At 39.6% G+C, this 128,013-nt stretch overlaps 1 protein-coding gene across 1 annotated transcript; it reads right to left on the reverse strand.

The window, feature by feature from the left end:
- Positions 1-60,115: 60,115 nt before the first annotated feature.
- Positions 60,116-110,774, reverse strand: LOC126176757 (regulation of nuclear pre-mRNA domain-containing protein 1A-like). Its single transcript, XM_049923926.1, has 4 exons — positions 110,538-110,774; positions 93,225-93,464; positions 61,521-61,649; positions 60,116-60,659 (listed from the first exon to the last, which is right to left on the reverse strand). Exons 1-4 carry the CDS (start codon positions 110,683-110,685, stop codon positions 60,643-60,645), a joined length of 534 nt encoding a protein of 177 aa, XP_049779883.1. The 5' UTR covers positions 110,686-110,774; the 3' UTR covers positions 60,116-60,642.
- Between the last annotated feature and the right edge of the window lie 17,239 nt (positions 110,775-128,013).

Consider the following 128,013-nt stretch of genomic DNA (forward strand, 5'->3'; position numbering starts at 1 on the left):
AATAAACTTTTCTCTCTTACAAAATGTGGGCAGGGTGGGTTCTTCCTTGGCTCGGGTATGAGGTCGAATGAAACATCATTTTTACAAAAGATAACTTTTATTGAAAGTTTCGTACAGCTGTTATCTTACTGGACGTTCTGGTTCGGAGAGCGGCAGCCGTGTCGTTTGCGTAGCCTTCTGCTGCGGCAGCGGCGGCGGCGGCGGCGGCGGCGGCGTCTGATTACGCGTAGCGGTGTGTATCTCGTGTCGCCGTCTCGCCCAGCTGACCGGAGACGCGCAGCGCGAGGTGGCCTGTTTAATTATTGTGAGCGGCGTCGTGCATCGGATGGTGATACCTTGAATGTGGCGTCCCAGTGTTTCTCTTCTCTAAGCGGCCGCGTGTGTTGTGCGTCGGCCAGCAGAGCGGCGCGGCGGGGGAAGGCCAGTGTCCCGGACTCGAACCACGGACTCCCGCTTGCCAGTCTTCGGCTGTCAGGTCTTCATCCCAGCTCACAGGTGACTGCTGAAGTGAGGCCGTCTCCTTCCCGTCCTCACGAGTCACCCGGGTATGTAAAATCAGACTTCAAAATACCTTTTAACTTCTTCTTCTGACACTGAGGCTGCTGCTTGCTATTCCATTACAGCGGCGGACTTGGTGCGTCTGTGCATGAGGTAGTCTCTTCTTGCCTGACGATCTTCAGCACCGAAACTAACTTAAAACAACTGCTACGCTTCTTCTTCGTCTTCTTCGTCGCTCGTCTCCGTCTTCGTCTCCGTCTTCGCCTTCGTCTTCCTCTCGTCTTCATCTACATCTTCATCTACATCTGTCGGGCCCACTGCGTCTCGCGTATTTATTCACTTCAGTTTACTGGAGGTGAACAACTTCACGGCCATTGCCTCTTCTGTCACGTTGAAAAGATTCTCGAAGATTCTTCTTAACGTCGGTCATTGGCTCTTGGAATGTAGGCGAGGGCCTTTGCTCACATACGACAACTGAGAAACACGTGAGCCGGTCATTGCCTCTTCTGTCACGTTGAAAAGCTTCTCGAAGAATCTTCTTAACGTCGGTCATTGGCTCTTGGGATGTAGGTGAGGGCCTTTTGCTCACATGCGACCACTGAGAAACACGTGAGCCGGTCGGGCGATGCCCTGACGGCTGAATCGACAGCGCCCGCTTATGTGGAACTTGCTGACTTCACGGTCATTGTCTCTGCTGTTCGGCCCGCTGTGAGCCAGTATGTAACTCTCCAAACTAAACCAAGTTTTCCATTTATATTCTAATTTCTAGTTCACTTTGATTTCACTAATTTATTTACTTAAGTACCACTCAACAGCTAGTATGGCGATGACGAATACACGCTTCCAATGTGCGTTCACCGCGATGTTGCCAAACACGGATGCGACCATCATGATGCTGTAAACAGAACCTGGATTAATCCGAAAAAATGACGTTTTGCCATTCGTGCATCCAGGTTCGTCGTCGAATACACCATCGCAGGCGCTCCTGTCTGTGATGCAGCGTCAAGGATAACCGCAGCAATGGTCTCGGTGCTGATAGTCCATGTTGCTGCAAACGTCGTCGAACTGTTCGTGCAGATGGTTGTTGTCTTGCAAACGTCCCCATCTGTTGACTCAGGGATCGAGACGTGGCTGCACGATCCGTTACAGCAATGCGGATAAGATGCCTGTCATCTCGACTGCTACTGATACGAGGCCGTTGGGATCCAGCACGGTGTTCCGTATTACCCTCCTGAACCCACCGCTTCCATATTCTTCTAACAGTCATTGGATCTCGACCAACGCGAGCAGCTATGTCGTGATACGATAAACCGCAATCGCGATACGCTATAATCCGACCTTTATCAAAGTCGGTAACGTGATGGTACGCATTTCTCCTTCTTACACGAGGCATCACAACAACGTTTCACCAGGCAACGTCGGTCAACTGCTTTTTGTGTATGAGAAATCGGTTGGAAACTTTGCTCATGTCAGCACGTTGTAGGTGTCGCCACCGGCGCCAACATTGTGTGAATGCTCTGAAACGCTAATCATTTGCATATCACAGCATCTTCTTCCTGTCGGTTAAATTTCGGGTCTGTAGGACGTCATATTCGTGGTGTAGCAATTTCAATGGCCAGTAGGGTATATGCACCGCGCATGTGTCTGACTAGCAGCAATTCCTCGTCAGGTGATGCTGCTATCACCTGGACGGTTTTACATCGACAGTAGATCAGTGGTCATAATGTTATGGCTAATCAATGTACATTGTAAATAGTATTGGCCCTATCACACTCCACTAGCTACTCCAGAAATTACTTACAATATACTTGAGTCAGGCAGTAGTAGCCGACCGAGATAGACGCAGCAACAGGGAAGTAACCGCTTTTGTGACATTTGCGAGTTCCTAACCAGGAGTGAATTTTATTATATAATCTGTGTGCTTTAATGGTTTAGTTTCTTGAGTTTCTGCGTGTAAATAGCGACAGTTCTCGCGTTTTCGTTTGCGTCGGAAAGTAAAGCGATTTTGTGACATATTACAAGTTCCTAATCGGGGCGAATCATTTAGTTTCACCTGAGTGCTTCGGTAGTTAGGTTTTTGAATATCTGCGTATTATTAGACACAGTTCCCGCGCTTTCGTCAGGGTGTGCAGTAGAGTTGCGCAGCACGTGCCGATAGACCGTTTATCTGCATAGTATGGACAGGGACGGCGATTGTTGTTTGCGGATGCCAGCCCAGTTGGTGACACTTCGCTTTCAGCTTCAGGCTGTGATGGTTTCGATTACACAGGTTGAGGCTGCAGTGGATGGGCACCACTGTTGTGGGCCGTCCGTGGGGATTCCAACGGACGTCCAGCACGTTAGAGTCCTCCGATCGGTCGTCACGGGTGGCCAACCCAGTTACTGCTCGCACTGAGGCTGACCCCTCACCTGTGGTCGAGGGGGAGGTCGCCCCGGGGCGGAGCAGGCGGCGAAAGACTTCGCAGGCGGCCGCACGTAAGGCCTCCCTGGTTTGACTGACAAACAGGTTCCAGGTGCTCTCTGTGACTAACACTGTTGCTGAGCCAGATGCTGTCGCCTGTCCTGTTTCAGAGGAAACCACTCAGCCTGCAAGATCCAGGCAATCGCAGACGGTGGGATTATTGGTAGTTGGGAGCTCCAACGTTAGGAGCCCTTAGGGACTTGGCTGACAAGAAGGGAAAGAAAACCAATGTGCACTCCGTGTACATACCGGGTGGAGTCATTCCAGATGTGGAAAGGGTCCTCCCGGATGCCATGAAGAGCACAGGGTGCAGCCAACTGCAGGTGGTTGCTCACGTACGTACCAGTGATGTGTGTCACTTTGGATCAGAAGACATTCTCCTGGTTTCGAGTGGCTAACAGAAGTGGTAGACGCTGCCAGTCTTGATTGCAAGATGAAAGCAGAGCTGACCATTTGCAGCATAGTCGACAGGACCAATTCCAGACCTCTGGTACAGAACCGAGTGGAGGGTCTGAATCAGAGGCTCAGACGGTTGCGACCGTGTAGGCTGCAGATTTCTCGACTTGCGCCGAAGGGTGGTTGGGTTTGGGATTCCTTTGAGTAGTTCAGGTGTCCACTATACGCAGGAGGCGGCTACATGGGTGTGGCGAGGACTGGGCGGCTTTTTACGTTAGAGGGTCTCGGGGAAACACAAGAAGGGCTTCAGTCACAAAGGGTGCAGGCTGAACACAGGAAGAACGTAGACACAGGAACCATCGGTGTAACAGTTGTAAATTGTCGTAGCTGTGTTGCGAACGTACCAGAGCTCCAAGCGCTAATAGAAAGCACTGATGCTCAAATCGTTATAGGCACTGAAAGCTGGATAAAGCAGAATATAAGCTCAGCCGAAAGGCTGGCGATGGCGTGTTTGCTGCTGTCAGAAGTAGTTTAACTTGTCGCGAAATTAAAGTAGATACTTCCTATGAGTTCGAATGGGCAGAGGTCATTGTTGGCAACCGGAATAAAATAATAATTGGATCCTTTTACCGACCTCCCAATTCAGATGATACAGTTGCTGAAAGGTTCAAAGAAAACGAGTTTGATTTCAAACACGTGCCCGACTCATACGATAATGGTTGGTGGTGATCTTAATTTATCCTCGGTTTTTTGGCGAAAACACATGTTTAATTCCGAAGGAACGCATAAAATATCATCCGAAATCGTGCTAAAAGCATTCTCTGAAAATTATTTCGAGCGGTTAGTTCTTGAGCCCACGCGAATAGTAAACGGTTGCGAAAACACACTTGACCTCTTAGCAACAAATAATCCTGAGGTAATGACGAGGATCAAAACCGATACAGGGATTCGTGAACACAGGGTTGTCGTAGCGAGATTGAATACTGTAATCCCCAAATCCTCGAAAATAAGCGAAAAATATACCTATCCAAGAAAGCAGATAAAAATTCACTTGACGCCTTCCTGAGAGACAATCTTCACTCATTCCAAGTTAATAATATAAGTGTAGACCAGATGTGGTTTGAATTCAAAGAAATAGTATCGACAGCAATTGAGAGTTTTATACCAAATAAATTAACAAACGACGGAGCTGATTCTCCTTGGTACACAAAACGGGTTAGAACGCTGTTGCAGAAACAACGAAACAAACATGCCAAATTGAAACCGACGCAAAATCCCCAAGATTGGCGATCTTTTACAGAAGTTCTAAATTTAGAGCGGACTTCAATGCGAGATGCTTACAACAGTGTCCACAACGAAACTTTGTCTCGAAACCTGGCAGAAAATCCGAAGAGGTTCTGGTCGTATGTGAAGTATGTTAGCGGCAAGAAACAATCAATGCCTTCTCTGCGCAGTAGCAATGGAGATACTATCGAAGACAGTGCTGCCATAGCAGAGTTACTAAACAGAGCCTTCCGAAATGCCTTCACAAAAGAAGACGAAGTAAATATTCCAGAATTCGAATCGAGAACAGCTGTCAACATGAGCAACGTAGAAGTAAATATCCTCGGAGTAGTGAAGCAACTTAAATCACTTAATAAAAGCAAGTCTTCTGGTCCAGATTGTATGCCAATTAGGTTCCTTCCGGAGTATGCTGATGCATTAGCTCCATACTTTACAATCATATACAACAGTTCGCTCGATGAAAGATCCGTACCCAAAGACTGGAAAATTGCACAGGTCACACCAATATTCACGAAAGGTAGTAGGAGTAGAAAGGTAGTAGGAGTAATCCACCAAATTACAGGCCCATACCGTTAACGTCGATATGCAGCAGGATTTTGCAACATATATTGTCTTCAAACGTTATGAATTACCTCGAAGAAAACTGTCTACTGACACACAGTCAACATGGGTTTAGAAAACATCGTCCCTGTGAAACATGAAGTTCAAAATGGTTCAAATGACTCTGAGCACTATGCGACTTAACTTCTGAGGTCATCAGTCGCCTAGAACTTAGAACTAATTAAACCTAACTAACCTAAGGACACCACACACATCCATGCCCGAGGCAGGACTCGAACCTGCGACCGCAGGGGTCGCTCGGTTCCAGACTGTAGCGCCCAGAACCGCACGGCCACTCCGGCCGGCTCACATGAAGTGTTGCGTGCTATTGACAAGGCATTTCGGATCGATTCTGTATTTCTCGATTTCCAGAAGGCTTTTGACACTGTACCATACAAGCGGCTCGTAGTGAAATTGCGTGCTTATGGAATATCGTCTCTGCTATGTGACTGGATTTGTGATTTCCTGTCAGAGAGGTCACAGTTCGTATTAACTGACGGAAAGTCTTCGAGTAAAACATAAGTGATTTCTGGTGTTCCCCAAGGTAGTGTTATAGTCCCTTTGCTGTTCTTATCTATATAAATGATTTGAGAGACAATCTGAGCAGCCATCTTAGGTTGTTTGCAGATGACGCTGTTGTTTATCGACTAATGAAGTCAACGGAAGATCAAAACAAATTGCAATACGATTTAGAAAAGATATCTGAATGGTGCGAAAATTGGCAGTTGACCCTAAATAACGAAAAATGTGAGGTCATCAGTCTAATCTAAAAGCCGTAAATTCAACTAAATGCCTAGGTATTACAATTACGAACGACTTAAATTGGAAGGAACATAGTATATGTTGTGGGGGAGGCTAACCAAAGACTGCGTCTTATTGGCAGGACACGTAGAAAATGTAACAGATCTACTAAGGAGACTGCCTACACTACGCTTGTCCGTCCTCTTTTAGAATGCTGCTGCGCGGTGTGAGATCCTTACCAGAGAGGACTGACGGAGTACATCGAAAAAGTTCAAAGAAGGGCAGCACGTTTTGTATTATCGCGAAATATAGGAGAGAGTGTCACAGAAATGATACAGGATTTGGGCTGGACATCATTAAAAGAAAGGAGTTTTTCGTTGCGACGGAATCTTCTCACGAAATTCCAATCACCGATTTTCTCCTCCGAATGCGAAATTATTTTGTTGACACCGACCTACATAAGGAGAAACGATCAGGGGAATCAGAGCTCGTACGGAAAGATACAAGTGTTCGTTCTTTCCGCGCACTATACGAGATTGGAATAATAGAAAATTGTGAAGGTGGTTCGATGAACACCCTGCCAGGCACTTAAATGTGATCTGCAGAGTATCCATGTAGATGTAGATGTAGATTTTGACGTCTTACGAACCATACGTTGAGTGACGTCTTACGACCCATATGTTGAGCACTATCTGCAAATCCCGAATCAAGTCACAAATCTGGTCTTATACTTGATAATCTCGTATTTTGTTCACTAAAAGACAGTGCTGAAGCGCATCAAGTGCCTTGCAGAAGTCAATGAACCCGGCATGAACCGTTGCGCTCTGGATTTCATGTGAGCTGTTTTTCGCAGGATCTCCGCTTACGGAATCCATGTTCAATTTTAAACAGGATAGTTTCATTTTCTATAAACGTCGAAATGCGCGAATACGAAAAACGTTCTATAATGCAGTTATAGATTGACGTCAGTGACATAGGCCTATAAATTACTCGTGACTGTTTATGCCAAAGTGGAGTGCGGGTAAGTTGATATGAGGTTTGCTTATGAGCTAGCTTCTGATTGGTTACCACAGACATTGTTGAAAGATAATATGCTAAATCGAAAGAACATGCGCCAACTGTAATTTCAGATGTCATTACGAATGCTCTGTCCCATTTCAGTTTTTGTACTCGTGTACCAGATTCTAAACTAGTCACACTTCACTTCGAGTTAGTACTGAGTTACGCCATCTCTCGACGGAAGGAGATTTCAGGAGTGATACTTAGACGATGAGGTTTTGTGTGTTCTACACATTAAACACAGGAAAAGCATTTTCAGCCTTAAGTTTTGCACAGCATACCAGATAGAAGCGATGGAACAGCTTCTACATTAAATAACATTCAGCGTGAGAGAATTAAAGGCAGAACTATCTTCTGACACCTAAAGCGACTTTCATTGTACTGTAACATTCCGAGCGGCAAGTCTACTAAGCATAACATTTTAGAGTAGATTATTTGCTTGAGCAGTGTGTGGCAGCAAGTTGCCATGAAGCTCTTCTGAAATTTTTTTTTCAGGAAAAATGTAATTGTCGAATCATAGAAAAGACTTGTGAAATGTAATTTTGTTGTCAACCTACTACTGAAAAAGTTATTTGTACGCAGGAACAATTGACACTACAAACCAATCATAAGGAACTGAACTATAGACTTGTATAAAAGGTAATGTAATATTCATGTATTTTATGTAAAGAACGAGGCAGTAATTTTTGTGTACTATGTAAGTTAATGTATATTTTGTGTGCCCTGGTGTATATGTTTTCATTGCTGACAAACCATAAATGTACAGTACACGAGAGAAAGGAAAATTACAACAGGTGATTAGCTAAGTGCCAGGGACGGCATCAGAATATATAAGCAAAGTGGTGATGAGAAATCCCTTAAAAGACACGAACAGTGCAATTCAAGTACGTGTGTAAAGGAGTGAAAGAACTGCCAGTGTGTAAAGTGGTTGGGCTCATTACCCAGAATTTCACATTTCTTCGGACAATTCGCCTAAGGGGGCAATGTAAAGAAACTTGATAAGTGTATAGATAATTATTCGACACTCTCACCGTACATTAATTTGAAAAGTATTTAACACTGACGGGTAAAAGAAAATTTACGCTCTTCGTTTATTAGTTTCAGTAATAGTTTCCTTTCGTTGTTCTCATGTCCTGGTGATAAGATGTATAAACTAAGTGCTCTGTAATTTCAAGGGAAATTGTGCCAAATATTGAAAGCAATTTCTGAAGGAATACGATTTTCTCATTTACGATACCTTGGAACCCAGCTACTCTAACTCTGCAAGATTATTTTTATGTTAATTTGTTTCGAATGCAAAATTAGCGTAACTGTAAATTTTAATTTTGTATCGAGAATTTAGACGGAGGCGACAATCTTCACGATGGCGCTGCTAAACAATAGAGGTACGCGAATAAGTTCACCTCTTTCCCTTTGTAGCCGCCAACGTCAATTTCAATATCTAGCTCATATTTGCCGCGATATTCAGAACCTGCAGACTATCTTTTCATTTAATTATTAAGTCCTATTAGCTTCTTTCTCAAATGAATAAATGCATTTTAACCACTATTCTTTTTACCCAGGCCACGGGGGGTCATAGTACTTAGAACGTACGTGCCTCTATCCCGATCGTACGTTCGCGTACAACTAAGTGTGTTACTTTTAATATTGATTGACTTAATTTCCACAATTGACCTTTGCCTCTGTCGCAACGCCGATTTATGCGGAATATTTATTATACGACATTCATACTAACTCTTATTTCAAAATTACGAGACCGGCTGACTGCGATTTTAACAACTGAACAGGGCGGTTACAGTGAAGCTGAAATATTTAAGTAATTTTCCCATCCATTATTGTGACTTTAACCAATTGCTTCTGTTAATGTTACGCCAACTGCTTACCAGACAAGTAAATCATTGCCGACATTGATCAATAAAACTGACAAATATTTATCCTAAAACTTTCGAAAAGAGGGAAGTTTTGGAACATTAAACCTACTACCACGAAACCGATCGGCAAAAGAAAATACGTAAGGTAAGAGCAACGGCACTACTACGCTTTTGGTTGATCGTAAATGTAGGATAGAACTGCATTTTTGCGACACCCACTGCGTAGCACACATTTTTTCCAAATTTCTGTTTCAGATATTTTCGTAGATTTTTGCAAGTATATTATACGTGATTGTATCACAAGATGGCGGATAATTTTTAGTAGTTGCACGCGGTATTCTGGATCATCAGTCTATTGTTTGAACAGAGAGATATTTTACTGCATTAACTGAAACGAACAGCTCTACGTGATCTGTGATTTGTTTACGTGTGATACGACTTACTGCAATAGTGAAGCTTGGTTACACGTTGACTTAACGAGTACAGATAACGATGGGAAAACTTAGATCTCAAACTAACACAATGGATAGTTCGTCGGACGGCGAATCTGTTGCTCGGCCTTTAATAAATCCTGAGGTAGAAAACGCACACGATAGCGATACCACGGTCGCAGCGACTTGTAGTACTGTGTCGCAAGCGGCAGACAGTAATAGCCTACGCTAGAAACCATACCAGACTCTGCTCTTACGCAGGTCCCAGCAGAGCTAAACTTATTAAAATTGTTCAAAGCTATGCAAACTGACCTGTTGACACAGTTTGGAAATCAGATAACCACACAACGGACTACGAAGATGAGTAGTTTAGAAACTGATGTAAAGTATCTTACAGAAATGCAAAGCAACCTGAGAACACAGACAACACAGTTAAAAACTTAAGGTGACTGAAGTATTACAGGAAGATTTAAATGATATAAATCAGGACACTGACAAATTAAAAACAACGGTAAAGGATGTACCTGACCAAATAAGAAAACTAACTGAAGATTTTAGTGCTATGCACTTACCACAAACAACATTTAACAGATAAACGTAATTGCCTCTTCAACATGAGTGACAGCGTGCTGCATTTTTGCGTACGGGAACGATTGAGGAAATCGGTGTTCGCTCCTGAACAATACAATCCAAATTCTGGATCTTTACGAAAATGCTTCTAAAAGTATCTAAACAAAACCCCTTTCTGGGATGAACCAGTTTCACATACTGATGTTATACGGATCTTGAAAGCCAAACTGCCCATTAACATAAGAGAAAAACTTGTACAGGTACCTGAGAGCAATTTGGAGTACTTCTTATCTATCTTAGATGCCATAGATTTGATTTATGAAGACGTGAGACACAGCGGTAACAGCCAGAATAGTTATCGTAACGATGGCGGAAATCAGTCTCCGCCGCACCAAGCGCAATACGATGTCAACAATGCCGAGTGCGCCGCTAAGCCACAACCGGCTTTTGTCGATCCAGCCTCTGCAGCGCAAATCAAAACCCGAATTCGGGAGCCAATTTTAATTACAACCAAGGCTTTAAAAGAAATTGTGATAGGAATTATTCTGGCAATGGGAATCGGAACTGGAAAAACCAGGATGGTAGAAATCAGTGGGGAAACGCTTGTAACTAGTGTCAACCACAGCGCAATAGAAATAGCAACTTAGCCGATCCCACAAATACACAATGGCATTATGTTCAAACGAACCAACCGTTTAAATTTCAGGCACAAAATAATATTACGCCTGTGAACTCGAGACTGAATAATAACCGATATGCGCAACGTATAAATAACGCACCAGCCGGAAACATTATCGAAGTGACGAATGAGACATCAACAGACAATAAAATGGCGTTAAACTAAACGTGGCCACATTATGCCCTCCAGTGTTGGCCATGGATAGTCGTGGGGGCGATCCATATAATCAGCATAACAATTTACTGATATACCAAGACGAAGCTGACATACGTGACTGGCCGAGTGGTTCTAGGCGCTACAGTCTAGAAGCGCGCGACCGCTATGGTCGCAGGTTCGAATACTGCCTCGGGCACGGATGTGTGTGATGTCCTTAGGTTAGTTAGGTTTAGGTAGTTCTAAGTTCTAGGGGACTGATGACCACAGATGTTAAGTGCCATAGCGCTCAGAGCCATTTGAACCATTTTTGAACATACGTGACGTGTTGACAAACGATGAAATACCCCATTTGTACGAAGAGAATCCATTGTTCAAGCAAGCGTATAGAGGCTAGTAGGATAAATACCGACCAGTTTCTTACTGGACACTGGTGCCAAGATTATAGCGATATCGAAAGCCCTTTTCAAAGAGATTGACAGTCACAAGGCCCTACCAACCTATCGAGTACAAAATTGTAGGATACTAGGTGCCATAGGTGGCAAATCCAAGACGACTAGAGTGCAAACCATGCTCGAAGTACAGATTGAGGAGATCGTATTCCAGTCGATTTTCCTGGCGGTCGAAAGGTTGCTAGAACGATGTATTTTCGGACTGGATTTCCTGAGGGCAAAGTGTGCTCAAATTGATTTAGAATCTGGGGAAGCCGGCCGCTGTGGCCGAGCGGTAGTTGTTGTACAAAGGTAGCTTGGTTGCACGCTAGCAATTTGGGTGGTCACAAGGTATTTACACTGAGGTGACAAAGGTCATGAGATACCTCCTAACAGCCGGCTATTGTGACCGAGCGGTTCTAGGCGCTTCAGTCTGGAACCGCGCTGCTGCTACGATCGCATGCCTCGCATGCCTCTGGCATGGATGTGTGTGATGTCCTTAAGTTAAGGTAGTTGTAAGTCTAGGGGACTGATGACCTTAGATATTAAGTCTCATAGTGCTTAGAGCCATATGAACCAATCTGGGGAATGTCATCTGATTGTCAATGGTCAAAACTATGCAACAGATTTAGTAAAGGTTAAAGGTAGGATTGGCAAGCCTTGTGAAAACATAAACATTCAAACTTTCGAAGATCAACACTTTTCATTGCCATGACTCGACAGAACACTGTTGCCAACAAGTGGAGCGTGATGAAATCGAAAATAAGGTAGAAGAGCGCACAGAGATTTCTCTGCAACAAAAAGAACATAGAAGTGCAGTGTTTGAATATGCATGTGTATCTGATTAAAGATCCGGAGTTATTAGAACGCATCAGTACCACATGGAAATTCGGCCAGACGACACGTTTTCGAGAACACACATTCCATAACATGGTCGCAAGAAGTGGCGGGAGCTCAGAAGATAAAAAGGATGTTCTCTTGAAATATTATTGATGGTGGTGGTGGTTAGTGTTTAACGTCCCGTCGACAACGAGGTCATCAGAGACGGAGCGTAAGCTCGGGTTAAGGAAGGATTGGGAAAGAAATTGGCCGTGCCCTTTCAAAGGAACCATCCCGGCATTTTCCTGAAACGATTTAGGGAAATCACGGAAAACCTAAATCAGGATGGCCGGAGACAGGATTGAACCGTCGTCCTCCCGAATGGGAGTCCAGTTGTTGTTGTTGTTGTTATTGTGGTCTTCAGTCCTGAGACTGGTTTGATGCAGCTCTCCATGCTACTCTATCCTGTGCAAGGTTCTTCATCTCCCAGTACCTACTGCAACCTACATCCTTCTGAATCTGCTTAGTGTATTCATCTCTTGGTCTCCCCCTACGATTTTTACCCTCCATGCTGCCCTCCAATACTAAATTGGTGATCCATTGATGCCTCAGAACATGTCCTACCAACCGATCCCTTCTTCTGGTCAAGTTGTGCCACAAACTCCTCCCCAATCCTATTCAGTACCTCCTCATTAGTTATGTGATCTACCCATCTAATCTTCAGCATTCTTCTGTAGCACTACATTTCGAAAGCTTCTATTCTCTTCTTGTCCAAACTATTTACTGTCCATGTTTCACTTCCATACATGGCTACACTCCATACAAATACTTTCAGAAATGACTTCCTGACACTTAAATCTATACTCGATGTTAACAAATTTCTCTTCTTCAGAAACGCTTTCCTTGCCATTGCCAGTCTACATTTTATATCCTCTATACTTCGACCATCATCAGTTATTTTGCTCCCCAAATAGCAAAACTCCTTTACTACTTTAATTGTCTCATTTCCTAATCTAATACCCTCAACATCACCCAACTTAATTCGACTACATTCCATTATACTCGTTTTGCTTTTGTTGATGTTCATCTTATATCCTGCCTTCAAGACACCATCCATTCCGTTCAACTGCTCTTCCAAATCCTTTGCTGTCTCTGACAGAATTACAATGTCATCAGCGAACCTCAAAGTTTTTATTTCTTCTCCATGGATTTTAATACCTACTCCGAATTTTTCTTTTGTTTCCTTCACTGCTTGCTCAATACACAGATTGAATAACATCGGGGAGAGGCTACAACCCTGTCTTACTCCATTCCCAACCACTGCTTCCCTTTCATGTCCCTCGGCTCTTATAACTGCCATCTGGTTTCTGTACAAATTGTAAATAGCCTTTCGCTCCATGTATTTTACCCCTGCCACCTTTAGAATTTGAATGAGAGTAGTCCAGTCCACATTGTCAAAAGCTTTCTCTAATGTGCTAACCAAATATTATTGAGACCTCATTGTCATCACACTGCAGCTCGCTACTCGCGCTAAAAAAAAAAAAAAAAAAAAAAAAAAAAAAAAAAAAAAAAAAAAAAAAAAAAAATGGCAGATATCACGGTGAGGCTCGTTCTCGATGCCTGGGAAATCAACAAAATTATTGTCCCAGTAACCATCCGGCCTGAAAATTTAGAGGAACAATTACAACGTTTAACGGAACAGAAATGATGGTAGGCTGCCAGTAATTTGGAGCCCGCGCGTCGGAAACGGGCGCGCTGGCGTGAGACTGCCAGAGAGCGCACTCTGATGCCATCTATTGGCGAAACCGGGAATTAGCGCGAAGCTGACACCAGCGGGACATAGCGGAAAGGCACCACCACGCTATCTGTCAGACAATGCACTAAGCTCTCGGACTCAAATGTATTCTTTTTCTTGCTAATTATAAGTATAATTTATTGTTGTTGAGCGCTAGTAGTAAATCATTATGACTGGTATGAACTCCAGGTTAATAAATATAAAATTTCTTAAACACTAAATGATTTCGATAAAAATGTGGTAGGGGAAGGCCCCCCACTCTTGGTGATACGAGCGTCGCTAGTGGTAGCTGGAGACACAGGGACTGAACAATAGAATGGCCTGGGGAGAGTTGACGTGATCGGACGTGTGTAACTGTGCTCACGCAAAAGTGATTGTGCAACAGCGAAGAGGCGAATATCGTCGCTGTTTGTGGAGTAAAGCGCGACGAATGGTTATCGAAGTCTTCTCTGTGCCACTGGGGCTGATTGGAAGAGTTCCTGCGCCCAGATTTTACGGCGAACGTGCAGTAGCTTATACGACTGCTACGGCTCATAGTTCCAGCTGCCATTAAGGGCATGAGGCGTGAAGAGTTGCGTTATCCACATACATCTCACCACCAGCACCAGCACGTCTACCCAAGCCAAGACTGCTTGTAATTGTTAATTCGAACTTTATAGAAATGTAAAAGGAGAATACCAGTTTTTCTTTATATGCAAGTACAGAGGACAGAATATAGTAATGAGTAAAATTACGACGCATGTTGTTCATTGTAAAGTGTCATAACCTCAAACATAGTATAGTGAAATCAGACTGAGGCCACCATCGCCCCTTTTCATTTACAATTCTTTTTGTTGCAGAATACTTTATCGTATAAGAATGTTGAAAAGAGCAATGGTCACACCAGAATGAGTCGCCATTTTATAGTTAACTTAAATTTTTCTGAGTAACGTTTTCAGTAACGTCACTTAAGTAATTCTATATCAGTTGTTCAAAGAGTAACATCCAAAATCATTACATAAAGTTGAAGGATAGAATTTTGTTAACCCAAGTTGCATAAGTAGTCTTGGTAGTAATTACCAAGTCAACACACAGAAATTGAAAGAGAATTTGCTTTGTTGAATTACCTTGAATGATCAGTAATAGTAAAATACAAAATTAAGTTTATATCCAACTCGAGCCGTTTTACTTTCATCTACATCTACATCTACATCCACACTCCGCAAGCAACCTGACGTTGTGTGGCGGAGGGTACCCTGAGTACCTCTATCGGTTCTCCCTTCTATTCCAGTCTCGTATTGTTCGTGGAAAGAAGGATTGTCGGTATGCTTCTGTGTGGGCTCTAATCTCTCTGATTTTATCCTCGTGGTCTCTTCGCGAGATATACGTAGGAGGGAGCAATATACTGCTGGACTCTTCGGTGAAGGTATGTTCTCGAAACTTTAACAAAAGCCCGTACCGAGCTACTGAGCGTCTCTCCTGCAGAGTCTTCCACTGGAGTTTATCTATCATCTCCGTAACGCTTTTGTGATTACTAAATGATCCTGTAACGAAGTGCGCTGCTCTCCGTTGGATCTTCTCTATCTCTCCTATCAACCCTATCTGGTACAGATCCCACACCGCTGAGCAGTATTCAAGCAGTGGGCGAACAAGTGTACTGTAACCTACTTCCTTTGCTTTCGGACTGCATTTCCTTAGGATTCTTCCAATGAATCTCAATCTGGCATCTGCTTTACCGACGATCAACTTTATATGATCATTCCATTTTAAATCACTCCTAATGGCTACTCCCAGAGAATTTATGAAATTAACTGCTTCCAGTTGCTGACCTGCTATTTTGTAGCTAAACGATGAAGAATCGTTCTTTCTATGTATTCGCAGCAGATTACACTTGTCTACATTGAGATTCAATTGCCATTCCCTGCACCATGCGTCAATTCGCTGCAGATCCTCCTGCATTTCAGTACAATTTTCCATTGTTACAACCTTTCGATACACCACAGCATCATCTGCAAAAAGCCTCGGTGAACTTCTGATGTCATCCACCAGGTCATTTATGTATATTGTGAACAGCAACGGTCACATGACACTCCCCTGTGGCACACCTGAAATCACTCTTACTTCGGAAGACTTCTCTCCATTGAGAATGACATGCTGCGTTCTGTTATCTAGGAACTCCTCAATCCAATCACACAATTGGTCTGATAATCCATATGCTCTTACTTTGTTCATTAAACGACTGTGGGAAACTGTATCGAACGCCTTGCAGAAGTCAAGAAACACGGCATCTACCTGTGAACCCGTGTCTATCGCCATCTGAGTCTCGTGGACGAATACCGCGAGCTAGGTTTCACATGACCATCTTTTTCGAAACCCATGCTGATTCCTACAGAGCAGATTTCTAGTCTCCAGGAAAGTCATTATACTCGAACATAATATGTGTTCCAAAATTCTACAACTGATCGACGTTAGAGATATAGGTCTATAGTTCTGCACATCTGTTCGCGTCCCTTCTTGAAAACGGGGATGACCTGTGCCCTTTTCCAATCCTTTGGAACACTACGCTCTTCTAGAGACATCCGTTACACCGCTGCAAGAAGGGGGGCAAGTTCCTTCGCGTACTCTGTGTAAAATCGAACTGGTATCCCCCCATGAACCATGGACCTTGCCGTTGGTGGGGAGGCTTGCGTGCCTCAGCGATGCAGATGGCCGTACCGTAGGTGCAACCACAACGGAGGGGTATCTGTTGAGAGGCCAGACAAACATGTGGTTCCTGAAGAGGGGCAGCAGCCTTTTCAGTAGTTGCAGGGGCAACAGTCAGGATGATTGACTAATCTGGCCTTGTAACATTAACCAAAACAGCCTTGCTGTGCTGGTACTGAGAACGGCTGAAAGCAAGGGGAAACTACAGCCGTAATTTTTCCTGAGGACATGCAGCTTTACTGTATGATTAAATGATGATGGCGTCCTCTTGGGTAAAATATTCTGGAGGTAAAATAGTCCCCAATTCGGATCTCCGGGCGGGGACTACTCAGGAGGACGTCGTTATCAGGAGAAAGAAAACTGGTGTTCTACAGATCGGGGCGTGGAATGTCAGATCCCTTAATCGGGCAGGTAGGTTAGAAAATTTAAAAAAGGAAATGGATAGGTTAAAGTTAGATATAGTGGGAATTAGTGAAGTTCGGTGGCAGGAGGAACAAGACTTTTGGTCAGGTGATTACAGGGTTATAAATACAAAATCAAATAGGGGTAATGCAGGAGTAGGTTTAATAATGAATAAAAAAGTAGGAGTGCGGGTTAGCTACTACAAACAGCATAGTGAACGCATTATTGTGGCATAACCATGTATGGAAGTGAAACATGGACGATAACTAGTTTGGACAAGAAGAGAATAGAAGCTTTCGAAATGTGGTGCTACAGAAGAATGCTGAAGATAAGGTGGGTAGATCACGTAACTAATGAGGAGGTATTGAGTAGGATTGGGGAGAAGAGAAGTTTGTGGCACAACTTGACTAGAAGAAGGGATCGGTTGGTAGGACATGTTTTGAGGCATCAAGGGATCACAAATTTAGCATTGGAGGGCACCGTGGAGGGTAAAAATCGTAGAGGGAGACCAAGAGATGAATACACTAAGCAGATTCAGAAGGATGTAGGTTGCAGTAGGTACTGGGAGATGAAGAAGCTTGCACAGGATAGAGTAGCGTGGAGAGCTGCATCAAACCAGTCTCAGGACTGAAGACCACAACAACAATAATCCCATCTGGTCCAGCAGCCTTTCCTCTTTTGAGCGATTTTAATTGTTTCTCTATCCCTCTGTCGTCTAGTTTGGTATCTGCCATTTTGTCATCTGTGCGACAATCTAGAGAAGGAACTACAGTGCAGTCTTGCTCTGTGAAACAGCTTTAGAAAAAGACATTTAGTATTTCGGCCTTTAGTCAGTCATCCTCTGTTTCAGTACCATTTTGGTCACAGAGTGTCTTTGAAACAAGCCACAAATTTTTTTATTCTTTTGCTCCTTCAGAGCTGGCGACCGTAGTTATAAGTATTTTCAGGAGGATTCGACGCTAAGTCTGCTGCTCTCGTCGTGCTGATAGGATTATCCACTGCTTCTAGCAGTGATGATTGGATACATAAGCTCACTACCAAGTTAAGTGGGTCAGGTAGGCAGTGTTACCGTGTCAACTGTAGGGCACTGTAGGCTGTGGATCGAACCCGTTCAATCGTCACAGCTCTTTGGGGAATAGTCCGGTTAGGAGTGTGCTTTAATCATTAGGTAAATACTGGCGAGTAACGGTCAAAATGTACACGCAAGTGAATTTAATAGCTTAGCAAGGTCCAAGTAGCACATAGTTAATGTTGTGCAATGGCGAGTGTAGGAGCGGAGTACAGGTGAACTGAGCGTGTGGCAGCTGTGCTGTATTCAAATACAGGGTTATTACAAATGATTGAAGCGATTTCACAGCTCTACAATAACTTTATTATTTGAGATATTTTCACAATGCTTTGCACACACATACAAAAACTCAAAAAGTTTTTTTAGGCATTCACAAATGTTCGATATGTGCCACTTTAGTGATTCGGCAGACATCAAGCCGATAATCAAGTTCCTCCCACACTCGGTGCAGCGTGTCCCCATCAATGAGGTCGAAAGCATCGCTGATGCGAGCTCGCAGTTCTGGCACGTTTCTTGGTAGAGGAGGTTTAAACACTGAATCTTTCACATAACCCCACAGAAAGAAATCGCATGGGGTTAAGTCGGGAGAGCGTGGAGGCCGTGACATGAATTGCTGATCGTGATCTCCACCATGACCGATCCATCGGTTTTCCAATCTCCTGTTTAAGAAATGCCGAACATCATGATGGAAGTGTGGTGGAGCACCATCCTGTTGAAAGATGAAGTCGGCGCTGTCGGTCTCCAGTTTTGGCATGAGCCAATTTTCCAGCATGTCCAGATACACGTGTCCTGTAACTTTTTTTCGCAGAAGAAAAAGGGGCCGTAAGCTTTAAACTGTGAGATTGCACGAAACACGTTAACTTTTGGTGAATTGCGAATTTGCTGCACGAATGCGTGAGGATTCTCTACCGCCCAGATTCGCACAATGTGTCTGTTCACTTCACCATTAAGAAAAAATGTTGCTTCATCACTGAAAACAAGTTTCGCACTGAACGCATCCTCTTCCGTGAGCTGTTGCAACCGCGCCGAAAATTCAAAGCGTTTGACTCTGTCATCGGGTGTCAGGGCTTGTAGCAATTGTAAATGGTAAGGCTTCTGCTTTAGCCTTTTCCGTAAGATTTTCCAAACCGTCGGCTGTGGTACGTTTAGCTCCCTGCTTGCTTTAGTCGTCGACTTCCGCGGGCTACGCGTGAAACTTGCCCGCACGCGTTCAACCGTTTCTTCGCTGACTGCAGGCCGACCCGTTGATTTCTCCTTACAGAGGCATCCAGAAGCTTTAAAGTGCGCATACCATCGCCGAATGGAGTTAGCAGTTGGTGGATCTTTGTTGAACTTCGTCCTGAAGTGTCGTTGCACTGTTATGACTGACTGATGTGAGTGCATTTCAAGCACGACATACGCTTTCTCGGCTCCTATCGCCAATTTGTCTCACTGCGCTCTCGAGCGCTCTGGCGGCAGAAACCTGAAGTGCGGCTTCAGCCGAAGAAAACTTTATGAGTTTTTCAATGTATCTGTAGTGTGTCGTGACCATATGTCAATGAATGGAGCTACAGCGAATTTATGAAATCGCTTCAATCATTTGTAATAGCCCTGTATTAACGACTTGCTACCTCTTACCATTAGGACTGAGCTATTTACTGTTAAAATACGTAGCAGTAAGCGCAAAGGCGTGACAGCTAGAAGTCCGTATTGGTGATATACATACGGAATTAGGAATCGGGTCATTCCGTCAGGGGAGGGGGTTAAAACAACGAGTCAGTTAAGAACATACCCCATTTACTGACGGAAGGATTCGGCAGTTCGGTCGCAAAGGGTTTCATGGTGTGCAGTATCTGGCCTGTGTTGCCATCCGAAGTTCTTACTGGCAGAATCGACAGATCACACTGTCACCAGAAAGCAGAAAGTACAAAGCTTTTATTTTTGCAGTCAGATCCTACCAATACTGTGTTTTACCCTTTGGGTTGAGCGTTAGTGCTGGAGTCTTAAAACTGCACTTGACACTGTATTAGGGCCTGACAAGCTCACCATGTACATTGATGATATATTAATCGCAACAGCTACCTGGGATGAGCATTTAGAACTATTAGAGATATTGCTACAGAGATTTTCGGCAACTGGGGTAGCGACGAATCTTAAGAAATCAAAGTTTGTTAGGAAAAACATTAAATTTTTAGGCCAAGTAATTTCACCTGCCGGAACAAAGCCTGGCCCTGAAAAATTGCTGGCGATTAAGAATTTTCCTGTAACTCGCACAAAACGGCAGCTAAAGGCGTTCATGGATTATTTTGTACCTAATTAACTGCTAAATAGTACCGCCTTGTTAGGGTTGTTAAAGGACAGGCAATGGATTTGGGCACAACTGCGCCAAGCCGACACAGAGGACATAAAACATGATCTGGTAAACTCTACCAATCTTGGTCACTCAGACATGCGCCAAGACTTTTGTATCGCTACCGATGCATCATTTTCAGGTTTAGGTGTCTGCCTCTATCAGACGACTGAAGGTGGGAACACCGAGATTTGAAAGCGATCAGCTTCGTTAGCAGGGCACTTAAGGGGATACGGAATCGGATTTTGGGTTAAAAAATCGAATTTTTTTTATTGGCGTATTATATTCTGCCATGTTTCCTCTTTAAAATGACGTATCATACATAGCTCTACTACAATTATAACTATTTTATTTTTATATATTTGTGAGATCGGGTATTGCGCTTTAGTTATACACGTCTCTCGTGGCTGACCATGAACTTTTTGGCAGTACCTTTAAAGTGACATGAATTCAAATATCCCGGTTTCCAGCGACTATTTATACACTAGTTGCCCGAAAATGTTTCTCTCTGGTTTCCTCAAGTTACTCTTTGACTTTGTGGCGGGACTGTTTTGTAAACAGTGTGATATAAGAAAGTAGTTGTTGTTGAGTTATTTCGTATTTAGTGCTTCATTTTTCGCAGTGAAAATGCCTAGAGCTAAAGCAAAAGTATTTAAAAAGCGTGTGAACTGGCAAAAGAAAAGAAATAATGATTCATTAGCAAAGCAAAGCAGTTCATCATCATCACTGTTGGAAAATGTGAATCCACTTATTACTGATTTGCCGAACGAACTTACACCAAATGAAAACAGTGCTTCTCATAAAAAACTAAGAGATTTGGAAGAGAAATATAATTTACTTGATAGAGGGAATGAAGTTTTTGAACTCATTGATACGAATATATTGTGTGAAGCTCTTGAAAACAGTTTGTGCTGCAAAAAATGTCATGGAAACGTTTCTCTGAAAGTAGAATCCCATGTTGGCCTGGCTGCCCAGTTTAATTTAATATGCAGTGTTTGTAAATACAGCTGAAAGTTTCCAAGTTCGGTTTCAGTAACTGTAAATAATGGATACAAGAAAACTGAACTTTATAGTGTAAATATTAGGTTAGTTTATGGATTGCGAGCAATTGGTAAGGGCAAAGCAGCTGGTGATATGCTATGTGGTGTTCTAAATCTTCCAAGTGCACCTTCAAAGTTTGAAGCTTACAATTATGTACTAGGATCTGCAGTTGAAGATGTAGCACAGAAGTCAATGCAGGTTGCTGTGGAAGAAGCAGTGGAAGAAAATGACGGCAGTCGTGACCTCACAGTGGCGTTTGATGGCACGTGGCAGAAAAGGGGCCACACCTCCAACAATGGTGTTGTAACAGCAACTAGTGTTGATACTGGCAAGGTTATTGATGTTGCAATAATGTCTAAATACTGTAGGTGCACAGGCAGGCTGAAAAATGAACACAGTGATGACTGTATTGCTAATTATTATGGTAGTAGTGGTGGCATGGAGGTTGCTGGGGTGAAGAAAATTTTTCATCGCTCTTCACAGTGGTATAATGTTCGCTATGTCAAATATCTGGGAGATGGTGACTCTAAAGCATTCAAAGAAGTTTTGGAAAGCAAACCATATGGGAACAGTGTAAATATAAGCAAACTTGAATGTATAGGACATGTGCAGAAGAGAATGGATGCCAGGCTGAGAAGGTTAAAATCAGTTATGAAAGGGAAAAAACTAGATGATGGGAAAACCTTGGATGGCAGAGGAAGATTGACTGATTCCATAATAGACCACATTCAGAACTGCTATGGCCTTGCAATCAGGCAAAATACAGGCAATCTTGAAGAAATGAGGAGAGCTATATGGGCTTTATATTTCCACACCGCATCCACGGATGAGCATCCACAACATGGTTTGTGCCCCAAAGGTGAAAACAGCTGGTGTAAATACAATAGGGGACTAACAACAGGAGAGAAATACATTCACCACCACAGTCTACCATCAGCCATCATGGCAGAAATAAAGCCCATTTTCAGAGATCTGGCTGACAGAAGTCTTCTGATGAAATGTCTTCACGGAAAAACGCAGAACCCCAACGAGTGCTTGAATAGTGTGATATGGCATCGTCTCCCAAAAACAGTGTTTGTCGGAATTAATACACTACATTTTGGTGTGTATGATGCTGTGGCAACCTTCAATCTTGGAAATATAACTAAATGCCAGGTCCTTCAAAAGTTGGGTATGTGTGTTGGTTCCCGTACGGTACGTGCTATGTTCTTTTTAGATCAGCACAGACTAAGGCATGCTGATAATATAATCAAGACATTAGTGAAAAAAGCAAGACAGGTGCAGAGGGGTGCCAAAAGAAGACTTGAAGATGATTATGAAGACTGTTCATCTAGGAACATTATCTCAGGTACTGGTCAACCTAGAAGTCTGAAATTTTTATGACGTAGTGACATAGGTCCCTATTACATACTGAAACAACGATTTTTTAATTACTTGATTTACAAAAGACTTAGGGGTGATAGTCTAGTAAAAAGCGATGGAAAAAAATTACTTAAAAATAAATGTACAATATCTCTGTAAGAAAATACTTTGACAATAAACTGTTGTTTCAGTATTGTTGTAACATATGAATGCACATACAGTAAAATTTTTACCTCTCTGTCTCCAGTAGTTTGTGAGAAAATGTTCCCTATAGTAGGCATATATTAACATTGCGGGGATAGGTGATTCCGTATCCCCTTAACTGTATGTGAACGCAGGTACTCAACAACAGAGCCGGAGGCTCTCTCTGTTGTGTGAGCATTTAGGAAATTCCAATACCATCTGTTTGGTAAGCGTGTGTGAGTATACAGCGATCATGAAGCACTAACAAGGGGAGGCCGCCAATTGTGAAATTCAGATTCGATTCATACTGCGCATAATAAAAGCTCATGGGCAGAGGTGTAATGTGGCAAAGCACCAAGATGCACTTCTCAGCCGTTGTCGAGAAAATCGACTGTTAAAAGAAACTGTTGCGGTGAAATACTCTCTACGATTAATAATTTTTTACAGCATCGTGGCGCAGCGGTAAGCGCTCGGGTTCGTAATCCGAAGGTCGACGGATCGAATCTCGCGCCATGCAACTTTTTTTTGTTATTACTTTTTTGTAATTCAAATGTATACACACACACACACACACACACACACACACACACACACACACACACAAACACAAACACACACACACACCAACTATTAATGAATTGCCTATGCATGTTGGTGAAGCCGGATCGCCCTCCGATTGTACCGCCTCCATTTTTCCGTTTGTTTAACAGAGTGTACCAAAGCTCTCACGTCCACACTAATTTTCGACGATGTTATAAGTTGCGCTAGGGACCGCATCTACCTTCTTTCGAAGTTAGCAGGCAACTACGCTGTAGTGCGGCGGTTCGTTCCGGCCCATTCAAAATGTGTCCTTCAAGTGTAACGAGCGAGTAACGGAGTTTGTATTTCATACCTGCCACAGAAAATTTGTGTTCGTGGGGTCTCTATTCTAACTCGAACGTTTGACTTACGCTATACGTATTCGTTTCGGAATATCGTTTCTACGTCTTCCGTTAACTATACGTGGTTAACGTTATGAAGACAATTAATAACATTTCTCAAATACAACTTTGTTGCGGAAAACATAACGATGTTCGAAGTCGCCAGTTTTTCCACGACAAACGACTTTCAATATATATATATATATATATATATATATATATATATATATATGTGTGTGTGTGTGTGTGTGTGTGTGTGTACATTCACATTTGAATTAAAAAATGAAATACTATAAAAAAAATTGCATTGCGCGAGATTCGATCCGGCGACCTTCGGATTACGAACGCGAGCGCTTACCGCTGCGCCACGATGCTGTAAAAAATTATTAATCGTAGAGAGTATTTCACCGCAACAGTTTCTTTTAACTGTCGATTTTCTCGACAACGGCTGAGAAGTGCATCTTGGTGCTTTGCCACATTACGCCTCTGGCCATGAGCTTCTGTTATGCGCAGTATGAATCGAATCTGAATTTCACAATTGGCGGCCTCCCTTGTAAGTTTTCTACTCACTTGTAGGTTCTTATGCAATCGGCTTTCTAGGTGGACACTATTCTTACAAGCCCACAAATTTGAAATTATGCATGTGAACGGTAAAGACAACGTAGCTGCTGATGCCTTATCACAATTGCCTCAAGCTTTAGCTGATTTCGAGGAATTGGTAGAACAGGATACTGAGTTTAGGATTATACTTATAAAGGACGCTATGTTTAGGAAATATTTTTTGGATTTGTGTAATAAAACAGCTAAACTGCAAGATGAGGATCAGCGCTGGAAAAAGTAAGGTTTTAGTTAAGCAACAATGCACAGGTAACCTGTCCGACAGCACTACTAACTGTATCACGATGTGTTATTTTATAGGAGAGGTCCAGACAGCGATTTGTGGTGCGTTTGTACTCCCAAGGCGTGAGAAGAGAATTTAATTTGGCATGCTCATTTCACTTGGGGGCACTAAGTGCTGTGTTTACTGCTATTTTCCTAACATGCTCAGATACAACCAGCAAGTTTTAAAAACTTGTGTTGTTTGCCAGTAGGCTAAGCCTTCCAACCAGATCTGTGAAACAGTACTACATCCTATATTGCCAAAGAATCCACTACAACTAGTTTGTACTGATGCTACAGGACCCCCTGCCCTCAGCTCGAGGTGGTGTTAAGTACATAATAGGCGTATATGATGAATTTTCCAAATAATGTGAATCTTTATGCCACAAAATCTACGGCAGCTGAGCCTATCATCAAACGTATGCTAAATGACTGCTTTCCCACCGTTGGGAAACCTTGAGTGATCTTATCTGACAATGGAACTAATTTTACCTGCCGGGCTTGGAAACAGTTTTTAAGGGAGCGACAGATCCAGCAAATTTTGATAACAGTAAAGTCAACAATCTAATCCCACTGAAATAATATTCCGTGAGCTAAATAGATTCATGAGAACATATGTAGCTGGTAAGTAATCAAAATGAACCGAGTACTTAAATGTCTTTGAACACGTGGTAAACAATCTAACGATTTACGACACAGCAGTACCACCGTCGGATCTAATTCATAACAAGAAGGAAGACAACGAGTGGGTTAATCCCAATGCATCTGTTGCAAGAGAACAAATAAATTTAGATGATAAGGTGAGACATGTGCCAGTTTCTATTATTGAGAATGCCAATCACAATAAAAAAAATTGATAGAAAATTACATGGTATAACCAGATTTGTTACTAGAGAGAAGATCTTATTGAAAACTCATGTTAAATCATCTTTACTAGCAAAGAGAAACGCTAAGTAGAAAATTAAATATACTGGTCCTTACACCATTGTACATATTCCGTATGACGAATGTTACCTAATTGCGTACCCTCACAATGACAGAGTCAAAGGACTTTACGTACACCGAGGCTTAAAGCAGTTTTATCATTTTTGAAATCACACGTTACACTTGTTTATGCACATAAATACACTATGTACTCTATGATACGAGAAATAAAATCTGGCCAAGGTAAGTTCTGCATATAGTATGCAGCAAAGCGAACTGTCTGAGTAATGCCAGGTTTGCTTTCACTGCAAGTCAATGTGGACACGATACGTAATTAAACTAAGACACACAGACAGGACTTAGTGACTAGTGAAATAAGCATAGAACGTACTTGTAAGGTCTTGACTGAATGATTTTTTGATTACAGTGGTTCAAGTTTTAAGTTTGTGATTACAGGTACCTGGAGTGAATAGTTAGCACAGACCTGATATTACTCGTAAAATAAAGCAGTTGTAAGTTTCTTTCACCACTTGTGTATCAGGATAATAAGATTCTCGGTAAGTTACGTAAGAAATTCTGACTCCCTAAGGCACGATATTAGTATATGGTTACACAAGTGCATATCATGGTGCATAGAATCTTTAACAACGTATCCACACCACTACGCAATTTATGAATTAATTACAGTATGTTTTACGAAGATGAACTGATTTCGAGCTGCTGAAGAAAGTCTCTCACTCCATCTAGTATTTACTCTGCAACCTAGCGTAAGTTATGTGCATCAAGAGACATACTTATAATAGAGAAACAGTGTGAACTAGCATGGCTACATTTATCTTTATGTGTATATGTGAGAGGATAACTACACTAATGACGTACGATTTGTAAACATGAAATAAGGTAAATACGACACCGTCTACAAATAAGTACAAGGTAAGTTACAAACGCAAATCTGGGGAGAAATAATAGCTAATAAAGTCTCATACACAATTATTTACGGATGGTGCCCGTCGAAATTCTACAAGACTTCGTCTGGCGATAAGAAACAGTAACGTTATACAGATATCACAACCATTTCTGGCAATTTTGTAAAATTTATCACAATCATTGGCTGCTTACAACATGCTGCTCAGTAATGCCAATGGAAACATGAGTTTTACGTCATGAAAACATTATATGATTACTATTAATAAAAAATGTCCACACTTTTAATTTTCTTATATTTATAATATTTTACTCAACATAGGTGGGAGATATTCTATGTGTGATCAGAGCTGAGAGGTGACAGAGGTCACGATAATTATTAATACATTCACATAGGCATGCAACGAACAAGCAAAAACAACATGAGACACTCAGAACCAGCCTACCGCACAGCGACCAGGCTCCATTACTACTAATGTTATTCGCACTATTACATGTCAGGCTATTCTTGTTTGTTTTACATTTGTATGTGATTTTAGGTATAGAGATTTGTTCTATTCGCATGTCATTTATTATTGTCTTTCTTTGGTGTTTGTATGATGCGTTGTTACGCAGGTTTGGATGACGTAAACATGAGGTTCTTCCTCTCACTGTGTGTAGCGGATAGTTACAGCACAGGAGTTGCCTAATTGGAGACAATTTCTGTGAGCACTTCTGGTGCATTCATTTTTTACACTACTGGCCATTAAAATGACGACACCACGAAGATGACGTGCTACAGACGCGAAATTTAACCGACAGGAAGAAGATGCTGTAATATGCAAATTATTAGCTTTCCAAGGTATTCACACAAGGTTGGCGCCGGTGGCGACACCTCCAACGTGCTGACATGAGCAAAGTTTCCAACCGATTTCTCATACACAAACAGCAGTTGACCGGCGTTGCCTGGTGAAACGTTGTTGTGATGCCTCGTGTAAGGAGGAGAAATTTGTACCATCACGTTTCCGACTTTGATAAAGGTCGGATTGTAGCCTATCGCGATTGCGGTTTATCGTATCGCGACATTGCTGCTCGCGTTGGTCGTGATCCAATGACTGTTAGCAGAACATGGAATCGGTGGTTTCAGGAGGGTAATACGGAACGCCGTGCTGGGTCCCAACGGCCTCGTATCACTAGCAGTCGAGATGACAGGCATCATATCCACATGGTTGTAACATATCGTGCAGCCACGTCTCGATAGCTGAGTCAACAGATGGGGACGTTTGCAAGACAACAACCATCTGCACGAACAGTTCGACGACGTTTGCAGTAGCACGGACTATCAGCTCGGAGACCGTGGCTGCGGTTACCCTTGACGCTGCATCACAGACAGGAGCGCCTACGATGGTGTACTCAACGGCGAACTTGGGTGCACGAATGGCAAAACGTCATTTTTCGGTTGAATCCAGGTTCTGCTTACAGCATCATGATGGTCGCATCCATGTTTGGCGACATCGCCGTGAACGCACATTGGAAGCGTGTATTCGTCATCGCCATACTGGCGTTATGGTATGGGGTGCCATTGGTTACACGCCTCGGTCACCTCTTGTTCGAATTGACGGCACTTTCAACAGTGGACGTTACATTTCAGATGTGTCACGACCTGTGGCTGTACCCTTCATTCGATCCCTGAGAAACTCTACATTTCAGCAGGATAATGCACGACCGAATGTTGCAGGTTCTTTACGGGCCTTTCTGGATACGGAAAATGTTCGACTGCTGCCCTGTCCAGCACATTCTCCAGATCTCTCACCAATTGAAAAAGGTCTGGTCAATGGTGGGCGAGCAACTGGCTCGTCACAATACGCCAGTCACTACTCTTGATGAACTGTTGTATCGTGTTGAAGCTGCATGAGTAGCTGTACCTGTACACGCCATCCAAGCTCTGTTTGACTCAATGCCCAGGCGTATCAAGGCCGTTATTATGGCAAGAGGTGGTTGTTCTGGGTACTGATTTGTCAGGATCTATGCACCCAAATTGTGTGAAAATGTAGTCACGTGTCAGTTCTAGTATAGTATATTTGTCCAATGAATACCCGTTTATCATCTGCCTTTCTTCTTGGTGTAGCAATTTTAATGGCCAGTAGTGTATATGGTCGTTTAGACGTATAAGCGCATCTGTAGCAAGGTCCTAAGTTCTGGGACTGCTTTTGTTCTCGAAAACGTGTGCTCTGATGCCCTGTGAGATGCAAGATAGTATCGCGATCGTGAACTGTAGGACAAGAGGCATGTATTTTCTGAGAGCACATTCACCTACCAACTTGGGTAATGAAATATTTTCAGCAGTAAGTACACAGATAATGTTCTGAAATAGGATCCAGACAGTGGTGTTATGAGCTACAATTTTTTGAGCGGTAAAAATGAACGGATGTGTATTGTTACCCAATGACAGTGGGTTAATCGGTGTCAGTGATTTATTCAGTGACATGTGAGTCATGCGCATAGAGCCAAGTGAGAACAAGTTTTGTACCATGCGCCTTCTACTTCGAAATAAATGAGACTTGGTGAATTGAGGAAGCCTGCTACGGTATGGAGGTTCGTGCACTAGGACAGTGTGCCATTGGCAAGCTAAATAATCATGATTAGATTAGATTAGATTTACTTTCATTCCAATTGATCCGTAGTGAGGAGGTCCTTCAGGATGTGGAACATGACAGAAAAACAACAATACATGACAAATATTTACAACTCAAACAAATAAGCTAATGTACCATTCCACAGGTCCCAAGTGGCATGGCCGTCATTTTTTTATGAACGCTATATGAATGAATCATTTTACAAATACTAATACACTGAATTTAAAATTCAAAAAAGTTATTTTTAATTTATTTACAAGGTAATAAACGTGTAATACAACTACTATAATACTTATTTACATTGAACACATTAATGCACTGAAATAGTGCAGAAGTTATATTGTACTTATATATATACACACACAAATCAGTTGGTTCTACTGAGAAATTCATCAATGGAGTAGAAGGAGTTGGCCAACAATAAATCCTTTAGGCTTCTCTTAAACTGAGTTTCATTGGTTGTTAAGCTTTTTATGGCTGCTGGCAAGTTATTGAAAATGTGTGTTCCTGAATAATGCACACCTTTTTGTACAAGACTGAGTGACTTTAAATCCTTGTAAATATTATTCTTATTTCTAGTATTGATTCCATGAATTGAGCTGTTGGTTTGAAAAAGTGATATATTTTTAATGACGAATTTCATTAAAGAATAAATATATTGGGAAGCAGTAGTCAGTATCCCTAGTTCCCTAAACAGGCTTCTGCAGGATGTTCTTGAGTTAACATCACATATAACTCTTACTGCACGTTTTTGTGCCCGGAAAAGTTTAGCTTGGCTTGGTGAATTACCCCAAAAAATAATCCCATATGACATTATGGAATGAAAGTAAGCATAGTATGCCAGCTTTTTCATTTTTACATCCCCTATGTCTGACACAATTCGCATTCCAAATAGAGATTTGTTAAGACGCTTCAGCAGTTCTGTGGTGTGCTGTTCCCACTTGAATTTATTACCAAGCTGTAATCCCAAGAATTTAACACTGTCCACTTCTTCTATCTGCTTTTCATCATATGTTAGGCATATGCTCGTGGGACACCCCTTACAAGTTCTGAACTGCATGTAGTGTGTTTTTTCAAAGTTTAGTGACAAGGAATTGGCTAAGAACCATGATTAATGTCCAAAGATATTTTATTATCTGATCTTTCTAAGACTACACTTGATTTGCTATTCATTGCAATGTTTGTATCATCGACAAACAAAATGAACCTGGCATCTGGTAATGTTACTGATGAAAGGTCATTGATATAGACCAAAAAAAGTAAAGGCCCTAAAATGGAACCTTGTGGGACCCCACACGTAACCAGTTCCCAGAAAGGATGATGCCGGATAGCTTGATACATGTCTCTTTCCTAATAACACCCTCATGCAGTAAACCTGCCTTGTCGTCCCTTCTCACAGTCAAGGATACGACTATTTGAAGCAGGTGCAGTCGTTTCGTAAATGCTGCGAACGCTCCACATAACACTTCATAAATATGCATTGAACGGCACGCGCTGCATCGGTACCCGGCGGTGGTTGCTACTGGACTCCAAACAGTGCGTAGTGTGCTCCCAGACTAATTGTTGGTTATTTGTAACTGATTCATTATTGACTGACCGCGTGATGCAGGATGACAATTTGAATGGAAATCTAAAACTGCCTTCAAGTGAACACTCACCATAGTGCGAAGAGATGTAGGGACTCGATTTCCTGACCCACCAAATAAAGTTTTACCACTACACCTCATGATATACATCCCACGTTACGAAATAAAAACTACACCAATGTTCATTGAACTTAAGGCAGAAGAGCCCCTATGTTTATGTATACATTAGTGTTTAGTTGGACTAAGTACCAGTCTCCGTGAATTTTATTTGTCACACGTTCATCATGCCCATGATGAGACAAGTATAAAACTCAGAAAGGAGATATACTGGGACATTATCAAATAGATCCTGGTGCAAAGAGGGAGACAGTGGAGAGCATAAGGAACTACAAGGAAGAATTTAACACACTTACCACTCCGTATACCCTACTGCCTGAATCAGCAAAATATATGATGTTCTTGTGAAAGTATTTTTTTTATTTTCAGGAAAAATGTCATTGTCGAATCATAGAACAGACTTCTGAAACGTAATTTTGTTGTCAGCCTGCTACTGAAAATGTTATTTGTTCACAGGAACAATTGCACTACAAACCAATCATAAAGAACTGAACTATGTATAAAATGTAATGTAATACTCATGTATTTGATGTAAAGGACGATACAGTAATTTTTGTGTACTATGTAAGTTAATATATATTTTGTGTGCCCTAATGTATATGTTTTCATTGCTAAAAAACCATAAATGTACAGTATACGAGAGAAACGAAAGTTATGAAAGAAACTTAATAGTTTTTTCTTATTGATAAATGTTTAGATAATTATTCGACTCTCATACCGAAGATTCATTTGAAAAGTATTTAACACTGATGGACAAAAGAAAATTTACGCTCTTCGTTTATTAGTTTAGTAATAGTTTCCTTTCGTTGTTCTCATGTCCTGGTGATAAGATGTATAAACGAAGTGCTCTGTAATTTCAAGTGAAATTGTGCTAAATAATGAAAGCAACTTCTGAAGGAACACGATTTTCTCATTTACAACACCAGTTCCTGTAACTCGGGAAGATTATTATTATTTTAATTTTGTATGGAGAATTTAGACGGAGGCGACGATCTTCACGCGGGCGCTGCTCAACAATAGAGGTACGTGAACGTGTTCATCTCTCTCCCTTCGTGGCCGCCAGCGTCAATTTCAGTATCTAGGTCATATTTGCCGCGACATTCAGAACCTACAGTCTTTCTTTCTAGATGGATAAATGTATTTTAACCACAATTCTTTTTAGCCAGGCCACGGGGAATGATAGAACGTACGTGCCTCTATTCCGATCGCATGTTTGCATACAACTGAGTGTGTACCGACGTAACTACTCTGATGAACCATTTTCCTTTATTAATTCTTATTTTGAACCACTCACTCGCGAGTGTATGTGTCCTCTTATTTTGTGCAGTCAGTCGGGTGTATTCCTTAATAACTTTACGTTTAATATTCAGTGGCTTAGTTTCCACCACAATTGACCCTTGCCTCTGTCGCAACGGCGCTTCACGCGAAATATTTATTACGCGACATTCATCTCTCTCTCTATTCGTTTAGTCGGTTCCGACTCTTCGTGACCCCATGAACCCTTGCACTTTCTCCCGTAGACCTTCCAGGTTGGAACACATTGCTACTGTGATGCCATCGAAACATCTCATCCTCTGACGTCCTCTTCTTCTAGTTCCTTCAATCTTCCGTAGCATTAATGTTTTGTTTTTTTTTTTTTTTTTTTCCAGCGAGGCATGCCTTCGCATTGTGTGTCCAAAGTAGGTCAGCTTTTGTTTTAACATTAGACCTTCCAGGGAGAAATCTGGTTTTATTTGCCCCAATATTGATCTGTTGGTTCTCTTTGCAGTCCATGGAACTCTAAGAATGGTCCAGGTCTCACATCCATACAACAGGAAAGACCATAGCCCTCACAATACGGATCTTTGTTGCTAGTGTTATATCTCTGGACCTTATAACCTTGTCAAGGTTTGACATCGCCTGTCTACCGAGCAACAGGCGTCTCCGGATTTCATGCTTGCTGTCGCCATGAGCAGAGTTCTGGGAACCGAGAAAACTGAATGTGGTCACTACCTCCATGGTTTCTCCGGACATATCCCACGAATTGGTCGGTGTAGTTGCCATAATTTTCGTTTTCTTCACATTCAGCCTAAGACCGGTCTTTTCACTTTCGTCTTTCACCTTCAGCAAGAGTGTTCTCAATTCTTCTTCACTTTCTGCCAACAGGATCGTATCATCCGCGTACCTTAGGTTGCTTACATTTATTCCAGTTATTTTAATTCCTGTTTCTCCTTCATCTAGCCTCGACCTCCTCATAACATGTTGTGCATACAGATTGAACAAGTACGGTGACAGTATGCAGCCTTGCCGGACCCCTTTCTGAATCATTATCCATTTCGTTGTTCCATACATAGTTCTCACCGTGGCTTCTTGGTCAAGGTATACATTCATACTAACTATCATTTCAAAAGTATGAGACCGGTTGACTAAATTTTTTAAAACTTAACAGTGCTTTTACACGTCACTCTTTACATCACCTCAAATATTGCTTAGAAAAAAATGTTCAAATGTGTGTGAAATCTTATGGGACTTAACTGCTAAGGTCATCTGTCCCTATGCTTACACACTACTTAAACTACATTATCCTAAGGACAAACACACACACCCATGCCCGAGGGAGGACTCGAACCTCCGACGGGACCAGCCGCACAGTCCATGACTGCAGTGCCTCAGACCGCTCGGCTAATCCTGCACGGCCTGTCGCTTAGAACTGACTACAAAAATGGATGGGTTAAGACACCTCACCGGCCATTGTACGCCATTCTTTTTGACTCCCTACGTACACTCACTGTGCTGTGACTTTGGAACTCCCGCGTGGTTACTTCAACTGATTTCGTTGGACTGTTGAGGATTACACTCCGCAAATGCTCGATGGTCCCAGTTCGTCAGTACATGAGGTCTGATGAAGTCTGTCTGATTTCGGTTTAGCTGCGGTTGTCCATTCGTGTTTCCACTTCACATAATCAGGTGAAAGCCAGTGGATAGTCCGCCTTCTAAGTCACTGAGCTCTTCCGACAGTCCAGTTCTGCTGTTCCTGCTTCTCTACTGACAACGCAGGACTCCCCACCTCGTTTTATAACGGCGCGTCAGCCTCTCGTGACATCCAGTGGTCGATTCCGCTTTACAGAAGGGGGTCCTGATAGTTCAGATAGTGTACTTATGAGGAACTAATAGTGTACTTAGTGCTTCTTCTATCGTGTGTTCAAATTTTTTACAGTAAATCATGGAATTCTTTTAGATAAGCTAAATCATTATGGCTTGAGTGGGGCAGTGCACAAATGGTTTAATTCATACTTAACTGGAAGAATGCAGAAAGTTGAAATAAGTGGTTCATGTAATGTTAAAACAACAGTTGATTCCTCAAACTGGAGGGCTATCAAGCACGGGGTCCCACAGGGTTTGGTCTTAGGTCCTTTACTGTTCTTGATATACATTAATGACTTACCATTCCACAATGATGAAGATGCAAAGTTAGTTCTTTTTGCTGATGATACAAGTATAGTAATAACATCCAAAAACCAAGAACTAAGCGATGTAATTGTAAATGATGTTTTTCACAAAATTATTAAGTGGTTCTCAGCAAACGGACTCACTTTAAAGTTTGATAAAACGCAGTATATACAGTTCAGTACAGTAAATGGCACAACTCCAGTAATAAATATAGACTTTGAACGGAAGTCTGTAGCTAAGGTAGAATTTTCAAAATTTTTAGGTGTGTCCATTGATGAGAGGTTAAACTGGAAGCAACACATTGATGGTCTGCTGAAACGTCTGAGTTCAGCTACGTATGCTGTTAGGGTTATTGCAAATTTTGGTGATAAGAATCTCAGTAAATTAGCTTACTATGCCTACTTTCATTCACTGCTTTCGTATGGCATCATATTCGGGGGTAATTCATCGTTGGGTAGAAAAGTATTCATTGCTCAAAAACGTGTAATCAGAATAATTGCTGGAGCCCACCCTCGGTCATCCTGCAGATATCTATTTAAGGATCTAGGGATCCTCACAGTAACCTCACAGTGTATACATTCACTTATGAAATTTGTTGTTAATAATCCAACCCAGTTCAAAAGTAATAGCAGTGCGCATAGCTATAACACCAGGAGAAAGGACGATCTTCACTATGCAGGGTTAAATCTGACTTTGGCACAGAAAGGGGTAAATTATGCTGCCACAAAAGTCTTTGGTCATCTACCAAACAGCATCAAAAGCCTGACAGATAGCCAACTAACATTTAAAAAATATTAAAAGAATTTCTAGATGACAACTCCTTCTACTCATTGGCTGAATCTTTAGATATAAATTAAGGAAAAAAAAACTTAAACATTAGTGTCATGCAATATTTTGTGTTATTTAATATCTTGTACAGACATCTTTTATTAACCTGACACGTTCCACATCATTACGAAGTGTCGTATTCATGATCTATGGAACAAGTATTAATCTAATCTAATCTATACTTCTGTACCATCCGAAACACCTCCCATGCAGCGTCTGCGACTGAACTTGGACGAAAAACCTCGTAATCGAGCAGTAATACTTTTTTCCACCTACTGGTGTGCAACATCTTACATTTCACATACCCAAAGCCAGGTAGGGCAGGGAAGACATGGCAATCCCGGCAACTGCCCACTCGACACTGGTTGCGATCTGGCAGAGACACGTGGGGTGTACCTCGATGCTCTGCAGGTTCGCCATGCCCATGTTGGCAACGGTGCTGAACTGCATCAGCATCGTCGCCATCACGATGGCTGCACCCACGACGTGCGCTGCACAAAACGGGAATTTTTGTATGTTCAGTTCTGAGGAAGAGACATACATTTTCATGCCAGCAATAGAGTGAGCTACCGTATTAACATTCTGATCTTTCCCTGGACCAGCGATTTAACAGCAACACCACAACCTTACTCTAACAGAGTGGAAGATAGATTATGTGCTGCATCTGTCTGTGAATTTTGCAAACTTTGTTGGTGCAGTTTCGGTTTTACCTTTTTGTGTTACTGTACTTCTGAGGTAGACATGTAAATCCAGCCTGACATGCACATACATAGGTGTGAAGAAACAGCTGATAAATAAACCCATCCTGTAATTCATGATATATGCAACTCCTTTTGACCCTTTACTTCTTTTTTCTACAGTTTCCAGATGTACGTTCATAATTTAATGATAACAATTGAAATTTGATCAGTATGGATATGTTAATCAAGTTTCAGCTCAAAGATTCCTTTTTTTATGAAATGTTTGGATTCCCTTCTTGATGTAATACAGCCCATTTTAACTCAATTTGTTTGAAATACTCCAATTTTTTTCTACATTTACATTATATTCTGTCTGTGTTATTAACAATCATAGTGTTACACTTTGCAGCCGACTCTTTACTATAAAAGTTTAAATTAAAACAGATGCACCATTTCACTTCTTCTCCATTTTTACTTCAACCATTTCTGCTTTTGCTAAGTGTAACTACAATTGTTTAGTCCTGTCAAGAGCTCCAAACAGTCAGTATAAAGGACATAAAAGGTACCATAATTACCTTAAATAAATAGTATGTTCATTGAACTATGCAGTTAATTTATAAGGATTCAACCTACGATTTTTTATTATATTTGTATCGGAACACATCAAGCAGTTTAACAAATTGTAGCAATAATGATTGGAAGATACTATCTTTAAATGTACATCTGACAAGTATTTGGTATATCGTGAATAAATAAACCTATGATCGAATAATATAGGAATAATATCAATTCTGCAGAGATTCTACAGCATTTTCAGTATTTTAGATTAGGTACAAAAGCACTAATCATAACATTTATCTCTTGTAAACGTATATCCAGTTCTTTAATATGTGATCACAATTTTTTGTTTCAGTACACACATTGATAATGTGTCTCTATAAACCTAACAACCTAGTGTGATAAAACCTGTAATCTACATTTGCATCTTCTAACAATAAATTATATTTCTATTAATAAGTATACCCTAAAATAAATTTGGTTCCACTTTTGAGATGTTATCTGATAAAGTTTATTGATTTTGAGTATGCTTCTCAGATGATTATTATAACAAGTTCAGTGGGGTAGTCCTTATTTTCAAAGAGACGCATATTACAAGAAAACTTCATCTTATTATATCTGGGCATTTATCCTTGGTTACTAACAAAGTAGTGCTTAACTTGTAAAATAGAGTAACTGTTATTACTCTCTTGTAACTGAATTTCATACTGTTTCTTAAACAACCATTTTATGTATAATTATAATAAGCATTGTCAACAGCTTACAGCAGAAATAACTTATAATTATATGTTTTTGTATATTTCCTAAGCAAGGGATTTTGGATTGAATCCATGTTTCTGGGCTTGAGTTGAATTATGAGCTGTGGATTGTCTCCACTTTCAGAATTTCAGAATTGATTATAATCTGCAGCTGTATACAGTGCTTGCACCAAACAGTTGCTTTAACAAATGTCATGTTCCTCTGATAATGTACTCGGAAATTATAGTGCTGATTATGGTAAATGAGACTGGTAATTCACCTTTATCAGTTCATGTAGATCGCGTTCATTTACAGGTATACCTGTGGCCCAAAAACAGGCAACAACCAGAAGTTGTGAACCACTAAGACTGCTATCTAGCACCAGCAAACTGCTTTTTTCCATAATTTAAATGTTTTTATTTTTATTTTTTTGTCTCATTTTTGTTCTTCCCCATTGTCGAATTGGCTGAATATTGACACAGAGAGTACTTACACTCGCTCCATGATTTAGGTCAAATTTCAGCAGATTTATGTTTATTTTACTATTGATCATATTGTCAGCATTTTTGCTATTATTTTCGTGCTGATTAAATTTATGAATTAGCTGTCTAGCTGTACATTGTATTATCAGCATATTTGAGTATTTTTGTGTCCAGTTAGGGCAGTATATCGTTGTATTGTATCCCTCATAAAATCTGCTATCCCATTCATGACCGATTCAATTACTTACAATGACTTATTGCTGTAAATAGGAAACTATGTGCATTACCCCTTGCTCGAAGCAGGATGGTTTCCTCCACTATGCCATTAGGCCAAGGTGAATAAAAGGCAGAACAACCCTTCCACCATAGCAAATTTGCGTTGGGGATGGTATTCTACACATTCGAGTATGTAACAGCGTATATTAATAATCAACACATGTTACTGTACTTGGTCATTTATTACTGAATTTTGTGAGTGTCTAACATGTGGTTATTAAACATTGCCACAGTCTATGAGCAATGGGAAAAGCGAACATTCTTTTTAAAAAAATCTGTTTACTCCTCTTTCAGTTTTACCCATCTGCAGTCTGTTAGTATCACTCCATCACAGTCTCTACACAAGATGACTGTACGTTGGCTTTGCTCCATCTGTACTGATTTCATTATTGACCCAGCTGGTTACCGCAGCAGTCTTCTCTGACTATTAGACAACTAACTGCGATCCCTTACGATTTTCATCCAATTTTTTGACAAAATGGAGGTCAAATCAGCAAAGACGCATGGGTGCAGCTCACCAGTCAGCAGGCAGAAGATGAGGAGACTGGCCAGTGCAGCCAACAGTGCACTCCCTACGCTGGGCCAACGGCGACCGAACCTCGCCGCAAAGTAGTTACCAGTGAGTACATAGTCAGCAGGTGCACCGACCCAGTAACAGCCAGAAGTGTGCACATTATTCCGTATCGTTCAAAGAGTCTCAACATGAACGCATTCCTTTAAGTGGGCTTACGACACATTCTTTACTGTACAGTCCGTTTAAAAATTGTCATGAAGAGATGTTTGTACAAAAAATGAACTTAAATATACGATTTTACCATCCTCATACAAAGAAAATTATGAAGATTCTACATAGATGTTAAATGGCCTTAATGCTAGGTCCACGTATAGTATGACAGATGGATGGTCAGTCTGAAGCTCCTTTCTATATCTACATCTACGTGACTACTCTGCTGTTCACAATAAAGTGCCTGGCAGAGGGTTCAATGAACCACCTTCATGCTGTCACTCTACCGTTCCACTCTCGAACGACACGCGGGGAAAAAAAATTTTCTATACCAGCCCTGATTTCTCTAATTTTATCGTGGTGATCATGTCTCCCTATGTATGTGGGTGCTAACAGAATGTTTTCGCAATCGCAGGAGAAAACTGGTGATTGAAATTTCATGAGAAGATCCCGTCGCAACGAAAAACGCATCTGTTTTAAGGATTGCTACTCCAATTCACGTATCATGTCTGTGACACTATCTCCCCCATTTCGCGATAATACAAAACGAGCTGCCCTTCTTTGTACTATTTCGATGTAATCCGTCAGTCCCACCTGATGCGGATCCCACACCGCACAGAATACTCCAGAATAGGGCGGACAAGCGTAGTGTGAGCAGTCTCTTTCGTAGACCTGTTGCACCTTCTAAGTGTTCTGCCAATGAATCGCAGTCTTTGGTTTGCTCTACCCACAATATTATCTATGTGATCGTTCCAATTTAGGTTATTTGTAATTGTAATCCCTAAGTATTTAGTTGAATTTACAGCCACCAGATTTGTGCGACTAATCGCGTAATCGAAATTTAGCTGATTTCTTTTAGTACTCACGTGAATAACTTCGCACTTTTCCTTATTCAGGGTCAATTGCCAGTTTTCGCACCATACACATATCTTATCTAAATCATTTTGCAAGTCGTTTTGATCATCTGATGACTTTACAAGACGCTAAATGACAGCATCATCTGCAAACAATTTAAGACGGCTACTCAGATCAGGAACAATAGAGAGCCTATAACACTTCCTTGCGGAACGACGGACATTACTTCTGTTTTACTCGATGACTTTCCGTCTATTACTACGAACTGTGACCTTTTTGACAGGAAATCACGAATCCAGTCGCACAACTGAGGCGATACTCCGTAGGTACGCAGTTTGATTAGAAGACACTTGTGAGGAACGGTGCCGAAAGCCTTCTGGAAGTCTAAACAAGCCCTCTTGATCTGATGTTCTTAGTAGCTACAGTAACGTGGATTGTCAGTTCTATTAATTTAAGGCCACTTCATTTCCTGATATATACATTACCTAAGTTCACAACCGAGTTCAGCCTTCCCACACAGACCATTTTCAAGTGGAACTGAAAATTTTGCTGTTGTAAAGCAACTTCAAGCATTCAACGTGATGTATCCTCTGAACATGGACAAGCTAATAACCATCGGTTCTGGCAGAGTGACATCGAAAGATGGAATCTCCATCTCGACATAGCCCCACTGGCAGAACTCGCATACTGAAAGACTAATCAGGTAATCCGTGGTCAGAAGGGGTTGTGTGCAGCTGATAACTGAATAGTTCATCAGCCTTGTCGATATGTAAGTACGGCCAGAGAAGCAGTGACAAGAGACACTTTGCAACGAGATATCAATACGTCCACGTCAGTCAAACGCGTGCGTGAGCTGTGCTTCGGATGACGTCAAAGCTAGGAAGACTTGAATACGTTTCCGTAAAATTTGAAAATGAACTAGCGAGGACGTACACCGTCTTGGATCGCTTAGATTTCACGGAAATAACAGTCTGTTTGTCACGAACAATGTTGACAAAACCATGTGCCATGTGGCGAGGTTAATTTTCCACTTTCAAGGTGAGCAATCAACTTTTTTGGTGATTAGAAGTCAGAACGATAGACTTGGTACTTCCTGTAGAAGTAACCTCTGAACTGTTAATAGTGCTGTTTCCGATAGGGATATTGTTATTATTACTAGTGATATTATTATATTTCGTGCATGTGAAGTTTTAAAGAACATACCTATCAGTTGGAACGCAAAACCTTTATTTATAGTCCTAGCACCTGATCCTGCAGAGTAAATTGCAAGAAGGAACTTTTTTCCTTTCAGTGAGCTCGAAGAGTTGTGTGAACTTACAGACAGGAAATTATGATCAGTATGCTTTCTGGCTAAACGCAAAAACAGTTTTCAGGAAAACGTAACTTGGTGATTTGCTGTCGAACCTGTCGTACCAACTCGGGAAGTTGATCCTCGGGAAGTAGAGGAGGAAAATCCGCCGAAAGTGCGAGGTTTTCTCCGTATACCTTCTCAGCAACTGACGCTTTAAGGTCTTCTTTGAAAACCGTCCTCAACCCTAAAAGGACCCAGGGGAGTGCCTCAGTCCAAGAGGAAGAATGACACATGAGAGCGACCTTCTGGGTACGGTGCCATCGTTCTATTAGGCCGTTAGATTGCGGGTGATAGGCTGTAGTTCTGAATCTGTTGATGCCACACAGTTGACAGAGGCGATTAAACAGATTAGATTCAAATTGTCTCCCCTGGTCTGTGGTAAGTGAAGTAGGGCAACCGAAACGAGAAAGCCAATGGTGGACAAAAGCGTTAGCTGCAGTGTCGGCCGTAATGTCCGCGATGGGGATAGCGTCGGCCCAACGTGTGGTACGATCTATCACGGTCAGTAAGTAACGGAAATTGTTAGATATCGGTAACGGACCGACAATGTCCAAGTGGACATGACGGAATCTACCTGAGGGCACAGTAAATTTTCCTAATGGGGGCTTAGTATGTTTGTGTATTTTGGCTCTCTGGCAAGGTACGCATGCTCTCGCCCACCTAGTACAATCTCTTTTTACATTAGGCCAAACGTATCTCTCTGTAAGGAGGCGCGTAGTCGCGCGAATGCTCGGGTGAGCGAGATTGTGGATTGTGTCGAAAACGTCTTTCCTAAGAGCTTTAGGGACTATAGGACGAGGATCACCTGTTTTAATGTCACAATACAAAGAACAAATCATCATTAGGGAAGGGAAGTAGAGCAATTTGTAAGGAAGTATCAGAGTCAGAGAGAAGGTGCTGTATCTCTGGGTCGGATAGCTGGAGCTCGTGTAGGCGGTGAGGATCAATAGCTGTCTTCAGGGAGGACAGGCGTGACAGGTAGTCATTACCCCTGATATATTGAAAGTCTGAAACATATTGTAATACCAAATCCATATGGCGGAACATTTTGGGTAGTACATCTAATGCCGGTTTGCGGAGAGCCTCGACAAGGGGCTTGTGATCTGTGTAAACTGTCACAAGTCGGGCTTCAATATCTGTACGAAAGTACTTTACGGCCTCATAAATGGCGTAAAGTTCACGATCAAATGCGGACCACTTTCTTTGCGTTTCGGTGAGCTTTTTTTAAAAAAAAACGCAGGGGTGTAGTACCTGTTGGTAGGGTCTGTTGCAAAACTGCGCCAATGGCATTATCGCTAGCGTCTGTGGTTATTGTCAGGGGAGCATCAGGGTGAGGGTGAGACAGGGTAATGGCGTTTACTAAGGCGTACTTAAGCGAGTCGAAGGCTCGCTGCATGGCCTGATCCCATTCTATGTGTCTGTCACCTGTGGTATTCTTTCCCTTTAAGGCCTCAGTGAGAGGGTCTTGAAGAGGTGCCACATGTGGAATGTGGAGTCTAAAAAAATTTACCATTCCGAGGTATCTACGTAACTCTTTATAGGTTTGAGGGAGGGGAAGGTCAGGTATTTGTTGTACTCTATCTGAGGTGGGACGAATGCCCTCATTATTGACCAAATGTCCCAGGAAAATAACCTCCGGCTTCTCCAGTTGGGATTTGTCACGATTAATCTCAACTCTGTGTCGTGCCAATCTATCAAAAACCTGTTGGAGGTGTTGTTTGTGTTCCTCTGCAGTTGTGGAGAAAATAATAATGTCGTCTAGGTAGGCATAGCAAAAATTAAGGCCACGTAGAATGGTGTCGATGAATTTTTGCCAGGTCTGAGCGGCATTCTTCAATCCGTAAGGCATAAACAAATATTCGTATAGTCCAAATGGGGTGATGATAGCAGTTTTGGGGATATCTTCTGGGTGCATCGGAATCTGATGGTATGCCTTTTTGCAGTCAAACACAGAGAAAAAGTTGTCACCGAACATGGATTGTGAAAAGTCGTGGAGGTGTGGGACAGGGTAGTTATCAAGTATTGTTCTGGCGTTCAAACGCCTACAGTCTCCACAGAGTCGAAATGAATTGTGCTTTTTGGGAACGACATGTATTGGGGAAGACCCCGCACTGTCCGAGGGGCGGACTATACCCAAGCGTAAAAGTTCATTAATACATTCTTTGGCAGAGGTAAGTTTTTTTTTTGCATTGAGGCGACGGGGGCGAGAACGGACAGGCGGTCCCTCAGTTGTGTTAAGCCGGTGACAGACGCCCGTAGTAATGGCCTCGATTTTGTGAATAGGTGCGGCCGAAATACGTGGAGGGACGCAGGAAGGCGCAACGTTATCGTCGGTGCGCGGTAAGTATGAAAGGGAACTAACCTGAAACACGTTATCATTGAACGGTAGTTCAGTGAAAGCTGCAGTGTTGTCCGCGGAGCTGCGCTGTGCAACAGCCGGCGGGGTTCCATTGACTATGGTGTCACTGCACGAAGGAATCGTTGCGCGCGCATGCGCGGCGTCGCCTGTAACAGATGTCGCCTCTGTGTTTTGATGAGAGGCGGACGGTGAAGCGCAGGGTGGGGGGTTGCTGGGCGGGTTGCCGTCTTCGCTGTCCGGGTCGTGGCAGGCGCTGCTGTGGCTGCGTATAAACAGCGGTGCCGTATGCAGGTCCCGTGTAGTTTCGTGCGTGTTATTACTTTTAATCTTGGTCTCCTCTCTAAACCCGCGCAATTCATCAGTCAGGGCATCACAACGTTGAAGTAGCCTTGCATTGTCTTCAGACAGTTGGTCGGATTTCGAGGCGTTGCGTAACTAAGTTCACTACGGCTGCTTTGACCTCCTCAGATAGAATAGAAACTGTCTCTTTGTCTTGTTGACAGGACGTATTCGAGCTGTATTCTGTCGGCGTGGATGGGGAAAATCTCGCCGAAAATTTTTGTTTAAAATCCACTGAGCAGAGGGCAGGTGTAATTAAGTCCAAAGAAAAGTTATGAGCAGTTAAAAGTCCAATCCTAATACTGGCTCGTCGATTTCTACTACCGAAAATGTCCATTCATAATTATGTGTATCGTCGAAGTAAATGCGAAGTTGCGTTACACCATAAACCTTTAATGAGGAATTGTTGGCTGCTCTGATTTGGTGAGGCGAATGCTTGATCGTAGAAGTGACCATTGAACGTGGAATGACGCTCACATCGGCACCAGTGTCCACTAAAAACCATTTCTGAGAAGCTATATCCTGGATATACAAACGTCCGAGAGAATAATTCGGAAGTACCAGCCTGTGATCTGTTAGGCGACTTGACGTCACAGTGTGGACCGGTGCGCCTATAGCGGCCCGCCGTGCATGTTTGGGCACATTGCACAGGGTGAGCGGCAATTCCTGGCTGTATTACCGTAAACGGAGTGATACCAGCAGAGAGGATAAACTTGCTGATCCTGTGTTGTTACCGGGTGAAGGACGTCACTTGAAGCTGTGGTATGGGATGGTGAAGGACGGTGTGGAATCTGGTGCTCAGCCAGTGTACTCTGTCTGTTGTTTTGGAAAGATCGGCCTCTGCCACGCGGGGGAGGCATAATATCGAGGGGGGCACACGTAGATAACTTTCTTCTGTTGATTATCTTATATGCGGCGTCGGCCAGCAATAATTTCGCTTGTAAAGGTTCCTGGTCGTGTGATAGGAGCTGCAGTTGGACAGCTTGCGGCAGCTTTGCAACCCAGAAAGAAAGTAAAGCTTCATCTGGCATAGTTTTGCTATCGAAGACTGCTCTGATACGTCGCCACAGTTGTGAAGGAGTCGAGTCTTTGAGATGTACATCTCGCAGTACGTATAAAACAGACGCTTGCGTAGTCTTGGCTAGACGTTCGCACATCTGTTGTTTTGCCAGTGCGTAACGATTTGCGGGGGCCGCCGACAGCACTAAGTCTTGTACCCACTCAGCGTGGTCCTCTAGGGCATTAATAAGTGCAGTAAATTTAGCACTGTCTGAATCAGTGTTTAGGGCGGTGAATATAGTCTCTGCCAAAATAAACCACGTATGCGGATTGTCCATCGTGAACCTTGGTAATTTAGGAATTTTCTCACTCTTCTGTTGTGGATGTAACAGATTTGATAGCACAGCGGACGGGAGTGGCGGAGTGTTTATGAAGCTGTCACTCGTGGCGTTTGCGGAGGCTGGTTTAAACACGGCTGGCGCGGGAGGCGCGGCAGGCGCAGCCGGGGCTGCGGAAACAATCGGGGCTGGACGACTGTCCAACCAGTAACTGCTGTCACTGAAATTTGTACCCATCTGTTTTTGTAGTGTGACTTTGTCCAAAACCGATTTATCAGCAATATATGGGGAGCTCCTAGTGATCTGTGGGCTCGAAAAGTCTGTGAAGTTCATAGTGTTGGAGCACTGTTGCACACTACATGTCACAGGAGGTTGTAAATACGACGCACTGTGAGTCACAAATTTAGGCACAGCACTCATGATTGGTTTGTTATAGACGAACGTAGAAAAAGATTTCATAGCAGGTGACATCACTGACGATGTTGAACGAGTCCACAACGGCATTGTTGACGACGGAGAAAACTCCACGGCGTTGTACTTATCTTCCAATTTTATTCCCGTTGTTGGTGGCGTTGTGTGTAGGAAACCGTGGACAGGCAGTGTACAGGCATCATTAGTATCATGTTGTAGTCCGAAAGGAGCGGAAGGTGAGCGATGTGGAGATGTCGAAGTAAACGGCCACACTGTCGAATCGGACGTATGTTGCGCGTCGGAGGTCACCAGTATGGCGACTGTTATAACACAGAAAACACCATTTACTTTCACTACGTAATATTTTATTGGCACACGATAAATCAAAAGACAATGAAATAGATTTCGACAATCACGGTAACAGTCCTGACGAATCTCTCACACCAACTAGTCAACAACCAAAGTAAAGTAAAAACGAAGTACAAAAAAGCAAAGATATTAATATTTTCTGGCAGTTCTGCCACAACATGCTCATAAACAAAAAGAAAATTTAAGTCATGGAATGCAGAGCAAAAGGACGCGCTGCATGGCTAAGCGTTAAATGTGAACAAAAGACTCTTGAAGGTGAATGTTGCTACCTGGGAAATTGAAAACGTAAAGACAAAAGATACCACAAAGGCACAGTAGCAAGGCTTGCACAAAGCAGAAGGGCTTCCAGTAAAAATAAACAGCTACTAACATAAAAGAATAAAAACACTGAGACAAGAAAACGATTCATGATAAGTTATGTTTGAGGCAGGGAAACGACTAGAAGTCTTTGATATGTTGTGCTGCAAGACCCTTCTGAAAATGCAGCAGCTATGCCGCAGTGAATATTACTGGCAAGCGACACCTATAACAAACTGCTTCACACTAACCTTATAGATGGTGACGGAAAAAATAATGGTTCTTGATTTAAGCTGAAATCTTGTCAGATTCTCAGTTGGCGTTAATATTCGTTTTTCAACAATATATAAAGATTATAATTTCACTTAGTGCAGCTTTCGTCAATCACATGAACAGTTTGCACGTGTTAAACTACCCATCGTTCACTTTGAGAAGCGCGGCATTTTGTGATTCAAAGATGCTGAGTGCAGATGCATCCAAAACTTCCTTGAAATTGTATGGTGCACCATGCTGATGTAGATAATCACTGAATTATTGCACGTGTTAAACTATCGATTTTACGTTCCTTCAGAAAGGATTTAACTGACCTGGCTGTGTGACAAGGAGCTCCATCTTGCATAAAAATAAATAGTTCCCCATTCGGAAACCTTTCTCTGAGCTGAGGTATAAACCGTTTTTGCAGGACTTCCTTGTGCTGGTCTTGCCTCATTAGGCCTTTAACCACTTAAAGATGTTCCGGTACCCTTGCCCAGGTGACAGATCAAATCATCACCTTAGTTGCGTGTCTTACGGTCTGAATTACGCAGTCGGGGTAAAATTTTTCTCCTGTTCGACAGCGCACATACTGAGGTTTTTTAGTTAAAGTTTCAAACGTGCTTTCGTCGCTGAAGCATACCTGTAAAAATCAAGAAACATAATTAATATACTATGTATAAATGGACATAGATTATATCATGTTTGTTGTTGTTGCGGTCTTCAGTCCTGAGACTGGTTTGATGCAGCTCTCCATGCTACTCTATCCTGCGCAAGCTTCTTCATCTCTCAGTACCTACTGCAACCTACATCCTTCTGAATCTGCTTGGTGTACTCATCTCTTGGTCTCCCTCTACGATTTTTAGCCTCCACGCTGCGCTCCAATACTAAATTGGTGATCCCTTGATGCCTCAAAACATGTCCTACCAACCGAACCCTTCTTCTAGTCAAGTTGTGCCAAAAACTTCTCTTCTCCCCAATCCTATTCAACACCTCCTCATTAGTTATGTGATCTACCCATCTAATCTTCAGCAGTCTTCTGTAGGACCACATTTCGAAAGCTTCTATTCTCTTCTTGTCTAAGCTATTTATCGTCCATGTTTCACTTCCATACGTGGCTACACTCCATACTAATACTTTCAGAAACGACTATACTCGATGTTAACAAATTTCTCTTCTTCACAAACGCTTTCCTTGCCATTGCCAGTCTACATTTTATATCCTCTCTACTTCAACAATCATCAGTTATTTTGCTCCCCAAATAGCAAAACTCCTTTACTACTTTAAGTGTCTCATTTCCTAATCTAATTCCCTCAGCATCACCCGACGTAATTCGACTACATTCCATTATCCTCGTTTTGCTTTTGTTGGTGTTCATTTTATATCCTCCCTTCAAGACACCATCCATTCCGTTCAACTGCTCTTCCAAGTCCTTTGCTGTCTCTGACAGAATTACAATGTCATCGGCAAACCTCAACCTTTTTATTTCTTCTCCATGGATTTTAATACCTACTCCGAACTTTTGTTTTGTTTCTTTCACTGCTTGCTCAATATACAGATTGAATAACATCGGGGAGAGGCTACAACCCTGTCTCACTCCCTTCCCAACCACTGCTTTCCTTTCATGCCCCTCAACTCTTATAACTGCCATTTGGTTTCTATACAAATTGTAAATAGCCTTTCTCTCCCTGTATTTTACCTCTGCCACCTTCAGAATTTGAAAGAGTGTATTCCAGTCAACATTGTCAAAAGCTTTCTCTAAGTCTCCAAATGCTAGAAATGTAGGTTTGCCTTTCCTTAATGTAGTTTCTAAGATAAGCCGTAGGGTCAGTATTGCTTCACATGTTCCAATATTTCTACGGAATCCAAACTGATCTTCCCCAAGGTCGGCTTCTACCAGTTTTTCCATTCATCTGTAAAGAATTCGCGTTAGTATTTTGCAGCCGTGACTTATTAAATGGATAGTTCGGTAATTTTCAAATCTGTCAACACTTGCTTTCTTTGGGATTGGAATTATTATATTCTTCTTGAAGTCTGAGGGTATTTCGCCTGTCTCATACATCTTGCTCACCAGATGGTAGAGTTTTGTCAGGACTGGCTCTCCCAAGGCCGTCAGTAGTTCTAATGGAATGTTGTCTACTCCCGGGACCCTGTTTCGACTCAGGTCTTTCAGTGCTCTGTCAAACTCTTCACGCAGTATCATATCTCCCATTTCATCTTCATCTACATCCTCTTCCATTTCCATAATATTGTCCTCAAGTACATCGCCCTTGTATAGACCCTCTATATACTCCTTCCACCTTTCTGCTTTCCCTTCTTTGCTTAGAACTGGGTTTCCATCTGAGCTCTTGATATTCATACAAGTGGTTCTCTTTTCTCCAAAGGTCTCTTTAATTTTCCTGTAGGCAGTACCTATCTTACCCCTAGTGAGATAAGCCTCTACATCCTTACATTTGTCCCCTGCTTAGCCATTTTGCACTTCCTGTCAATATCATTTTTGAGACGTTTGTATTCCTTCTTGTCTGCTTCATTTACTGCATTTTTATATTTCCTCCTTTCATCAATTAAATTCAATATTTCTTGTTACCCAATGGTTTCTACTAGGCCTTGTCTTTTTACCTATTTGATCCTCTGCTGCCTTCACTATTTCATCCCTCAAAGCTACCCATTCTTCTTCTACTGTATTTCGTTCCCCCATTCCTGTCAATTGTTGCCATATGCTCTCCCTGAAACTCTGTACAACCTCTGGTTCTTTCAGTTTATCCAGGTCCCATCTCCTTAAATTCTCACCTTTTTGCAGTTTCTTCAGTTTTAATCTACAGTTCATAACCAATAGATTGTGGTCAGAGTCCACATCTGCCCCTGGAAATGTCTTACAATTTAAAACCTGGTTCCTAAATCTCTGTCTTACCATTATATAATCTATCTGATACCTTTTAGTATCTCCAGGGTTCTTCCATGTATACAATCTTCTTTCATGATTCTTAAACCAACTGTTAGCTATGATTAAGTTATGCTCTGCGCAAAATCGGCTTCCTCTTTCATTTCTTACCCCCAATCCATATTCACCTACTACGTTTTCTTCACTTCCTTTTCCTACTATCGAATTCCAGTCACCCATGACTATTAAATTTTCGTCTCCCCTTACTATCTGAATAATTTCTTTTATCTCATCATACATTTCATCAATCTCTTCGTCATCTGTGGAGCTAGTCGGCATATAAACTTGTACTACTGTGGTAGGCATGGGCTTCGTGTCTATCTTGGCTATAATAATGCATTCACTATGCTGTTTGTAGTAGCTTAACTACATTCCTTTTTTTTTTTTATTCATTATTAAACCTACTCCTGCATTACCCATATTTGATTTTGTATTTATAATCCTGTATTCACCTGACCAGAAGTCTTGTTCCTCCTGCCTCCGAACTTCACTAATTCCCACTATATCTAACTAACTTATCCATTTCCCTTTTTAAATTTTCTATCCTACCTGCCCGATTAAGGGATCTGACACTCCACGCTCCGATCCATAGAACACCAGTTTTCTTTCTCCTGATAACAACGTCCTCTTGAGTAGTCCCCACCTGGAGATCCGAATGGGAGACTATTTTACCTCCGGAATATTTTACCCAAAAGGACGCCATCATCATTTAATCATACAGTAAAGCTGCATGCCCTCGGGAAAAATTACAGCTGTAGTTTCCCCTTGCTTTCAGCCGTTCACAGTACCAGAACAGCAAGGCCATTTTGGTTAGTGTTACAGGGCCAGATCAGTCAATCATCCAGACTGTTGCCCCTGCAACTACTGAAAAGGCTGCTGCCCCTCTTCGGGAACCACACGTTTGTCTGGCCTCTCAACAGATACCCCTCCATTGTGGTTGCACTTACGGTACGGCTATCTGTATCGTTGAGGCACGCAAGCCTCCCCACCCACGGCAAGGTCCATGGTTCAAGTATACAACTCGAAATTTTAACGATGTCAAGACGCTGTTTGCGAGTGGAATTCATCAGGAACTTTGTCTGTGTGTCCATAGAAATGCAAGGCAGATAACCACAAATGGGTTAGCTGTACAACACATCTGATGATGCAAGTTAGATCAAGCACTCAGATGTTAACAGTTTATAACGTTTTGCCATGGAATAGTTTTTATCTATTGGAGAGTTCCCATGGTTGATTCATGCTGATACCAACATAGTGGATGCTTCAGCACTTTCAGATGATTCTGGCGTAGTACGTGTTTTGTAGCTAGATTTAGGGTATCCTAATAGTCCACATGATGCACACAGCCATTTGCTGCTATCTCCAGAGAACCAAAAACCATGGAGCGGTTCGCATACCAACCTGATGACAAAGCTGAGGGATAAAACAAGGTAAATAACCCATTAGAGAAACTTCCAGGAATCCCTCAAGCTGGGATTGTAAATGAGAAGGGTCACCCGCATTATTGGATTCAAGCAAATTTCCTAGTTGAAAAGGTGTATAAATTTAACTACCGAAAAAAGATAACCTGCAACATGTGATTTCGATAAAGAATTTTACGGATTAATAAGTAACTCGAGTTTTGATAAGGCAATAGAAGATATCAGAAAAAATAGTGATATAAAATTAGTCAGCTGTTGGGAGAGGTGTTATGGAGCGAGACAACTGATCACCAAGCCCAGTTTTAAACAGGCTAGTATCTTCCAGGAATATTCTGCAGCTCTGGAGGTGGTGAAGGTTGCAGTACAGTTCATGAAACATGTTTAGGTTGGTGTGTGTTTATTGGACCTACCTAAACTCACCACACTTCGTTTCCACAATGAGTTTGCTACAACTCATTTTGAAGACCTAAAGATTCTTTTCATGGATACCAACACCTTGATTTACTCGGTTAATGGCTGTGATCTATTTGTATTTGATATGTCTGGATATGCAGTTTATAACCCTTATGTCATAAAGCTGGCAAATAATAAGGTTTTAAGGTTCATGAAAGACGAGAAGTACAGATCGCAGATCATGTAGCTTGGGAGTATACGATCCAAGATGAGCGGCTGACGCTCCACATGTGATGCATCAGGTATATTTGTCGGTCAAGAGGACATGTGGTCCATTCTGCTGTGTAGCTGAATATCAGACTGTCACGTCATGATGATAAGCGAATCATTTGCAAGGATGGAATTCAAACCCCGTCTTACTGATTTCATAGAGTGGATGTATGCTGTGTTGTATATAGCAAAACTGTATGCATTTGCATACATGGAATAGTATGACCTGTCTATTATAGTGTTTATAGCTGTCAAATGTATATAAACTGCACACTATTATATATATGAGTAGCATATAGTCTATGTGAATTGAGTTTTTTGTGGACCTTATGTGTTCTTGAATTGTAAGAGTATAGACCCTATGTACAAATTATAATGGTTTTTAGGCATACTATACATGTCATTGATTCATACGTTAACCTTTGTTTTACTCTGTGTGAATTATTAGCTTGGTTTCTGCAAGCTATGTGCAAGAATTATTAACTAGTTTTATACACCATGTGTAAATTAACTGCTTCTACTGGTTAGTTTGTATATTAGCTTTTGTTTTTCCTGTTGCTTGCCATTCAAGTCAAAAAATAATTCAGCTTCAAGCCTTATAGCAATTTCCCTGCATAATATAAAAATGTAAAGTCTCTATTGTAAACAGCTGATCTGTACAGCTGATCTGTCAAGTTTCATCTTATGTAAAATATGCTAAGTCTCTCTCTGACAGATACAAATGAACTATTCTCTCTCCAACATTGCAGTCTGTTAAGTCTCAAGGGAAATATGCATGAGTGAAACATGTTGAAATTTGTAGAAATAATTTTATCTATTTTGATAAATTATTTTTTCCATTATTAATATATAGTTTTTCTCGAAGAGAAGAAGTTTGAGGTAAGACTGCAGCACTATGAAGTTAGTTTGTGTAAATGGTTATTGCCAGGTAGTTAACTTCGTTCACTTGCTCAGAGCTGAGAGAAAGATCACCCCACTTCCTGAGTCGCACATTAACATATTAACTGATTAATCTGTTTGGGTTTTACAGAAATTATCTATTAACATTGTACCCTTTTTAAACCATTGTTCACCTTGTTTAAGAACAGTATCATTCAGACCAATGTTACGTGCGAAAATCATGCCAAGTTTTACTTTACACTTTTGACTACGTACATCTTATGCAGATGTTGACTAGCATGCATACCACCACATTTTTAGTAAAACATAGTAGAAATAAGTTTTCTGCGATCACAGATGTTAGGGCTGAACTGATGGTAACACTCATTTGCAACATCCCGACAACCTCTTAAAACGAATTTCCCACTATGTCTACATCCTTTAATCCAAATTCGTACCATCTGGATTTAATATTTTACAAGTATGGCTGGATCTAATACACAATGGTTTATCAATGGCAACAGCAGTACCAAAAAATATCCACACAGTCTCTGTCAACATTAAGGTGAAAACATCACGAAAAGGGAAATTTTTCAAAGCAGTAACTCCTTAGGTATTATTTTTATCCCAAAAGAGAACTTAGACCACCCAAAAGGATAAAAGCGCAGACTCAATGCCCTTTTTCTGAACTGCCATCCTATTTCCAAGTTCAGAGTTCCTGCATAACTAGAACTGTCTCATGTCTTATACAGATCACCGATTTCTTCTGGTATTGTGAGGGTTGTCCACAAACCCCGTCACGGAACAGGAATAGTCTCGTCACTCATTTCTTCCTAGAAGATTTTATCTTCAAAGAGAATGGACATGAAACTATGCAGACATATGATAATGATACTATTTATGTGACCCAACGCTGAAAAATACATCGATAATTTTAGATGTAATGGTTTCAGTCAGAGACTGCATAAACTCACTGTAGAGTTGGTGAAACACGCAAACTGAATTCAATAAAATGCAATTGCCAGCACTTTTTTTCTTTAACTTATGCTGTCTAACACGACATGAGTATGGGTTTGTTCAATGGGTCCGACAACCCATGACCATGTCGTACTATGCTTGAGCCGTTAGCAGCTGCCGCCATATTGCTGTACACTGTCTTCAATACAGTCTTGTACTGAGCTGCTACCTCCTCTGACCTGTGAAACAGTCTGCTGGTTATCAAAAAAGGTTTTATGGTACTCACGGTGGTCTGAAAAAGCAGCCTGCCAGAATTTTTCTGTGCGAGTGTTACTATTAGCGAATGCTGGGCTTAAAGGTGGCCTGTAAACCTTGCTGTTGTAGAAGTCATGAATGAGTAAGTTACAGTAGTTTCCGGATGTTTCTGCAATCAAGTAGCCATTAAGGGAAGATCACCTACTGAGCAATGAAGTCTAAATATACAAATTAATTCAATAATATAAAAATAACAATTTATCTCATAAGACATCGACTTATTATTCTATCCGTTTGGCGCGATGGCTCGCAGTTAACACTGACTGTGACAGCAAACAGATGTGTAACACATCGAACCTAGAGAAGGACCTAGTTCCATCTGTATATGTTCGGGAACGCGGCATCTACACCTACAGTCTGCAACCCACTGTGAATGCATGGCAGAAACTACTTACCAATACACCACTTGCAGGGTTGCTTCCTTATCCATTCGCGTCCAAAATGAGGGAAGAATGATTGTCTAATGCCCCCATGTGCGCTGTAAATAGTTTAATCTCGTCTCCTTCATTCCCAAGGGAGCATCACTTAGCAAGTTGTAGTGTAAGCCGGCTTTCACAGGGTAGTTTGCATCTGTTAGTTCAGGTGTGTGAAACAAACAAGTAAACTGCATTTTATGATGCGCACAGTTCTATATTTCTGAACATTTAATGTAGGTTACCAGTCTTTGCACCACTTTGAAATCTTATAAAAAGCTGACATTATTTATACGACTTTATTCAGTCAGCATTTCATTAAAAACTAGCGGAGAAACGCTCCTGTCAGAGCACAAAAAACTGTTTAAAAGACTGACAGAAAAGTGGGGACCTAACTGTCCGAATCCTCATTCCGCCTCCCTTACCACAAATTTTGGCATGCGAACCTATTCGTGCTCTTTTAACACAGATCATTCCTAAATTCTCTCTTTGCAGTTAAGCCTTCATAAATAGCTTCTTCACTGCCACTCTCTATATACATCTCTCTCTCTCTCTCTCTCTCTCTCTCTCTCTCTCTCTCTCTCTCGACACTGCCTCCTCTCTCTTACAACACCACTGTCTCTCTGGTACTCTCCTTCAGGACAAAAAAGTGCATTATGTTTGCATGCCAAAATTTTTGGTAAGGAAGGGATTGGGGCAGCTGGTTCCCCACTTTACTTTCAGAGTCTTTTAAAGAGAAGCATATTCGCCTTTCTTGTGCTCTGATAGGACAATTTTTTCACTGGTTACCTCCTTCCCTCTGTTACAGCAAGCTGTGTTGTTTATGTAAAACGATTTCTATAGGTCAGTAAAGTTATGAAAGCTTACTTATTTACTTACACACATTTATATATTTCGCCACATACACTCTAAGACAAGAATATGATGTACCACGGAGGAATTATCCAAATGGAACGGAAATTGGTAGATGTGATGTACATGGACAGCCAAACATATGGTTTAAATTTCAGAAAAATTGAATGGTTCATTCACCGGCCCTTATGCAAGCAGTTATTAGGATTGGCATGATTGACAGAGTTTTCAGGTGTCCTCCTGAGGGATATTGTGCTAAATTCATTCCAACTGGCGCGTTGTATTGTCAAAATTCCGAGTTGCCTTGAGGGCCCTGCACATAGGGCTCCAAACTAGATCTGTCAACCTTGCTGTTCAAGGTAGCGTTAGGCAAACACAAATACAAGCAGTAGGGGCTCTCACCATGTGTGAGCGGGCATTGTCTTGCTTTAATGTAAGCCCAGGGTAGTTTGCCGTGAAGGGCAATAAAACGGGGCGCAGAATCTCGTCAACGTACCACTGAACTGGAAGGGTGCCATAAATGACAATCAAAGGGGTCCTGCTATGAAACAGAATGGCGTCCCAGACCGTCACTCCTGACTGTTTTGCCGTATGGTGGAGTCAGTCAGATTGGTACCCCACCACTGTCTGTGGCGTCTCCAAATTCGTCTTCGCTGGTCATCAGGGCTCATTTCGGAGTGGGACTCACTGAAGACAATTTTGCTCCAGTCAATGTGTTTCCAGTGTCTGGAGAAACCTTGTACAGTAACTGGATACTTGCCTGCTTGTCGCCCACCTTACAGTCCTACAACCAGGAGTGATGGTCTGGGGTGCCATTTCTTTACATAAAAGGATCCCTTAAGGGTCAGCGGTACTTTGACAATAGTCTAAGCTCCGTCAACTCTGTCAATCAATGCCAATCCTAATAATTGCTTGCGTAATGGCCAGTGAATGAACCATTCAATTTTTTCTGAAATTGAAACCATTTGTTTGGCTGTCCACATACATCACATCTACCGATTTCCGTCCCATTTAGATAATTCCTCCGTGGTACATCATAATTTTGTCTTAGAGTGTATGTGGCGAAGTATATAAATGTGTGTAAGTAAATAAGTAAGCTTTCATAACTTTACTGACCTATAGAAATCGATTTACGTAAGCAACACAGCTTGCTGTAACTGAGGAAAGGAGGTAACCAGTGAAAAAATTGTCCTATCAGAGCACAAAAAAGGCAAATATGCTTCTCCTTAAAAGACTCTGAAAGAAAAGTGGGGAACCAGCTGCCCCAATCCTTATTCCTCCATCCTCATCAAAAATGTTGGCAAGCAAACATAACGCACTTTTTTGCCCTGAAAGAGAGTACCAGAGAGACAGTGGTGTTGTAAGAGAGAGGAGGCAGTGTCGGCGAGAGAGAAGACAGAGAGAAAATGGCGGTGAAAGAGAAGTGGATGAAGTCATAGCAATGGGAACTAAAGAGAAAGGCGATAGTAATGCTCAGTGAGAGACAGTGGCATTACAAGAGAAAGAGAGGTGGATGGAGATAGAATCAATGGGAGCAAAAGAGAGAGGAGATAGTGGAAATGAAAAAAAAAAAAAAAATGAAAAAAGTGAGTGGAGACGGTACATAGGCTCGGCAGGTCTGGACCCTCCCAGACGGGTAAACTACAGTATAAAAACGGAAATAAAATTCAAAGACTTTGAAAGCCCGTTAAAATGCTCCATTCGAGTTACATGATGCTTGTGACATCACTGGCTAGCTCACTGCTCCTACTGTCACAAAGACAATTCACAGATGTCTAGTTTCGAAATTTAAGTTTCACAAAATGGATTACAAATAATGTGTAGTACCATGCTGCACAAACATCATAAAAACTCTTGAAAAGTTGTTTTTGAGTGTTTCAGAGAATGAGAAGGTGCATAAAAATTGGTTGCACTGCACTGGCAAAATGCCACCAGGTGGATGCCCAAGTTCTGATAGTTAAAAATTTCTTGCACTTTGAAGTTAACATTAATTAACCTCCAAGATACACTTTCCATTGTTACAAAGAAAGATAGCGTCAGTCGACAAATTAAACTTTCAGTAAAAATTATCATTATAACTGCTTCCTTTGCACATCATTGGTAGCTCGGTTGGTAGATCATAGTAAAGCATGACATCCAGATATGTGTGGTTCAAATCTAGCCTGCACCAGTATTTTAACTTTTGTAAGAAAAAAAAAAAGAAAAAAAAAAACACACACACACACACACACAATTACAAACTTCACCGCACCGATTAGAAACAGTATTATTGATTTTCCTTGGCATTTACATGCACTTCCATTTGCAAATGCTGTCCACACATCTACATCTACATTTCTACATTTATACTCCGCAAGCCACCCAACGGTGTGTGGCGGAGGGCAATTTACGTGCCACTGTCATTATATCCCTTTCCTGTTCCAGTCGCGTATGGTTCACGGGAAGAACGACTGTCTGAAAGCCTCTGTGCGCGCTCTAATCTCTCTAATTTTACATTCGTGATCTCCTCGGGAGGTATAAGTAGGGGGAAGCAATATATTCGATACCTCATCCAGAACGCACTCTCTCGAAACCTGGCGAGCAAGCTACACCGCGATGCAGAGCGCCTCTCTTGCAGAGTCTGCCACTTGAGTTTGTTAAACATCTCCGTAACGCTATCACGGTTACCAAATAACCCTGTGACGAAACGCGCCGCTCTTCTTTGGATCTTCTCTATCTCCTCCGTCAACCCGATCTGGTACGGATCCCACACTGATGAGCAATACTCAAGTATAGGTCAAACGAGTGTTTTGTAAGCCACCTCCTTTGTTGATGGACTACATTTTCTAAGGACTCTCCCAATGAATCTCAACCTGGTACCCGCCTTACCAACAATTAATTTTATATGTCATTCCACTTCAAATCGTTCCGCACGCATACTCCCAGATATTTTACAGAAGTAACTGCTACCAGTGTTTGTTCCGCTATCATATAATCATACAATAAAGGATCCTTCTTTCTATGTATTCGCAATACATTACATTTGTCTATATTAAGGGTCAGTTGCCACTCCCTGCACCAAGTGCCTATCCGCTGCAGATCTTCCTGCATTTCGCTACAATTTTCTAATGCTGCAACTTCTCTGTATACTACAGCATCATCCGCGAAAAGCCGCATGGAACTTCCGACACTATCTACTAGGTCATTTATATATATTGTGAAAAGCAATGGTCCCATAACACTCCCCTGTGGCACGCCAGAGGTTACTTTAATGTCTGTAGACGTCTCTCCGTTGATAACAACATGCTGTGTTCTGTTTGCTAAAAACTCTTCAATCCAGCCACACAGCTGGTCTGATATTCCGTAGGCTCTTACTTTGTTTATCAGGCGACAGTGCGGAACTGTATCGAACGCCTTCCAGAAGTCAAGAAAAATAGCATCTACCTGGGAGCCTGTATCTAATGTTTTCTGGGTCTCATGAACAAATAAAGCGAGTTGGGTTTCACACGATCGCTGTTTCCGGAATCCATGTTGATTCCTACATAGTAGATTCTGAGTTTCCAAAAAAGACATGATACTCGAGCAAAAGACATGTTCTAAAATTCTACAACAGATCGACGTCAGAGATATAGGTCTATAGTTTTGCGCATCTGCTCGACGACCCTTCTTGAAGACTGGGACTACCTGTGCTCTTTTCCAATCATTTGGAACCTTCTGTTCCTCTAGAGACTTGCGGTACTCGGCTGTTAGAAGGGGGGCAAGTTCTTTCGCGTACTCTGTGTAGAATCGAATTGGTATCCCGTCAGGTCCAGTGGACTTTCCTCTGTTGAGTGATTCCAGTTGCTTTTCTATTCCTTGGACACTTATTTCGATGTCAGCCATTTTTTCGTTGGTGCGAGGATTTAGAGAAGGAACTGCAGTGCGGTCTTCCTCTGTGAAACAGCTTTGGAAAAAGGTGTTTAATATTTCAGCTTTACGCTTGTCATCCTCTGTTTCAAAGCCATCATCATCCCGGAGTGTCTGGACATGATGTTTCGAGCCACTTACTGATTTAACGTAAGACCAGAACTTCCTAGGATTTTCTGTCAAGTCGGTACCTAGTATTTTACTTTCGAATTCACTGAATGCTTCACGCATAGCCCTCCTTACGCTAACTTTGACATCGTTTAGCTTCTGTTTGTCTGAGAGGTTTTGGCTGCGTTTAAACTTGGAGTGAAGCTCTCTTTGCTTTCGCAGTAGTTTCCTAACTTTGTTGTTGTACCACGGTGGGTTTTTCCCGTCCCTCACAGTTTTACTCGGCACGTACCTGTCTAAAACGCATTTTACGATTGCCTTGAACTTTTTCCATAAACACTCAACATTGTCAGTGTCGGAACACATGTTCAAAAAGATATTTTCTAGTTATGTGACCACCCATTTTTTACTTTGTTAGAAACAATGTTTTTTATCTTCGTACTGTCCAGTTAAAGTTTCATCATCTTACATAATAAGATGAAGTTAAGTCTGCTTCAGATTCTGACACGAGTTTACACTCACAAACAACACAGCCCTTATGTTTGTGTTACCTGCAAGTTTTACATGCTTTATACCTATGCGCATACAGATCCTACACCTCATATTGCAGGATTATGGTGATATCTTCACTACTAGCAATGCTTTCCAATAAAAGTAATCATTTGTAAGCAAAGAATACCTTTATCATCAGTTGTCCATTTCTCAGACTAAGATTAATGTGAAGCTACAAACAATACATCCCATCAACAAAACAACTGCTACAATGACTTCTTGCTTAGGCTACTTTCATATTCTGTGTATAACTTAAAAATGTATGACCCTTCCAGGATTTGAATCCACGTTCTTTGTATCCGTAGTTACAAGCACAATCCCTTGCACCAAAGAGTCCATGCTGCTCTTTATCACTTTGTTGAATATCTGTTGTACTGGAAATCAGGACAAACATTTGCCAACATTTTTGCTTTGTGCTACATTTCACGACAGATAGTCGACAATGTAGATATGAGATATCAACCCACTTTCAAAAGTTCCACAATTCATTAGTTTGGAGTGGGTTTAATGGTGTTGCAGCCAGCAGGGGAACAATGTCTGCCCTCTTACATATCGCCGCTCTAAATGAGTAGAGCATGAATGCATCAATTTTCGTACAGTTTCCACTTCAGAACTGACATTATTCCTTTCTCTTGTTACTTACAACTTGTAAATGCATTATCCATCATGAAATAGCTAAACTATTTTCAGAAAAAGTACGTAAAAACTTAACATTCCTGTAACACACATTAGCTTCATCTTACTCCAAGTCTGTGAAGTCACCAGAACAGGCAACAACAGAGCATTTTTTATCGAGTGACTAAATCTTGATATTTAGTGATTTATAAGCTTTAATTACATAAAAATAAGAGATATTTTGAGAGAATATTGATTGTAAATGTGATCCGAATCTTATAATCACTGCAAATAATGATGATCTGAACCGTATTTTTAACACAGGAAAATAGCTTATTCTTAGCTTCACGTGGACAGTTTTCACTATGGTGATATCGCCTGAAGTGGTATAGCTGTGAAGAAGTTGAATATTTTACATAAACATAATTGTTTATTTCAAAAAACTGTTATAAATGTTTCACTCTGGAAGACTAAACATGTACAAAAAGATATTTTCCATTTGTGCATAACTTCACATCCTATATAACAGGAATATTATTGATTAAATACATGACAAGACACTAAGTCATGGTCAAATTCCTTTATGCACAATGAAGCCTGTAGCCACCAAAGTATAATTTTTAAGCACCGCTTTTAAAAGCGGTCTTTCTAGACCTGAGTAATACGATAAATGCTTATGCAAAAAAACAAACTAAGCTTGGAATACAGTAGTGCATTACAGTTCAATAACTAAAATTACACAAATTAAATATCATCTCCACAATATTTAAACAATTACTAACTACAAATGATTGATACAGCCAAATTTAATCACAATTCTATTAACAGTATAACATGATTTTTTACAGTGTGCGTCCTTGTGTTTAGATACAAACACACTAATTTCTTATTGATGCCGAATGAAGCTGAACTATCTTGTGACATGATAAAACAGTTTACACGAAATATTTTCCTGAAAAAGAAGAAAAAGAAAATTAATTGTAACACACAATGTACTGATACAGCAAAATGTTATGAATTATAAGCTGTGAATATTAAATTCAATAAATGAAGAGTTGTGGCTCACAGCCTAAAGCACTCCCCCCCCCCCCCCCCCCCTTCATCACATTGGCAGCTTTGGTGATGACACTGCTGTTTATTAATTCAAAAAGCTTTCATTTGTCTTAATGGTTCTCATTCCAGATATTTCCTATCTATTCCATTCCACATCAACATGGAGATAATCAAAAAGGCTGCAGATTATGAATAAGAAGTATCTACCAACAGTTAAATATGGAACAACTGACTTTGAACTAATTGCACCATCACCCTCACCTTATTTAGCATGCTAGTATTATGGAAATGCTTCATGAACTCAAATGGAAATCCCTGGAGGGAAAATGATGCTCTTTTCATAAGGCACTATTGCGGAAACTTAGAGAACCAGCATTTGAGACCAACTGCAGAGCGATTATGCTGCTGCCAATGTACATTTCATTTAATGACCACAAAGATAAGATGAGAGAAGTTACAGCTTCTACAGAGACTTATAGACAGTCATTTTTCTCTCGCTCTATTTGTGAGTGGAACAGCAAGAGAAATGTCTAGTAGTGGTATGTTGTACCCTCCACCACACACTGTAGGATGGCTTGCAGGGTACATACGTAGATGTACAGATCTGCTGCAATCATATGAGATTTTTTTTTTCATTTTTGTTTGATTGCAGGTCTTCATACAATGCTTTAACTTTGACTCAATGCCATCTAATCAACATGCTGTTAATCACCACCATAACTTCCAATAAAACTATTCCACAAAACATCAGAATACAAACCTGTCCGTGATGGAATTACAGGTGTCGGCTCATAAGGTATAGGCTGCCGCTTTGTCTGAACCTCAATCTGATAGGTTGCTTGTGATTGGGAAGCATCAGATAATGGTGGCGATAGATGGCTCCTCTTTTCTGCAAAGGAAGTATTGCTTGTGTTATTACAAGTGCTTTCTATTGACCTTACTCAAAGACGACAAAGAATAATTCAACAACATTAACAATTCTGTATTACTTTACCGCAAATGTTTAGTAGATCATTATGTTGTTGGAGGTAAAAGATGTGCATATGTGGTGTGATCAATGAGCAACAGGAATTTTTATTTTCTTAAAGAATCTTTATTTATCCTCCTCCACCACCACCACCACCACCACCACCTTCAAAGCAATCCCCCCCCCCCCTCCCGCAGATACAAAATACTCGTGCCAGTGCTTTTTCCAATCTTGGAAACACTCCTGGAATTCACTTTTTGTTCTGGTATTCAGCTCCTTCAGCAATTCCATTTTTATCTCAATGGTGGCAAAACAACGTCCTTTCCTGGTTCTCTTCAGACTCTCGAATAGCAAGAAGTTGCAGGGAGCATGTCCGGCAAATATGATGGTTGAGCTAACATAACGGTTTTGTTTTTTTGCCAAAAAATCATGAACAAGCATTGAGGTGTGAGCAGGAGCATTATCACAATGGTATTTCCATGAATGGTTTTGCCACTATTCTAATCGTATTCTTCAGTCAGCTTCATGCAGACTGTGCGTAACTTCCATGTAGTATTCCTTACTGACCATACAACCATAACGCAGGAACTCATGATGCACTATTTCACTGTAATCGAAGAAACGGGAGAGAAGAACCCCCACATGTGACCAAATTTGTCAAATGTTTTTCTTGTTGACTCTTAAGGCAGTTTCTATTGGGACGATTGGGCCTCGGTTTCCATATCATACCGGTATAACCATGTTAGAACCTTCCTTAGAAGTTCTGGATAGTTGTAAAGTTTATTCAGCAATTCCTGAGCAATGTTTGTGCAACACTGTTTTTGGTCGAAATTCAACAATTTTAGAACAAACTTTGCACCTTTACATTCCATGCGTAAATCATAAAAAAAAAATTTGCTTGGCATGAGCCAAAGGATATGCTGACACCAGGAGCAACCTCTCCGATGGCGATTTGGTTAATTTTCCAGAACCACTCTTTACTTCTTCCACACTATTATCAGTAATTTATGTGCTAGGACATCCAGGCCAATCACCATCTTCAATGCCCTCTTGACCCTCTTTTAAATGTTTTATGCCACATGTAAATTCTTGTCCTACTAATAGCAGATTTGTGAAAAGCCAGTGTCAACATTTAAAATACCGTGCTGTATTTTATTCCTTTTTTCAAGAAAAATTTAATGCAACTTCATTGATTCATCTTTTTCAAGAGTAAAATTAGCCCACCATTAGAAACTATGTATAATCTTTTCAACTGTCATCAAAAAACTAAATATTCAAAACAGCTGAAAATGAAAACATACTTCAGGAACATATGTACCAACAAGATAAAAGAAAATTGAAAGTCTAATGTATAAAGCCCGTGAAATTAAAAGATTTCCATAACTTCACATCCCTTACACAATTGAACTGCAAAGTACACCAATATGATAATATAAAAGTGCTACTACGCATTATATTATATTAACTGACTGTTCCATTGGTTCTTATTTATTATTTTACAAACTGATTTTTGGCTATTAGGCTGTCGTCAGTTACAAAAAGATACATCTATGTCGCTGCAAAAATTGCGTAGGATCAAAGATTTTAAACTATCACATCTACAGAGTATTTAAAATTATTTACATAAAAATACAATTTAAAACTATTTAGCTTAGATAAATTTGTGACACATTAAAAAATCAATGACATTACAAATTACAACTGTTCTGAGAAGAAATATAAGTTGAACACTATATAGTACACATTTGTTACATGTTCCAAGAGGCTGACCAATCTTGTCCTCAAAAATACCAATATTACAAACAGGTAAAGCATTGTAAGTGAAACTAAACAGGTAAACTACACACTTTCACTTCTCTCTCACTTTTAATATTTTACTTGTTTATCATATGGGATCTGTTAAACATTACATTATATTGTTCAGTCTAACTGCTTGGAACATATCAAAGGAGTTTATTAAATATTGTTCAATGTATTTTTCTTCTCATAAAATTTGTTGGAATTTGTTGTGTAGTCCACTAGTTAATGTGCAACATATTTTATCTAAGCTAAATAGTTTGAATTCACATTTGTACTAAAATAATTCCTCTCATTTTAACCATAAATCAAACTTTAACAACTGTCTCTTTGGAAACCAACTGACATACTATGTAGATGCACTACTTCAAAATCTTTTATCCTATAAAAATTTCAGAGCCATACACATTTATCTTCGTACCTGACAATGGCATAATAGCTGAAAAGAGATTTGTAAAATAATAAATATTGTGTAACCTTCCACCATTGTCATTTGTTTCTTTTCACTCAGACTTTGTTACTTAATAAACAATGCAAATTAATTTTAAGACTCAGTGAGGGCATATCAATAGGAGAGGACTACAGGACTAAGTTGTCAATGCAAACATCTTAAACTAATTATTTCCAACATACAATGTAATTTCCTCTTACAAGCTGACAAAAAACGAAACATGCACACCAAAGGATATGGCTTCTTTCCAAGTTAGTGTTAAACCCTGTAATTCTTTGAAGAAAGTTTTTGCCATGGTACTACAATCAAGGCTTATATATTGTCATACCTCCCCCCAGCCCCCCCCCCCCTACCAAGAGAGACCAATTGATAATGACAAAGGGGAACACTGTCAGAAGTGATATTTGCACCTAATTCATCCCAAGGAAATGTGATAGGACAGTTAATGTTAACAACTACAGCCTTGCAGAAAATGTTATAGCATTCTGAGGTTATTCACAGTTGTCTATGTTGGAGGGAGAGATGTGGAGACCATCTGGAGGATTTTGTTTGCAATATTGCTTCTATATTGTTGCAATATTTGTCTCTATAGGGAATTTGTGGAAGAGGAAAGTCTTGGAGAAGGTGGTGGTGTAGGCACTAAGAGATTTGGTACTGAAAAAGACAGGTTTGCTACAGAGAAGCTGGAAGGACTGTTTGATGTGGAGAGTGGCAGCTGCATAAGTGGAGGTATTGCTACTTACACGTTGCTTTCAGGTTCTACCTATTTGGAACAATACAAAACAGTCAGAGTATGCAAATACAAAACAGTCAGAGTATGCAAATCTCACCATTTAGAAAGAGTGTAAGTTTTATTGCCAAATAACCTTAAAAAATAGTAATTCACCTAAAAGGCACCCATTCACAAAAGCTTTGTTCAATCAGTTCTTTAACACTGTCTGTCTGTCAGGGGATCATTGCAACGTCGTACTTATTGAAGGGCAGGGGGGTTGTCAAAGGACTATTTAATCAGCATACTTGCTTCACAGATATGCTTACCAACCCAAGTCAAGAAAACACATTTATCACTGCAACTTACATCTCGCATAACTGTCACAATCACACGGTGAAAGTTAGAGACTTATCTTTCTTCCCATGCCTCATCTGCAAATAGAACTGAAAGGATATTATTCTGTTACACCATGTACACACTACCGCACACCACAGAGTGCCCTGCCAACTACATATATAGATAAAGGCCTCCAACACATGTTCACATTTATACTCCGCAAACCACATTACAGTACAAGGTACATGATCCTTCCAGTGTCATTCTCATTTCTTCCCTTTCCTGTTGCACACGCATATGGCTTCAGGACTTCACTTTTATTCTTTTTACATGTAATATATATCTACCACACAATCAAGAAAACCAATACTAGAAAATCCAGGATGGAATAATGACAATATTATGAAAAGATTTCTACTCACCATAAATATGCCCCACTGAGTTGCAGGCAGGCACGATGAAGAGACTGTTATACTTTATAGCTTTCAGTCGAAGCCTTCTTCAGCAAAGAAACACATTCACACAAGCAAGCACACCTCATGCACACATGACCAGGCATCCTGGTGCAGTGGTAGTGGTCATTCATGCACACTGTGTGTGTGTGTGTGTGTGTGTGTGTGTGTGTGTGTGTGTGTGTGTGTTGAGGGGCAGCACAAATGTGCACTTTCTTTTCTGAAGAAGGCTTTGGACAAAAACTATAACATTAATAGTCTTTGTGATGCACCAGTCAGCAACTCAACAAGCCTTATTTATGGTGAGTAGAAATATATCTTTCTCCTAATATTGTTGATATTCCAACCATGAGTTTCCATATTTTGAAAGGGATAGATTGCTACTCACAATATAAAGGAGATTTGAGTTGTAGACAGGCACAACAAAAAGACTGCTATACATTTAAGCTTTCAGCCAAAAGGCTTCTCCTAAAGTAGAAAACACACAAGCACAAGTCACATAAACATGACCACTGTCTCTGGCCTCAGAATAGGTGGTTCTCTTCTTATTGATGTGGGAGTTTCCATCAAATCTACGTGCGATAAGTCAACATGAGATAATAAATGAAATATCCTTAAACCTTTAGTAGGTTCTCTACTGTCACTGTTGTTATACAGAAAATTACGTGCAGCACAAGGTCTAACCTTCTCATTACAGTAATGCAAGTGATAGATTCAATAAACCAATTTTAGTATACAAAATGTTTGGTTGCATACACTAATAGTAACTTTAATTCAAATTTGCATGTAGCAGATCAACCACTATAGCTACATTTACTGACAGCTGTGACTTGCCAGATTAGGTGATGCAATGTCAACAAGATTTCACCTAGTTTCATTCATTCATTAATGTCTTACTGTGCAATATCTGAAGCAGAGCAAGAAAATACTGATTACTTAGAAACATATATTAATGAAAATATGTTGTGGCCATCTCCAGACATCTTGTGACAGAGTTCTATGGAGCTATGCTTCCCTTTTGTGGTTTACTGTCAACAATTCACAGTACAAGAAGAGCACATTTTATAATTATAACAGTAAATAGAAAATTAAGCTACATTATCTGTTCTTCAGCCAAACCAAGGTGAAAAAAAAATTAAAGTATACAGTCAATCATCTGACGATTTATCCATTATTGTAGAAGATCAAATAGATAACACTACTACTTAATGAAACATTATCTTTTGACAATTTTATTTACTTCATAGAGACTTTCTTGACATGTTCAAAGCAACCTTCTGAGTGAGGATGGGTTTACGCAACATTTTGTACATTTTTTTTTCCATAATGCTAAGCCCAGATTAAGTTTGTAGCACTCCATTGTATTCAGTATGAAATTAGCTGGGCCACAGAATGTCAAGATGCTGCACAAAAAATACTTTATTTCTTTATTAACTCAATATCATTAATTGTCGAAAGACTCAATTGCAAAAAGTAATAATCATTTGAGGACTAAAACTGTCACTTAGTCTGCTCCAAAGATGACTCAAAAATACACTGTGTGCAATTTATTCTGCCGGTTATGACTACTACACAGCACCCCCATAGTTGAGTGGGGCTCCTGGAACATACGGGTACTTTTAGTGTATGCACTGGCCTGCTCTGGTGCGAGTTATAGGCATTTCTGGACTCTCCATCATGGTTGCTGGATGTATTTACGGCAGTGTGTTTCCTTCATCTGCCATATCCTCTTCAGTCTGTTCTGGCACAGTGGACATGATTTCGCTCTGCTGTTCGTACCTTATTTTATCATATGCCATCAGCACATCTGTGGACTTTACCCTTTCTAGTGAGACTGTTTGCTGTTGCAATATATAGGCATTGTGTGATCTCTTTCCAAAACTCTGTATGGCCTGGTGTGCGAGTGTTGCATTGGTGGATGTACTGCATTACATGGGAACAATTGCTCAGCTCTCTATGCCCAAACAGATTGTGTTCCCCATTGTTGCAAGCCAAGTGAGGGGCTTATTTTGGCTGTGTATCCCTTTACTTGCTGCAGTACAGACAAATAAATACCACCTAAACAGGCCTTGAAGGCCACTGTGTCATCCTCAGCCCTTAGGTGTCACCAGATGCAGATATGGAGGGAGATGTGGTCAGTACATTGCTCTCCCAGCCTTTGTCAGTTTTGGTGACCAGTGTCACTAATACTCAGTCAAGTAGCTCCTCAATTCGCCTCACAAAGGCTGAGTGCATCCCATTTGCCAACAGCACTCAACAGACCCAGACAGTGACCCATCCAAGAGCTAGCCAAACCTAACAGCACTTAATTTCGGTGATCTGAAGGGGACCGGTGTTAACACAGCAGCAAGGCCGCTGATTTACTTGCTGCAGTACATATGGTAGATTCACTGTCATCAGTTCTGCATGTGCTGTAGAAAGTTCTATTGGTAGGCACACAGTTTCTTCATATGTATCTCCCTTACTGAAGCCACTATTATTTGGTTTGCATGCGGTCTGTAGACCTAGCAACACTAATGACAATGTGGAGGACCAATTCTCCTTGGGGCACATCAATGACACAAAGTTCTCTGTCAATATTCAGCCATCCCATTACTACCTGGGTGCTAGTTGTGTGATGGTGCCAAAACCCCCACACACTGAGCAGTTCTGGGAGCAGTTTAGACTCAAGCTGTCACCCTTGTCTGTGGTCACATGCAATGAGCAGCCTAAACTTGCTATCCATGTCACCAGGAGAACTCTTTCTACTGTCTCCGCCAGTATTGTTACAACCTCAGCCCATTGCATATATCTGTAAATGGCAGTTAGCAAGTAATGATATCCTTCCGAAAGTGTCAGTGGCCCCTTTATGTCTAAATGCATGTGTGCAAACGTTATGGGTTTGTGAATTCCCCCACTGGTTTGTGGACATTCCTCCCTGTCTTTTACCTCTTGCACACTATACACGCCTTGGCCACCTGCAGCAATCCTTTCTCATGCTTGGCCACCCAAATCTTTCTGCCAGGAGCTTCATGCTAGTGTTTGCACGCTGACGGGCTAGGTTATGAATACCATCAAAAATTGCTTTTCTTAACTGCTTAGGTACAAATGGTCTATGTTTACCTTGTGACATCACACCAGATAACAATATTTGCCCCTTCTGGTTGTACCTGTTTAAAATGTAGCCCTGTACAGCTATTCCATAGGTACTCCGTTAGATGAAGATCCCTAGCTTGTGCAGCAGCAAACTGCTCTTAACCTACTGTACAGGAAGATGGCTTCGCCACTTGAGAAGAAGTCATCTATGACATTTGCAGCCACCGTAACATGTCATGTATATCTAATGAACTGGCCAATAAATTCTAATTGGCAGAATTATCTCAGGGACAAAGTGTTCTTACACTTCTTGAAAGCGAAAGTTATAGGCAGGCTTGTGATCAGTGTAAATTGTGACTGCCTTAGCTTCTACAGTATCATAAGGGCTTGTAACGGAACATATTAAAGGCTTTACTGTACCGAAGTGTGCGATACCCTCCAAATTCAACCAGTTTAACGAGTATTTATGATTATAGCAAAGGTATTGTGTATGTTAACAATGATTGCATAACATGTCTCCATAAACAGTCAACCCATTAAATTATACTGAGTAACTGACCCACACAAAAGTTAATATCACTTGATCACTGATACAGCAAATGTCATCGTGTAAAAACACTAAGTTCATCTTAAATAATTAATATGAAGTACGAAAAATAGTGGCCAACTTAGGTATTTTGGATCTCCTTAAATAAAAATCACCCAGTGAAACCTATTTGTTCACTAGGAGCGTTTTCACTCAGTATTCACGAAATCAATCCTATTTTAGTTGAAAACCAATGTAATTCTTAATAATTCATGTTATTTACTTATTTATGCAAATTAGAGACGTCAATTGACAAACTTCTAAAAAACGGCCTTTTTGTAACAAAGAATTATTCTGTCAAGTCAACAAATCTGTCTGTCATTTTAATAACATGTTAAATTATGTCATTTGATGCAAATTAATAACTTTTCTGCACAAATTATGATAACAGATGTACATGTGACTTGTAAACTATATCTCTTTTTAGTAGTTCTTTGACAATGTTATAAATACAAGCAGCAAGAACGGTCAAAAGGCAGTCGGAATGTCACTTTGGTAAAGTGTGTTTGTGTGTTATTGTTTGAGGTGGATAAACACTGCAAAGAACATGTAACGGAAGTACTACTTTGTGTTGAGTCATCGTCTTTGGTGGACAGTGGAATTAAGATGGCCACCAGAGTAATAAATATTTGAAGTTTACATATTTGTTGGTTTCGCTCGTTCTTTATCATCAAAAGCACATAAAAAACACGGGACCTCATGTTTTTAACCCTAGACAACCAGATTTAGAGCCAGCATCAGCATCGAGACACAGCAGCGATCCAGCAAGTAGCAGCGATTACCACAACACAATGCATTTTAATGGCGCCAACCTAACATCAAGTGCTAACAAGCTCCGTAAATGGGAGTGAAATAGTGCTATTATAGCAATTAGCTATATCTACGACTAGGCGACCATTACAGGCTTCACTTCACTAGCGACACCATGAGCTTGTGCGGAAAAGAAAGCTAACGGCTGCCAGTAATTGTCTTCATACTGGTGGAGGGCTGCACCCACTGCCGGTTGGTTGGTGTTGACTACTACTGCTAACAGTGCTTGGAGCACAGGGTGTGCTAATAAAACCACTTTTCTTACACTGGCCTTTACTTGGTCGAAAGCCCTCTATATTTCTGGGATGCATTGCAGGGGCCATCAGCCTTTCACATTCTTACCCACTAGTGCTGCAGTCAAGGGCACTTTTATCCCTGCTTTCCGGGTGTCAATGACAGCCCCTAGAAATCTCATGAGCTTATGAAAATTGTCTGGCCAGGCACGTCTCTGATTATGTCTATTTTGCTCTTCAATGAGTGGATTTTGGCTGCTGATAATGCATTTCCCAGAAACATCACATGCTGCCGCCTGAATGTACACTTCGCCTTGTTTACTACTGTGACATTTTTTCATGCAGTCAAAAACGGTCTTGAGACGTTCTTTGTGCAATGCTGGTGACTGGAAACTTCAGAATGCCGTCAAGTTACTCAAAAACAACATTCCTATCCTCACAGTACTTTGTGTGGCATTTTCAGCCCAAAAGGCATTCTTAAAGACTTTAACAATCCGAATGTATGGTATGTCGTCTTCCGCTACCGTTATCTGATTGTATGTCTTTTTTTTTTTAGTCAGTCTTGCTGGAAATGGCTGTTCCCGCCAACACACCACTAAAGTCGTTGATAATCGGTACTGGGTAGCAGTGTGGGATTGTATAATAGACATTTAATGTGTGGTAATCACCGCGGAGCCTTCATGCATCATCTTCCTTTATGACAAGATGTAGCAGTGATGCCCATGGGCTATCAGACCTTCATATCATGCCCATTCACAACATGTTATCAAACTATTTTTGCCGCCACAGGACTGTCTGGCACTAACTTTCTAGGCCACCACGAGACTGATAGCCCTGGTGTGGTCCTAACGTAATGCACCATGTTGTGCGACACCTGTTGTATGCGTGCCATGGTAACACTACTATACTTCCACACCACCAAACTGTGTGTGTGTGTGTGTGTGTGTGTGTGTGTGTGTGTGTGTGTGTGTGTGTGTGTGTGTGTGTGTGTGTGTGTAGACTTTGTTAACAGCCCGCTCATGATGCTGTGATTGATGTGCAGAGACCAATTTTCGTCCTGAGCACTACGCAAGTTCATTCATACGTACAGAAGGGAAATCCGACAATGTTTGGCCCCTTTTGGTCAAGGCGCACACCCTGCAATTTTTCTCTAAGGACTTTACAAAAGCTATTCGAATAAAAAATTCATTTTTACTTATAGCTTTATGTGTCAGCTTCACAGTTATATGCCTGTCACCTCGTTAATGGTCATAATTATTGTGATATTTGCAAGCAAGTAAGACACTGGGTGAAATTAAAAAAGTTTGCAATGAAAAATTGGGGTGGCTATTATTTTGCATTTGGTGTGTACTACATAATATGTTGCTGTTTATGAAACTTATCTAACATGTTGAATTTTTCTTTCAACTTGGGTAGAAGTCAATCTGTAACCAATCTTGAGAAAATTGGTCTGATTTAGCACTCCCATTTCTGATTGCATATGCCAGTGATAAATCGAGAATGAAATATCCGCAACATTCCTCTTATTTCATAAATGGTTTTAAATACTGAAATCAGATTTTGGGAAATAATTCCATGCAAGGAGGAGAGTATTTTGCCACATCGTTATTATGTAAAACTTCTTTATCTTCCATTATTCCACTTAATACAGTCTTTTTCAATGAAAGAATAATTTTTAAGGGCCGTTGATAGCTAGTAAAATGGAAAATGCTATGGGTTTTGGAACATCATACAAGAAGACATCACATTTATTTTTGTACCAATGACTTGCTTTTCCATAAGACATTGGTGTTTTTTTCCTCGATTTCTCAATTAATAAACTTAAATCAATCATTTCAGAATACTCTCACAATTGCGTCTGCACAGCATGTCAGTGAGGTGACACTGTGTAAACTCTGCTCTGTTTTGGCGAAAGAAGCTGATTGTAACAGGGCAACAAGAGAAATGTGTAGGATTTCCTCAAATTTTGCCACTCTTGATGCTTCTCTGAAAGCTACAAATGGTTAACAAGCCAGGCAAAAATTAATCGCCGATTTTGTTGCATTTTCAGTGGAATTAATTTTAGATATTAACCAAAGTAGATGCAACACATCTTTTTCAATAGCCACCATGTATGGGCATGGAGAGATTCCACTTAATATTTACAAAAAAGTGAGCATAGGCTTCAGCTGAGAACGGCACTTCCATTCCACAGCTCGGCATTTCCCCTACAGTGCCTGTCTGCAGCCCACATCGCTGCCACTCTCCCCATATGTGACCTGCCGGCTGCACATCTACTGGCCATGTTACAGTGTGTGCACTCCGTTTATAGCTTTCAGCCTAGGAATCTGTGACCGCTTCTCCATCCCTCCTGATATGAGCAGTGCCAAGACTGATCTGAATCCTCTTCTGACTATGGAAGTTACTCCAAATATGGGCACATCCACCTCTACGAATCACCACATACATCTCTAACGAAACCCTAGGTCTCTCTTCACTTCACGATTTGTGACCCAGTCTATGAGGTAGTGGCAATCTGACTTCATGTCTTATGTATAACTGCTGAGACAGCATTGGTAAGATTGCTACTTTACTCACTGTGTTGAGTCCTTCGCTATATTCTCCTCCCTGGATCCCGTGGTCCGCCACACCTACTGCCCGCCACTGATACCATTTGGGTATGTGTATGGTAACTTACATCTCTGAGTTCTCCCGCCAAAATGCCGATGGCACCAGCCTATTGGGTCATTTTGTTTTGGTCCACTGTTGTCTCCCATGTTCTGCTTGGACATGGTTCTCTTGTTTCCTAACAGGCTTGCTATCTGATTTTGCAGTGTGTCTTTTCTGTTCTTTAAGACAGTGTATCTGCTTACTGAAGTCCGATTGTTACCCTTTTTGGATAGCTTGGTAACCATTGTTACACTTGCCGCACATGTATAAATCCAGTGATGCATAAGCTTTGCACACTACTGTGATCACTGTGTAGACATCTTTTCTGTACATTAACTCTGCTGACTTTATGATCCCCCAGTAGTTGCACCATCCAGATATGCCACAGCATTGCATCTGGCAATTTTGTCTCTTCTACAATGCCTCTCAAGTGCCGCCAATATTCAGTTTTGCTCATTACTCGGCACCTGCTGCATTCAGTGGTCAAGTGGTTTGCATACTCTGCTGATTAACAGCTTCTTAGACTCTCATATCGCAGATCTTGTGGCAAGTTTGGTATTACGTCTGCACATATAGTGACAGCCCTAGCATCTAGTCCATTAACAGTCACTGCAAACTTCATGCACTCATCGGTTATCTCGTTTTGTGCAAATGCTAGTTTGAGCACTGTGAACCAAAGTTCTGGTTTTTCTGGCAAGTACTGCGGTGTCTGTGCCTTCCTCTGTGTTTTTCTTACTACTGTAGTTCTGTCATTGGTTGCTGTATATGAACCCACCAATGCATTTTCCTTTTCCCCTATTGCTGGTTGGAGTTGTTCTACCTTCCTCTGTAAATCATCCTGTAGATCTGCAAGCTGCCTCTTTGTCTGAATGTTACTCATCTCTTGTGATAACAATATTTGATGACTTTGCATGCCTGGTTGCGTATTTTCACATTTTTGTGGGGTCATCACTGCTATGTATTTGCTACGAAATTAACTAGACTACATGATGTCAAGATACTACACACCAAGTGAACTTTATTTTGTTATCAACACAATATTATGAACCATCAAGAGAATAAGAAAAAGAGTAATAATCATTCATAGAGTAAACAAACTCTCTTAGTACACTTCAGAGAGGAGACAAAAATACAATGCAGGCAGTGACTCCTCAAAGTTCACCTCCCATAATCTTAGTGTAAAATGGAAGGATGTTCTCATTGTGTGTGTGTGTGTGTGTGTGTGTGTGTGTGTGTGTGTGTGTGTAAGGCCGGACAAATTTCTTAACCTGAAATAGGGAACACTGGTCCTGTAATGACCTGGCTGAAAGTTATTGGACCAAGTGAGAAATTCTGAAATTTACTACTAGTCTGCTGATGAAGATGAAACTAATTACATACTTTGTTGTGATACCTTTATTTATCTGCAAGACTTGATAAGATGCTACATTCACAACTGTTGTGCAAAGTGGTGTATCACAACTGTCATATAAAGTGGTGTTGCCAAGTTTCTATGTGTTACTTCATTACACCAAGTACTGTCAAGCATCCCACTGTTGTTCGGGATTAGGACAAGGATATGAGCTGGCCATGGACCAAGACCTTTCCATGAACACATGATGCAAGTATTCACAAGCAAGACGCACAATGCAGGATGGAGCTCCATGTCAGAACTATATACATTCACGAAGATAAAATGGGATCCCTTCCAATAATGTTGAAAGAATGTGTCTCAAAAATACAGTGCATGCCATTGCACTTCAACTGCTAAGAAAATACTTGTCTATTTACCAACCATTAACTATGTGCAACCAGAAGTTCACTGCAAGTCTGTTAACGGTACTTCAGAACTTTCCTCATCCATGTGATTAAGTATCACGTCTCACAGTTTGCCAAGAATCTTTACGTAGTAGACCTTAATAGTTATACTGCAGTATCTCCTTCCTTCTTTTCTGTAACATGGAAAAACCTGGTGTGCATCTGATTGCTGCTACATAGGCTCTTGGCCTGATACAACCTGTCAGTTTCCGAAAAATCTGCTTTTGCTTCTCAGAACACAAGACATGTTTACAGATTTCAAAACCAGGTGCTGGAACATAAGGGCTAATTAACTGTATACTTCAATTTATTAACATGGACTGCAGTCTTCTCACTGTTTGAACTAGGACTGGCCTTGTTAGTGCAAACATCACAACATATGCAACACATTAGCAGTTTTCTATCCCAATTCATCCTGAGGCATATCTACATATTTGTCGAGTTTGCATACCCTACAACATTAACAATTACTTCCATCATAGTAAATCAATTTATTACGTAATATGAACAATTCATGAGTCTCATATTCTAATGAGAAAATTGCGACACAATACATCTGCTTTTATAACCTCCAAACCAGTCACTTCCACACCATAGTTCCTCATAAGACATTGACATTTCCACTTCATCACCCCTAAAAAAATCTTATTTCACAAACAATATGCAGCTGCCTACACAGGATGTCCCATTTATCTTGCTCACCCAAGTTAACTTTTATCTTGTGCATTAAATGAAAAATTGTTTCAACCAACACTTTAACATCGCTGGTTAGTTCTTTCTGAGGGTATATGTTTCATGTATCCCCCAGATGTATGAGATACTGGGTACAGGTTAAATTGTTTAAATGGAACCACGTTCATTTTATTGAAGAATACACTTACACTCTCCAAGAACTATTCAAAAATGTATCACACTGTACCATTTTTGTCACTAAAACAGACGTGTGAACAATAAAGAGTGCACAGGTACCGATAGAGAAAAATCTAACTTTATTGCCTTGACTGTACATATTACATACCCAATGAAGTGCTGTAGTAGAGGTGTGGGTCTTGTTTAAGATTTCCAACTTAGTATCTGCATAGCAGTAATACACATTATGAATACAATTTTTACTGTGTAAAGGTGTACGATGTATACACATTAGAGTAGGGCAGAAATCCTGCTGATTGTAACGGAACATATTAAAGGCTTTACTGTACCGAAGTATGCGATACCCTCCAAATTCAACCAGTTTAACGAGTATTTATGATTATAGAAAAGTTATTGTGTATGTTAACAATGATTGCATAACATGTCTGCATAAACAGTCAACCCATTAAATTATACTGAGTAACTGACCCACACAAAAGTTTATATCACTTGATCACTGATACAGCAAATGTCATCATGTAAAAACACTAAGTTCATCTTAAATAATTAATATGAAGTATGAAAAATAGTGGCCAACTTAGGTATTTTGGATCTCCTTAAATAAAAATCACCCAGTGAAACCTATTTGTTCACTAGGAGCGTTTTCACTCAGTATTCACGTAAGCAATCCTATTTTAGACGAAAACCAATGTAATTCTTAATAATTCATGTTATTTACTTATTTATGCAAATTAGAGAAGTCAATTGACAAACTTCTAAAAAACGGCCTTTTTGTAACAAAGAATTATTCTGTCAAGTCAACAAATCTGTCTGTCATTTTAATAACATGTTAAATTATGTCACTCGATGCAAATTAATAACTTTTCTGCACATATTATGATAACAGATGTACATGTGACTTGTAAACTATATCTCTTTTTAGTAGTTCTTTGACAATGTTATAAATACGTGTGGAGTTGCTAGTCTCCCATCGGGCGCCTCCCCAGGTGGCGGATAGGGGAATGCCCACCAGATATGGAGGGTACCGGGGAAATAAAATACCCGGGGTGGACCAAAACTAGCAACTACTGCCTTGTAGTTTAGGTATTGGATTACCAAAGGCTAAAGGAAGAAAACCTTGAGCAAAAATTACCTGGTCCTCCAGGTTGGGGGTTAATGCGATGGCCAACTCCCCATTCATTGGAAAAACCTCACTGGTTAAAAAGCCTATAAGATTACAGCAGGACGGATATAATAGGAGACGAAAAAGGCTAAGAAAATGGACTGTCTTAATTGGTGTATGGAATATACAAGGATTACAAAATAAAGTAGGAGAAGTGATTAAAGAAATGGAGGCTAGAAATCAAGATATTATTATACTCCCAGAAACTAAGAAAAAAGGACGAGGTATTGAACGAATAGGATCATATACACATTTCTATAGTGGTGTCCCAAAAAAATCAAAGAGCAAAACGGGGGATATCGATATTGATGAAAAACAAATTCAAAAGAATGGTCACAAACTGGGAACCTATTGATGAAAATCTGATTAAAATTAATATTGATATTCATGGATACAAAATTACTATTATAGGAGTATATGGAATAAGCGAAGATGAACCAATTTGTAAAAAGGATGATTTCTATAATAATTTAAATGGAATCATAGAGGATATCGGGAAAACCAGGGAGATTATTATTGCAGGGGATTTTAACAGTAGAACTGGAAGTAAAATTGGAAATAAAATTATAGGACCATTTGGAGAAAATGTTATAAATGATAATGGTAATAGACTTATTGATATCTGTGAACAAAATTCATTGAAAATATTAAATGGCTTTTATCAACATAAAGAAATACATAAATACACATGGCATAAAGATACATTGAATCAAAAATCAATAATAGACTATATTATAATTAAACAGCAAACGAGGATAAAAATACATGACATAAGAGTATATAGAGGGGTAACTCTTAGCGATCATTATTTGGTAAATTCCAAATTTTTATTCCCCTTCAGAGGAAAAAGCACTGAAGAAAATCGAAATTGTCCTATAGAAAATATACAAACAGAAATCAAAATTCCTAAATATAATTTGAATAGTTTGGAGAATGAAAGCACAATATTTTTATATCAAAAGAGATTAGATGAAAAACTGGTAGAAACAGAGTTTTATAATACAGAAGATCAATATCATTATTTTGTAAATAAACTACATGAAGCCACCAAGGAAGCTTTAGGAGAAACAGAAGAAACACGTACAAACCATCCATTATACTACTGGAATGAAGAAATTAAAAAGGAAGTGAAATTAAAGAAAGAAAAATATTTAAAATGGTTAAATACCAGAAATCTTCAAGATAAAATAGAGCTTAATGCACAACAAGCGAAAATCCGGAAAAAGGTTGCAGAAGCAAAAAACAAAGTTTGGGAACAGTCATGTCAAAAAATTGAATCCTATATTGGTGGTAAAAGAAACACAGAAGCATGGAAAACTATAAAAAATTTAAGAAGGAATTCCAAAGAAACAACACATATTAAATATATTACTCATGACTCTTGGGAAAAATATTTTAAAAGTTTATTAACAGAAAACAGGGAAGAATACTTGGGAAACCCTGAATATAATGAAATGATAGATCTACAAGCAGAGAATTACATCCGTTTGGAAATAGAGACAGTAAAAACTGCAATAAAATCTTTAAAGAATGGAAGGGCTTCCTGCAGAATTATTAAAATTAGGAACAAAGAAATTAATGGAATTGTTAAGAAACCTTTTCGAAAGATGTTTAAATGGGGAAGATGTCCCAAATGATTTGAAAGTAGGATATATTCCAGTGATACATAAAAAAGGAGCGATAGATGAGTGTAAAAATTATAGGGGAATAACAGTGACCAATACCTTCAGTAGATTATATGGAAGAAGTATTAAATATTTGTTAGAACAAGAATACAAAGAAAAGGAGGCTGAAGAACAAGCAGGTTTTAGAGCTGGAAGATCAACAATTGATCATATCTTTTGCCTACAACAAATTATTGAAAAAAAAAAAATGGTTCGGGCACAACCTATACATTTAGTATTCATAGATATACAAAAAGCCTATGATAGTGTGCCTTTATCCAGTTTATGGAAAGCTTTAATATCAATAGGAATAAATCCAAGAATAATTAAAGCAATTCAAAATTTATATAAAAATTCTATTTCAAAAATAAAAATTGGTAAATATCTATCACATGGATTCCAAGTCACAAAAGGATTACGTCAAGGATGTAGCATCTCACCAACATTGTATAAAATATATACAGAAGTAACTTTACAGAATTGGAAGAAAAAATGTCACGCTATGGGAATAGCGATAAATGATAGAACAATATACTCGTTACAATTTGCAGATGACCAACTGATTATAGCCCAAGACTATGAGGACATAGAGTATATGACCAGAAAATTGATTCAAGAATATAAAAAATCAGGTCTAAATGTAAACATGAATAAAACAAAGTACATGGTAATTGGTGGAGTGAATGGAGACTTAATATTAGAAGAAGGGATGGGAACAATAACAGCTACTGAGGAATATAAATATTTAGGTGTGAAAATTACAAATGATGGGAAACAGGACAAAGAAATTGGATCAAGAATAAATTCTGGAAAGACGACAATCTCTTTATTGAATGGAATTCTCTGGGACAAACACATAACAACTGATAACAAAATAAGGATTTTTAAAACAACAGTTAGGAGCATTATTACATATGGTTCAGAAGTGTGGACAACAAAATGGCAACTGAAATCAAAATTATTAGCCACAGAAATGGATTTCTGGAGACGTTCAGCAAGAATATCAAGACGAGAAAGAATAAGAAATGAAGTAATCAGAGACAAGATGAAATGTAAAAATTCAATTATTGATTTCATCGAGCACAAACAACTTAAATGGTATGGACACATCAGACGAATGGAACAGGAAAGGCTACCAAAATGCATAATCGACTGGGTACCAATTGGAAGAAGAAAAAGGGGACGACCACCTGATACATGGAAACAGGGAGTTCAGTCAGCAATGAGAAAGAACAACATTCCTGAAGATTTATGGACAAATAGAGAAGAGTGGAGAACAATAATTAGTGACTTACTGTAATCTAGAATAGGTGCTGGAAAAATGTACTCACATTGTAAATCCAGAATAATAATAATAATAAATACGAGCAGCAAGAAGGGTCGAGAGGCAGTCAGAATGTCACTTTGGTAAAGTGTGTTTGTGTGTTATTGTTTGAGGTGGATAAACAATGCAAAGAACATGTAACGGAAATACTACTTTGTGTTGTGTCATGGTCTTTGGTGGACAGTGGAATTAAGATGGCCACCAGAGTAATAAATATTTGAAGTTTGCATATTTGTTGGTTTCGCTCGTTCTTTAACATCAAAAGCACCTAAAAAACACGGGACCTCATGTTTTTAACCCTAGACAACCAGATTTAGAGCCAGCATCAGCATCGAGAGACAGCAGCGATCCAGCAAGTAGCAGCGATTACTACAACACAATGCATTTTAATGGTGCCAACCTAACATCAAGTGGTAACAAGCTCCGTAAATGGGAGTGAAATAGTGCGATTATAGCAATTAGCAATATCTACGACTAGGCGACCATTACAAAAGTGGGGGCTCGTCCGGGATCTTTAAGTGCATCGATGATAATAGTGCAGCGATAAATTTCGTAAGTGCTTAGCATTCCAAAAAAGTTTATTTGTGCAGTGTGGCAACAGTGAAGATATGTCAAAAATAAATAAATAAAGTGTGTTAGTGCGACTACGAAAAACTATCGTCACACCGCTCGGAAGGTTAACGTCTGGATTATGTCAATGGAATTCATCAATCAAGACTTCAGCTTCGATAAAACCGAATAGAAGTGAAGAAAGCCAACAGGAACACCGATCACGACATCATAGTATAGCTACATAAAGCAAGGTATTTTGTTGTTGTTGTCATTTAAAATAATTAATAGTTAACATGTCTCTACCTGAGAGGGATGAGATCGTAGGAAATGTAAAAATTGAACCAGGGGATGGTGAACAATTAAACTTAACAGAGTGGCTAGCAGGCTTTGCAACTCAAATAAGCTCGCAACTTAAACAATCGAGTGAACAAGTAAGTTCGAAATTTGATCTATTAAGTACTCATCTCAATGAGAAGTGTGAGGAAATTAAAACTACCCTCAGTAAGGACACTAGAGAACAGTTGATACACTTCAGAAAAGAATTTCAAGTTAAAGTTGAAAGTTTAAATGAAAACATACAAGCTAACACAGACAGCATTGCTGTCATCTACAACAGAGTAGATACTGAAGTTGAAAGATTAGATCAGAAAATAGACAAAACATCAGAAAACCTTAAACAAGAATACAACCTGTATACCACTAATATAGATACAAAAGTAGAAAATATACACACTAAATATACACAATTGGAGGACGCATTGATGTCCTAACAAACAATTTACAATCAAAATACAATGTATGGGCACATCCAAGTGAAATGCTTTCCTGGTGAAAATCTGCACCCTATTGACTTTATTCACCAATGTAAGGATATGTTTGTTGTAGGAATGTCAGATAACATAAAAATTAAGTTAGTAAAACGGTTTCTAGAAGGGGAGGCCCTATCCTGGGCAAATGAGAATAATGATTCTTGGAATACTTTTGAAGAGTTTGAAGCTAAATTTATTTGCAAATTTTGGTCACAATCCATACAAGCCAGATTAAAGTCAGAATTTCTAAATGGACCAGTGTATGTATAGAGGGAAAGTAGGGGGAATGCAAAAATTTTGCAGAGATCAATTGAAAAAACTTGCTCACTTGAATAACTCTTTTGATATTATGACACAAATTGATGTTTTAAAAAGAAGGTTACCAGAGAGACTGCAGTGGGAATTGGTCCATGGACCAGACGATTCAATGGAAGAGTTCCTGAAATTTGTAGATTAGATAGGGCCTTGGAAAGAGAAAATAACCAAAGTTTTGGCTCTGGCAACAACCAGTATGGGAGGTGGAACAGGAATGTAAATAGAGATTATTATGGGAGGAGAGACTTTGAAAATTCGGGAAATAATGCTCCAAATAGGGGAGATAGGAGATATGAAAATGATTTCAGAAACAATACACAGGAGGGAGGATAGAGGAGAGATAACAGGAATGATAGAAATAGGTATTGGGGAAGAGAACAAGATAGAAGGGGGTTTGCTGAAACTAGTGAACAAAACGACAACTACAAACTGACAGACCGAGGGAACCAGCCGGGAAACGGTGGACAGTCCCACTAGATGTCCATAGTTTTGGGGCTAGACAATATTATGATAGGACAACACATAACCGAAACTGGAAAAGGAGAGGATACAATGTAAAGAGTAAGTACCATGAAAATACTGATGCTGTTAGAATGAATAAATTAGAATTTAATAAAAGGTTTTGGGATACTATGAGTAAAAGTGATACAGTTAATAAAAACCGTGTTCAAGCACAGGTAGTTAGTGAAAGTGCAAAAGTTGAAGGTATTGCAGAGTTCCATAGTTGGGCTGAAAAAGATACTGGTGTTAATAACAAGTCAGACACACCACAAATAGAATCTGTTTTGGGGGGTTTATTTGATAAGAAGGGGGATGACGACGTGTTTAATGGAGCCAAAGACTCAATTGCTGAGATTCAGATACATAGGGGGGAAACTGAAGATGGGGTGGTTGTGGAGGAGGAGGAAGAAGTAATAGAGGGACATTTAAATAATGATCCTAAATCAAATGATGTTATTGATGAGAGTGTGGAGGAAGAAATAAAAGTATTCGTAGAATTGAAAAGTGATTATGTGGTAAAGGTAAGTGATGTGACAAATATGGGTAATAATGAGGTTAATTTAAGTGAAATGCAGACTAGGGAATGTGTATCTGAGGACAAGCTATTGCCGATTGGGAACTATGAAACACTAATCTATGAGAATGGTAATAATAATAATAATAATATTAAAGAAAATATAAAGGGATGGAATGTAAATGTGTGTTTTCAAGAAAAAGGGGAAAAGTTTTTAGAAGTTTTGTGGAACAACTATGGACACTGTATAAACAAAGATGCCTTTTGGAAAGAATTAGCAAAGGTAAGTGCAACCTTGTATCCTACATGGTGGACAAGAATCCGTAGTGAACTTTATAAAAAAGCTAGGTTGTCCATATGTTCAAGTAAACATTGACATTAGTCCATTTGAAATAAAAGAAAGCCCACATCCTAGTGCGTATACACTTATCTTTCCCAGATCAAGAAGGTTATTTGGATTAAGAAACATCACTGAATTGAAACCATATAAACATTATTAAGCACATTTCCCTGTTTGAATACAGTTACTTACCCATTTTCCGTAAAGCATGTTATCAGCAAAGATTTTACGGGGTGTGTCAAATAGCAACTACCACTCATCCTACAGACCCTGGAAAAGTTCCAGATCTCTGAGAGAATGGTTTTATATTTTTATTGTCACTATTGAATATTAAATTTTGAGACATCTTCTTTACTTGCAACGGGCAAGAAGGTGACAAACATTTATTACTTTCCTTTTGTATTGTTGAATATGGGACATACTTGCACCAAATAAAAGACAATGTAAAAATTGTTGTGCAAGACCCATCATTTTGTTACTATTGTGTTCTTAGGCATGTGATTTGTGTACAATTTTCTACAGCTAATCAGATGTTCACCAAGTTTGATGTTTGTGTTATGTTGTGACCAATTTAAGTGTCCAACTTTAGTATTAATATGTTCTTGTACTGTCTTGACTATGTGTCTCAATGGGAGACAAGTTTTTTAAATATTCCCTTTTTTCTTCAAATGCATATTATATTCATACATGTGACTTCTCTAGTGTTTGTGTTTATATATCATGTCCATACTTATAATTATGTTCTTTGTTTTCATTTCTTTTATGTGGCTCAAAAAGAGCAGACAGTTGCAATATTTTCCTATGGACATATGACCTGTCCATCTATGTAAAATATTTATGTTCCTTCTATTATCTTGATTAATCTGTGACTCAATGAGAACTGACTTTGAAATAATTTACATATATTTTTTATATATCTTAAAATCGCAGGTGATATATTTGTGTCTGTTTTTGATCATTTTCCATGTGGCTCACTGGGAGCAAAGATTAACTTTTTTTTTCATATATTACTAAATATTTTTATTATGCTGTCATACTGAATGACATAACACAAAGTGCATTTGAAACAACACAACTAAAATATTTGCAGGAAAAAGTCATTTTGAAACGTTGTAACGGTCCTTGTATACATACACATTATGCATAGTAAAACAAAAAAATTATTAAAGTAGTACTTTTCCAAATTTTAACCATTTGACACATTAGTCCTAGTCGGCTAATATCATTAACGTTCTGTAAATGATATTACCCGAGGGGGGTATTGTAACAGAACATATTAAAGGCTTTACTGTACCGAAGTATGCGATACCCTCCAAATTCAACCAGTTTAACGAGTATTTATGATTATAGGAAAGTTATTGTGTATGTTAACAATGATTGCATAACATGTCTGCATAAACAGTCAACCCATTAAATTATACTGAGTAACTGACCCACACAAAAGTTTATATCACTTGATCACTGATACAGCAAATGTCATCATGTAAAAACACTAAGTTCATCTTAAATAATTAATATGAAGTACGAAAAATAGTGGCCAACTTAGGTATTTTGGATCTCCTTAAATAAAAATCACCCAGTGAAACCTATTTGTTCACTAGGAGCGTTTTCACTCAGTATTCACGTAAGCAATCCTATGTTAGACGAAAACCAATGTAATTCTTAATAATTCATGTTATTTACTTATTTATGCAAATTAGAGAAGTCAATTGACAAACTTCTAAAAAACGGCCTTTTTGTAACAAAGAATTATTCTGTCAAGTCAACAAATCTGTCTGTCATTTTAATAACATGTTAAATTATGTCACTCGATGCAAATTAATAACTTTTCTGCACAAATTATGATAACAGATGTACATGTGACTTGTAAACTATATCTCTTTTTAGTAGTTCTTTGACAATGTTATAAATACAAGCAGCAAGAAGGGTCGAGAGGCAGTCGGAATGTCACTTTGGTAAAGTGTGTTTGTGTGTTATTGTTTGAGGTGGATAAACACTGCAAAGAACATGTAACGGAAGTACTACTTTGTGTTGAGTCATGGTCTTTGGTGGACAGTGGAATTAAGATGGCCACCAGAGTAATAAATATTTGAAGTTTGCATATTTGTTGGTTTCGCTCGTTCTTTATCATCAAAAGCACATAAAAAACACGGGACCTCATGTTTTTAACCCTAGACAACCAGATTTAGAGCCAGCATCAGCACCGAGAGACAGCAGTGATGCAGCAAGTAGCAGCGATTCCTACAACACAATGCATTTTAATGGCGCCAACCTAACATCAAGTGCTAACAAGCTCCGTAAATGGGAGTGAAATAGTGCGATTATAGCAATTAGCAATATCTACGACTAGGCGACCATTACATGATCTACAGAGAAAGTATGTTGACAGGAAATAATTTATTAATTCACATGTTTATGTTCAGCACTGTTACATAAAACCATAATTATTGTGTTGTTATGTCTATCCTGGACTCTGCTGTACATACCTGTACTGTCATTTGCTGTACGCAAGCAAAATTCCATTCACGCATAATTACTGTATAGCAGACGATTCGCTGATAGACCATCACCTTCTCACTGGATGTTTGATAGTCTCATTTCTTACCTAAGTGTAACAGGAAGTTTAAATGCAAGACCTCACAATTGTCGTAGAACATGAACACACGAAAATGCTGAGGTCACTGTGCTCGCTCGCTGCCATAACCGTGAATCCTCAAGTAAGCACACGATGAAATCAACATGAAGTTGGCGTCTTAAAAACAAGTGCTCATCACATTCTGGAATGCCATAAATTCCATTCTTACCACGTTCATTTACACCAAGAACTCCGAGGAAATGACTTCAACAAAAAGAGTTCAATTTTGTCAGTGATCTCAGCAAAAACTTCTCACTAATCTTAATTTCTTCTCAGATGTTCTTTTTACCAATGAAGTGTCATTCTTGAACAAAGGAAATGTCAATATGAGAAATATGCATTATTGGTCCATCACCAATCAACAATGGCTCCAACAGGTAGAACACCAACAACATTCATGGAACGTTAATGTTTGGTGCGAAATTATTGGAGATACCATTATTGGACCTTTCTTTGTAAATGCCAACCAAAATGGCAGACAATATGCCTGATTTTAAGACACACTCTTCCTGTTCTCTTGCATGCCGTACTTCTGAATCAGAGGATGGTCATGTGGTATCAGCATGATGGATGCCCTGCGCATAACACCTTATGAGCATGATGAATTCTGGACTGTAAATACCATACTAGGTGGATTGGATGTGGTGGGCCTATTAGTTTTTTTTTGTGCAGGAAGCAGTCAAGGAAGCTACCTACTAAAATTTTCCAACAACACCAGAGGACAAATAACACCAGAAGACTAGCAACAACAACATTATTGATGCTTGTATAGCCATCACAGAGGAAATAGTAGCAAGATGGAGGCCACCCTTTGTCCACAAAGTGATCCTATGCATGAATGCCAGTGATCACCATTCTGAACATGTGATGCAAATGCTCTGTTTCTCATGTAGTACTAGTATCACAGAAAAAGTTACTACACAGACCATATTACTTTTGCATTGTCATAAGTACTGTAATATAGTACTGTACAATAACAAGATCCAATTACTGTATAGTGCAGTACAGTTGATTTTAAATTTTTATTCGTAATTTGCAAAACGTTCAAACACACCGTGAAGAGGTTAAGGGGAGCCGGAACAATCCACCTCCTCCACGTTAATTTTAGCAAATAGAAGGAAAATTTTTTCTAAAACCATTAAACATATTGCTCTTAAATTTGGACTACATGTTCAGTCAATATTTCTCTACAAAGTTATAATGTCATGTTAAGAAATATTTATTGGTTTTTGTTTTACAATTTTTTTTTAACAGATGTTTATTTTCTTCTATAAAATGCTGCACTTTTTCTTCTGTAACTAATTATACAATTTTTTTTACAATTTGTTATAACAATGAAGGAAAATAAGTAAAAAATATTGTATAAAAATTTCATTAATATACTGTTAGCAGTTTTTGAGAAAATGTTCCTCAAAGATGAAAATTTTAAAGTTAAAGGAAATGGCTTCCAAAGTTTTTTTAATACATTCCTGCCCCAAATGATGGATTATCAGCACCCTCTTCTTTTTCCAGTGTTAGTTTCCTTTTCACTGGTCTTCCCTTTTGCTGCATGTTGTATGCTTTTGTCTTTTCTTACTGCACCTCTTAGTCTTTCTTCATCAATTAGGCGCACTGTGGAAATGGTGTTGTGTTCTGGTTGGAAACACAAACGTTTCAGCACATCACATTTGATAATGTTTCCTTCATTGTATGTTGCCACTGCATCACACACTCCAAAATGCGATGTTTTTCTCTGTACAAACACTATTTTGGGAATCCTAATCCTAATTAAATTAATTATAGTTTCATTTGGATCTTGTGTTTTCCCATTAAACGCTTTTCCAATAAACTTGGCTGTGATAATTCTCTGAATATGGGCTTAATTACATCAATTACAGCATTTGGCAAACTGTTTTTATGGGCATGTTCCTTTCCTGATTGGTTCTTACACCATGAGTCATCACCTGTGGGGCACAGTGAATGTTGTGGGTGCTCATTTGTTGATGCAGTACGAAAAAATAATGCCCATACTGCTCTCCTCATATGCTCAATGCTTCTTGTATTTTGCCTAATTGCACACCCATAATACCTCTGCAATCTATCAATTGCTTCATCTGTAAATCTTCCTCTTCCTCCAAGGGTCTTACCATCACTAAGCTTCTGGGATCCTAATGTCTGCTTTAGTTTGCGCAAGTGAGCCCCCATGCGCTTCTGCACATGTCCAAAGCACTCCTGTTTTTTAATGTGAATTTCATTACCAGAAGGTTTGAGTTCCTCTACAGCTTTATATCCCTTAGAATCACCATCTCCTAGATAGTTAGTGTATTGTACATTATACCACTCCTGCGATCTGGAAAAAATTGCTTTCACTCCCTCTGCTTCCATCGCTCCACTCGTGCCGTGAAAATTTGCTTCAAAACTTTCACTATGTTCGTCCTTGGTATTGCCCGTACATCTAAAATGTTTTGAGAGAATAGCAACTTCAATTACTTTGCAAATGTCTCCACTGGTAGCTGTCATACCTCCATTTAGAGATTTATGATCTCTACATTGCCATGGTCCATCTAAAGCAACAGTTAAATCTCTACAATTCCCATTATCTGTCACAGCTTCCTCAACTGCTTTCTTCATTGTTGCTTGAGCAATATCTTCAGCAGAAGATCCCACCAATTCATTATGAAATCCAAGCTTGGTTGGTGTTTTTGCCAAGTACATAATTCCACATAACAATGTCCCTGCAGCACTGCCCTTGCCAATGCAAAGCGAGCCATACACTAGCCTAACATTTATATCACACACCTTCTTTCCATTATTACAACTACGAGGAATACTGTTAGAATTGGAAAACGAAACTTCTGCAGCACATTTGTTACACTACAATAACATTTTACATGCCAAACCAATGTGTGGAGTTATTTTCGATTCCAGTCCCTTTTCTTTACAAACTTGGCATAATACATTATGTTTCAAAATATTAGAGAGCAAGGAAATGTTAATTATTTCATTCACATCATTACTGTCACTTTCATAGTTTTCAAATTTTCTTTGCTGTACAAAGTTTCTTGCTGGAAGAAGTTCTATCACATAAAAAAAAATGGTTCAAATGGCTCTGAGCACTATGGGACTTAACTTCTGAGGTCATCAGTCCCCTAGAACTTAGAACTGCTTAAACCTCACTAACCTAAGAACATCACACACACACATCCATGCCCGAGGCAGGATTCGAACCTGCGACCATAGCTGTCGCGCGGTTCCAGACTGTAGCGCCTAGAACCAGTCGGCCACACCTGCCGGCTCTATCACATTCATTTGGAGTAATCAGTGAAGCAGTCTGTACAGCATCTCCCTTTGAAACAAGAAAAGATTTTTTCTTCCATTCATTGTGCCTTTTCTGAAACACTCGATTGCTGAAACGGGGTGTCCACAAACCAAATACGTAAAACAGGTATGAGCAAAATTCGTCAAATACACAAAATTGAACAGCTAAACAACACAAAGCTAATTCCACAAGTCAACACACACGGTATAGCGTTTCTGTTTACCGATATGAACAGTCACTTGTCACAGAGATAAAGCCATACAACTTTGGAAAACAAAACACTGTCTAATTCCGCAAAGATACTCTGCTTGCAGCCAGTGAATGGCGCCATCAGAGGTGACACACCAAGTTGCTACAACCATTTACATGGTGCGTCAACTTTGCAGAGATTCCAGTAAGTAAATCGCAAGTACAAACATTTTCTTTCTGTGAGGACAAAGCAATGTGGACTTGCAAACTGGTAATTATGGTCAGTATGATCTCCATCGCTTTCTGGCCGACGGCAAAAATAGTTTTCAGGCTCTTGTAAACGGCAAAGGTAGGTGTAAACAATTTAAGTGTCTTTTCATAGCGAAATATTGACATATGGATTATTTACCTGCCACCCCACAATCCCTCGCCCCCTCTTCCTCGTTTACACTGCTGCATAGGCATACTGATTATGCTGAATGCACACTTCGATCTTATATCGTGCGAGTTAGGATGCTATAAAATTGAGGGCCAGCTGTTATAAAGTTTAAATCAATTTTATGACTCGGTACCTCTCAAATTTGCTTTTGAAACAGAGCTTTTTTCAGAACTGCAGTTTTCTGGAAGTTCTGTTAAACCTGATTCATACATACATTAATCCTTGTTCCATAGATCATGAATCCGACATTTCGTAGTGGTATGGAATGTGTCACTTTAACATAAGGTTTCTTTACACAAAACAATTAATTAATATTTTTTACAGTTACTACTTCATATCTAAGAATTCTTCTATTGAGTAGGAGGAGTTGTCATTCAGAAATTCTATTAATTTGCTTTTAAATGTCGGTTGGCTAATTGTCAGATTATTAATACACACAAAATTCAAGCTTTCGCAACCCACGGTTGCTTCGTCAGGAAAGAGGGAAGGAGAGGGAAAGACAAAAGGATGTGGGTTTTAAGGGAGAGGGTAAGGAGTCATTCTAATCCCGGGAGCGGAAAGACTTACCTTAGGGGGAAAAAAGGACAGGTTCTTGAGTATATATAGGCGGGATAAAATTGTATGGTAGATTCGGTAAAGAGGAGAAGGTGAATACCCGCCTATATATACTCAAGAACCTGTCCTTTTTTCCCCCCTAAGGTCAGTCTTTCCGCTCCCGGGATTGGAATGACTCCTTACCCTCTCCCTTAAAACCCACATCCTTTCGTCTTTCCCTCTCCTTCCCTCTTTCCTGATGAAGCAACCGTTTGTTGCGAAAGCTTGAATTTTGTGTGTATGTTTGTGTGTGTATCGACCTGCCAGCACTGTCGTTTGGTAAGTCACATCATCATTGTTTTTAGATATATTTTTCCCACGTGGAATGGATATATATATCTAAAAACAAAGATGATGAGACTTACGAAACAAAAGCGCTGGCAGGTCAATAGACACACAAACATACACACAAAATTCTAGTTTTCGCAACCAACGGCTGCTTCATCAGGAAAGAGGGAAGGAGAGGGAAAGACGAAAGGATGTGGGTTTTAAGGGAGAGGGTAAGGAGTCATTCCAATCCCGGGAGCGGAAAGACTTACTTTAGGGGGAAAAAAGGACGGGTATACACTTGCGCGCGCGCGCGCACACACACACACACACACACACACACACACACACACACACACACACACACACACACACACACACACACACATATCCATCCACACATATACAGACACAAGCAGACATATTAAAAGACAAAGAGTTTGGGCAGAGACGTCAGTCGAGGCGGAAGTGCAGAGGCAAAGATGTTGTTGAATGACAGGTGAGGTATGAGTGGCGGCTACTTGAAATTAGCGGAGATTGAGGCCTGGTGGATAACGGGAAGAGAGGATATATTGAAGGGCAAGTTCCCATCTCCGGAGTTCGGATAGGTTGGTGTTAGTGGGCCGTGCTGGCCGTGCACCAAGGCATGTTTAGCCACAGGGTGATCCTCATTACCAACAAACACTGTCTGCCTGTGTCCATTCATGCGAATGGACAGTTTGTTGCTGGTCATTCCCACATAGAATGCGTCACAGTGTAGGCAGGTCAGTTGGTAAATCACGTGGGTGCTTTCACACGTGGCTCTGCCTTTGATCGTGTACACCTTCCGGGTTACGGGACTGGAGTAAGTGGTGGTGGGAGGGTGCATGGGACAGGTTTTACACCGGGGGCGGTTACAAGGGTAGGAGCCAGAGGGTAGGGAAGGTGGTTTGGGGATTTCATAGGGATGAACTAAGAGGTTACGAAGGTTAGGTGGACGGCGGAAAGACACTCTTGGTGGAGTGGGGAGGATTTCATGAAGGATGGATCTCATTTCAGGGCAGGATTTGAGGAAGTCGTATCCCTGCTGGAGAGCCACATTCAGAGTCTGATCCAGTCCCGGAAAGTATCCTGTCACAAGTGGGGCACTTTTGTGGTTCTTCTGTGGGAGGTTCTGGGTTTGAGGGGGTGAGGAAGTGGCTCTGGTTATTTGCTTCTGTACCAGGTCGGGAGGGTAGTTGCGGGATGCGAAAGCTGTTATCAGGTTGTTGGTGTAATGGTTCAGGGATTCCGGACTGGAGCAGATTCGTTTGCCACGAAGACCTAGGCTGTAGGGAAGGGACCGTTTGATATGGAATGGGGGGCAGCTGTCATAATGGAGGTACTGTTGCTTGTTGGTGGGTTTGATGTGGACGGACGTGTGAAGCTGGCCATTGGACAGATGGAGGTCAACGTCAAGGAAAGTGGCATGGGATTTGGAGTAGGACCAGGTGAATCTGATTGAACCAAAGGAGTTGAGGTTGGAGAGGAAATTCTGGAGTTCTTCTTCACTGTGAGTCTATATCATGAAGATGTCATCAATAAATCTGTACTACACTTTGGGTTGGCAGGCCTGGGTAACCAAGAAGGCTTCCTCTAAGCGACCCATGAATAGGTTGGCGTACAAGGGGGCCATCCTGGTACCCATGGCTGTTCCCTTTAATTGTTGGTATGTCTGGCCTTCAAAAGTGAAGAAGTTGTGGGTCACGATGAAGCTGGCTAACGTAATGAGGAAAGAGGTTTTAGGTAGGGTGGCAGGTGGTCGGCGTGAAAGAAAGTGCTCCATTGCAGCGAGGCCCTGGACGTGTGGAATATTTGTGTATAAGGAAGTGGCATCACGCGCATGCCTGTCCTTTTTTCCCCTCTAAGGTAAGTCTTTCCGCTCCCGGGATTGGAATGACTCCTTACCCTCTCCCTTAAAACCCACATCCTTTTGTCTTTCCCTCTCCTTCCCTCTTTCCTGACTTCACAGAGCAAATGGAATGACCACACAAAACAAATAGCAAGTAAAGCAGCTGTCAGATTCACTGGAAGACTTAAGGAAACCTACTCACCCATGAAGAGTGGCTCATAAGGCACTTGATCAGTTGATTCTTAAGTATTACTCATCAATGTGGGTTCAACAAAAAATCGGCATTTTTGTAACAAGGTCTTTAGACTGTGCGAAACTGTTGCAAGAATGCAGAGCAAACTCCAGTAGCAGACATTACAAAAGAGGCATTGTGCATCACGGAGAGCCTTACTATTGGAATTTCGAGACAGCACTTTCTGCAAAGAGTCTGACAACATTACTCCCATATACAGCTCATGAAAGACCATGACAAGAAAATTCGAGAAACTAGAGCTACTACAGAGGATGACGGACAATCATTTTTCCCCACACACCATTTGCAAGTGGAACAGGGAAGGGGAGATCATTTAATGATACCAGAAGTACCCATTGCCACATACTGTTAGTTAGGTTGAGGGTTATGCTGTAGATTTAGTATCCAGAATATCAAGGACTACTTACAACAGTTAAGGGGCGGTTAGCATCAGGAAAGGATACAATGGTTTTATGACACCCTCACCAATCAAATTGGTGCATTTACTGAGACTGGAGAGCGTGCATCATCATACTGATAAGTGGACTTATGTCAAATTCTTTATAGGTTTGATTCGATTTTATCACTGAGACAGCATCACCAACCCCCTCATCCCCCCCAAGTTCAATTTTGTTTCACCCTTCCCTTTGGGTGCTAAATTTTTTTAATCAATGAGTGTACAATGTTGTTCAGCATCTTTCGTTTGTTAAAAAAAATAGAGGCAGTTTTTTATGTAACTGTATGGCTGAAGCTGCATAACACAAATATTTGTTTTCTGTCTTATTGAATTAGTGTCAAGCATCATGGCCATCACAGGAACAAATCAGTTTGTAACAGTGTTGATCCATACTCCTATCACGCAGCTTCAAAAATGATCTCCACTCAACTTCTACAAAAAATAGCAGCGCTACTTTTCATTTAAAACAATAATGAGCACAAGCAGCGACAGTGCATCTGTGGGAGCATTAACTGTTAAACTGTGCATTATGTTACATCATTATTTTAAATACTCCTGTGCCCATACCTAATACTTTCCGGAAATCATTAATTACAGTTTCATGGTAAACATGTCTGTCTTCCCATATCTTCAATAACCTGTAAATTCTGTTCCTCGTGTCTTCATCAGATTGTGGTAATGATAATTTTTCAAATGCTTTTCTGAGTGCTCTCTCAAACGACTGGCCAAATTCAGGGCCTTTTCTTCTGCTTCTCTGAATAATGTCATTTGCGAGGTACATGTACACAATTTTTTTCTTTGGACATCCTAGAAAACAAAAAAATTCCAGTAAGAACACATCTGAACAGTGGATTTTTTTTTTTTACAGAAAATGGTGACGATTGTAAGAGATGGACAAAGATTTACTGTTACAATCAGTGTACAGTAAAATTATATCACAACAAACATAAAGAAAGGTACAAGAAACTACTATATTCTCCACAGCATATGAGAAATTAAGCTTTTAATTAGTTTACATCCATCAGTTGTACACATCAATGGCTTTATCACTCTTCAATTGGAAGCTATAGATAGCTTGGTGGTCTGCATTACTGATCACTGGTGTAAATGAACTTAAACTAGCATATTGCTACACGACATTGTTAAACAGAAGAAACTCGTGTATTTGCATTAAAGACAGGACTTCAAAGTTAAAAGACGTGATATTTCTTTGAAGGAAAGATGTTTAGCTATTAGTGGAAGACATTAAAGAGCAAAATAAATTTATCAAGTTGTTATACAGTGCTTACATAGACCCCCTAACAGTCACATCCATGTCTCTTTCACAGAATTAATGTAAGTTCTATATAAGATGGGTACTCTTAGAGGATATATTCTTATTTTTGTTCACTTAAATATTAACATGGTGAAAGTAGAGAAGTTCTAACAGGTAGGGAGGGGAGAGAGAGAGAGAGAGAGAGAGAGAGAGAGAGAGAGAGAGAGAGAGAGAGAGAGAGAGAGAGAGAGAGAGAGAGAGAGAGAGAGGGGGGGGGGGGGGGGCGGCACCTGTAGTTGCAAAATATTCAGCAAAGTCATGACTGATGACTTTATTGAGACTAGAATTTGAGATGACATTTCATAAAACAGTACAATCCATTTAAGGATCTAATAGAAAAACTTCATGACACAAGGTATCAAAAAGTCCTGAATAACAATCATATCTCAGTGCCATCAAAAAATTAGTGACCCAGCCTTCTTACAGTTTTTCCTTAAAGATGAACAATACTTCTGCAGGACATGTAAAGAATCCAAAATGTTATGACATCATACAACTAAGATAACAGAAGAAAGTCAATTTTGGCTACAGTAAGCCAATAATCTTTTAACACAAAGCCAAAACAGATCTACAGAGAAATCATAAATATGATGGATTGATAGATAGCACTAAGGGAGAAACCAGGGCATTTGATACCATCTGTAAACTCTGACCAATGACGTCACGCCAAGGACCGAGACGGAACACACAATTTCAAAATCATGACCCATACTCTTAAATGTTTCCATGGTGTGCAAACATACTGATGAAATACAAAACTGAGCAAATTCTTAATGATAAATATTTAAACTAATGGGACACCTGTGGGAAAATGTGGGGAGGTTGGTGAAAAACTAACATCTCACATAAACACTAAATCACATTAATAGTAAAATGTACAAAATACAACTGTGCCTGCCACAAGGAGGGACGATGTGTCAAACACTATTAAATTTCTGTTTGGATTAATAGCTGAGTATGTGCAAAGTACTATGTTTGTGGAGAAGGTATGAGGTTGAAAGTTGCTGCATCTCCATTCGGCGAACATTATATGTGACATTGTCGATGGGATAACATAGTGCTTTCTGATCGGAGTGGTTCCTAAATTGAGAAGTCTAGGCTTGCTATCGAAGAGAGTGTGTTGACAACATATTATTTATGTTGCTGTTAGATTTGTGTTGGTACTGGCTGTGCTTGGCACATTCTGTTTATGGTTTTATTTATTTTCTATTATAGTATGTGTGTGATGTGCATCATTGTGGCTTTCTTGTCTATCAAAATCAGTGTTAATACATTTTTTGTAAATTTGTGGGTTGTGTTGTTAATTGTTGATAATTATGTTGAATTGTGATTGGTAGATATCGCGGGGTTTGCTTTACCTACATTGGTGAGGTTAGCTTTTTGATATTAAGAACTTGAGCCAGTTTAGATTTCGTGGTACTGCGGACAGGTCGTCTGATGTTGCTTATACTGCCTTTCATTAAATTTCCACGATTTTTTGTGGTGTGTATTGGTCTTGCCGTTCGGCATTTCTAACTCTTACATTTTAAATCTTACAGATTTTTCTGCAATTGTGAACAATAACGGCCTTGTGACATGGCATAATGTCATCCATAAATATTGCACCATTATTTTGGAACACAAAATCCATGAATGGATGGAAATCGTCTCCAAGTAGGCAAACATAGCGATTTCCAGTCAATAGTTGGGTCAGCTGGACCAGAGGACCCAGTCCATTCCATGTATGTGCAAGCCCACACCAATAAGGAGCAACCACCAGCTTTCACAGTGCTTTATTGACAATCTGGGTCCATGGCTTAGTGGTGTCTGCATCACACACTAAACCTACCATCAGCTCTTACCAACTGAAATCTGAACTCATCTGACTAGGCCATGGCCTCCCAGTCGTGTGTGTTGCAACCAATATGTTCACAAGCCAAGGAGAGGCAATGCAGGTGAAGTCGTGCTGTTAGCAAAGGCACTCACATTTATTGTCTGCTGCCATAGCCCACTAAGCCAAATTTCACCATGCTGTCCTAAAGAATAAATTTGCTGTAGTGTCCCATATTGAATTCTGCAGTTACTTCACACAGTACTGCTTGTCTGTCAACACTGACATCTTTACACAAATGCCGCTGCTCCCAGTGACTAAGTGAAGGCCACCAGCCACTGCATTGCCCATGGTGAGAGGTAATGCCTGAAATTTGGCAGTCTCAGCACACTCTTGACATTGTATACCTTGGAACACTGAATTCCTCACTGATTTCCAGATGGAGTATCACACGTGTCTAGGGGCAATCACCATTCCGCATTCAAAGCCTGTTAATTCCTGTCATGTGGTCATCATCATGTCTGATGCCTTTTCACATGAATCGCCTGAGTACAAATGACAGCTCTGCCAATGCACTGCCGTTTTATACCTTGTGCACACGATACCATCACCACCTGTACATGTGCACATAACTATCCCACAACTTTGATCACCTCTGTGTAGGACTCCTTGAGTGCTGTCTGTGATAATAATATTGATAGAGTTTGTGACAGTTTGTTGTTGAGTTATTTTTATACTGGCAATTATGAGCAATAGATTCGTCTTTGGGTTTGGAATTATTAGTGTCGCGTTCTGTTTATGGCTGGAGATTTAATTTTATGTTGGTTTTTTTAAGCTGTAGATGTGACAAAGGGCATAACCGAAGATTGCAATACCGTGTGATGCCCCTATTTCAAGCTTTTATCAAGTATCGACCATGAAGTCACTTATCACTCATATGAACAGACACAAAATAATAATAACTAATGGGGCAACGGCAGGAATCAGCGAGTTCTGAATGAGAACAAAGTAAGCATACTACAGACTTAGTATTTGTTTTGATATGTCTTTGTTATTAACACAAAAATTGAGCAAACTAAATCTTCACCAATCAACAAAACCACAATAGAAAATACTGAACATAAACGCGTCAGAAACTTCACTTGACCTATGTGGTGATTATTAAGTCCACAATAACACAAACCCGTACACTGCCCCAAAACCTGAAAGTTTACAGGGAATTTCACTTGACCTATATAGCTAAAACAAAGTTTCCGACACTACAAAATCAAAACTTGCCCAAGTAGCATGACCAATTTAGATAAAAGAAATTCCACGATACCTACCAATAACAATCCAACATAACAATACAACCCCAAAAATAATAAAGACAACTGAATTAATGCCAATTCTGATACTCAAGGAACGCACATTATGCACAAATACCCGTACCACACATACTGTTGGAAATGTGTGAACAATATACTTCGTGTGAAACGGCAGCAAAGTGCATTGTGTGGGATATAATATACCTCTCTGGTGCTATTGTACACACAGAGTTTTACGTATGTAATAAAATGTTTCTTGGTTGTTGTGTTCAATGTATTTTACCTGGAATTGCAAATATAGTTACTGGCACTAAATGTGTTTTACTCACTATTACTTATTCACCTGTGTCGAGTAACAGGTTATGGGCCCAGCGATGCATTTGGAATAAGTATATACATAATACAGTAATGAGAAAGTATTGGAAAAGTTCCAAGTAGTGCACTTGGGTGAAGTACGACTTTTTCTGACAAGACGAATGCAACTCTTCTGTATTATTCTTTGGTATTATTCTTTTCGTCAAGGAAGATCAAAGTTACGATTAAAATGAGTGTGGCACAAATTCCTCAGATTGAAAGACTTATGGGTCATGAAAACTATGCAACATGGAAATTTGCAGTAGAATTGTATTTACGTTTAAGCGACCTATGGGATGTGGTGGATGGGACAATGAAATCCTCAGATCAGAATTATTTAAGTAAGGATAGGAAAGCAGAATCAAAGTTGATATTACTATTTGACCCAGTGAATTATGTTCACATTGAAAAAACTGCAACAGCGAAGGAAGTCTGGGACAAATTATGAAATGTATTTGAGGATGGAGGTCTTACAAGGAAAGTAGGATTATTACGCGAGTTAATTACCACTCAGCTGGACAAATGCAAGAGTGCAGACGAATATGTCAACAAAATAATAGCCACATTGAACCGACTGAGAAACATTGGGTTTGAGATTGCTAATGAATGGGTAGGGACACTACTGTTGGCAGGACTGCCCGAAAGGTATGCACCTATGATTAGGAGGCAGGGAAGCTCAGGTATACCAATCATGGGTGACAGTGTTAAAGTGAAAATCCTACAGGATGTAAAAAGTACTTCAAGCTGTCATGTATTGGAGAAAGAAACTGCATCTGCTCTTTATTAAAAAAGAAAAGAAATCAGCGAGGTGTTATAGATGTCAGAAGAACGGGCATATTGCATCTTGGTGCAGAGAAAAAGTAAACCCAAAATCAGACACTCAGCTAAAGAGGTATGTTGCTGACAGCCCAGAGGGAGGGACCAATAATAAAGGTAAGGCACTATCATGAGATGTGGGTAATCATCAACTGGAATGGATTTTAGACTCAGGTGCATCTGTGCATATAGTTAAAGACAAATCACTTCTTTATGATGTTAAAGGTAAGACTCACATGGAAATATCTACTGTTGATGGCAGCAAGCTTGAATGTCATTTGGCTGAGAAACTAGACCTACATGTAAGTGTAAATGGCGACCCCGATATGGTTACAGCGCATGATGTTCATTATGTAAAAAATGTTACGACTAACCTACTGTCTGTAGGTAAAATTGTCAAGAAGGGAAACCGTCATTTTTGACATGCACAGAGCAAGAGTAATCAACAAAAATGGTGAAGTTCTAACTACAGCAAGTAATGAAAGGGGTATTTTAAAATTGGATACTATTGACAGTAAGCATAGAAATGTTAGTCATTCAGTATACTCGGTGAAAGGTTTTGTATGGGACCACAGACTTTGACACCTAAATAGAAAGAGTAGGTCTTTAATGATGGATATGGTGAAGGGAATACAGAATTATAGTGTAACCAAGGACCCTTGTGAGATATGCATAACAGTAAACAAGCGAGACTACCTTTCAAGACTAGTAAAAGTAAATCTACAGATGTCTTACAGTTATCCACACAGATGCACGAGGCCCAATGGAGTGCGAATCCATAGGTGGGAGCCATATTTTCTTATGTTTATCGATGATTACTCACGATATACTCATGTTTATTTTCTTGGTTCCAAAAACCAAGTGAGTGACATTTTTGAGGAATATTTAAATATGGTCGACAGGTGGATGGGAAAGGAGATTAAGATCATCAGGTCTGATAATGGGAGAGAATATATTAACCAGAAATTAAAGACACTTCTGCCAAAAATGGGAATCAGGCATCAAACAACCATAAGGTACAGCCCATCTCAAAACAGGGTTGCTGAGAGGGCTAATAGGACCATTGTCGAAAAAGCAAGGAGCACGATAACTGATGCTGGATTATCAAAAGATTTTTGGGCAGAGGCGGTATCAATGGCCTTATATTTGAACAATATATCACCAACAGAAGCATTAAGGAATAAAACCCCCTATGAGATATGGGTAAGAAGGAAACCTGACCTAAGCAATATAAGGGTTTTTGGGTTTGATGCAATGGCGCACATTCCAAAACAGCTAAGAGGAAAATGGGACCCGAAAGCTGCAAAGTGTATTTCTGTAGGCTATAATGAGAATTCAAAGGGCTGCCGATTAATTCATCCAGTGAATAAAAGGATTGTTACAAGCAGAGATGTAGTATTCGTTGAAAAGAGAAAGGACTCTGAAGAGGGCAAGAGTACTAAGTTAACTGCACCTAGTTCCTAGAGTGAAAACTTATATGAAAAGAAAGTGAAGAACAGGAAGAGGACAGTCAAAGGCAAATGGAGACTATGATGACAATGAGTCTGAGAACGAACAAAATGAAGAGAACAATTTAAGGCGTTCGCATACCAAAACCAAAAGAAAATCTGGATTTTGAAATGTATGCAGCCCAGTCTTAATGATGAGCCAGCAGAAGAAGAAGAAGAAGAAGAAGAAGAAGAAGAAGAAGAAGAAGAAGAAATGAGCGGCCTGAACTCTCAAGAATGGAAAGAAGTGATGGAGAGAGAACTGGAATAGAAGCGATGGAGAGAGAACTGGAATCAATCTCAGAATGAAACCTTTGAATGGGTAAATTTACCAGCATATAAGAAGCCATTACAGGCAAGATAGGTATTCACTTTAAAGAGCTTTGAAAATTCATCACCAAGATATAAATCACGATTTGTAATAAAAGGATATTTGCAAAAACAAGGGGTAGATTAGAAAGAAACTTTTTCACCCATAGTCAAGTATGCATCACCGAGATATCTTTTAGCCTTGACAGCAAAACTAAATTTAACAATTCACCACATGAATGTAAAAATGGCATATTTAAATGAGAAATTGGAGGAGGAGATATATGTCATTCCACCATGAGAAGCTATGAAAGCCAGGTTGGAAAGGGAAAAGATTTGGCATTTGCAAAAAAGTATTTATGGACTTAAACAGAGTGGACATTGCTGGAATCAATATCTACATAAAACTCCAATAAATATGAAGCAATCTAAGGCTGATCCCAGTATATACTACAAAAGTGAAAGAAGTGATGATAACAATAATGGCAATATGGGTGGACGACTTCTTTATTCTGACTCAAAACTAAAGTCAAATGAGAATTTTTAAGAAACAGCTGCAAACCAAGTTTAAGGTGCTTGATTTGGGGGAAGTTAAACATTATTTAGGTATGCAGATTACTAAGGATGAAGAGAGACAAGAACTGAGAATAAATAAATCATCATACACAGAAAAAAATATTATAGAAATTTGGCATGAGTGACTGTAAACCGATAATTACTCCAATGGAAGTATGAGAGAAGTTACATATAAATGAGACAGATGTGGAATGTGACACGAATGTTGCATATTTAGAAGCAGTAGGGAGTCTGTTATATTTGTCTTAAATGTCACGACCTGACACTGCTTTTGCTGCTAATGCAGTGAGCAGATATTGCAGAGACCCAAAGGAAAAGCACTGGAAAGCTGTGAAAAGAATATTCCAATACCTATGAGGAACTTCAATGAATTAAGATACCATACAGAAGGAAATGAAAAACTAGAAGGCTATTGTGATGCAGATTGGGGGAGTGAATTGGGTGATAAGAACTCCACTGCTGGCTGCTGCATAAAATTAGTGGGAGGCCTCATTTCATGGTCCTGTCAAAAGCAAAAAACTTTGGCATCGAGTACCATAGAGGCCGAGTATATGGCACTGTCTTACACAACACAGGACGCATTGTAGCTAATAACATTAATATGTGAAATAGAACCCAATTTAATAGTGGAACCCATAACGATGTTCTGTGACAATAAAGGACCCATTAACCTAGCTAAAAATGTCACCAGTGCAACAAGACATATTGATATAAGGCACCATTTTATTCGGGACCACAGAGTGACAGAACATCGCCGTGGAATACCTGTGCACAGAAGAAAAGTTGGCTGACCTGACGAAACACTTGGACAAAGATAAGTTTGAAAAGAGTGTGGGACTATTTGGTTTATCTTGTGAAAGCAAGCCACAAAATATATGTTCAAAGAGGGGTGTTGGAATTGTGTGAACAATATATTTCATGTGAAACAGCGGCAAAGTGCATCACGTGGAATATAACAGACCTCTCTGGTGCTACTGTATGTCCTGAGTTTTGCGTATGTAATAAAATGTTCATTGTTTTACCTGAAAGTGCAAATATAGTTATGGTACTAAATGTGTTTTACTCTATTATTTATTCATCTGTGTTAACTAACACATACTAAAATAAAACATACTTGTCAACCATCAGCCAACACTTATATCTAGCACAGTAAAAATGACACCAACATAATCCCTACAATGGGAGGCCCACAATTCTCAAACCAGGAACACCTCCAGACTGAACAGTAAATTTATTTCCTGCATTCAGGAAGGCATGATGTCAGCAACTATTCTGGTTAACCGAATTATGCAATAAAGTGCAGAGAATTGTCAAATTTGCAATATTAATTTCCTTTATGGTGTGATGACTATAGTCAGAGTGATGAACGATGGCATTTGCGCAAGTCAGGACAAGGATGGGGATTTCATTGTTGCTGGTTCCTAGCAATAGCTGCAGCATACAAGTACTTTGTGCTTCATTAAAGTGTGTATCCCACAAATTGTGTCTCTCACTTGCTTGTGTAGAATTTGATGCCTACTACCACAATCACCCATGACTACTTGCAACAAATAGAATAAAAGTTCATTCAATAACTTTATGATCAAGTATAATGCTCACATTCCATACAACATTCACAGCAGAGTGCTCAGAACACTACTGAACACTCATTGGGTGTCAGAATGCACAATGTACATGTGCAGAATCAGCCTACCCTCTACCACCTTCATTTGTTAAGAACTGTAGTTCCTAACATTTTAGCTCATTACCAAACCATCCAATAAGCTATACAATAACGTATGACAGCTGCATGAATGTTCATTGTAGTACACATCTATAGTGAAGACTTTTTTCACAACTAACCATCAGGTAATAAAGGAAATTACTACTGCAACTTTGATGATTCTCTGCAATATACTGCATAATTTGGGAATGCCGTATGCTATCTCACCGACAATGCCACATATACTGTACCCTGGTCCAAAATGCATTAACTGATCAATAACATACCTTTCCCACAAATACGAATAACTGTAGGAATGCAGGGACCTACTTCTGAACTTTCAAATTGTTTTATCAATAACTAACAAAACAAATTACTTCTCCAATCAAACAACACACCTCAGTAATAAAGCCAAACCTGAAAATCAGTCTATTGCCCATAACTGCCAACATCAAAATAGCTCACTAACAAACCACCACAAACTCTGCCAATATTATTCGCACAAACAGAAAAAAAGAAATTAAATGAGTCACTAAAAGCACTCACAAACAATTTAGAAACAAACATCCTACCCTGGAGTACATCATTGTATACTCTAAAACGTGCCAACAACCCAATTCAAATTTGCTGCACTACCGTATCACACAACACAACCCTGTTACTTCATGGGTCGAAGCAGACATATGGTACCGCAAACTTCAGTTGATCCGGAGGTAATACAGAAATCAGAGTTAGAAACCAGTTTCAGTAGCACTTCAGAACTAACAGAAACTACTGCAGAAAGCAGACTTATGGGTTATTTGCACAAAGAACAGTTTGGTTTCAGGCCTGGAAAGGTAACAGAAGCTGCTGTAGCAAAATTTATTAAAGGGGTTTCAGAAGCCCTGGTCAAATGAAAACATTAACATTTTTGGGTCTATAGAATGGAAACTGAATCTAATCTAATCATAGAACAGGTATTTTCCTATACCTCAGTAATGAATTTGACACAGTTGATCAGGAAATACTTCTACAGAAGCTTTAAACACAGGGAAGGTAGGGGGTACTAAATAAATGGCTTAGGATTTTACATTGTAAACACACAAATAAAATTAAAAGTTGTAAAATTATGTACAGATCCTTCAAATTTCAAGTGACTCACAGTATACAGTGAAACATCTTTTGGATCAGAATATGTGAAAGTCTTGGGATAAATCAGAATTCTGTACCACACGTAGCCTTTGACAGATGATGCCATATCTAGCTCCAAGATGCAACACAAACGTGATTTTGAAATAATAACCAATAACCTTGAACATTTCTGTGTTGTGAAAATATAAACATCAAGTTCAGAAACACATAAATTCTTAATAAATGTTGAAACAACAGAGCAACTGCAGGAAAATAATGGTTTCAGCCAGGAACAAGCAAAGCTCTGACATAACTGCAGAATCATAACAGTAAAATAAACCAAATGCAACATTAGTAGAAAAACACTATAACAGTAGTTTCAAAAAGTAAGAAACCACAATAAGAGCAAATAATCTGGTATTGGTAGCAGCAGTTGGACTCACCTTGAAATGCTGATACGAATACAAAAATCCTAAATTGGACAGCAGAACTAAAGGGTAAATGCAACATCGATATCCATAACAAAAAACTGTGAACATTTAACAACAGGCCATAATGACAACATCAACTGTCTTACAGTATATAGTTCTATTTTAAAAGCCAATACTGATATACAACTGCCAAAATTTAGGGTGAAGGCTCTAGTTTTGGCCACTACCCCACTTATGGCCACCTTGATGTCAAAGGTTAATTTTTAAGCTTCTCTGGAATACCAGCCAGTTCTACTATAGATTATTATAAACTTTGTGAAAGGCTCTCTTCATTTGTCTACATAATAATTCTTTTGTCTGTTTTTGTTTGGAGACACCATTTTGTGAAATGATCAGTGTTGCAGAAGCTGGGTTTTGCAGAAGTTTTCTTTAAGCAACACATGATCTGTTTTTTTGTATTTTACATGTTTAAATAAAACATCAGAAGAAACTTAATCTGTTCAGAGGTAAGATAAGACATTATATTTTCATTTCTTTTAAGTTTTATATCGCTCAGCCTAAAAACATGTTATCAAAAGTATGTGGCCATTAACAGATCCATATTTAGCCCTGGTTCCGTGTTATGGCCACGCATGTGGCCATAAGTGGAGACATATATGTATCCTGTTTTGGCCACTTCTAAAAACTGATACAAAAACATCAATATTAGTGTTCTGTCCTACATTACACTAGGCTAATTTTATTTAAATAGGTTTATTAAAATATTTTTGGTATTTTTATATCAATATATACCTCATTGTTAGTATTGTCTTGGCATATCATACTAATTTACCTATGCTTGTAAGATACAAAATATGCAATAGGCACTATTCAAATATGCAACATTCTTTAACTAAGTCTTTGTGCATTATTTATAGGAAAAATGAGTCAACCAAAGAATAAGAAGTTTCAGTATTCTCCCAGCAAAGTTAAAGATGCTCTAAAGGCTATTGATGAGGGAATGAAGGTTGCTACTGCAAGCAAGTTGTACAAAGTTCCAAGGACAACATTAAGAAACAAAATTTCTGGTGTATCTCCAAAAGAATCTACAGGGCACTGTGGTCCACATTCTGTCTTAGAAGAACAAATTGAAAAAAAAATTGGTGGACTGGGTTTTGGACTGTTCTAGCATGGGATTTCCAGTTACTAAAGAAAATCTCTGTGCATCTGTGCACAAACTTATTGAGAATGCAGATATGGAAAGTTGTAAGGCTACATTTACTAACAATCGACCTGGAAAAAAGTGGTATTATGGATTTCTTAAGAGGCACAAGGTTCTGTCACAAAAACATGCAGAATATGTCAATAGGTCTAGAGGTTCTGTTACAGAAGAGAAAATAAGAAACTGGTTTCACGAAGTATCCATCACTTTAAATGATATGGATGTGTTAAATGACCCAAATAGAATTTTTAATATGGATGAAACTTCTTTTTTTCTGGCTCCTAAAGGGGAATTAATCATAGGTCCTCGTGGCCATCATGTTTATGAAGAGTCGTGTAACTCTGACAAAGATAACGTTACTACATTGTTTGCAGTGAATGCTGCTGGAAAATTTGCTCCTCCCTTAACACTGTTCAAATATGCAAGGATTCCAGCATCATTGGTGAAAGCAGCTCCTCCAAACTGGGGCATTGGAAAAACAGAAAATGGGTGGATGACAGGTGAAAGTTTTTTTGAGTATATAACAAATGTATTTGATCCGTTCTTGAAAGAAGCTGAAATTCTCCGGTCTGTAGTAATATTTTTAGATGGGCACTGCTCTCATTTGACACTTCATTTGAGCCGATATTGTAGGGAAAATCAGATCATTCTAGTTGCTCTCCATCCCAATTCTACACACATCTTGCAACCATTAGATGTAGCTGTCTTTGGACCTATGAAAAAAATGTGGAAGAAGATTGTTCAGAAATGGCGTTTTGAAAATCATGGCACTGAAATTTCAAAATCTGATGTACCTTCTGTTCTGTCACAAATTATTACAGAACCTAAAATGGTGGCAAATATTCGTGCTGGTTTCAGGGCCACTGGTCTGTTTCCATTTAATGTGAACAATGTAGATTACAGCAAGATAGTTGTTCGTAGTATACCAGCCTCAACCACAGTTCAGACAAATGAGGAACTTCAGAGACATTTCTCATACATAGAAAAGCAAATTGATCCTGTTCTTCTAGATGAGTTCAGAGCAACCAAGAGAAGCAATCATGAGTGGGAAGGAAATCAAGAAGCATTATTACTTTTCAAGTTCTGGAAAAAAATAGCTGATGAGGTTGAAATGCATGGTGCTAGTGGTAACACTGATGACATTCTGACAGATAGCATAGCGCCTCCCTCTGAAGATAATCAAACAGAGAATGTTTCACAAAACGCAGACAGACTTAATCAAAATGTTGATAATATTGACATATTTTCAACACGCAATTCAGATATTCCTGCAACACCCACCAACAGTCTTATTCCTGCAGATATATCAACAACCCCCAACAGTATTTCACATAATTCAGTTACTCCAATATCCAACCATAGTCCATCTTCAGTGTGTATCCAAGTGACACCACCAAAATCATTAGCAACAGTTTTTGAAAGTGTCATCACTTGGCCAGAACCTAAACAACGAGGCACAAAGAGAAAGAAAGAACATACACCCACTGTTGTGACTAGTGACAAGTGGGTGGAATATCATGAACTGAAGGAAAAAGAGAAGCAGGAGAAGGAATTAAAGTTCAAAGAGCAGCACTTGGCATTCTCACACGTAAAAAAGGGGAAAACAAGAAACAGACAAGAGTTAAGTGATAGGCCAACAAGTTCTTCCGAGGAACGAGAATGGACGGACAATGGAAGCAGTTTCGATGACTATGTAGAAGGAGATGAAGATGAAATACCAGAAAATGTGAAACTATCTTCGAGTGAGAATTTGAAAGTAGGGGACTTTATTTTGGTAAAATTTAGTTTAACAGGAAATAGAAGAACAAGACCTGCAATTTTTAAGTATGTATCTGTAATTTTGAAAGTGCTTTCTGACTCTGAATATGAAATTCAGTGCCTAAAAAGTTCTAATGTTCAGAAAACTTGTTTCGAATACATTGCAAATGATGTTTCGACTATAACGGGTGAAGATATTATAGGGAAACTGCCAGATCCAGTCTTGATGCAAGAAGGACGTTCATTAAAAACGAAGTTCCCTGGTTCCATTGATACTCGTGAGAAATAAACTTGTGTGGAAATTGATTTAAGTAATTACTGGGACAATTCTTTGCCTAACGAATTTTTTTTTCTGTTCATTCAGTTTCTGTACCTTTTACCTATTTGATGTATGTTTGTTGTCTGTTGTCTTATATACTTGTATAAAGCAGAAATTACTTTCTGGCACATGGATTGACAATTATTTTAGCCATAGTTTTATTATAATATGAAGTGGCCATAAGTGGGGAAACAACTGGCCATAGGTGGGGTTAACATGGCCAAAACTGGGGAAATGCGCCATTTATTTTTCAATATTTTTTTCTGCTTTTGTTAAATAACTTAGAATATTTGTTTTTACATGGTTGTAATGTGTAGACTTTGAAGCAATAGATACAATTTTTTTAAGTAATTCGTATACTTTCTTCCTATACTAAAAATGTGGTGTATCTCGAATTGCCCTTAATGTGGCCATAACTGGGGCCTCGACCCTACATAACAAAAACTGCAACAAAACCAGGAATCAAATTTAACAGACACCAAATTCCCAAAAGGGGAAAAAAAAGATGAGCAGTAATGAAGCGATACTTCACCAACCAACTTAAAACCACAAACAGTAAGGACGCGCAATTAACTGAATTAGGCCTTAGTGCCTGGAGACAGGGGCCATGTGTGAAAGTTTTCTACTCCTGGAGGAGGACTTTGAAAGCTGAAATATTTCTGGCATTCTTTTTCATTGTGCCTGTCTGCAACTCAATATCTCCTCTATGTAGAAAGTAACCATTTGCCCTTTCCATATCTTTGTCACACATACTATATCTACAGAAGTCCCAAAGAGACATAACATTTGCAAAAATCTAATACCATAGTTGAATCAACATCCCTATCTCACTCTACATCATCAAACTACTGAAGATTCACGCAGACAATTACACAGCAAGGTCCCAACTAAAATAACCAAGTAGACAAGCCTTATACAGATTGTATACAGTATGAGAAACAACAGAATATGGGCAAAAAAAGAAGAAAGGATACTTATCACAACTGTAACACAACATAATGTTCATTCAATTGCTCAAAGGAATTATAACAAACAAGCCTTCCATTGCCAAAAATAAAAAATGTTTATCTACATTTCAAAATAAACAAAAACTGCAATACAATTCACAGTACACATGAATTGCAACCAATTTTCTCCAATTACTAAGACAATCATAGCCAATATTTAATCTTTGGATGCTTACAAACTTCACACTGTAAGCAAATGACATCACACCTCAAAACTGATGAGTGGTACTGAACACTCAAGTTGGTCTGAGTATTGTATGCTGAGTGGTTGGCTGTCCATAACTTTGTATCTGACAAAGGACATATTTTACACCATACGCTGCACTTCAGAACCATTTACTTGCCAGAGTACTCCCTCAATGGAATGTGTTGGGTCCAACATAGTTTCTGATTTGCACTAATGACAAACACAAATGCTTTAGTCACCTTTTTAAGGTATAAAAAAGAATATTTGATACTAGCAGTTAATTTTGACCACAACAATCATAAATAACACGATAACTAAAATGTGTGTTCAGTGGCAATTTTTTCATACAGGCTAAGCAACAGATCAATCTGTCACCACAACCAGGTTTTTTGGCTTCACACTCACTAGCCATTAACATTAAGTCACTGATCAAAGCCAACAATTCGTACTTAATATTCCTCATGGCCATCTTTGATTATCAAACGGCGTCATCAGAAGGTGCTGGTCGTCTTCAGAGGGTCACACAAGAAGACACTATTTTTACTAACAATAGCAATATAAAAATTATTCGTGTGTCACTAGAAATGTTATAACTTAAAACTCACAAGGGCTATAAGTTGGTCTGGAAATTGTCAGCAAACAACAAGGTAATGATATAAAGAAATTAACAGGAACTTCTGTATAAGTAAAAAGGCTAATACTACAAGACAAAATACAGAATGAGGCAACTTAGATCATGGATAACTCCTCTTCTAAGGTTTGCGTACTTGTAAGAAAGAATCCTCACAGCATGTTTGGTGCTATTAATACTAACTACAGTGTGTAATAGATCTTCCCTAAAAACATTAGCTATGGAATAACATTCTGGGAAGCAACCACTGAAAAGAAGAAGAAGAAGAAGAAGAAGAAGAAGAAGAAGAAGAGCCAACAGCATAAAGCTATTTAAAATGTGGGGTATTTTGCCAGTCCCACCAAATACATCTTACAAACTACAGTTTTTGCACAGAAAAAAATTGTGCAATGCGTAGCTTTGGGCTCTATACATGCTCACTAAACCAGGTAGCCTACAATGCTTGCGTCTACATGGATAGAAAGAAAAAAATTAAGAAAAAAAAGCAATTTACCAAGAAGTCAAGCTGTATAATAAACAGCAAAAGGCTATCAAACACAAAGGAACTCTAAGTTAAAAAATGTCTTAAATTTGCTAACATAATTTTCACTCCATTAGAGTTTACACTATAAAAACTGTGACTACAAATAAATTCTCAAACCGATCATTACAGCAGCCAAAGAGTATGGTAAATGTGTAAGTGATCAACAGAATGTATGCCCAATTTGTAAATTCTCATCGCAGACTCTAATAACAGATGTATTCCCCAGTACCAAAGCTATACTGCATTGTGTTTCTTCCTGTAGTGCAGATCAGATTCTTTCTGTTCCTTTAATGTAACTTTATGTAATTCTAAAATAAGTTGTGTACTACTGTATATACAATGGCATCTTGACAGACAGACTTTAAAGTGAATTCTTGATCAGATGCTGCAAGATTTGTCTTTTAACTCACGAGTGGTAAGAGTTTTATAATGCAATGTCATTTTTTTAATCTTAAAATCTTTTGTAGTTACTGATCAGGTACAATTATGTTAATTCTGTAAGCTAGTGGGCTACTGGTCATACGAAATTTATGAACCTGACTAAAGAAAATGGGAAAATTCAAAATTTCTGCGAAAATTGCTACTTACGTCAAAACTATTACGCAATTTTCATCATAATGTTTAGGGGGTATATAAGTCACCCTAATCATTTAGTAATTTTCATTCGTTTTTGGTGTGTGGTGCTTCAGTCTAACAAAGGCCTTTCAACTCCTGATCAGTTAGTTGTTTTACCTTGAGGTAACGTCATAAATATGATTGCAAGACATTCATTGCAAGCACCCTAAATTCACTTTTTAGGCTGCAACGAGAACGAAAGTAAAAAAAAGACAGTGGACAATGTAAGAGAGAAACCAGGCCTTCACGGAAAACTTCATTTGTTTTGATTCCAAAATCAAGCCAAAACAAAGAACAATATGCATTACAACGAAATAAATACACATAACAAGAGAAGTTATACCACCACCAACTGCTGAATACATTAAAATTAAACGCTAAAGCAATTATCAATTATTTCTTGAATTGAATGTCATTCGTACCTTTCTCAAAGAATGACAACCAAACGCGCACAATACTTGCATGATGTTTTCGATGATGAATTAGCCATCTGGATAAGGTTTCTATGCTTAGCTGTTTGCCGTTGAGATTGACAAACTTCTTTACTAACTCCGATTCATCAAATACCATCACATCGAACCTTCCTTCACTCCTACAGTTATATCACCCACACACCCAATCACACTAACACAATGTATATACTATATAGTGATGTTCGTTTTCTTATTTCATATCTTTGAACCACTGGCCAAGAACTCACAGATAAAATACAACTTCCACTACCCGCACGGCGTTGTCGTACGAGACATTGGTATTTCAAATTATAATGTTACAGCAAGTGCCGAAAATAATTTCAAAATTCAAAACCTGAACACGTACACCTATGCTTGTTCCATGTTTCTGAAGGTTCTCTTTCTTTATGGCTTCAATAGAACACAATGAATAATTAATGACTAATCATAAGTGCAGGTTTTTTCCACTGCATGAAAAGCATACGAATTAAAGGTTCATGTCTGCAAGGTATACCGTAAAAGTTAACTTGAAGACTTAAAACTATTCTGTAATAGTATACATAAAGAAAGCATACTTTGAAGAAAGAAGGAGATTTCGCAGTCACACTATCTAAGCTGTTATTTATCACTCGGTGCAACAAATGGACAACGTGCAAGTGTATGCATGTGACCAATATGCAAAAAATAGTAGACCTTAATTACACATATGTACTTTTTTTACATACATTTCAGAAGAGAGTATTAAAGTGATGAAAATTTTTAAAGTTAATAGCCAGTCGGGACATTGTCTTACTCACACACACACACACACACACACACACACACACACACACACACACACATATATATATATATATATATATATATATATATATATATATATATATGTGTGTGTGTGTGTGTGTGTGTGTGTGTGTGTGTGTGTGTGTGTGTGTGTAAGGTAATGTCCCGCCTGACTGATCACTCATGGTACAATCTCCGGTTAGCAGCCAGTTAAGGTCCATTCTCGAATAGTGCGAGAGAGGCATTGACGAACCTGCAGTGACGCCTAGCAGGAGAATAAATTGGAGATAACATAACCGGGGATTTCTGCTGGTTAGCGAGCATAACCGGGGTATAACTTTTCAAGCTGGCAGAGATATAGTGACAGATATGCAGACAGCGATGACGAGGTTTTGGCTGAAGTGTTCATGAAAATGAGGTATGGAAAGAAAGAGCGACCCCAATTCCGAATTTATATCCAGATCTTGCTTATCAGAGGAAGCCGTACTTCTTCTTGTCAATCTTGTACATGAGAAACTGGAGCATATGACGGGCAGGTGAGACTAAGCAAGATGGCGGCAAGTAGTTGATTACAACTGGGTTAGCTCCCAAGAAAAGTAGAATTTTGATGAGTGTAAAGTGCTTAAAGTGTAGTAAAACTGTGAAAAACGGAATTCTGTGTGATGAGTGCGATGCTTGGTTATAATTTCGATGTGCAGAGTCAGAAGAAGACAATCTTCCAGACGAAAACAGTGAATGGCGATGCAATGTCTGTCTGAAGAGTAAGGACAATATGGCGCTGATGGAGGAATATAAACGTGAGGTAAACACTGGCTATAATACTTTACAAGCTATCTTATCAGTGGCAGTTAAAGAGAATCTAGCTCTGGCTAAAGAAAACGAACAACTGATAAAGGAATATGCAGCAATCAATCAGGAACTCATTAAACAGATTTCCCAAGAGGTTAGCGTCCTGTACACAGAACCAAAGAATCAATGTAGGCCAGTAGACCACCTACAAAGACAATGGCAGGCTGTCACAAAACGCGGTAGAGACTGTGTAAACTTTCCACCCTTGGAAAACAGATTTAGTGTCCTTGAGCATGTTGATGCCAAAGAAAAAGACATTAAAGTATACTCACAAGTCAAGGTGCTTAACACAAGTAAGATTAATGAAAGTGAAGTGAGTAATAGGTGTAGCAACAATATTACATCAACTGGCAATAGAAGTGAAGTGAATAATGGGTGTAGTAAAAATATTATGTCAATTGTCAATAGAAGTAATGAAACCGAAAACCCCAAGAAAGCAAGCCGCAATTGCAGACCTAGGCCTGTAATAATACATTTATATGCAGACAGTCAAGGAAGGAAATTAAGGGATATAGTTGAGGACAATTCAAGCCACCATATCTCAGCCACAATAAAACCTAGTGGAAAATTTAATGATGTTGTAGCAGGTTCTTCACCAGCAGAAGCTATGAAACTGGCAGTTTTTCTGGCTCGATCAAATGACGTAGTGAGAAATGAAGGAAAAGACTTCTTGTTATCATTAAAGAAGAAACTGCGGGAACTACAAAATACGAAAATCCTCATCTTTTCAATAGCATTTCGGCTTGATCTTCCACCCTGGTCTTGTGTGAATGTTGAAGTGAGAAGAGTAAACGAAGAAATGAAGAAAATTTGTAAATACTTTAAAAATGTATGTTTAGTAAACATTACTAACTTAGGTACAAGATTCCACACTGCTCAGGGTATCAATCTGAATCAACTCGGAAAGAACTATGTGAGAAATGAGATCATAAAAGTAGCCAATGAGTTAGGCATAGCTCTGAGTCAGTACCACTTAGATTTAGGGAAAAGGTAGCAAAGAAATGCCGAGACTAACAGGTTTGCCCAGATTCACACTGGACGACCAGATTAAAGAGAAGAAGAATATAATAACTGTCGGTAACGCTAGGAAGAAATATAGCAGTAATGCCGACTTCCCCCTTAAAAAAAATACGCACCAACTTTGTCTTTCAAGATAGGTTATCCCAATATTGAGAGTATAAGTGGAAAACACATAATTTTAAACTAATTTGCAAATGGAAACTTATATGATGCATTATGCTTAAGTGAGCACTGGTGTAAAGGAGATGAAATATCTTTTCATGTACTAGACGATTTCCACTTAGCAAACAGCTTTAGCAGAGTGCAGCATATTCATGGCGGTGTATCAATTTACATTAAGAAAGGATTAATAAATTATAGTAATGAACTAGATCTAGAATTTCTGTGCAGTGAGATACATTTTGAAGACACACATATATCTGGATCATTTAAAAATTGCTATTGTATCTCTTTATAGATCAACAGAAGGAAGTCCATTAATATTTTTAGAAAAACTTGAGACTTTACTAAATTTCCTTCTTAGTCCTCAGTGGAAGGAATATAGTATAGTGATTGGTGGTGACATAAATGCCACATTTGATGTAAACAAAGATGTGCACACTGTAAATGAATTTAAAAACCTGTTATGACAGTTTAACTTCATTTTTACGAACTGCAAACCCACAAGACAGTCTGCTTGCCTCGACAACATACATACAAATTTCAATAGAGAGTTACTGTCTTCAGATGTAGCTGTCTTCGATTTCTCGGACCATGACTCAGTTTGGGTAAAAATAGGTACAGATTGGCCTAATATGGACTTTAAGGAGTTTAAAGAGCCTAAAATAATCATCACAAGACCAATAACGCAAGAAAAATTGTCTGATTTCATGGTCTCACTCAGTAATTATGACTGGTCACATATATATAACAATAACGCTCAGGCCTATGCCAATGCGTTGTTCTTTAGATTTTTTCATTCTTTCTTAAATATATTCAAGACCAACTGCCCGCAATACAAATGTAAAGTTAACATTAAAAGTGACAGTAGTAGGCAGAGGGATAAGAATCCATGGTATACCACTCAACTAGCCAATATGAAAAGGAGGTTGTTGTTGTATAGAGATTCTTACAGACTTCAGAAAACTGATATGGCTAAACAAAGGTACTCAAGAGCACAAAAGGAATATCAGTATGCTTTAAATGAGGCCAAAAAACAACATAACCTAGTCAGAATTGAGTCATCAAAAAATAAATGCAAAAAAGCATGGACTATAATAAATTCAGTGCCAAAAAGCAAGCAGAAAGCTGAGGTAGAAATTTCAGCAGATGAATTTAATAACTACTGTATACAATCTGTTAATTAGGGAAAGCATTCAGAGGCCGCAAGAAACTGTATCTGATCTCATTAAATATCATAATGTAGACTACGCCCTGAAAGATAAATTCCTTTTAACAGACGTTACACCAGATGTTGTTTTAACTATTGTAAATAATTTTAGGGCCTCTGATAGTGAAGATATATATGGTATTTCTTGTAATATGTTAGAAAAGATAATTGGGCACATAGTATATTCTCTTACTAAATGTACAAACAGATGTCTGATTGAAGGAGCATTCCCACATGTATTAAAATTATCCAGGGTAGTGCCCATTTACAAGACAGGAGACAAAAATTGCCCATCTAGCTACCACCCAATATCTCTGACACCTATTTTGTCTAAAGTTTTGAATCCATCATCAACTCCCAGTTGTGTGATTATCTGACATGTAATAACATTATTACTATGGTACAATTTGGCTTTAGGAAGGGCGAATCTACAGTTCATGCCACTGACTCCCTGATTTAAAAAGTTCTTAATGCTTATGAAGGAAAAAAATTTGCTCAGGCTACCTTTTGTGATCTTAGCAAAGCTGTCGATTGTGTGGAACGTATTTCACTCCTCAACAAACCACTTTATTATGGAATCACAAACAGTGAAGTTGACAACATTTTCGAATCTTTCCTCCGTAACCATAAAAAAATTGTTTGTATCTTAAACAAAGATCCCAGCTAGCTGAAGTTAAGTGTGGTGTGCCACAAGGCTCAATATTAGGACCTCTACTATTTATCCTAATGACAAACGATCTACCATCTTATATAAATATTCACTCCATTCTCTATGCAGATGATACCACTTTTTTCTAAATCAGCTCATACCTGGATATGCTCCAAACTGTAGCAAATGACACAATGTCGCAGGCATCAGTCTGGTTTCGAGCTAATGGGCTCCTGCTTAATGAGAGTAAAACTTAGAGGGTTGTATTTAGTTTAAGAGATCTCCCAGTAGAGGATTTCATGGATAGTGTTAAGTTCTTAGGTATTGTTATAGATAGTAAATTGACTTGGGAGTCAATTAAGGAATTAAATTAAGGAATTAAAAAAAACCATATACCTGCGGCCCATGTGAGATCGGCCTACTTTGCTTTTTTTTCAAAGCATTATATCTTATGGGCTTTTAATATGGGGAAATAGCTCACACCTTCAGGACATTTTGGTACTTCAGAAAAAAGTAATCCGAATTATCACAAACAGTGATAAACTGGCCCACTGCAAGCCACTGTTTATCAACTTAAAAATATTAACTGTTATAAACATGTATATTTACACTGTCCTACTGCATATAAAGAGCAACTTATCAGAATACCAGCGTAGAAGAGATGTACACTCTCATGGAGCCAGAAATAGTAGCCATCTTGACATACCTTACTACAGATTATCCAGGTCACTGAACAGCTGCGAAGTGGTTGGTATGAAGATTTAACAAACTGCCACTAGAATTGTGGAAGCTCCATTCGATTTATTTAAAGACAAATTATTCAGTTGGTTAGCTGCAAATCTTGCTACTCACTTCAGGAATTTTATGACTGTAAAATATCATGGTGGTATCGGTTTGGAGAGTGCAGCATAATTTCTTTAACTGAGTAATTTATGATGCAATGTTTTCATATTATTTCATTTTAAATATTGTATTTTATGGAAAAGCAATAGTCACATATTGATCTTCAACCCATGTATATATGCTGTATAACTTGTGTATACGTAACTTGACTTTGTCAATTGCTGTAATAGATAAACGACAATAAAATTTCATTCAATTCAATCCAATTCAATTATTTTTCTGTTTTCGTGAACAATAATGTTTATTAATAATAGTAATATGCATTCAATTTCAGTACCTCGTGAATTCCGCTGTGTTATTGATGTAAATCAGGCACATTAACATAACGGTCTATTTAGCAGACAGTGCTATAGCAGACTTAACCAAATCGAGAAACCATGCCACTTACGTGTACTCTTTGTATTAACAGCTTTTTCTGTTTTTGATGGAACATCGATTTTCTGTGTTGCAAAACGCTCTGATAAAAGAAGTTACCTCCCAGCTATCGAACATAGCTGCTGTTTCCCACTATTAGTATTGTCCATATCAGTCAACCAGTAATTATCGTAAAATAATAGCAATATTCGTGTGTTATAAAAGTAGAACAGGAATCTAGTTATTGAATCTGTATAGTTGAAGCATATGGAAGAAGTGCCTGAAATGCTACGTTTTTAACTTTCCTTGAATGCATATAGACATACATACATTAATAGTTGCTCCATAGATCATGAACGCGACATTTCATAATGACGTGGAACGTGTCACATTAACATATGTTTTCTTTACACAAAATATTTTTTTTTCAGTTACTACTTCATATCTAAAACTTCAGAAATTCTTTTAATTTGTTTTTAAATGTTGGTTGGCTATCTGTCAGACTTTTAATGCTATTTGGCAAATAACCAAAGATTTTTGTTGCAGCATAATTCACCCCTTTCTGTGCCAGGGCAAAAAACCAGAATAGTGAAGCTCATTTTTCTTTCTGGTGTTGTAGCTATACACTTCGCTGTTATTTTTTAATTGGGATGGATTATTAATAACAAATTTCATAAGTGAATATGTGTATTGTGAAGGTACTGTGAATATCCCGAGTTCCTTAAATAAATGTCTGCAAGCTGATCTTGGGTGGGCTCCAGCCATTATTCTGTTTACACGCTTTTGTGTAATGAATACTTTTTCTCTTAATCATAAATTAACCAAAATATGATGCCATATTAAAGCAGTGAATGAAAATAGGCATAGTAGGCTAATTTACTGATATGCTTTTCACCAAATTTTGCAATAACTCTAACAGTGTAAGTAGCTGACCTTAACAATTTCAGCAGATCATCGGTGTCTTGCTTGCAATTCAATTTCTCATCAATGCACACACCCAGAAATTTTGAATAGTCTGCCTTAGCTACAGAATTCTGCTCATAGTCTATATTTATCAGAGGTGTTATGCCATTTACTGTACAGAATTGTATATACTGTGTTTTCTCAAAATTTAGTGAGAGTCCATTTGCAGAGAGCCACATAATAATTTTCTGAAAGACGTTATTTTCAATTTCCTCAGCCGATTCTTGTTTGTTGGGTATGATTACTATACTTATATTATCAGCAAAAAGAACTAGCTTTGTATCTTCATGACTATAGAGTGGCAAGTCATTAATATATATATATATATATATATATATATATATATATATATATATATATATATATATATACACTCCTGGAAATTGAAATAAGAACACCGTGAATTCATTGTCCCAGGAAGGGGAAACTTTATTGACACATTCCTGGGGTCAGATACATCACATGATCACACTGACAGAACCACAGGCACATAGACACAGGCAACAGAGCATGCACAATGTCGGCACTAGTACAGTGTATATCCACCTTTCGCAGCAATGCAGGCTGCTATTCTCCCATGGAGACGATCGTAGAGATGCTGGATGTAGTCCTGTGGAACGGCTTGCCATGCCATTTCCACCTGGCGCCTCAGTTGGACCAGCGTTCGTGCTGGACGTGCAGACCGCGTGAGACGACGCTTCATCCAGTCCCAAACATGCTCAATGGGGGACAGATCCGGAGATCTTGCTGGCCAGGATAGTTGACTTACACCTTCTAGAGCACGTTGGGTGGCACGGGATACATGCGCACGTGCATTGTCCTGTTGGAACAGCAAGTTCCCTTGCCGGTCTAGGAATGGTAGAACGATGGGTTCGATGACGGTTTGGATGTACCGTGCACTATTCAGTGTCCCCTCGACGATCACCAGTGGTGTACGGCCAGTGTAGGAGATCGCTCCCCACACCATGATGCCGGGGGCTGGCCCTGTGTGCCTCGGTCGTATGCAGTCCTGATTGTGGCGCTCACCTGCACGGCGCCAAGCACGCATACGACCATCATTGGCACCAAGGCAGAAGCGACTCTCATCGCTGAAGACGACACGTCTCCATTCGTCCCTCCATTCACGCCTGTCGCGACACCACTGGAGGCGGGCTGCACGATGTTGGGGCGTGAGCGGAAGACGGCCTAACGGTGTGCGGGACCGTAGCCCAGCTTCATGGAGACGGTTGCGAATGGTCCTCGCCGATACCCCAGGAGCAACAGTGTCCCTAATTTGATGGGAAATGGCGGTGCGGTCCCCTACGGCACTGCGTAGGATCCTACGGTCTTGGCGTGCATCCGTGCGTCGCTGCGGTCCGGTCCCAGGTCGACGGGTACGTGCACCTTCCGCCGACCACTGGCGACAACATCGATGTACTGTGGAGACCTCACGCCCCACGTGTTGAGCAATTCGGCGGTACGTCCACCCGGCCTCCCGCATGCCCACTATACGCCCTCGCTCAAAGTCCGTCAACTGCACATACGGTTCACGTCCACGCTGTCGCGGCATGCTACCAGTGTTAAAGACTGCGATGGAGCTCCGTATGCCACGGCAAACTGGCTGACACTGACGGCGGCGGTGCACAAATGCTGCGCAGCTAGCGCCATTCAACGGCCAACATCGCGGTTCCTGGTGTGTCCGCTGTGCCGTGCGTGTGATCATTGCTTGTACAGCCCTCTCGCAGTGTCCGGAGCAAGTATGGTGGGTCTGACACACCGGTGTCAATGTGTTCTTTTTTCCATTTCCAGGAGTGTATATAAAAAGAACTGTAGGGGACCCAAGACTGAACCCTGTGGGACACAATTCTTGATACCTACACAGTTAGATGACTCTGTTGGTTTTTGTAGACTATCTGCATTGTTAATTTCAACCTTCTGGATTCTTCCAGTTAAATATGTACGTGGGTAAGTCAATTATTATCCGCAATTTAGTTATATTTTAGTTTATTTTGGTAGTACTCTCGTTTTACGTTGATCACGCTTGCTTTGTTTATTTGTTGTTATACACAACAATAAACGGTGTAGGTTACAGGAGATGCTTACTGCAAGGCTAAAGCCTGCAAGTCAAAGCAAACGCCGAGGACTGACGTCAACAGGTGTTATGTTGTTGCACGAAAATGCCCATCCGTATACTGCTGCCCACACTGCCGAAACGCTCCAGAAACTCAAATTTGAAGTACTAGATCATCCTCCATATAGTCCCGATCTTGCCCCTTCTGACTATCACTTGTTTGGTCCACTCAAACAGGCATTAAGAGGCCATCGATTTGCCTCTGATGAAGCAGTGAAAGAAGTGGTGTATTCCTGGCTCACAGCTAAACCAAGAATCTTCTTTTATGAGGGCATCACGAAGCTTGTACAACGATGGACCAAGTGCATTGAAATGCAAGGAGACTATGTCGAAAAATTATGTGTTTGTAAGTTTCCTGTTTGATTACTATAAAATTTTGTAACTACTTTGCAGATAATAATTGACTTACGCTCGTATGATGAAATAAAGAAAATTATTTGGTTAGTTAAGGGAGATGAATGTTTTATTGTGATATTTACTAGATTTTGGTAGTAGAGGAAGGAAGAGAAGGAAAAACATGGAATGGGGAAAGAGAACGAAAGAAAAGGCCACCTGGTAGAATTTTGCACAGAATATAATATAATAATGGCTAACAATTACTTAAGGAATCATGAAATAAGTTTTACACACGGAAGAGATGTGGAGACATTGGATGGTATTATATTGATTATATAATGGTAAGACAAAGATATCGAAACCAGATTTTAGACTGTAAGACAGTACCCAGGGCAGATGTTGACTCTGACCATAGCTTATTGGTTACAAACTCTAGATAAAAACGGAAGAAATTGCAAGATTTTGTTGAGAAGCAGTAGACAATGTTGTTTTGATATAAGGGTAAGGAAGTCCATAGATAACAAATGGATAATACTGAGAGATGACACAGGGAAATCAGCAGAGGACCAATTTGGTAAAAAGACAAGGCCTACCAGAAATCCCTAGATGACTCAGAGCATATTAAACTTAATCAGCAAAAGGGAAAAAAAACAAAATAGCAAATCAAGGAGTCGAAAGGGAAGAGGAACGTCTAAACAATGGCATTGAAAGGAAGTTCAAGATGGCTAAGCAGGAATGGCTAGAGGATAAATTTAAGGATGTAGAAGCATATATATTTAGGGAAAAGAAGGGTGACACCCGTGTGGAAATCAGAGAGGCCTTTAGAGAAAAGAGAAGCAACTGTATGAATAACAACAATTCAGATAGGAAGCCAGTTCTAAGCAAAGAACTGATAACTGAAGGGTGGCAGGAATATATAAAGGACCTGTGTAAGGGGATCAAACTTGATGACAGTATTATAGAGAAAGTGCAATAAGTAGGTGAAGATGAAATGATAGATATGATGCTGTAGGAAGGATTTGACAGAGTATTGAAAGACCCCATGAAAACAAGGCTCCTTAAGTAGATGACAATTCCACAGAATTACCAAGATCTTTGGGAGAGCCAGCTATAACAAAATTATACCATCTGTTATGCAAGACACGTACAGGTGAAATGCCATAAGACTTGAGGAAGATAATAATAATGCTAATTCCAACGAGGGCAGGTACTGACAGGTGTGAATACTACTGAACCAAGTTAATAGGCTATGGATGCAAAATAGTGACACGAATTATTTACAGAAGCAAGGAAAGACTGGTAGACATCAATCTTCAAAAGATCAGTTTGGGTTCCAGATAAATGTAGGAATATATAAGGCAATATTGACTCTATGACATATTTTACAAAATAGGTTGAAGAAAGACAAACCAACATTTATAGCATTTTTAGATTATAGAAAGATTTTTACAATGAGGGCTGGATTATGCTCTTTGAAATTTTAAAGATATCAGGAATAAAATACAGAGCCAAAAGAATATATTCAACTTGTCCAGAAGCAGACTTCTGTCATATGAGCCGAAGGACATGAAAGGCATGTCATGTCTGAGAAGGTAGTGAGAGAGGATGGTAACCTATCATCGATGTTAGGCAGTCCATATATTGAGCAAACTGTGAAGGAAACCATGGAGGAATTTGGAACTGGAATTAAAATTCAGTGAGAAGAAACAAAAACTCTGCAGTTTGCCAATGACATTGTAATTTTGTCAGAGATGGTTCAGGAGTTTAAGAGCAGTTGAACGTAATGGATAGCGTCTTGAAAAGAGATTAAAAGATGAACATCTACGTCTACTTCTGCATGACTGCTCTGCAATGCACACGAAAGTGCACTGCAGATGGTCCTACGAACCAGATTGTTTCTCTACCATTACACTCTTGAACAGAGTGAGGGAAAAATGAACACATAAATCTTTCCATGCAAGTTCTGATTTCTCATATGTCATTATAATGATCATTTATTCGTATGTTGGCATGTATCAACAAAGTATTTTCGCAGACTGAGGAGCAAGTTGGTGATTGAAATTTCGTGAAACAACTTAAGCAACTACAAAGTCTTTGTTTCAGTGATTACCACACAAACTCGTGTATCACACTTGCAACACCCTCTCCCCCATTCGGTTTTTTTAACTTTTTCGATCTCCTTCATCTTAACTATCTGGTGAGGATCTCTTACCACAAAGCAGTACTCCAGAAGAGGAAAGATGAGGATAATGTAGGTATTCAGGTTTACCATGAATAATGTAGCGAGTTTCTTTATTAGATGTGTTGCATCTTATAACTGTTGTGCCAATTAAACAAAGTCTTTGATTCACCTTCTCCACAACATTATTTATGTGATCGTTCCAGTTCAAGTTGTTCTAATTGTAATCCTTTTGTGGTGAGTTAAATCGACAACCTTTAGATTTATGTGATTTGTTGTGAAAGCGAAATTTAATGGATTACACTTAGTTCTCTTGTGGATGACCTTATTGAATCAACCGCCACTTTTTGCTCTGTACAGATATCTTGTCTAAATCGTTTTGATCATCTGATGGTAGCATGATCTGCAAACAATCTAACAGGGCTGCTCAGATTGTCTCCTAAATCATTTATATAGATTAGGAAGAGCAGAGGCCCCTTATATCACTTCCTTGGGGAATGCCAGATATCACTTTTGTTTCACTCGATGACTTTCTGTCAATAACTACAAACTGTGACCTTTCTGACAGGAAATCACGAATCCAGTTGCACAACTGAGATAGTACTCAATAGGCATCCAATTTGATTAGAAGTCGCTTGTGAGGAATGGTGTACAAAGTCTTCTAGAAACCTACAAAATTGGAATCAGTTCGAGATCCTCCTCCGATACACTCATTACTTCATGTGAATTAAGAGCTAGTTGTCTTTCACAAGAGAGATATTTTCTGAGTCCACGGTGACTATGTGCCAATAGATCGTTTCCTTTGTGGTAATTCATAACTCTACAACACAAAAATCCTACTGCAAATCAGTTCAGTGATATGAGTCTGAAGTTCAGCGGATTACTCCAGTTCCATCTCTTGAGCATTGATGTGCTCTGTGCAACTTTTCACTGTGGATGTACAGTACGGTTCTTCCATCGAGTGAGCAATTGTATATGATTGCTAACTGGTATAACCACCCCCTTGGACATGCTGTTAACATTTCATTCATGAATTTCTAGTGAACATCGCTATTTTTGCAATATGAGGTCTATTGGAAAATTATTTGACCTTTGGTTGGAAAAAAAACTGGCTTACCTGAAGCATTGGTCACCTAAACAACGCCAAAGTAGACACTTCTCCCAGCGGTGCCGCCATGGTTGGAAGCTTGTCGAAAAAGTCTCTTTCGGAATAAAGTTAAGCTCGGCTGTCGTTGCTGCCATATTGTCCTCTCTTGTCTGAAATCGCGTTGTTTTCAATGGCATCTTGAGTTTGGGGAACAGCAATAAGTCGCAGAGGGCCACATCATGAAAGTAAGGAGACTGTTTAAGCACAGGAAACTGATTTTTCGCCAAAAATGTATGAGTCAAGCCCAAGGAATGTGCTGGAGCATTGTAGTGATGAAGGTGCCAATTTCCTGTTGAGCACAAGTCCGGTCTCTAGCGCCACACACCATCACTTAGGCGACAGACGACATCCCTGTAGTACTCTTTGACGACCTTTTGATCCTGTGTTGCATACTTACGGTCTACCACACTGTGGGAGTCAAAGAAAGCAGTCAGCTTCACCTTTACATTGCTGTGCAATTGTTGGGCTTTCTTTGGTCTTGGTGACAAGGTATGCTTCCACTGTGATGATTGAGGATTTGGTTTTGGGTCGTACCTGTACTCCCAGAACGCGTCACCAGTGATTATGGTGTTCACGAAGTTGGATCACTGTTTGTGGAGTCTAGCGTGTCCTTTAAGACTTCAAGAAGAAGTCATCTCTTCTGGAATTTTTCTGATAGTCACATGGCGGTCAGTATCGCCACGGTGTTCACTTTGGCACTGACCTGTTCATTTTGGTATGTTGACCGCCGTACGGAGAGTGGCTCGCTCTCCACCGATGTGTGGCAGTCTTTAGAAGGGTTAATCCACTCCTTAATCCATGTGATACCCTTAGCATAGTAATTGAAAGCTGTCTGAATCTTCCGAACGGTTTCCACATGGTTGTCGCCCAGTTTCAGGCAAACTCTGATGCAGTGGCTCCGCTACATTCTTTTCGCCATTTCCCCGTGCAATGAAAAACCTATGCTAGCACTAAACACTATTTCACTCAACTGCTGCTAGCCAGCAACTGACTAGAGGCAGGAAATATTCATGCGTGCCATGAAGGTTCATGGTTGACCTATGCAAGCATGCAAAATTCAAATCCATCAGGTTTTCACAAAAAAATAAGGTAGTATATTTTTCTAATAGTCCTTGTGTAACGTTTAATTTTCAAAGAGAAGAAGTTGTGTGATTACTTAAGTTATGTAAGGCATTAATGAATAGGGGTTGGCGTCCATTAAAAATCATGATTCAAGCGTAAAGTGTCTAGGTCTTTTAGTAGAAGACTGAAGCATGATGCTGACTTTCGATTCTGACGTTTTTTATATTATTATGTTCACTCATTACTAGCTTGTTTATAAACATTATATATTATGTATCACATTATAACATAAACAGTTTTAACATGAAATGGAAGAATTTGCTCGTACACTTTCTCACAAGTTTAAAACAACAATTATATGTGCAGGTATGTAAGAAGTTTAAAAGGTCATAAGAATTGTGTGCATTGATATGAAGAACTGACATAAGGTTTTTGGCTCGAATCCCAAGTATATACAAACATTGTTCATTCCAGAAGCATCTAGAAGTTTCTATTAGTCAAATTTATTAATGGTACAAGATCCACTTTTCAGAACAGAGATAAATTTGAATGAAATATGTTTTTTATAACTACAAAATTTACAGAAATACTATAGAAACAAAAGCTATTTACGAATTACGAAAATAAATTCAACAATTTTTAGTAGGTACCATGTAAATAGTAGCATATATTTAATTTTTCATGACCTGCAGAATTATTTATGAAAACGTATGTGTGTTTTTAGAACATAATGACAGTACTCCATTTACTGAACAATACATTTGAATGAAATGTTGGGTAAAGAACATTTGGAAAATATTCGATCCATGTGGCATTTGTAACAAGTAACGTCAATAAAAATTTAAAAAATTACATTTCGCATACATTCATACTCTGTTTTGAATCGAAGTCATTATAAAGTGAAATTCTTAAGATAACTATTTTTGTGGTGCAATATTATCACACAGAAACGTGACAAAATGTTGTTATGTAATGGATAGATTTGGAAAGATATTAAATTACATGGACACACCAACATTTTGCTTAATTGTGTGAGAAATATGAATTTCATACTTTGTAGCCGAAAATCGGAACAAACATTACAGAAATGGGGGTGGGATCACAAAATTCGGTTAATAGAGGAAGTTGTCATAAATCATGGTTTGTTATATAACAGAGCTATTATATCAGCATCCTATGAAAGGAAACTAACTGATACACAATCTGGACCAGAAGTTGTCTTTATTGAGAGATTTAAATTTCTCCACTAGACAAAGGATAACTAATTGTTCATGTTTCTCACGTTGGCAGCTGTACTTCATTCGAATTGTGGACATCTACTTCATCTTCTTTGGTGAAGAAGTTTTGGAGAACTGACTGTAGTAACTCTACTTCAGTAATACTGTCATCGGTAACATTGCCACTGCTGTCATGCAGTGAAGGTGTACTTTAGATTTGACTAGAATCTGTTTGGATTTTCAGCAAGATTTCCAATCAGTGTTGCCTTGTGGAAACTATTAAAATCATTTCAAATTGTAGTCCATACTAAATAGGGACCTTCAGTAAAACGTCACCAATGTTTGGCATGCTTCTTTCGTTGCTTCTGATCTGTATTGTGTACCAAGAGGAATCAGTTCCATTAATCTGATATAAACAAACACTTGCCATCAGTCTTAGTTCTTTAAATATAAGCCACATCTAGTACATGCTTCCAGAAACATCCTGTTGAATGAACATGTGTAACTGTGCACCACAGAAATGAAGATAAACTGCTTCAGTAGTAAAAGGCTTTTACTTTTCCAAAACTATGATTGGTTTCTGGCTAACAGATGCACATCATCAGGTGTAATATTACCAAAAACAAGCAATAAAAAAACGCTTAAGAATTTTTCCAGAAAAACTTGTAAGCATAAGACATTGGGTACTAATAAGAACTATTTCATGTAAAATTTCACCTAGAGTCAGGCTAACTGAGGTAAAAAATATAGGAAACATCACAGAACAATGGTGGTTGGGGAACCAAGTATGGAAACAGCCTATATACTTAGAAAGGCATAATACAGAATAACAGGTTTAAATTTAATCACTTGTTGTGACCCCAAGTTCCATGGGACTGAGTAGAGCAGAGGCGACCACCACAAGTAAAAGCAGGGCAAGGAGAGGTGCAAGCTGAGAAAGAAAGGAAACAGGTAAACTAGTAAATCGGTGCGGTTACACTACAGCCATCTATTAAGATGACTAGGAAGTGTCACATCTGCGTTCTTAGTACCCTAATCGCATCTGTTCTGTGATGTTTCTCATATTTTTCACCGCAATTGGCCTCACTACAGGTAGAATATTAGATAATATTGAAAGATGGCAGTGCCTTCCGAGCAGGCCACTGCAGTGGTAATACCCATTGGGCACTTCTCCTTTCATTTTATTTCTGTGATTATTATACAATTTAATTCGCCTTTGGTGTATCTAAATTTTCCCTGATTAGTATTAATCTGATGGACTGTTAGGGTCAGGGTAAACCACTGATTGATCTTACAATACCTGCATGAGTTGAGTAGCAGTAGTAGAATTAAACTCGGCTACAGAGATAGATTTTTGGACGCCGGAGGTCACCATTGCATTAGGGGCAGCTTTAGAACTTTCCCTGAGCAGCGAGCGAGTATGCATATTCCTTTGTAGTCACCAAACCTGGTCATGGGCCCTGCAGGACAGTGGGTTATGGGTCGCGATTCTGATGGTTGGCCTTGTTCGGCTGGTGGCCAAGCAGGAGGGTGAGATCGGCCTGGCTGAATGAAAAATGACACTTCTTTAGAAACTGGTGGCGCCAGCGATCCATGCGCCAGTCTAACTGCTTCACTAGCGAGTGGACGTAGTATGGGAGCCTCGTCTCCTTATCGCGTGTGCAGGTCAAGGTAAAGCGGCGTCGGGCTGGAGCCTAGTTACTGAGTTTATTACAACAACGATTTTCTCCAGATGTCGCACTTCTTAGAAGCCGCCGCGCCTCGCCAAAACGGCGACCAATGAATCGTTTTATGGACGAGATGGAGCTTGTTTTCGCTAGGAAGCTTCCCTCATCTTGTGAAATGCGCCGGGGGTTTGGTTGGAGGACCTCTAGGCACTGTGTGCTGTTTTTTTGGAGAACGGGAAGTGTACTGTACTGCAGAGATTGGTTGAGAAAGATTGGGTCTCCTTGCTAGAAAACATGATTGGCACAGTAACCACTGCCGGGCCATGATAGGTTTATTCGAGAATATCGAGGGGAACGTCTGTTTTTCCGATGGTTTTGAGCAACGGGGGAGGCAATCACCTGCTTCTCGATCGCCGCAGAGAACATTGGCTAGAGCTCTTCTGTTTCTGTGGCGAGAGCAGTTAGTTGTAAAGACATCCGGACACCCGGGCGAAACTTTATACACTCCTGGAAATTGAAATAAGAACACCGTGAATTCATTGTCCCAGGAAGGGGAAACTTTATTGACACATTCCTGGGGTCAGATACATCACATGATCACACTGACAGAACCACAGGCACATAGACACAGGCAACAGAGCATGCACAATGTCGGCACTAGTACAGTGTATATCCACCTTTCGCAGCAATGCAGGCTGCTATTCTCCCATGGAGACGATCGTAGAGATGCTGGATGTAGTCCTGTGGAACGGCTTGCCATGCCATTTCCACCTGGCGCCTCAGTTGGACCAGCGTTCGTGCTGGACGTGCAGACCGCGTGAGACGACGCTTCATCCAG

Source organism: Schistocerca cancellata, chromosome 3, assembly GCF_023864275.1.
Source record: "Schistocerca cancellata isolate TAMUIC-IGC-003103 chromosome 3, iqSchCanc2.1, whole genome shotgun sequence".
In the NCBI taxonomy this organism is placed as follows: domain Eukaryota; kingdom Metazoa; phylum Arthropoda; class Insecta; order Orthoptera; family Acrididae; genus Schistocerca; species Schistocerca cancellata.

Coding starts and splice junctions, on each gene's coding strand:
- LOC126176757 (XM_049923926.1), bottom strand. CDS start 110,685: ATGGTATTTGATGAATCGGAGTTAGTAAAGAAGTTTGTCAATCTCAAC. Junction 93,465..110,537: donor GTTGTCATTCTTTGAGAAAG/GTACGAATGACA, acceptor TTTGTTTTCTAG/GATGTCCAAAGAAAAAAATT. Junction 61,650..93,224: donor TGATTTCCGGAAAGTATTAG/GTATGGGCACAG, acceptor CTTCCTTTGCAG/AAAAGAGGAGCCATCTATCG.